The sequence below is a fragment of the Punica granatum genome, chromosome 5 (genome assembly GCF_007655135.1).
Source record: "Punica granatum isolate Tunisia-2019 chromosome 5, ASM765513v2, whole genome shotgun sequence".
Classification (NCBI taxonomy): Eukaryota; Viridiplantae; Streptophyta; class Magnoliopsida; order Myrtales; family Lythraceae; genus Punica; species Punica granatum.
In genome coordinates, this window is record NC_045131.1 from 5066782 (window position 1) to 5190006 (window position 123225).

The 123225-nt window shown below is 39.2% G+C and overlaps 18 protein-coding genes across 27 annotated transcripts; 11 read left to right on the forward strand and 7 right to left on the reverse strand.

The window, feature by feature from the left end:
* The first annotated feature begins 5543 nt into the window (after positions 1-5543).
* On the forward strand, positions 5544-10544 carry LOC116206830 (disease resistance protein RGA2-like). Of its 4 annotated transcripts, none has more exons than XM_031539647.1 (3): positions 5544-6500; positions 7318-9922; positions 10141-10544. In XM_031539647.1, the coding sequence occupies exons 2-3, from the start codon at positions 7327-7329 to the stop codon at positions 10197-10199; spliced, it is 2655 nt and encodes an 884-aa protein (XP_031395507.1). In that variant the 5' UTR covers positions 5544-6500; positions 7318-7326; the 3' UTR covers positions 10200-10544. The 4 variants fall into 4 exon arrangements, with proteins under 4 accessions (XP_031395507.1, XP_031395504.1, XP_031395506.1 ...); XM_031539644.1 differs by having other exon boundaries at positions 5544-5802; positions 5915-9922; XM_031539646.1 differs by having other exon boundaries at positions 5544-5802; positions 6214-9922.
* A 2910-nt stretch (positions 10545-13454) lies between these two features.
* On the forward strand, positions 13455-14450 carry LOC116207926 (disease resistance protein RGA2-like). The gene has a single exon (XM_031541053.1). It carries the CDS (start codon positions 13455-13457, stop codon positions 14448-14450), a length of 996 nt encoding a protein of 331 aa, XP_031396913.1.
* A 3364-nt stretch (positions 14451-17814) lies between these two features.
* LOC116209348 (ribosome biogenesis protein TSR3 homolog) lies at positions 17815-22094 on the reverse strand. Of its 2 annotated transcripts, XM_031542960.1 has the most exons (10): positions 21835-22093; positions 21679-21707; positions 21379-21425; positions 20870-20935; positions 20426-20466; positions 20105-20241; positions 19797-19887; positions 19310-19381; positions 18892-19004; positions 17815-18210 (listed from the first exon to the last, which is right to left on the reverse strand). In XM_031542960.1, the coding sequence occupies exons 1-10, from the start codon at positions 21915-21917 to the stop codon at positions 18086-18088; spliced, it is 804 nt and encodes a 267-aa protein (XP_031398820.1). In that variant the 5' UTR covers positions 21918-22093; the 3' UTR covers positions 17815-18085. The 2 variants fall into 2 exon arrangements, with proteins under 2 accessions (XP_031398820.1, XP_031398821.1); XM_031542961.1 differs by lacking the exon at positions 20870-20935 and having other exon boundaries at positions 21835-22094.
* A 512-nt stretch (positions 22095-22606) lies between these two features.
* On the forward strand, positions 22607-28049 carry LOC116208364 (uncharacterized protein KIAA2012 homolog). Of its 3 annotated transcripts, none has more exons than XM_031541751.1 (12): positions 22607-22760; positions 23044-23107; positions 23726-24427; positions 24939-25049; positions 25149-25304; positions 25421-25498; positions 25694-25786; positions 25891-26010; positions 26516-26593; positions 26691-26870; positions 27136-27237; positions 27443-28049. In XM_031541751.1, exons 1-12 carry the CDS (start codon positions 22753-22755, stop codon positions 27674-27676), a joined length of 1926 nt encoding a protein of 641 aa, XP_031397611.1. In that variant the 5' UTR covers positions 22607-22752; the 3' UTR covers positions 27677-28049. The 3 variants fall into 3 exon arrangements, with proteins under 3 accessions (XP_031397611.1, XP_031397612.1, XP_031397614.1); XM_031541752.1 differs by having other exon boundaries at positions 25152-25304; XM_031541754.1 differs by having other exon boundaries at positions 23729-24427.
* A 3267-nt stretch (positions 28050-31316) lies between these two features.
* On the forward strand, positions 31317-41616 carry LOC116208455 (protein CELLULOSE SYNTHASE INTERACTIVE 1). Of its 3 annotated transcripts, none has more exons than XM_031541913.1 (8): positions 31317-31473; positions 31998-32185; positions 32871-32944; positions 33797-36845; positions 36955-39499; positions 39814-40268; positions 40845-40961; positions 41045-41616. In XM_031541913.1, the coding sequence occupies exons 3-8, from the start codon at positions 32934-32936 to the stop codon at positions 41183-41185; spliced, it is 6318 nt and encodes a 2105-aa protein (XP_031397773.1). In that variant the 5' UTR covers positions 31317-31473; positions 31998-32185; positions 32871-32933; the 3' UTR covers positions 41186-41616. The 3 variants fall into 3 exon arrangements, with proteins under 3 accessions (XP_031397773.1, XP_031397774.1, XP_031397775.1); XM_031541914.1 differs by having other exon boundaries at positions 31335-31554; XM_031541915.1 differs by lacking the exon at positions 31317-31473 and adding an exon at positions 31591-31704.
* A 2067-nt stretch (positions 41617-43683) lies between these two features.
* Positions 43684-48392, forward strand: LOC116208241 (aspartic proteinase-like protein 1). Its single transcript, XM_031541587.1, has 10 exons — positions 43684-44415; positions 44921-45059; positions 45781-46022; positions 46156-46383; positions 46498-46636; positions 46712-46782; positions 46873-46972; positions 47202-47262; positions 47378-47449; positions 47865-48392. Exons 1-10 carry the CDS (start codon positions 44111-44113, stop codon positions 48125-48127), a joined length of 1620 nt encoding a protein of 539 aa, XP_031397447.1. The 5' UTR covers positions 43684-44110; the 3' UTR covers positions 48128-48392.
* Positions 48393-58177: 9785 nt separating this feature from the next.
* Positions 58178-59136, forward strand: LOC116206959 (heavy metal-associated isoprenylated plant protein 23). The gene is made up of 2 exons (XM_031539799.1): positions 58178-58513; positions 58622-59136. The coding sequence occupies exons 1-2, from the start codon at positions 58354-58356 to the stop codon at positions 58927-58929; spliced, it is 468 nt and encodes a 155-aa protein (XP_031395659.1). The 5' UTR covers positions 58178-58353; the 3' UTR covers positions 58930-59136.
* Positions 59137-60648: 1512 nt separating this feature from the next.
* On the reverse strand, positions 60649-62736 carry LOC116206940 (photosynthetic NDH subunit of lumenal location 4, chloroplastic). 2 transcript variants are annotated; one of them, XM_031539779.1, is made up of 6 exons: positions 62257-62736; positions 61794-61886; positions 61438-61498; positions 61273-61341; positions 61105-61185; positions 60649-60956 (listed from the first exon to the last, which is right to left on the reverse strand). In XM_031539779.1, the coding sequence occupies exons 1-5, from the start codon at positions 62614-62616 to the stop codon at positions 61106-61108; spliced, it is 663 nt and encodes a 220-aa protein (XP_031395639.1). In that variant the 5' UTR covers positions 62617-62736; the 3' UTR covers positions 60649-60956; position 61105. The 2 variants fall into 2 exon arrangements, with proteins under 2 accessions (XP_031395639.1, XP_031395638.1); XM_031539778.1 differs by having other exon boundaries at positions 60649-61185.
* Positions 62737-63020: 284 nt separating this feature from the next.
* Positions 63021-65775, reverse strand: LOC116209199. Its single transcript, XM_031542780.1, has 11 exons — positions 65699-65775; positions 65505-65511; positions 65291-65352; positions 65066-65165; positions 64802-64852; positions 64556-64704; positions 64269-64350; positions 64108-64179; positions 63836-63999; positions 63494-63740; positions 63021-63340 (listed from the first exon to the last, which is right to left on the reverse strand). Exons 3-11 carry the CDS (start codon positions 65305-65307, stop codon positions 63200-63202), a joined length of 1023 nt encoding a protein of 340 aa, XP_031398640.1. The 5' UTR covers positions 65308-65352; positions 65505-65511; positions 65699-65775; the 3' UTR covers positions 63021-63199.
* A 90-nt stretch (positions 65776-65865) lies between these two features.
* LOC116207927 (agamous-like MADS-box protein AGL104) lies at positions 65866-67924 on the reverse strand. The gene is made up of 3 exons (XM_031541054.1): positions 67702-67924; positions 66087-66140; positions 65866-65896 (listed from the first exon to the last, which is right to left on the reverse strand). The coding sequence occupies exons 1-3, from the start codon at positions 67875-67877 to the stop codon at positions 65866-65868; spliced, it is 261 nt and encodes an 86-aa protein (XP_031396914.1). The 5' UTR covers positions 67878-67924.
* A 1707-nt stretch (positions 67925-69631) lies between these two features.
* Positions 69632-72982, reverse strand: LOC116206728 (L-ascorbate oxidase). The gene is made up of 7 exons (XM_031539521.1): positions 72451-72982; positions 72242-72334; positions 71748-71960; positions 71424-71612; positions 70748-71207; positions 70380-70653; positions 69632-70260 (listed from the first exon to the last, which is right to left on the reverse strand). The coding sequence occupies exons 1-7, from the start codon at positions 72703-72705 to the stop codon at positions 70029-70031; spliced, it is 1716 nt and encodes a 571-aa protein (XP_031395381.1). The 5' UTR covers positions 72706-72982; the 3' UTR covers positions 69632-70028.
* Positions 72983-77127: 4145 nt separating this feature from the next.
* Positions 77128-78619, forward strand: LOC116207664 (trafficking protein particle complex subunit 12). The gene has a single exon (XM_031540716.1). It carries the CDS (start codon positions 77243-77245, stop codon positions 78326-78328), a length of 1086 nt encoding a protein of 361 aa, XP_031396576.1. The 5' UTR covers positions 77128-77242; the 3' UTR covers positions 78329-78619.
* Positions 78620-79655: 1036 nt separating this feature from the next.
* Positions 79656-84250, forward strand: LOC116207661 (bifunctional aspartate aminotransferase and glutamate/aspartate-prephenate aminotransferase). The gene is made up of 10 exons (XM_031540713.1): positions 79656-79918; positions 80384-80621; positions 80776-80869; positions 80960-81063; positions 81645-81893; positions 81977-82090; positions 82377-82460; positions 82769-82939; positions 83022-83135; positions 83912-84250. Exons 1-10 carry the CDS (start codon positions 79821-79823, stop codon positions 84050-84052), a joined length of 1407 nt encoding a protein of 468 aa, XP_031396573.1. The 5' UTR covers positions 79656-79820; the 3' UTR covers positions 84053-84250.
* Positions 84251-84387: 137 nt separating this feature from the next.
* LOC116207663 (B3 domain-containing transcription factor VRN1-like) lies at positions 84388-87050 on the forward strand. The gene is made up of 4 exons (XM_031540715.1): positions 84388-85145; positions 85530-86133; positions 86231-86376; positions 86463-87050. Exons 1-4 carry the CDS (start codon positions 85056-85058, stop codon positions 86715-86717), a joined length of 1095 nt encoding a protein of 364 aa, XP_031396575.1. The 5' UTR covers positions 84388-85055; the 3' UTR covers positions 86718-87050.
* A 27-nt stretch (positions 87051-87077) lies between these two features.
* On the forward strand, positions 87078-89544 carry LOC116207662 (B3 domain-containing transcription factor VRN1-like). Its single transcript, XM_031540714.1, has 5 exons — positions 87078-87522; positions 87712-88297; positions 88384-88461; positions 88718-88854; positions 89095-89544. The coding sequence occupies exons 1-5, from the start codon at positions 87208-87210 to the stop codon at positions 89350-89352; spliced, it is 1374 nt and encodes a 457-aa protein (XP_031396574.1). The 5' UTR covers positions 87078-87207; the 3' UTR covers positions 89353-89544.
* Positions 89545-92009: 2465 nt separating this feature from the next.
* LOC116208279 (B3 domain-containing transcription factor VRN1-like) lies at positions 92010-94574 on the forward strand. Its single transcript, XM_031541623.1, has 4 exons — positions 92010-92474; positions 92656-93232; positions 93526-93662; positions 94049-94574. The coding sequence occupies exons 1-4, from the start codon at positions 92355-92357 to the stop codon at positions 94298-94300; spliced, it is 1086 nt and encodes a 361-aa protein (XP_031397483.1). The 5' UTR covers positions 92010-92354; the 3' UTR covers positions 94301-94574.
* A 1820-nt stretch (positions 94575-96394) lies between these two features.
* Positions 96395-98558, reverse strand: LOC116208278 (protein SENSITIVE TO PROTON RHIZOTOXICITY 1-like). The gene is made up of 2 exons (XM_031541622.1): positions 97713-98558; positions 96395-97033 (listed from the first exon to the last, which is right to left on the reverse strand). The coding sequence occupies exons 1-2, from the start codon at positions 98399-98401 to the stop codon at positions 96541-96543; spliced, it is 1182 nt and encodes a 393-aa protein (XP_031397482.1). The 5' UTR covers positions 98402-98558; the 3' UTR covers positions 96395-96540.
* Positions 98559-111681: 13123 nt separating this feature from the next.
* On the reverse strand, positions 111682-113461 carry LOC116206970 (transcription factor MYB93-like). The gene is made up of 3 exons (XM_031539813.1): positions 113203-113461; positions 112925-113054; positions 111682-112722 (listed from the first exon to the last, which is right to left on the reverse strand). The coding sequence occupies exons 1-3, from the start codon at positions 113333-113335 to the stop codon at positions 111969-111971; spliced, it is 1017 nt and encodes a 338-aa protein (XP_031395673.1). The 5' UTR covers positions 113336-113461; the 3' UTR covers positions 111682-111968.
* Positions 113462-123225: the final 9764 nt, after the last annotated feature.

The following is a 123225-nucleotide window of genomic DNA, read 5'->3' on the forward strand; positions in this document are numbered from 1 at the left end:
GAATTGCCAGTTCTCGTCATAACCCTTGTCATCTCCCTCATCATCCTCGTCGAACTCGGGCTCTCCATTGCCTCCCGCTAAAAAAAATGCATCATCAGACGGATCCTCTTCGATAAATATATTCACGTCCCGTTCAGAATATGAATCATACTTGACATCCTCCAAGTCGGTAGTGGGATTAGGGACTCGTTTGCGCCTCGGGTCGACCTCATGCTGGGCCTCCATCAGCGCTCTCATCCTCTCGGCTAGGCGATCCACAACCACGTCCAACCTACACTCCAACGCCACCACCAGCCGGGTATCAATGATACGCTCGATCCTCCGATCCAGTTCGTCCTCTTTCACAACACGACGTTGATTAGCCGTTTTTCGAGGCGGCATCGCTTATCCAAGAGCGAACGCGATTTTGATACCAATTGACGTAGCATACATGCGAGTAACCGTTACAGAACCGTTGATTTCGCAGAATACCGAAACTACGACATTCAACTCCCTATTGATTCTTCGAATACTTAAGTAATTGACATCCAACTCGAATCGAATCCAAGAATGAGCAAAGAGCGCGAAAGCTCCAAAATTTATTGGATAATCAAAAAACAACTCCTTTAACCCTAGGGTTTTACAATGCTTAAATAGAAATTAAAACGCCTAAATTACACGAAAGACAAAAATGCCCAAATAACATAAAAATGCCCGTTTTATGCCCTAAACAATGGAATTCGGCCAAAATCTTGTCTGTTCTTGGCCTAAGGCCGTGAGTTGTGCTCCAAAAGCCGTTTCTCTCGAGACAGGGTCATCAAAACCTGTTTTTCTCGAAATACCGATTTGCCACGTCTTCTGCCGCATCAATATCGGTTTAGGAAACCACGAGGAAATTTGAACATCGTCCCATGATAACACCAGCAAGGCGACGAACATTTCATGACAAAAATACACTTGTTTTTTTCTCCACCTCCTAAGTATCGCAGGGGAAAACCAAGGTTATAAACTAACGCGGTTTTAATTGGATCATAGACATTAATCAAATATTCATGTTTATTTAATTAACAAAACTCATGACCACATGTATATAAGTACACCTCCAGCTGCTAACATTTGAGCAAAACAAAGCCAATTTTCTTTCTAGCTAGAGCACCATATGATGGAGGTTTCCTTGTACACAAACCCCAGGATTTCAAGAGTTACTGTTTTTTCTCCGAATCCTAGAGTGATCATTAAAACTATGAACAGAGTCTCGTGCAGGGTTAAGGGAGCGACTGTCTCCACGCAGGGCTAGAAGGTGAACTTCTACGACGTGCTTTCCTTGGGGTCCAAGAATGTGGGGCTCGGCGAGATCAAGAAGGCGTACAGGTTGATGGCGCTTCAGTTCCATCCCGATGTGTGCCCACCCTCGGCGAAGGAAGAGTCCACTAGGCAGTTCGTCGAGCTCCAGAAGGCTTATGAGCCGCTCTCCGATCCCGTCTCGCGAGAGTGGCACGACTACGAGCTGGGCCTGATCGAGTCGGTCAGGTTCCAAGGCAAAGGGGCTATTAGTCACCGTGTAGGGAACAGGAGATGCTCAAGGGAAGTGTGGGAGGACCAGCTCTCACAATTGAGGCAAAGATCTCTGCTCCGCATGTAGAGGAAAAATAATAATAAGCACTAATCCACCGAAAAGAATAATAATCACTAATGTATAATTTTACACAGTCATGTCCTCAGACAATTCCCCTCTGCACAAATTCAAATATACTAACTTAATTGTTTCATTTTTTTTGGATAAATATTTCGGTTCAATATTTGTAGAATTTCAAGATCTATTATATATGCTTCAGAAAGCCTTGTGGTTTTACAGCTCTTGGCCCTACAGATTCATGTGCTAAGAATGATTTTCGAGGATTCTCCTTTCCCATTGACAACGTTATGGTCAGGTCAGGTCGTCATTCATGCTCTTCATGGTTCCATTACAAGTACAAAGCCAAGTATTTGTGCATGTTCATATTGGATGACATGAAGAAACGGTGGAAACAGAGCACTACAGAGCTTCATTAGAAGAACAGTATATATAAACTTAGAAGCCCTTTTTTTTTCTCCGCTCAAACGGTGACGTACACGCAAAGAACCTGTCACAGAACCGTTGATTCCACAGAATACCAGAACTACGACCTTCAATCCCTATTGATTCTTCGAATTCCTAGGAAATTGACATCCAACTCGAATCAAATCCGAGAATTGGGCAAAGAGCACGAAAGCTCCAATTTTTATTAATTGATAAAAAACAACTCCTTTGGGTCAGTTAACCGTGAGAAAACATGTGGGAGGATCCGTTCCATATAACTCTCAAAGGGCTTTCGGCATGAAGGGATGATATCAGCAAGGGTGGAAAGAGCTGCCTGAGCAACTTTATGGTGGGGATCATCCAAATGCTGGAAAAATAACTTCATCACCTTCTCAAAATTCTGAATGACTTCTTGAACGCCTCTCGTTCCTTGTTCCAGCAACGATTGCAGATAGTTAAAGGCAGCTACCCTAGCAGACCACTCAGAACTTGGACTGAGTCCTTCGCTCAGCGCATCACTTAAAGATGCTGGACCATCCACAAAGTTCGACACATCTCCCAATGAGAGCTGGCTATCATCAAAACTTCTCCTATTCGCAGACATACGGCCACCCACATGTTTTCTCAAAAGTGGTTTCTGAAAGTTGGGTACATAACTGCTCTGCAAATCCTTGAAGTTTCCATCTCTATGAGGTGTCTCCAGATATTGCCTATCGACATGTGAGTTCATATATCTTCTCGCCTCGTTGACATCATAGTTATCCTCTTGTCCTTATGTCTTCTCCTCCTCGTCGAACTCGGGCTCTCCATCGCCTCCCGATACAAAAAAATATGTCATCAAATGGATCATCTTCGGTAAATATATTCGCGTCCCCTTCAGAATAGGAATCATACTCGACATCCAAGTCCGCAGTCGGATTAGGGACTTGTTTGCGCCTCGGGTCAACCTCCTATCGGGCCTCCATCAGCACTCCCATCCTCTCGACTAGGCAATCCACAACCACGTCTAGTCTACGCTCAAGCCGGGTATCAATGATCTGCTCGATCCTCCGATCCAGGTCGTCTTTCTTCGCAACACGACGTTGATTAGCCGTTCTTCGCGGCGGCATCGCTGATCCAAGAGCGAACGCGGCTTTGATACCAACTGAAGCAACGGAACTAATTGCAATCTGTTGATTCGCGCACGAATACCAGAAGACAATCTTCTATACATATTGATTCTACGAATACCAGGGAATAGGCATCAAATTCGTTGATTCAATCAATGCCGAATTTGGGAAAATAGAGAAAATATTCTCTCAAAATTTTATTCATCCAAAAAAACTTAGTTGTCCTTAGCTCTAAGGCTTACATCGCTTAAATAGGAATAAACGATATTGCAACAAAGGAAATAAACTATTTTAGGGAATTGCAACGAAAGAAATAAACTTTTTTTTCCTAAAATATGCAAAAACGCGAAAATAACATAAAATTACTTGTTTGAGGCCCTAAAATTTCTCGTTTGGCTCCAGATGTTGTTTCCTTCGAGACAGGGTCGTCATAACCAGTTTTTCTCAAGATATCGATTTTTCACGTCTTCTGCTGCATCATTAAGGGAAATAGCATCTAGAGCCAAACGGGAAATTGTAGGGTCTCAAACGTGCAATTTTATGTTATTTGGGCATTTTTGCATATTTTAGGAAAAAAAAAGTTTATTTCTTTCGTTGCAATTCCCTAAAATAGTTTATTTCCTATGTTACAATTTTGTTTCTTCCTATTTAAGCGATGTAAGTCTTAGAGCTAAGGACAGTTGAGTTTTTTTGGATGAATAAAATTTTGAGAGAATGTTTTCTCTATTTTCTCAAATTTGGCATTGATTGAATCAACGAATTTGATGCCTATTCCATGGTATTCATAGAATCAACAGGTATAGAAGATTGTCTTTTAGTATTCGTGCGCGAATCAACAGATTGCAATTAGTTCCGCTGCGTCAGTTGGTGTCAGAGCCTACGGTTTGATCTGGAACAACCATGCCACCCAGAAGAAGGGATCGTGTGGATGATGTTCTTGACCGTGACAATTTGCGACATCTGGAACAGAGGATGGAGCAAATCGTGGATCAAAGGATGGATCGTATGATGGAGTAGCTAACACAGAGGATGATTGCACTTATAGGAAACCAGAATCGGGAAAACCCTGATCCGAACCCTAACCATAATCCTGATCAAGAGGAATCTGGCGAGGAGTCGGAGGGAGAGAATTATTTTGCGAATATATTTATCGAAGAGGGTCCGTCTGACGACGCATTTTTTTTAGCGAGAGGCGATGGAGAGCCCGAGTTCGACGAGGATGATGAGGGAAATGACAAGGGTTATGACGAGAACTGGAAATTCGATGAATTTGAGGGGAATGATGTGGGTGTCTTTGCTTCTGCGAAGTATGATGAGGATGACAAGGAAGTTGATGCGGTCTGTAAGGCCATCGACAAGAGGATGGACTCGCAAATAAAAAATAGGAGGGAGGCGAGGCTGAAACTGGAAATTGAGAAGTACCGTGTCTCGAATCAACAGATGAGGACGAGGATGTCATATGTCTCTATCGAACCAATCACTACGGCAGAGTATTTTGAGTCATAATTTTCTCCAATTATCCGTTCTGGAGCATGGGCTAACATCGATTTCCGGTCAAGTATGGAAGATGTGTATGTTTGTGTGGATAATTTTATCTCTAGACTCCTAGGGCGAATTTGAGAGCGAATTCTCTCCTCCCAGGGGAGAATGATGCGGCAGAAGACGTGGTAAATCGGTATCTCAAGAAAAACAAGTTCTAACTACCTTGTCTCGAGGGAAATAGCATATGGAGCCAAACAGGAAATTTAAGGGCCTCAAACCGGTAATTTTATGTTATTTAGGCGTTTTTGCATATTTTAGGAAAAAAAAGTTTATTTCTTTCATTGCAATTCCCTAAAATAGTTTATTTCCTTTGTTGCAATTTCGTTTTTTCCTATTTAAGCGATGTAAGCCCTAGAGCTAAGGACAGTTGAGTTTTTTTGGATGAATAAAATTTCGAGAGAATATTTTCTCTGTTCTCCCAAATTCGGCATTGATTGAATCAACGAATTTGATGTATATTTCCTGGTATTCGTAGAATCAACAGGTATAGAAGATTGTCTTTTGATATTCGTGTGCCAATCAACAGATTGCAATTAGTTCTGCTGCGTCAAACGGTGATGAGAATAAACTTAGAAGTACTTATGGGTTTGCATCTGGAAGGAAGAAATTCATACCATGATGCACATACATCACGATCGCCCAAAACCGCGGTGTGATCTGAGATTTAAGACCTTGGCCCAAGTGAGAAAGGTGTGTGCAGTGTAGCGATATACGCCTTTGTGTGAAACCAACAAATTCTGATTTCGATTCTCATAAGTGGAATTTCTCATATCTATTTATCTCCATTCCCTTATCACTTTAGGGAGCTTGCCGACCTCTCATAATATGAGGGGGGGAAAACAAAGTCCATGTGGTCCGCTTTTGGGGGGGGTGGGGGGTAATGCCGACGATAATGTCCTGATCCAGCTGAATGTGATTGAGGAGTGGAAGACTTCCAGTGATAGAAATGCTAATTACAAATGCAGCAGATCAGATCATCATCAATTCTATATTCACCGTTTTCCTTAGTCTCCTTCTTCCCCGAGATCCCAGCTCGATTTCGTTTCAGGATACAGCAGAATAAGCTTTTGGAATTGCCATCCTTCTTTCTTTGAGACAAAGATTCGGCAAAAGGTATGAACTCCCTTCTTTCCACTTCTTTTTTCCATAGAAACTGCCACTCCCCAATTTCCATAATAAATCATGGGGAGTGACCAGCCGCTAACTACTAATTTGAAATTAATAGTAAGCGAAGCCTCCAATCAATTCAATGAAAAACGTATGTCATAAAGGTCTGCTTCGAGCTATCTGCTGCTGCTCTGCTGTGCGTTGATGATGTTGGTGTTGGCGATGAAGATTTGGATGACATTTGATCTGTTTGCTCATCCTATGTTAGGTTGTTAGCTTTTTATTTCTAGTTCGAGATTTTGAGTTATGAACTGTGATTTGCTTTCTATATATGTGTTTTTTTAATTAAAGATAGAATCTTACAATTCACAATTTGATTTTACAATTCACGATTCCACAACCGTCGGCCGATTCTAGTTAGAATTGTAATTTTGACAACCTTGCTTGGACGCGTTCATTAAGGAGAGAGGCGCCTTCCATTCCTACTCGCTTGACTCAGGCGTTGACTTGGGAACGAGTAGAAGACTTCAATCAATTGGGATGCAAAATGCCAAATAACAACTGACTGAAGATGCAGTTGTTTCTCATTTTCTAGTTTACCCCTCTCGACCTCATAATCAGATCCTCTCCCCTCAGCAAGGTTTGAGTTCCGCTTCGAGTAGAAGATATATTCGATCCACATTTCTTCGAGACGGTTTGACAAGGTACGCTTCCTTTCAATAATTTTCCTTCATAAGCTAGCTAGCTAGTTATAGTTGAGTTGCTCGCTTTAAGTTACTAGTGTCCGAACCAACATTCACTGGTATTGCTTAAATCATACATGTAACTGAGGCAATAATTGGGTATTTTGAAGCTTTATATGGGAGCAAATCGGATGGCAAAAGTACAATAGAGGTATTAGGAGAAAAAGGGGCTCAGTTGAACCCCGATCAAGTTCAAATTTCACTAGTTAAACTCCTTTATATCTATTATAATCAATCGAAAGAAGAAAAAAATATATATGAATGAAGATACAGTTCATAATCCTAATTATTTGACTGACATGGATGGAGATGAGAAAGAGAGCCAGGGGGATAAGTCTCCCCAATTTTTAATCATTATATATTTTTATCTTTTCCTTTTTCATCGATTGTTTTGTTTCTATTTATTTATTTTTATTGTCATCGTCATTTGACAATATCATAATTTCCAAAGATTGGTAGCATAATATCCCGTTTAGTAAATTTTATTAAGAAATTTAGGGCTGATTATCTGCACCATCTAGCTTATGGGAGCAGCTGAGTAATCATAAGGTAGTTATGTTTTTCCCCAATACATATAGACATGCACATCCATAAGCTTCACACACGTTACATTACATGCCTGGAGTACTTTCTGTTGATATATAAATGTGGAACATTCACTTCGACAGCAGGCCCCATTGAAGCCAACCGATCAAGCCCCTGTCGAGTTTATTCAGTCCGCATCGTTACTCTCCAATATCGTTTAACTCCGTTGGCTGTGCTTTTTTCATCTTTCCAGTTATATAGCATGGCAGAACCGATACTCCAAGGCTTCACACAGAGTTTATTGGATAAGATAGTCTCCCTGGTTGCTGAAGAAGTTTCCTTGGCTTGGGCCATCAAAGATGAGCTCCGTAAACTACAAAGAACTCTCGTCTCTATCAGAGTGGTCATTGCAGATGCCGAGCAATGGCAGTTCCATGAGCACAAGCTTAGAGTCTGGCTAGAGGATCTTAAAGACGTCTTGTATGACACCGAAAATGTTCTGGATGAATTTGAGTGTGAAGCACAGCGAAAGCAAGTCATTAAGCACGGGCACATGCTCGGAAAGACACGCCACTTCTTTTCTTGCTCCAATCCACTTGCCTTCCGTCTTAAGGTGGGCCATAAGATCAAGGAGATAAGGATGAGATTAAACGAGATTACAGCTGAGAAGGATGCCTTCAATCTTAATCAGCAGACCAACTTTAGCAGCGGTTCTCGTAGCATATGGCGCGAAACCCATTCACGTGTTAATGTGTCGGAAATCATTGGACGAGACAGGGACAGGGATGTGATTGTCAAGCGCTTGTTGTGCCCTGATGAGGACAAGAATCCCTACATTGTTTCGATTGTCGGAATTGGAGGGATAGGGAAGACTGCCCTGGCCAAGTTGGTGTACAATGATGATCGGGTAAAACTTCACTTTGATTCGAAAATTTGGGTGTGTGTATCTGAAGAATTTGATCTGAAGATTATACTGCAAAAGATTGTCAAGTCAGTAGCTCAGGAGCCAACAACCATTCAGAGCATTCATCTTTTAGAGCTAGAGCAGCTGCAGGCCAAATTGCAAGAGCTCTTGCAAGATAAGAAATTTTTGCTTGTATTGGATGATGTATGGAGCAATAATCGGCGTCAGTGGCGTGAGTTGAGGGATCTCCTTACAGGTGGCACTACAGGTAGCAGTGTAATCATGACAACTCGCAGCTTAGAAGTTACATATGCTGGGGGCTCTCTTTATGATCACAAGTTAAAAGGGCTTTCGCAAGGTGACAGTATCTCAATACTCAAGAAGGTTTTAGAGGAGAGGCATGGCAGTATGACGAATCCTGAGCTCTTGGAGATTGCAAGCCAAATTATTGACAAATGTGGGGGTGTGCCGCTCGTGGTAAAAGCTCTTGGAGGCTTGTTTTGTTCTAACCCCAATATAAGATACTGGAGATCCATCGTAGATGAGGGCATATTGGCTATGCTACATGAGGAAGGTGATATCTTGCCAATAATCAGATTAAGTTACGATCATTTGCCAGTTTACTTGAAGAGATTGTTTGCCTTCTGCTCATTGTTTCCCAAGGATTATGTGTTTAACAACCTTGAGCTAAGAGAATATTGGAAAGCAAGTGGACTGATCAGCACATCGCATAATAATCCAGAAGAGACATGCCATCATTTCATAAAAGAGTTGTTTGCAAGATCTTTCTTCCAAGACTTTGAGGAGCATGGCCAAATATTCACATTTAAAATGCATGATATAGTACATGATCTTGCACTATCTATCGCCCAAAATGAGTATCTAGCCTTAAATTCCGACACTGCAAGCATTTCAGATAGAGTCCGACATTTATCATTCTTTGCCAGATCCAACAACCCACTGGTACGTATGCCACAAAACCTAAAGCAAGCAAAAAAGTTGCAAACCCTCCTTTCTTTAGAACGTGCTGGTGATGCAAGGCTTCCTAAGGAGTTTTTGAAAGCATGCATCTCTAATTGTAAGTATCTGCGAGTATTAGACTTGGGTGGTCTCATTTTCGAGTTGCTGCCTAGTGACATTGATTCCTTGAAGCATTTAAGATATCTAGACCTATCTCGCAATCCAAAAATCAAGAGACTGCCTAAATCGATTTGCAATCTACAAAGCTTGCAATATTTATTTTTTAATGGATGTGAGAACCTTGAAGAATTGCCAAGAGATATGTGGAAGCTTATCAATCTTCGTACTTTGGGTATAATGACGAAAGAGAAGAGCTTAAAGAACAGCGGCATAGAACACTTGAAGTCTCTACGAGAATTGTGGATTGGGGGATGCAACAATCTAGAAACTTTGTTTGAAGGGATAAATATGGAAGGCCTTGCTTCTCTTCACTTGTTAAGTATTTGTAACTGTGAGAGTCTAACATCCATTCCCATGAGCAGCTTGAAATTTCTTACTTCCCTGGAGGTTCTAACTATTTTGAATTGTAGAAAGCTCCATTTGTCCATGGAGGAGGAGATATTCTTCTCATGCCTAAGGACATTGGTTTTTATTGGGTTACCAAAGATGTTGACCTTTCCCAAATGGGTCCAAGGAGCCGGTAACACCTTACAGTCCCTCAGTATCAGAAATTGTCAGCAACTGGGCTTACTCCCTGAGTGGCTACATAAGCTCTCATGCCTGGAAGCACTAGGAATTCTTGGATGTGATGGCATATCAACCCTACCGGATGGAGTTCAAGATCTCACTGCCCTCAGAGTTCTAAGGATTTCTAATTGTAGTGAGTTGGGTGGCAGATGTCGACCAAATGGACCAGACTGGCACAAGATTGCTCACATTCCGGACATCGAAATTGATGGTGAAAAAGTCGGTACTAGTTGCATAACAGTTGCAGGTACACCAATATCGACAAACTCTTTCTCATAATATCGACCCTCTAAGTGGCAATTTACGATTTCTCATCAGATTGTGCGTAACATGGTAAAAGTGTATTATACTAAGTCTGAAGGACAATTACATGAATATTGTTCTTTTTATTTTATTTTTTATCTCTACATAGATGAATTATCTCTACATGTATTTTAACTCAAAACCTGCTTGGAATAATCTCAGGGTCTGGATTTCGGTCATTTCACCGTGTCCTCCAAGCAACTTCCGTTGTTGGTTCTTAGTCTCGCTCGTGATAACGCTCTTCCATATTGTCGGCGACGAACGTGGAAGCAGTAGCTTTGTCATCATATGTGCATGATTCTTTATTTATCATTTTAAACTCTCGTAACCTACTCTATGTTTGCCTACTTAAGAAAACTTGTGTGAACTACCTTATATATGTACCAGAACTGGTTTATCGGCTTGTATTGCTATTTGTGTGTGATGCTCTTAATTTGTCCATCTGTTCTGTTATATGCTATGTCAGCACAACTGAACTGTTGACTTGTATTGAAAGACCATGAGTTGCTTGTTATTTGATATGTTCTGTCGATTTAATGCGACAGATTGCACGATCTTTATGATGATAATACTTCTCCAAGTTGCATCGACAGGTTTCATAATCTGACATATTTGATTATTAATGCTTCAAACTCCTTAGTCTTACATATTTGACTAATAACGCTTCAAACTCGAACAATTGAAGCATTTTAGGCTCCATCATTTTAAATGCACCGCTTGCATTTGTTTGGGTTGCTTTTTGAATAAATAGAAGTTTTTAAAGGTTACGAGTCTTACGACAAAAGAAGAAACATCTATCATAATTTTTTTTTTCAATTATAAGGGAGATCTATAGATTTAGTATTACATTTATTATATTTTTAGTTTAAGAAACAGAGAACCAAAATCATATCATATATATGTGTATATATATATATATAATTAAAGCAGCAGATAAAGCCTCCACACATGATTGCCCACGAGGGCGATGGATTTGCTGCCACCAGCCAAGGCACTGCAGTTACATATATATACATATATATATATATATATGTACCGCCATGGCACAGTTTTTAATTTGTTTAGCTAAAGAGGTTAGATTGCTCAGCTGAATCAGCAAATTACCTGAGAGCTATACCGCCGAATTCGCTGTTTACTTGCAAAGCAATAATCGCCATCAATAATCCAACCATTTGATCTGAGCAATAGACCGTCTCCATCACTTCTTTAGCCAAGTTCATATTCTATGAGACGCTAATCCACTTCGAGAAAGATATTCATAACACAATAAGTGGCTCCATATTAAACTAGAAAAAGATGGCAATCATCCCAAGTAGACACTGTCCTTTTGTAATCACAACTTGACTTCATCTTTTGTTGAGGAAAAATATGTTAATTAGGGAACACATTGAAAAGGAAGATATATCCACCCATTTTACCCAATATATATATACATATATATATATCTATCCAAAAGTTTTTTTTGACAATATTACAGGAGTCAAACACTGAAAAAAAAAATTGAAAGGGTTATAAAATAAATCAAGAGTATTTAAGGGGTCAAAAAGTGAAAGAAGAAGCTGAAATTTTTATTTAAAAAAAAAAGAACATAGAAGAAAAAATTATTTGTGACTCCTTGTTTTATTTAATCGTATAAAGTATAGATAAAAGATATTGCCTTTTCCTGCGAAAAATCTGCCAAGTTATTTCTCCGACTCACTCACTGAGGCAGAGGGCATTTTTAGTTTCCGTGAGGTGTTCTTTTTTTCTTTTTTCTTTTTTCTTTTTTCTTTGGAGGAAATATTATTTCTGTTTCACAAATAAAATTAACACTAGGCACGTGCAATCTTCGTTGTGGTACCTCTCCTGCACATCAAAACATTAGAAGGGGCCAATGTCATCCATACGACGACCTTGTCTGTGGTAGAGATGGACTGAACTGAGCCATCTTAGAAGCGGCTCATTGATAGATCCAAATGTCGGCCAAGGGGGGATTAGACAGGTTTGATTCCAGCAGCATCCATTGACGTTAACGTCTCCAGAGGTGCCCGTCTCTGTCACAGACGAGGTCATCCAGGGTTCACCATCCGCTCTAGTGACCTTGTAATATTCATTCACCTGTGGGAGAAGGGTTCTCTAGGAGAGAGCGCTTTCTGGACGATTTTGAAAAAAAAAAAAAGCAAAACTCGGTGCATTTGGTAGCATTTTTTTTTTCTTTTATCAAGGGTCAAAAACCACCGAGAAAAGGAAGTATATGGTGCACACCTCCTCGCCTGAAATCGAGTTCAATTTTGATATGTGGAATTTTTCGTGTCATTTATACTCTATAAAAGGCTAAAAATTGAGGACTGAAAATGAAAAAAATTAACGTCGTAATCCTCTATGTCTAACGAAGTACACCACATGAAGACTAATTGTACCCCACAAAAACACAAGATGTAATTTATCCCGATCCTAAATCACAATGGAGGTTTTTGTACTTTTTCAAAAAAATATTTGTAACTGAGGCAGTAATTGGGTATGCCGAAGCTTTGAGTGGGCTTTGTTTGGATGGCAAAAGTTCAATAGAGGTGCTAGGAGACAAAGGGCCAAGGGGTTTAGCCACCAATAGAAATCGATTTTCATTACTAAAACCTTTTTCAACCCATTATAACTTAAAAAAATTATAAATGGAAAAATACAGTTAATATATAATAATAATCCTAATTATTTGACTGACATGTGTATAGATGAGAAAGAGAGCCCGAGGGATGAGTATCCTTCCTATTATTTAATTATTATTTCTTTTTTCATCAATTGTTTTGTTTCCTTTTTTATTTTTTTATTTTTTTTTTGTGTCCTCTTATTCAAAAAGTCCGTTGACCCCGACTAATTCAATTTAAGTTGAATTGGTCACTGATGGATAAAACTCTCCCGCCATGAATTTTCTTTTTTCATTTGCAATACTCAAACTCGAAACCTTGTTTAAGGGAAATAAATATTGAAAACCACTTAGATTTACCCAAGTTGATTTTTTATTTTTGACTTTGATAGAGTGTTCATCATTTGACGATATCATAATTTCCAGATTTGCAACATAATATCCTATTCAGTAAATTCTATTTTTGAAATTTAAGGTAGATTATATGCACCCTATAGCTTATGGGAGCAGCTGAGTAATAATTATAAGGTAGTTATGTTTTATACATATGGATATATCTACAAGCTTTACATATGTTACATTGCATGCCGGGAGTACTTTGGGTTGATATATAATTGTAGAACATTCACTTCGACAGCAGGCTCCACTGAAGCCAACCGATCAAGCCCCTATTGAGTTTACTCAGTCCCCGCTGTTACTCTCTAATATCGTGCGACCTCGTCAGCTGTGCTTTCTTCATCTTTCCAGATATATTGCATGGCGGCAGAATCAGTACTCCATGGCTGCACACAGAGTTTACTGGATAAGGTAGTCTCCCTGGTTGCTGATGAAATTTCCTTGGCTTGTGGGGTTCGCGATGAACTTCGTAAACTGCATAGAACTCTCTTCATTATTAGAGGTCATTGCAGATGCTGAGCAGTGGCAGTCCCGCGAGCAGAGTCTTCGAGTCTGGCTGGATGATCTTAAAGATTTCTTGTATGACTCTGATAACATACTGGATGAATTTGAGTGCGAAGCACATCGAAAGCAAGTCATTAGGCAATGGAACTTGCTTGGAAAGACAGGCCGCTTGTTTTCCAGCTCCAATCCACTTGCCTTCCGTCTTAAGATGGGCCATCAAATCAAGGAGATCATGACGAGGTTGGATGAGATTACGGCCAGGAAGGACGCGTTTAATCTTAATCGGCAAACTGACTTTGGAAGCAATTCTCATAGCTTATGGCGCGAAACACATTCCCATGTGAATGCCTTTGAAGTAATTGGGCGAGACAGTGATAAGGATGAGATTGTCCGGCGCCTATGTAGCCCTGATACTGACAATAATCCTTTCATTGTTTCGATTGTTGGAATTGGAGGGATGGGGAAGACCGCCCTGGCCAAGTTGGTGTATAATGATGATAGGATAATATGTCACTTTGCTTCGAGAATCTGGGTGTGTGTATTTGAAGATTTCGATCTTAAGATTATCCTGCAAAAGATAATCAAGTATTTAATGCATAAGTCAATAATCATCCGGAGCATTCATCTTTTAGAAGTAGAGCAGTTGCAGGTGAAGTTGCAAGAGCTTTTGCAAGACCAGAAGTTTTTGCTCGTACTGGATGACGTGTGGAGCGACAATCCGAGTCGATGGCATGAATTGAGGGATCTCCTAATAGGTGGCACTGCATGTAGTAGTGTAATCGTGACAACTCGTGGCTCAAAGGTTGCATCTGTTGGGGGCTCTAGTTATGAGCACAAGTTAGGACAGTTGTCACATGGGGACAGTATGTCTGTGTTCAAGAAGGCTTCGGAGGATGGGCATGGCAGTGTAACAAATTCTGAGCTCCTGGAGATTTTGGAGACAAATTATTGACAAATGCGGAGGTGTCCCACTCGTGGTAAAAGCTCTTGGAGGATTATTCCGTTCTAATGCAGATGTAAGATACTGGAGATCAATCAGAGATAAGGGTATATAGGACACTCTACGAGAGGATGATGATATCTTGCCAATAATGTTACGATCATTTGGCATCTCATTTAAAGAGATGCTTTTGTCTTCTGCTCACTATTTCCCAAGGGTTATGAGTTTCTTAACGTTAACTTAAGCCAGGTTTGGACAGCAGCTGGACTTATCAGCACATCAGATAATAATCAAAATCCAGGGGAGGCATGTGATCGATACATGAAAGAGTTGTTGGCAAGATCTTTCTTCCAAGACCTTGAAGAATACGGAGCAATTTAGGGATTTAAGATGCATGATATAGTACATAATCTTGCACTATCTATCGCCCAAAATGAGTATTCCGTTGTAGAAAAGGACACTACAAGCATTCCGGATGGAGTGCAACATATATCATTCTCTGGCAACTCCAACAACCAATTGGTACGTATCCTGCCATTCTTGGGCCAAGCAAAAAAGTTGCAAACCCTCCTTTCTTTTCCATGTAATTCTCATGAAGTTTTGAAAGCATGGATCTCTAATTGTAAGTATCTGCGAGTACTTAGACTTGAGAGATTCCACTTTTGAGGTACTGCCCAGTAACATTGATTCCTTAAAGCATTTGAGGCTTCTAAAACTATCTGACAATGCCGAAATCAAGAGACTACCTAAGTCGATTTGCAACCTCCAGAGCTTGCAATTTTTATATCTTGATGGATGTGATGGCCTTGAAGATTTGCCAAGAGATATGCGGAAGCTTATCAATCTTCAACATTTGCATATAATCACGAAGCAGAAGAACTTAAAGAGCAGCGGCATAGAACCCTTGAAGTCCCTATGAGAACTGCGGATTGAAGGATGCAACAATCTAGAAACTTTGTTTGAAGGGATGAATATGAAAAGTCTTGCTTCCCTTCTCACGTTGGTAATCGATGGTTGCAAGAATCTAATATCCATTCCCATGGGCAGTTTAAAATTTCTGACTTCTCTAGAGTATCTGTCTATTTGGAATTGTGGAGATCTTGATTTATCGACCCCAAGATTTTCTCATGTTCCATGCTTTCTCTTGGTTAACATTAACTCAAAACCTTCTTTGAATCTCAGGGTATGATTTTTCACGTCACACCTTCAACTTCAAAGCAACTTCCACCGATGGTTCTTTGGTCTAGCTCGTGAAAACGTTCTTCGATACTGTCATTGAATTGTCGAAGCAGTTCGGTTGTCACCATATACGTGTGGTTTTTTACCAATTGAAGCTCTCATACCTACTCTGGTTTGCCTTACTATCATGTGTGCTTTGTACTCTGATATCGGTCTGCAGTGATCATATAGGCATGCTGCAGTTGGTTTGTATGTATGTCTATTTGTGTTATTGCTATGTCAGTACTTGAATTACTTCCTTTTATTGGAAGACCTTGAGTTTTATTGCAAGATACGGGGAATCAATTTCGATTGTAATTATTGTATACTAATTGTACAATAGTCAGGCTAGGAATTTTACAGATTTCTCTCATACAGATTTCTTATTTTGGCAATGATCTTAGCATAGAATAGTTTCCATTTACTCTGCCCTATCCGGCCTATAGGTAATTGTTCTTGCAGTCGAATGAGTTAAGCTCTCTGAGCATTCCAGTCTCAAGTTCTATGAAGTTTCTTGTCATGTAATTCGTTATGTTGATGTAATGTGACAAGCATTTGCATGATCTGCATCAAGGTAACAATTATCCGAATTGCACGCATCCGCAGGTTCATAAACATTTCCGATAATGCTTCAAACTTGAGGTATTGCATGGCATGGATGATTCAATTTCAGATCATTACTGAAACCAACGTGCTAATCCATATTCACTTGCATTTTCCTCTTATCTACTCGAGCCTGAAAGAGTTCTTTCTAACAGAGTTTGCACCATATTCCAAGCTGACCAAGAAAGGGCACTGAAGACTTCATGCATTAGTTTTCTTTTCATTTCGTTTCATTTCATTTCATTTTCATTTTATTATTATTTTATTATCTATCTATCTATCTATCTATTTTATCAATCTTTATTTATTTATCTTTAGAATTTGCCTTATCTTTATATTTATCTTTATCTTTATCTTTATATAACTAATGGCAAATTCTACAATAGAATGTCAAATTATATTTCATGGTAAAATGCTAGTTTTTTATAGTCCTTTTAATATTAAAGACAATATTTTGACCCTTAGATCTTTTAATGGCATCACAAATCCATCGGGGCACATGTAAAGTATAATAAAATTAGAGGGTCGCTTACGCATCGATAGCATGTCGTTGACATGTCTATAAATTAAAAGTCGTTTACATGTTGATGACGTGTCGCTAATATATCTAGCTTATATTAGACCGATTTTCTTTAAATACAAGTCATTAAATACACTTCGAGTACTCTTCGCGCTAGGAAAATTTCTCTATATATATGAGACACTAAGCCCATTCTCTCCCCCCCCCATTGAGAGCTTCTCTCTCTATCTCTAACTTGGGTGTCAAAGTGTCTTCCCAGGGGGCAACCCCCGGGTGCTGCAGGTTGAGGGGACTGATGGGAAGGAGATCAACGGATGACCCAAGATCAAAGGGAGGCTTGAGGTCGAGGATCTAAAGACCTAAGGAAGACTTACAGTCGAGGATCCAAGGAGGACCTGAGGTCAAAGACTTGAGGTCGAGGACTGGAGGACCCAACGAGGACTTGAGGTCGATGACCCAAGGACTCAAGGAGGTTGAGGACCCAAGGAGAGCCAGAGGTCAAGGCCCCAAGGAGGAACGAAGGACTTGAGGTCGAGGACTCAAGGAAGACTTGAGGTCGAGGACCCGAAGACCCAAGGAGAGTCGAAGGTTGAGGGCCCAAGGAGGACTACCCGAGGACCCCGGGAGAGCAGGAGGTCGAGGACCCAAGGAGGACCGGAGGACTTGAGGTCGAAGAGATTAGGACCCAAGGAAGACTAGAGGTCGAGGATACAAGGAGGACCTTAGGTCAAGGACTTGAGGTCTACTAGGACCTAAAGACCCAAGAAGAACTTGAGGTCTAGGACTAAAGGTTGAGGGCCCATGGTCGACAGATGACTTGAGGTCGACACGGGACCGGAGGTCGATATTTGATAGACGACGTATTGGGTGGAAAAGAGTAAGGAATCCACGAGTAGGCATCCATGGGACCCTCAGTATTGCAACAAGTAGAGCCGGTCATGTAGAGACATGTGGCCCAAGCAAAATGATGTCGCATCAATAATAATAATAATAATAAATTATAGAAATGTATTAAATGTGACATTCTAAAAGTCGAAGAATGAAAGTCTCCATTTGTAGATTTTGTAAATGGCAAAAAATGGTAAATGTCCCAGCAATTATATATTACAAAGATTAATATAATCTTTTGTATCATTTACTATCAATTGAAAAATCATAATTTTCCACTTCAGTAATTGTATTATTAGTTTTAGTTATACTACTATGATAAACTAAATAATAAAGAAATTTTTTTCAGACCCGCAGCCTCGTGCAAGTGTCGCGCCTTAGTTTAGAATAAACAGCTAGCTTGGGCTGCATAATATCTCTATTCACTCTCCTCCTCACTTTCCTGTAGAGTCAAATGATTCATATTCCTCTCGAGAGGTGGAAGCCCCTCATCAGAATCAGAATTGGAATCCTCTTCGTCACTGAAAGATGCTGCCGCATCACCTGCATAGTCAGGTTCAACATGATCCGTTCAGTGGTAGTAAGACCAGATCTGCAATATCGTAGTGACTTTCTACCAAAATTATATATAAAAAAAGTATATATATATATATATATATATATATGTATGTATATATTTCCAGTTTTAAACCAGAGAATAGAATCGCATTGATGAAAAGAAGTGCTGGGTTCCAGAAGAGTACAGGCTTCTATATAGGACCCACTGAAATAAACTTTTTCAAATTTCGTCCGAAGCAAAAATAAGAGAGATTGCTGCACGCTCTAAGATCTTATTCCCTCTGCCTTAATCGTCTGGCAAAAGCCAAACGGCTATGACCACAGGGCACCAATTCCGACCCACACTTCATAAGCAACCAGTATGTTTTTTTCGGTTACAAGGAGACCCATGGGCCCAGCACAATAAAATAAAAATCCTAAATATTTAATAAAGGAACACAGGTACTCGCACCTGAGTATCAAACCTAGAATTTCTTGATTACCAAGCGAAAGAGTGCGCCACCGCACTACCCTCTTTGATAAAGCAATCGGTACTTTTTTCTTTCAAAATATGAAAAGGAACACTAACTAGTCAGCATCGAGAAGTAACTCTCATGAGGAAGGAGATGATTCAGCATCAAGAAGTAACTCTCACGAGGAAGAAGAGATGATTTTCTAAAAATGTACCTTGATTATCCGAGGGAGCCTTGGGGTCCTGAGCCTGCTGAGAGAGCCAAGTATTTTGGACTGATATAATATCAGCGCCATTCTCACATTCAGAATAAGCCTTCAGAAGTTCCCTGTATCAATCCATGCCTCAAATACCAAATCCTTGCAAGCTTTGAAAATAGTCTACCAACAACTTCCTAGATTCACCATCTCATACCAACAGTCATAAGGCTTCCTATATTGCAAGCTGAGTCAAAATTTCTTTAGGCGGCTTGAAGAATATGACCTCCACACACACTTTCAGATTAAAGTAATTACAGGACCCGATTTTTCCGCTCAATTTTTTAGAAATTTTTTCATTTGCAGCTTGAAACCACTAACACCAGCGAGGAGAATGTCTGTGCTCAAACATCAGCAGAAAGGGGAAATAGAATACCTGTTTAGTGAAAGAAAAGCATGACCCCACTTGAACTTTCCTAACAACAAATGTGCAGTTTCCTCTTCACCACTGTCAAGGAAAGACACTAAACACTGTAAACACTAATGGCCAATGCTTGTGAGAGAATGTATTTCACAGCTCCATACATTAAAAGATAAAATTTCGAATAATTAAATTAAGCAAACACAGAATCATAACAAGCTCTGGTTAAATTTCATGCTGAGACCAAGGAAATGCGAAGGCACCACAAGTTGAGGATCCAATTCCAGTCAATATCCTTACTGGGTTTTCAAATGAAAGTTGCCAGGATGCATGCAACAGCTATACTAACAATATTGAAGCACTTTAACCTCCATTAAAAAAAAAATGCATAGCTTCCATTTGTTTGGATTGCTTTTTGAATAAATAAAAGTTTTTAAAGGTATGACGGAAGAAGAAACATCTTGAACAATCTAGTTTGAGAAAATGAGAACGAAAATTGTACCATATAATTAGAGCAGCAGATAAAGCCTCCACGCATGATAGCTCACATGGTCGACCATAATTTACTGGATTTGCTGCCACCAGCCAAGGCACTGCGGTTTCATATAATTTGCCAGTTCCCAAAGGACAATATGAGAAAGAACTCCTTCCATGAAAATGAACAAGAAAAAAAAAAGTGCAGGAAAATGGAAAGCTAAGGATAATTTCGAGCACTGGATCAAGCTCCGACTAAAAACTGCATAATAAAGATCTCATAACACCAACACCTAAATAAATAATAATAATAGTTTACAGTATCAAAGTTCATACAGAGGCGTGGGGCAGCACAGTGGAGCTTCACAAAAGGTACATCAGCCAAGCGGGCCCATGAACAATCCACAACCGCCAGTCCTTTCCTCTTGATCAAGCTGTAATCTTCTCTTGAAACACACTGCTGCCCAACAGGACTGACCAATAACATTTATCAGATGCATTGCCATCTCTGTCTCATGACTTGAGATATTCTCACTATACAGCCATTTGATTAGTAATTCACTGCATAGTCTTGATTTGTTAGCTGAAGGAGATAGCTAGCTAAACCACAAAATGGATGAACAGAGGAGTCTGAACAGTCAAATTAGTAGAAATTACCTCAGAGCTACACCGCCGAATCCACTATTTACTCGCATCTCCTGCAAAGAAATCTCCATCAATCAAACCAATCATCGAAAAATGGACCATCTCCATCACTTCTTTAGCCGAGTTGGCATTTGCCTAAAAATTTAATGACTTGATATTCTATGAGATGCGCTAATCCACTTCGAGAAAGATATTCATAACACATTAAGTGGCTTTTTCAATATTCAATGAGCAAAAGTTGCAATCATCCCAAAGTACACAGTAGACACTGTAATTTGCAATCACACTTGAATTGATCTTCCACTGATACCCTGTCCTTTGTAATCACGCTGAGTTCAACTTTTAATGCTCAAGGAAAATATTGTTTCTCATACTTTATTCTAACAGAGGGGTCATTTCCGTAGAAAGTCATGATGAAGGAAAAACCAGAAAAGAGTATGAAAAGAAGATACTTTCTTTCAATAGGCCAAATCTTGAAAGTTTGCGGCCTGTGCACTTTTTGGCATCACATTGCCCAAAATCCTGTATCAGCAAAAAATGAGTAAGTTTTGTGATAAAACATCTATTACAGATCGCATTCAAAACTTAAAAAAGAAAGCCACGGATTTTTTTATTGGCCAATTCAATTTCCAGATTCAGTAAGATACCACTACAAGGAAAAGTATGGGACACACACAAAAGCTTAAAACTGACAATGCTGACACAGAGGTAAAAGAAGAAAAATAAATACATGAGCTGTCATGGACAAGGAATCATCATTATGCACTCACTCAAGCTATCAATCTAACAAACTAGGACTAACAAAACACATAACTTCTTGGATATCATGAAACAGTATGGATAAAGCATCATATGTTAACACGAATGCCCTGCTTTGGAAGGGATAATGCCAGTAAAGGCCGTGAAAACTTCTATGCACATAAATTAAATGAAGAGATAGTCCACCCAAGGAGAAGAGGACACACCCACATAGCAAGCTGAACTTTAGGCGTTGTAGACTCCTCTTCATTGGCTGCAAGCATTTAAAGATTGAACAATCCTATCAGATCAACTAACAAATAGAAACCAATCACCGCTGAGGCATTTCATCAAACAGTTGGAGCTCCCACGTCCCGTAAGTACCTATAGCTAAGATTACACAAGTTGGCCCTTTGTATCTGAAATATCATGACTCGCTTACAGTTCCAAAACTTCTTAGAGATCTAAAAATGTCAATTTCCCCCCGCAATGACTCGACTGAAGCGTAAAACCAGAAAAAGCTGTACCTGGGTCAGCTGGGAGAGACTCTTCATCCCTGAAAATAGTTGAAGAACAAACAAACCGTGACAACGAGCAAGACGTTGAATTGAAGTTCCTCATATTTTTCACACCATCAAGGGTAAGGTACAAAGGTGGGGTGCTCGACAGAATGTTTGACGTACCTGGGGATTCGATGGGTTCTACTGGATTGGCCTTTGTGGCTGTTATGATGGGTCTTGAAACGCCTAGGCTTATTATGGCCCATGAGCTCCGACTCGAGAGCTGAAGCTGATCGGAGAGACTGCGCCAGAGGAGGCGGAAGAGTTTGCAGAGGCGAAGAAGGTGTTGCGGTTGCGGGCCCCTTCGCGGTTAACGGCGCCAAACTTTCGGTAGTCTTCCGAGCGACATACTCGACTAAGAAACATATGGAGCTCGAACCGAATAATTCCGTGCGGTGCGTTTTTAAAAATTTTTTAACTCAAATCAATTGAACGACATTTATTTTCAATTCAATTTTACAATCATTATTTTTTTTATTTTTAAAATTTTTTAATCATCCAATTTAATTTTTAATATTAAATTTTTTCAATTATTCATTACTTTTTTACCATTTAACAACACAATAATTACGTAATCATTACTTTCTCTCAATTATTTATTATTTTTTACATTTTTTCTCATAATTCAATAATACAATCATTACAAATCAATTAAAATCAAAATTCAATTCAACTCAACTCTAAATCTAAACGCTCTCTTAGCTTTTGGATACTAGGGATATATTCAAAAAGAAATTGGGAAAAAGCTATTTCCTCCTAGGGCTAATACACCGAATCCTCCTACTCCCTAGATTTGCATTTGCCCTCCCCTTCGGCACATTCGGCCATGAGCTGATGAGCATATACATGTAACCCGATCCGACCGGAAAAAAGGCCCAAGCTGTCGGCCCGTGAGAAAATGAGGCCTGCAAAAGAAAGCCCACCATCAAAGCAAGCATTTCCTTTTCCCTTCCAGACCATTTCCTTCCATTCACTGTCCTCTCCTCTCCTCAGCTCGTCTGCAACTGTCGATGGAAATCTGAACCGAGTTGATCGTAAAAGATGATCCGGTAAGTCACCATTGCCTGCAAGTCCATTGGAACTCCTGACAGTATAATCAAGGCTTCGTTCCTCGATTTCTCCTGATTTGACTCAGCTCAAATAGTCTCCGAAGCGCAGCTCGAGCTCCTGGAGCCGGCCGTGTTGGTCTCGGCATCATGGTTTAGGTTTTCTGGCATCGATAACTCGTTGTTTGGGATGTTTTCTGGGAGTTCTGATGAGCTTCATCGGCTTGGTTTATTTTGCATTTCCTTGGAGCAGTTTCGACTGGCTAAGTGACATTGTTGTTTGCAGGAAGGTTTTGGAGTTCTCTTTGCGTAACTCCAGTAGGAGGATTCCTGGGCAAATTCGCAGACAGGTGAGTACGCCATGGTTTCTGCTATGTCCTCCGAGAGAATCTATCACTGCCTTAGCAAAAAAATCTTGCTTGCTTCATCTTCTTCTGTTTGATCACATATAATTGAAGGTAGTAAAAAGAATTTTATCCCTTGCTAGATCAGTGATGTAAGGTGCCCATTGAAGCTTTCTGCAATTTCCTTAAATTTCCATGTAAACTAGTAAGGGACAGAGAGGGAAAGTAAGGTTTCCGGGCAAAGAGGGCTGATTGCTAGATGTTACTCTAGTTGGTTTGTTGTATTAGCTCTTGGTACCTATTATAAGGTCGGCTCGAACCATCAATATCCTAGAATTCTTTTTGAAATAAGTGTGCGATTTTTTTTGTGAAAAGACAAAAGTTCTGAAACATTCATCCTTTTACTGCTTCATTTTCGTCTCTTTGGTTGCCCCTAGATCATAGTGTCATCTGAAATATGCATGTTTCTGTATCACATAATTTAGCATCCCAACTGTATGCTCTTGTTCATTGTACTCAGCCTAATTCTCCCTCCCTGCCAATGTATCAGTAGCAAGGATAATATTTCTCTGTAAGATCTTCAAGAGATTTCTAATCCTTATGTTTTTGGTGCTCTAAATGCAGCAGAAGCCCTCATATCTTTCCTCGAGAAAGGAATTTTCAACTGCATCTCCTCAGAATGCGTCCCCCAAACCTGGAACTGCAAGTAAACCTCCGGAATCAGGGAATTCTTTTTCGAAAGTTGTCATTGGAGGCATAGCTGTTGGCGCGGCTGTCCTGGCTGCTCATCAAGCTGGCTATCTAGACCAAATTCTTCATAAGGAAAAGCAGGATTCTCAAGCTGAGGTTGGTCTTAATGATGAAGATCGAAGCACTGCCAGCCAGAAAGCAAAACCTTTCAGCCATAAGGTTGAGGAAAAGGTTCTACCCAGCATGGAAGTGCGGGATAAAGTGAGTCCAAACAAAGAGAATGTGAAGGAAAAGGGAGAGTCTCATTCAATTGCATCCACTTCTGAAGCACTTCATGATAGGCAGAATGAAATTCTGCCCCGTGCACAGGATAAGTCTGAAACTGCACCTAGTGAAGATAAGGTTTTGGACGAAGAGAAGTTGCATGCCAGCAGCATTATTTCAAATGATCACAGTACAGCTACTATAATATCAGCAGAAGAAAAACTTGATAGGGAAAGCCCAGATGCTAAGATTAGTGTGCAACCGAGTGAGGCAGGTCAAGTTTCTCATGCATCAACAGATGGTAGTTCAACTGCTGCAGACACTGAAGTTGAATCACCAGTACAGCATATCCTTGAAGAAGACAGAAAGGAGGTATATATGTTATTTTTCGTCTAATGAGTCATACTGATTGCTTTAGTTTGTATGCCATTGCACTTCCTTGTGAAACTAGTCCGCTTACTGTTAAAGGGCGTTTACATTAAGTTGCGTGCACCGTCCGTGTTTTCACCTTCAATTTGTTTTTCACATGTTTCTATCCTGAGGCGGGCAATACATCAGAATTCAGATTTGTGTAAAGATATTTATCTTATGCTAGTTGATGTTGCAAATTTAGCTTTTGAGATGTTTGGAGATGAGAAAGCTACATCTATTAGGAATATTGAGCACACTTAATTAGTGACGGATCCGAAATTTTTTAACTTATAGTACTGTTGAAACTGTTGATGACATTTAAAAAATAGATGGTGAATAGTAAGACTAGAAGTTCTAATAATTTTATACCGACATGAAGTTGCTCGTGATAATAAATAGTTTTTTTTTCCATTCTTTATAATGCTGCTTGGATCATTCTCCTTCTTGTAAACATTTGTGCATATTCTTGCAGGACTCACCCAGTGTCATAGAAACAGCAACCCCACTTTTGGATGCGTATCATCTGCGGGATAAGGACAATGAGAAATCTTCAGTGTATCTTAATGGAAATGGCGAAAGCGAGGTAGTATTTTACTTTCTATATTTTTCATTCATAAAGTCGGTTCTTAATTTTCGAGGCGATGTCTAATAAATGTTTCATTTACTGTTTTTATTGGTCTAGAAGGCATTTGCTAGTGCAATGGAGGAGTTGGGTGAAGCTGCAGCATCCAAGGACGGAAAGCTGATTCTTGATTTCTTACAAGCAATTCATGCTGCTGAATTGAGACAAGCAGAGTTGGATGCCCGTGCTTTTACAGAAGAGAAAAAAGCAATGAAGGTGCGGATGATTGAGTTTACCTGCTCATCCATCCCATTTTTGTTCTCCTTAAAAAAAAAAAAGCTGGGGTCAAGTTTCAAAACATTGTAGTTTTAAGAGATCATTTTCTTCTTCAGGAGAAGTATGAGAAGGAACTGAAGGATGCCATTGCCAGGGAACTGATGCATGCAGAAGAGGCTGCACTATTAGATAAGGTCATAGAAATTTTGTTTTTCTAATTCAGAGCAGCTTTATTTTTATTCCTGCCTTTGCAATACCAGCGCATCTTGTGTCACAGAATCGGTTGTGCTATGCCTCTTCCCCTCTATCAGAAATTATCTCCATGATATCCTTCATGGCTTCTTTTTAGCTGAGTTCTATGGCACTTGAAATTTCACTTTACGATGTAGGAATTGAAAAGAGAGAGGGCAAAAGCAGCGGCTGCTATAAAGTCACTTCAACAGAAGTTGGAAGAGAAACACAAGATGGAGCTCGCGGAGAAGGTCTAACTCTGGTTTATATCATCAAAAACTTTTGCCTCTCTCACATTCCTCAGGACTGCAGCATCTCCTTTACTGATTTGGCACTGATCCTTCATCAATTGCAGGAGAAAGAAGCTGAACTGAAATTAAAAAAAGTGGAGGAACTATCGAAAGCAGAAATGTCTGCAGCAATTGCACGTGAAAAGGCCTCTCAGGTCGAGAAAATGGCAGAAGCTAATCTTCATGTAAGATGTCTGATAGAGCTTCATATAAGTTGCTTGTCTCAGAATTTCACGTGCATTGGTCAAATTTCTCAAGTTTTTTTTTCTTTTCAATGAGTATCTATGAAAGATCTTATTATCTCAACCATCAATAAATGGAGTGCTTCTTCTGACGTCTTCATGCAATATTATAGGGAAGCTTTCTTATGGTATGCCATTAGCATATGTCTTGTTGAGGACTGCATATATACTTCCACATTGTTTGCCTTGCTGTCCGCTCTCCTGGTTGCTATTAAATCCAAGAGAATTCACCAATCATTGTCAAGGCGAGATGAAACCAGTTATCTGTTATGATTGTGTGAGACAGAAATCAATAACGCTACTAGTATGCCTGAACTGCATAAGAACACTCGATTTCAAATCTGTGTTGAGCATTAAACATGCAGATCCGTTTCTGTTATAAATGACCGATGCATATGTTCAATTATTTGGCATCTGAAGACCAATATATCTTAGCTTTTACTTCTAGATAAATGCCTTGTGCATGGCATTCTATGCACGATCTGAGGAGGCCCGCCAGAGTCATTCTGTTCACAAGCTTGCCTTGGTAAGTATCTTGCAAATTATTATCAGATCTATGATGATATTTTTGCTTCACTTTCTGTGAAATCAATTTGCTTTCCCCACACATATGGTTCCACCAGGGAGCACTAGCACTAGAAGATGCTCTTTCCAAAGGACTACCTATTAAAGTGGAGATTGAAGCCTTGAGAACCTATCTCAACGGGATTGACAAAGATTCGGTTTTGGATTTGGTCTTGTCATCACTCCCTGAAGAAACAATTGATCATGGAACTGATACTGTATTGCAATTGAATCAGCAGGCTAGTTTTCTTTCTCTGATCCATTAATTTATGCTCTTTGATGCACTAGTATTCATCAAAGTTGCTATCTCTTGCATTTTATCATGTGGGTGATCTGGTTAAAAAATGTACGCCCTTCCCAATTATTCTGATAGGGGAACATATAATTGATATAGTCCACCATAATTCACCATGTCTGATAGTTAATTTTCTTTACATGAAATTGTTCAATTCGGCTCAGATCAATTTCTCGTAGAAAATACTAATCTATATCTATGTCTTGCAGTTTGATACATTAAAAGGTACACTGCGACACTTCAGCCTAATCCCGCCAGGGGGTGGTGGCATCTTGGCACATTCCCTAGCACACATTGCCTCCTGGTTAAAGGTAACTGAACCTGGAGATCCATTTGCCACTGCATTGAAAACATATCTTAAGAAAGTATGAGAATATTCGGGAAGTAGATAGTGTTATTTGATCTGGTAACTTCCTCCCACCCCTCTGATTATTAATGAGTCACCGTACTACTTTTTCGAACCAAAAGTTTAAGAAAATAGAGAAAGATACTGAATTTAATTGCTTGTGGTCGTAGGTTCGGGAAGCAAACTACTCAGGCAATGGGATCGAATCTGTTATAAGCCAGGTTGAGAGCTACTTAGCAGAAGGGAAACTTGCGGAGGCAGCTGATGCCCTGGAAGAGGGTGTGAAAGACAGCCGAGCAGTGGAGGTAATCAGTTCATGGGTGAAGCAGGCAAGGAACAGGGCTATTGCCGAGCAAGCTCTTACTCTGCTCCAGTCGTACGCAACCTCAATCAGCCTCACATGAGGAACTAGCTTCCCGGTCGTTGGTCTTACCACTTCCCTTGCTGTGATATGAAAATAAATTCCACAAGGATATTGAATAGATCAATTTTGATGGTTTGGCTTGAAGAAGGCAAAGCCCGGGGAAGGATCGTCTCGGGACGTTGGTGCTTAGATTGTTCTGTAGGAAAACGACTTCGATTTTAACAGGAATCCAGAGGTTTACAGAGTTTTCCCCGTTGCAGTTCGGGAGACATCCCATTATAGAGCATTTCTTTGTCGCAATTCAGGTGCGTGTAATAAGTTGCAAGCGTCTTCGATCCAACTAGAGTACCGATGGAGATAATTTGTTGATGTGAACATCTTTCCACCTTTCATTTTCTTGATCTCTTTTCGAAGATTGAAACCCACGAGGAATTATTAAGACCGCCTGGGAGGCTGGGAGTTAAAATTTCTGAGACAACAGAACAGTAGCTGAGGCAATTATGGGACGAAAAATGTTTTAATTATTGTGAGATTTTTTTAAAAAAAAATGTTTCTCAATTTTCAATTTTCAATAATTATATTCCCAGCATCTGCTCGTTACAAACATGTGCTTCGGCTTCGAGGTTCTCTAGTCTATTGGTTTCAGATGCAGCAGTAGACGGTCCTTTTCATGTATGGTACTATGTATACAACGCGAAGATGGTATACAAGTAGTGCTGTTACGTGCCGTAACTGCATGCTGCTAGCACATCTCGATTCCTGAATTCCGAGCTAATGAGATTGCTATAGGCCAAGAAAGTGTCAACAACAGTCTTGTTCGAAATTCGGATGACTTTCTTTGTGAAATGACGACATCTTACTAGGAAGAAAGAGAGCAAGCCTCCCAACGTTACTAAAAGTACATTTGATGCCTGTCAAACTTGTATGTATGTCCAGTTTGCTGGAACATTAAGATACATGTGTGTGTGGATATTGCTAGAGTCCAAATCACGAAAGGTGAGACATCAGCTCTTCGAAATTCCAAGGGATAAAAAATTTAATATATAAATATATGTAAAATTAAGAACATGGACCAGCCTGCATAGAGAGAGAAGACAGCCCAACTAACTCCAGCTCTGATTTTCATGTTCTCACGAATGAAGGCTTTTTTGGCATCTGTTAGAGTGTTAATATCGAGTACTTATCAACTCTCGCAACTCCCACAATTTATTATTAAAATCTTCTCAATTTGCACCACCCATAAATATATGTAAATATATATACACACCATGATCCTTAATTAGAAATTGATTTTCTCGATACTTTTACGGTTTTACCTTCTCAAGTATCTTTACACGTATAAATATTTATCAGTTTTCTCTCGATTGATCGTGTAAACGAACAAAAACGTCGTCATAGGGACGGACGGAGGCACTATGTGATGATGATATTTTCAAATTTTAACTTGTCCCTAAATTTCTCATAAATCCTAGCAAAAGTTGAAAGTTTTTAACTTGCCCTTGCTCATAATGGAAGAATTCATGTTGCATTTTGAGCTTTAGAAATTCTGAGAATTAGTAAGAAATTGTCGATTTTTAGAATAGAATCACCTCAAAAATTTATTCGCACTCTAAAACTTAAAATTTTTGGTAATTTGAATATAATTTTCTTATTATTTGTAAACTTTTGCACACCGAACTTGCGCGATTGAGAATATCAAATCATTTGTTTTGGTGATAAAATCATTTTTTTACTCTCAACGTCCTAGATACAATTCATTATATTGCATTTGATACGGTTTTACATACTACAACTTCCGGCTTTGCCCCGGCGTGGTCAGTCTGACATCACATACGATAACAAGTAAGCACATAATGATAAGCAAAGCAGAAGGAAATATTACCATCTCATTGGATAGCAAACGCACAATAAGCAAGCACAAGGAAATGTTACCATCACGATATTGTCCATTTTTGGGTTGGCTATGGCAACATCATGAATTATATAATTAATTAATTAATGACGTACAAAAATAATTAACTTTATTAGTTGTATCTTACTGTCTTTATATATCTCTAATTGTCTTTTCTTGCCCAAATAATAATAATAATAATAATAATGCATTATTTTGCATGCAACACTTTCAGCCAACTAATGGAGAGAGAGAGAGGACTGAGTCTCTCTCACTCTCGCCGCCGCAGTTCAAGCCGGCTTGGCTTCAGCCGGTTCCCCATCCCTGCCATTAATGTGCCTCCGTTAAAAATAAGGTTTTCCTTGGGACCAGAAGATGACGGTTTCCGTTTGGAGTTGACTTCTTGACCTGACGGAGGGGATTCCAAGTTCCAGCTTCTAAATTCTAATAAACGCTTCGTAAAATGGACTTCTAAGTCTTAGATTAACCTTCTCTATTTTCTTCCTCTACAACGAGAAGTAGCATAGAGCACTTAATTAGACAGTAATTAAGTAAAGAAGACATCGCAGGGAGAAATTATATTCAAATAAATCACACCAATTTTTAACATTTACATTATATGAAAAATGAAAAGTAATCTTTTCATATAATACAGTACTGAAAAATTGATATTTACACACATGTAGAGTTGAAAATCACACCAAACAAATGAGAACTAGGATGGCAGAAAATGAGGTTTTTCCTAAGACAAGAAAAAAATTAAAAAAAATTATCTCGTTGTTCATATTTTTAATCTCATATAAGTGTATTTGGATAACATTGTTTTTATCGAATTGGAGAGAATCAATGATAAAATGTGACTAGTATGATTTAAGGTTCAATAAATATAAAAGATTTCTCACATTCCATAAAATAAATATAAAAGATTTCTTATAATTTTGTAAATCATATTTAATGTTGTCAAAAACTAGATTATAACTCTTAAAAACTTACGATTTTAAGTTTTTACTTTTTACGACGAGTTCACCTAGCCATAGAAACTAAATTTTGTAGACTCGTATAAATATTGAGACTTTATCTAGTAAAAATCGATAGAAACTCAATTCTACCAAGTCAAATATCGAACTAATTTATTATCATTTTTATCTCAATTTAAGGGGATTGATTGAATTTTTAGCTCTTAAGACATAGAAAAGTGGATAAGTCTAAACTTCCTCCTAACCTCACCTTTTTGTGCAAAATCAAGGTTTAGAAACTATAATATGAATAAAATACTTAGTTTGTCTCGTGGGATATCATAAGTAATGTAAAATGATTATCAATTTTACTTTATATAAGGTTATAAACTTATAATTCATAAAGACGCATAAAAAATAATTTTTGAAACAATGTATTCATTATTCATAAAAACTTACGATTTTACGATTCGATTTTGTAGACCCTCTATCGTTTCTACTTAGAAACTCGATGTTACTAGCAAAAATCTATTAAATCATATATTGTCAACAAACACGATCAATATGTAAGAGCGTAATTATGGGCTTCAACTCTCGGTCTATATTCATGGCAAGGGGTTTCATCATAATTTTCTTCATGCGGCGAGGTTAGAACCGTTTACGAAGAAAACCGGAAAACGGAGTCACTGCAAGCCGAGCCGGATTTCAAGCCGAAGCCGCTCAGCTATTGGACAGCGATTAATTGTCGGTGGTCCACTGACGAGCCGACGGTGAGGCTCTGAACCAAAAATACGATTACGGAAAAAAAAAAAATCCGCAACCAAAAACACACTCATACACAGAGAAAAGAAAGAACAGTCTCTCTCTCTCTCTCTCTCTCTCTGCATTATTACTATCTCTCATCTTCGTCGCTGCTTTGATTTCGCTTCTCTTCTACGAAATCCATTTCTGCATCTTCTCCCTCCCCCCTCTCTCTCTCTGCGTGATAAGGTCATCTCTCTCTCTCTCTCTCTCTCTCTGCATTTGCTGCGTCTTGCATTGATAGCCATTGCCGCTTTCACGGCATCTAAGGTCCAGATTTCGCCCACTCTCTGATGGATTCTCTGAGCTTCTGAGTGCTTTTCAGTTTGTGCTTTGTATGCCATTGCCTCCTGATTGATTCAGCTCTCTCGGTCTTCTCAGTCTCTGCTCAGCTTGAATGCTGATGCTCCTTCTGATTTGGTACGCGGATTGCGTTTCCTGTCCCGTTTGGTAGCTCGGAGATCGAGAATAGCTCGAGGAAGTGGAAGTTCGCTTAGATTCTAGCTCGGTCTATTGTCCTTTATGCTGTTGAGTCCAACCGTTCGATCTGCGTTTACTTCGATTCAGCTCGAGTGGTCCTGTAATTGGTTGTTGGATCATTGGTTCGTGCTGCCTTTTGCTTTCAGTCGAGCTTGGAATGGAGTTACTGTGCCTGATCCGTAATTCCGTGGGGTCGAGTTTAACGATTTGGATGTGCATTGGTTGAATTGCAGGGAGTATTGATGCTTTGACTCGGTCTGAGAGGTAGATCTGGAGAGGGGGCGAGGAGCTCTGTTGATTCTCTTTTGACTCGGAAGTCTTGAAGTGGAGTGGAGTGAAGTGAAGCGAAGCAAAGCTGGCGGCAACACTGGCTTGGAGGTTCGCTGCCAGCAATGGCAGCGGCCATGTCGCTAGTGATCTGGTAATTATGAGCCGACTCTTTGCTTCTTCTCAGTCTTCATTCACTTGAATTCCAAGCAGATACTTTCTAAGATTATTGAATTGTAAAGTCCGGAAAGGCAGCAGCCGGTGAGATCAGTGTTGCTGTCACTTTCAACCGAATGTATTATACAGTTCTTCTCATGAATATTCATTCAGTAGATGGATCTGATGTCTTTGATCTTGCTTGGATGCGCTTCTTTTGTATGTACTCAAGGAGGCTCTTAACGGGTGTACTCCAGGTTGCCATTGCATTAGATTGCTCTTTTACCTGTTTTCTGTTTCGGTTATAGCATCAAGAATTGACTGTTATGATAATGATATGGAATGGCTTGAATTGTACGAACAATTTGTGATCTGATGTCAACTGTTGTGGAAATTCACCTCAACAGCCGGCTAGTTGTGTCTGTTATGGCTCTTTCTAAATTCTTATACCATACGAGATTCAGAAGAGCTTAGCATTAAGTCTGATGCTGCTCCTTTCCACCATGAAACTAGAATTTTGCTTGCTGACTGTGTCTGAAGGTTCCAGTTGCTTCTCTTTTTCCTTTTTCAATTAAAGCTTTACTCTATAAACTTTTTGCCTTCTGTGTCCTTCAGTCCTATGCAGTACATATAATGCGCGGTAGATTTTCACTACTCACTTGTTCATGTCTTGTTTTGTGCAGGAAAGAAATGGAGATGGAAAACTTCATGATTCAGAGCCCCCTACTCCACATTCTGTAATTAAGATGGGCTTGAGGTTGGTGAAGTCTACAGACTGTTTAAGACTGAAATTGATTGCTATCTGCTTTATTTGCTTTATTTCATGTTCAGTCCTGCATTTCTAGTATACTATAGGAGCCGCAAATGCCTGCATCTGCCCCTCTCTCTCTCTCTGTTTTTTTTTTTTTTATTTGGTGCTAAAAATTGCTGATTAAAGGAAGCTTAAAAATTTGATATCATGGGGCCATGTGGGTGCGGTTAGCTTTAGATGCAACTGTTCCATTGATCCTAGTTTGCAAGTTGCGATGGTTTGGCATTTCTAATGTGGTAACTCCATTGAAGTGCTAAGGTCATTTCTTTACTGCTTCTGCTTGAATGTCTCATTTCGGAGATGTTGCGCCGTCTATTTCCAACAAGCTTGTCCAATTGTCTCTCTCTCTCTCTCTCTCTCTCTCTGGCCAAGTGCAATTATCTGGTTGAAGCTAAACAGCAGGACTCTCTGGCTGGAATTCAGATAATGAGGTTTCACCCATTTGAAAAATGCTTTTTATTTTGGTTATTACAGTAAGAATGAAAGAACCAATCCATAACTGTTTCTTCTATATCCTTTCTCATTCACTTAATTTGATATCCTTTTGTTTGCACCATTACATTTCTCTATGATTGAACCTAGCATATGTGCATGTGCATATATAATTCTATATTTTCACTACTCATCCTTTAGCCTTTTCTTAAAAAGCGATTATTGAAAGTTGTTTCCTAGCTACTACTTATTGTAGAGCCCTTGGAAGCAACTCTCAATTGCAACTCAACTGATGCTAATATCATGCAAAAATTAAGATATCTGAAGATTCAACCTCAGTACCTTATATTGTTCATTATCTTGCAGAGACCGTTCAAGTAGCATGGAGGATCCTGATGGGACTATAGCAAGTGTAGCACAATGCATTGAGCAGTTGCGGCAGACTTCATCTTCTGCTCAAGAGAAAGAGCATTCATTGAGACAACTGCTGGATCTTATTGATACGCGTGAAAATGCCTTCAGTGCTGTTGCATCCCATTCTCAGGCTGTTCCAGTGCTTGTTTCCCTGCTCCGTTCTGGATCAGTGGGAGTGAAGATACAGGCAGCAACAGTTTTGGGGTCTCTGTGTAAGGAAAATGATCTACGTGTCAAAGTTCTGTTGGGAGGATGCATCCCTCCATTGCTTGGACTCCTTAAGTCTAGCTCTGCAGAAGGTCAAACTGCAGCTGCAAAGACCATTTATGCCGTCTCGCAAGGTGGTGCTAAAGATCATGTTGGATCAAAGATCTTTTCCACCGAAGGTGTTGTCCCTGTTTTGTGGGAGCAACTATCAAAGGGGCTCAAGGCTGGAAACTTAGTTGACAGCCTGTTGACTGGAGCTTTAAGGAGCCTTTCCAGCAGTACTGAGGGATTCTGGCCTGCAACCATACAGGCTGGTGGGGTGGATATCCTTGTAAAGTTGCTTACGAGCGGACAATCAAGCACTCAAGCCAATGTCTGCTTTCTTCTTGCATCCATGATGATTGAAGATGCATCTGTCTGTCCAAAGGTGTTGGCTGCAGATACAACTAAATATCTCCTCAAATTGTTGGGGCCGGGAAATGAAGCTCCCGTAAGAGCAGAAGCAGCTAATGCCCTTAAATCTCTTTCTGCACAATGCAAAGAAGCAAGACAAAAGATTGCAAGCTCTAATGGAATTCCTGATCTGATAAATGCTACAATAGCTCCTTCAAAAGAATTTATGCAGGGTGAATATGCTCAGGCATTGCAGGAGAATGCAATGTGTGCCCTCGCAAACATCTCTGGTGGCTTGTCATATGTCATCTCAAGCCTTGGGCAGAGTCTGGAATCGTGCAATTCACCGGCGCAGGTTGCTGACATCTTAGGAGCTTTAGCTTCAGCCCTCATGATATACGACAGCAAAGCAGAATCTATGCGTGCCTCAGATCCTGTGGCTGTTGAGCAAACGCTAATTAACCAGTTTAAACCTCGCCTACCATTTCTTGTACAGGAGCGTACGATCGAAGCCCTTGCCAGTTTGTATAGCAACACTGTGCTCTCACCTAAACTTCGAAATTCTGATGCAAAGCGGTTGCTTGTTGGTTTGATCACAATGGCGGCAAATGAAGTTCAGGATGAGCTTATAAGAGCTCTTCTCACACTTTGCAACAATGAAGGCAGTCTATGGCGTGCTCTTCAGGGTCGTGAAGGTGTGCAATTGCTGATCTCTCTCCTTGGGCTGTCGTCAGAGCAGCAGCAAGAATGTGTGGTTGCTCTCTTATGTCTTTTGTCCAATGAGAATGACGAAAGTAAATGGGCGATCACAGCTGCTGGTGGAATTCCTCCGCTTGTTCAAATTCTAGAGATAGGATCAGTAAAAGCCAAAGAAGATTCGGCTTTGATTCTGAGAAATCTTTGTAATCACAGTGAAGATATACGTGCATGTGTTGAAAGTGCTGATGCTGTTCCTGCTTTGCTTTGGCTACTGAAAAATGGAAGTGCAAATGGGAAAGAAATTGCTGCGAAGACACTGAACCATCTCATTCATAAATCTGATACTGCAACTATAAGCCAGCTCACAGCTTTATTGACGAGTGAGCTACCGGAATCTAAGGTTTATGTCTTGGATGCTCTGAGAAGCATGCTTTCTGTGGCTCCTCTCAGTGATATCTTACGGGAAGGTAGCGCAGCGAATGACGCCATTGAGACAATGATAAAGATTCTCAGCTCTACTAAAGAGGAAACCCAAGCTAAGTCAGCATCTGCCCTAGCTGGAATTTTCAATCACAGAAAAGACTTGCGGGAGAGTAATATTGCTGTGAAAGCTCTATGGCCTGTCTTGAAATTGTTGAATGTCGAAGTGGAGAACATCTTGGTGGAGTCCTCGCGTTGCCTGGCTGCAATTTTTCTTTCAATTAAGGTGAACAAGGATGTCACTGCAATTGCAAAGGATGCATTAGCCCCCTTGGTTGCACTAGCAAACTCTTCAAACCTAGAGGTTGCGGAGCAGGCAACATGTGCTTTGGCAAATCTTATCTTAGATAGTGAAGTATCAGAGAAAGCTGTGGCTGAAGAAGTTATTTTGCCTGCCACCAGGGTTTTGCGTGAAGGCACGGTTGCTGGAAAGACTCATGCAGCAGCTGCAATTGCCCGGTTGCTCAAATCTAGGAAAATCGACTCTCCCTTGACTGATTATGTGAATCGTTCCGGAACAGTTCTTGCATTGGTTTCTCTCCTTGAATCTGCTGGTAATGATCGAGTTGCTGTGTCAGAGGCACTTGATGCACTTTCTATCCTTTCGAGGTCAGGAGCCAGCGGGCATGTAAAGCCTGCATGGGCAGTTTTATCTGAAGTTCCGAAAAGCATAGCGCCAATAGTTTTGTCAATTCCTGATGCAGAACACTCGCTGCAGGACAAAGCTATCGAGATATTATCTCGGCTTTGCCACGATCAGTCTCTTGTTTTAGGAGATTCAATTGCCGGCTCCTCTGGATGCATCACATCAGTTGCTACAAGAATAATAAATTCCACAAACCCTAAAGTCAAAATTGGGGGAACTGCATTGCTTGTTTGTGCTGCAAAAGTCAATTACCAGAGAATAGTGGAGGATCTTAATCAGTCCAGTTCCTGTGCTTTTCTCATTGAGTCTCTCGTTACCATTATCAGTTCTGCAGAGGTAAACCAGGGCATTGATGGCAAAGAATCCATAAGTATTTGCAGGCGCAATGTGGAAGAAGCAGAGAACGACGAATCAAATAAAAGCATCACAACAGTAATATCTGGTGCCAACCTAGCAATATGGTTGTTGTCTGTTCTTGCCAGTCGTGACGAAAAGATTAGGATCGTAATCATGGAAGCTGGTGCTGTTGAAGTCCTCACAGATAAAATCTCACATTATTCCTCTCAGTATGCTCAGGTATTCAATTTTCTTTCAATATATCTTCCATTTCTTTTTTGGTGAAAGTCTTTTGTGAAAGAAAGACCATGCATGCTCAATCACGGTCCTGATTTGATTATTCATGCAGATTGATTACAAGGAGGATACCAGTATATGGATCAGTGCTTTGCTTCTGGCAATTCTATTTCAAGATAGAGATATCATAAGAGCAAATGCCACCATGAAAGCTATACCGGTGCTGGCGAATTTGTTGAAGGCAGAGGAGTCGGCAAATAGATATTTTGCTGCACAAGCAATGGCCAGCCTAGTCTGCAATGGCAGCAGGGGAACCTTACTTTCTGTAGCAAATTCTGGCGCTGCAAGTGGGCTCATTATGTTGCTTGGCTGTGCTGATGATGATATATCACATCTCTTGGAATTGTCAGGAGAGTTCGCTCTGGTCCACTACCCAGAACAAGTTGCGCTTGAGAGATTGTTCCGGGTTGAAGACATAAGGGTGGGTGCCACTTCTCGAAAAGCAATACCAGCTCTTGTTGATCTGCTCAAACCAATTCCAGATCGACCAGGTGCACCTTTCCTTGCGCTTGGGCTTCTGACTCAGCTTGCAAAAGACTGCCCCTCCAACAAAATCTCAATGGTTGAGGCAGGTGCTCTGGAAGCCTTGACCAAGTATCTTTCACTTGGGCCACAGGATGCTACTGAAGAAGCTGCTACCGATCTCCTAGGGATCCTATTTTGCACCCCTGAAATACGGAAACATGAATCTGCATTGGGTGCAGTGGGTCAACTGGTAGCAGTGTTACGTCTTGGAGGGAGAGGTGCTCGTTATAGTGCTGCTAAGGCTCTGGAGAGCCTCTTTTCTGCTGATCATATCCGGAATGCAGAAATGACTCGACAAGCGGTTCAACCCTTAGTGGAGATTCTCAGCACTGGTATGGAAAGGGAACAGCATGCAGCTATAGCTGCCTTGGTCAGACTGTTGAGTGAGAACCCATCAAGAGCTCTTGCTGTTGCTGATGTGGAGATGAATGCCGTGGAAGTTCTCTGCAAGATTCTTTCTTCGAACTGCTCTATGGATTTGAAGGGTGATGCAGCTGAGTTATGCTGCGTATTATTTGGAAATGTTCGAATCAGGTCCACGATGGCTGCAGCTCGCTGCGTCGAGCCTTTGGTCTCCCTCCTTGTCACTGAATTCAGTCCTGCACACCAGTCGGTTGTCCGAGCGTTGGAGAAACTCGTTGAAGATGAGCAGCTGGCGGAACTGGTAGCTGCACATGGTGCAGTTGTTCCTCTCGTTGGCCTTCTATACGGTAGAAACTACTTGCTTCATGAAGCAATCTCTCGAGCACTTGTAAAGTTGGGGAAAGACAGACCTGCTTGTAAGATGGAGATGGTGAAGGCTGGTGTAATTGAGAGCATCCTTGAGATCCTGCACGAAGCTCCAGACTTTCTCTGCACAGCTTTTGCGGAACTTCTCCGCATACTGACCAACAATGCAGGCATTGCTAAGGGACCCTCTGCTGCAAAAGTGGTGGGGCCCCTTTTCCAGCTGCTCCCAAGACTCGAATTTGGTCCTGATGGTCAGCACAGCACGTTGCAGGTCCTTGTGAATATCTTGGAGCATGCCCAATGCCGGGCTGACTATGCTTTGACTTCTCACCTGGCTATAGAACCTCTAATCCCTTTGCTCGATTCTCCTGTGCCGGCTGTTCAACAGCTGGCTGCTGAGCTGCTATCGCACCTTCTCATGGAAGAGCATCTACAGAAGGATCCGGTTATGCATCAAGTGATTGGTCCCCTCGTTCGGGTCCTTGCATCTGGCATTCATATGCTGCAGCAGAGAGCCGTGAAGGCTCTGGAAAGCCTAGCAGTGATGTGGCCCAATGAGATTGCTAAAGAGGGTGGAGTTTCAGAGCTATCTAAAGTGATACTGCAGACTGATCCTCTGCTTCCCCATGCTCTGTGGGAATCTGCAGCATCTGTTTTAACCCGTATCTTGCAGTTCAGTTCGGAATTTTACCTGGAGGTTCCTGTTGCTGTGTTAGTCAGATTGCTCCATTCAGGCTTAGAAGGCACAGTAACCGGTGCATTGAATGCTCTTCTGGTCCTGGAGAGCGATGATTCGACTAGTGCTGAAGCCATGGCGGAGAGTGGTGCCATAGAGGCCCTTTTGGAACTAATTGGGTCTCACCAAAATGAGGAAATAGCAACAAGGTTGCTTGAAGTTTTGCTCAACAACGTGAAGATCAGGGAATCAAAGGCTACGAAATCTGCAATCTTACCCTTATCCCAGTACCTCCTCGATCCACAAACTCAAAATCAGCAGGCGAGATTACTTGCTACTCTTGCACTTGGAGATATATTCCAGAATGAGGGTCTTGCTCGAAGTGCAGATGCTGTGTCAGCTTGTCGGGCATTAGTCAACGTGCTTGAAGAGCAACCTACTGAAGAGATGAAGGTGGTCGCAATATGTGCTTTACAGAACCTAGTGATGTACAGCAGATCAAATAAAAGAGCTGTTGCAGAGGCTGGTGGCGTTCAAGTTGTCTTGGATCTGATTGGTTCGAGTGATCCAGATACCTCTGTTCAGGCAGCGATGTTTGTTAAGCTCCTATTCTCCAATCATACCATTCAAGAGTATGCATCTAGTGAAACAGTCAGAACTATAACTTGTGAGTGCAATTCATTGTGCAGTTTTGGTAGCATCATGAAAGGAGCTTCTTTCTTTAAATGTGAAGTACTTAATTTGCAATTTAAGTCTGCTATGATTGCTTTATATTTGTTTCCTTATTTCCCTTAAAGAGGCTCAGATCATTGACTCTACAAAATTTCTTTACCTTGTTCACATAGGTTATCTCATTGTAACCTGAGTATGCACAACTATTTTTCAAGAAGTACCTTGGATAGTTTTTCGCTGTTCTCAATAATCAGTTCTTACCTCTGTAGGAATATTTTCTTGCATCCTGAAATAATTTGTTTGTTGCAGCTGCCATTGAGAAGGACCTATGGGCCACTGGAACTGTTCACGAGGAGTATCTGAAAGCCTTAAATGCACTCTTCGCCAACTTCCCTCGTCTACGAGCTTCTGACCCTGCAACGCTCAGTATCGCTCACTTAGTCACGGCTCTCAAGACAGGGTCTGAGGCCACCCAAGAGGCCGCCTTGGATGCGCTTTTTCTGCTGAGGCAAGCTTGGACAGCTTGCGGTCCTGAAATTTCTAAAGCCCAGGCTATTGCTGCTTCAGAAGCAATTCCTTTACTGCAGTACTTGATCCAGTCAGGCCCACCTAGGTTCCAGGAGAAGGCGGAATTCCTTTTACAGTGTTTGCCCGGTACCTTGGTCGTGATCATCAAGCACGGGAACAACATGAAGCAATCTGTGGGTAACCCTAGCGTCTACTGCAAGCTCACGCTCGGCAACAACCCACCAAGGCAAACTAAGGCAAGTGCCCTTCGCATTTGTGTGTTCATTACTTCTTTCTTCTTCTAATGCAGTTCAGTGAAATTCAGCATAATGAGGTGAATGATAGTCCAAACTATGGTTGAAGCCGGACATCGAGCCGGTTTAGTTTAGGGTGAGCGGGCAATTCATTCTAGTTCTCATGTACAATTTGATCCATTGCCAAGAACCAACTGAACCAGCTGTCTACTTCTAATATTGTTGCCTGAGCTTAGTCATTCGCAAGAAGGAAAAACAGTTCTAAGACACAGGGATTCGCTTTCTGGATATAAAGATAGTCAACGGAATACTAGTGAACATGTGAAGAGCACAATTGGCCTGGTCATTATCACATTAGGTGGACCTAGGCCGGTAGCTAGTTCTCTGTGAAACATACTAGTATTATCAAATCATGGCCTTGAAATATATCAAGGTTGACCCTTTTGATACTCCAAATGGAGTCTTCTTTCTTTTTTTTTTTTATAACGTTTTTCTTCCCGCATCAAATTGTCCTAGTTCCTGGACTGGTTGGCAGCTTAACCCTTTACTCTCTTGATTGTGTTGATCTTGGTTGATCAGGTTGTTTCGACCGGCCCCAACCCGGAGTGGGATGAGAGCTTCTCGTGGTCCTTTGAAAGTCCTCCAAAGGGCCAAAAGCTTCACATCTCCTGCAAGAATAAAAGCAAAATGGGGAAGGTATAACATAATTTCTTGTTGACTTTCTATTGATTATAGAAAAGAAAGGTTCCTCAACTCTATTTCTCCCATGATGTCAACAGAGTTCATTCGGAAAAGTGACAATTCAGATCGATCGGGTCGTAATGCTCGGAGCTGTCGCTGGAGAGTACACCTTACTGCCCGAGAGCAAGAGCGGGCCCTCAAGGAACTTGGAGATCGAGTTCCAGTGGTCCAATAAATGAGTGAAAATCTACACTGCATACACCAAACAGTTCTCTGTCAAGGTAAAACTGATTCTTGGGAGGGAGGGAGAGGGAGGAGGAGAGAATTGCTCAAGAAAGGAATTCCTTTTTTTTTTTTTCCTTAATAATTTTGGTTTGCTTCGAATATCTCTTTTTTTTTAATATATAAATAATTATTATTTGTCGACTGTGTCAGTTGTGTATATACGCTGTTTCCTTTGCTTTGGAGGATTTGAGCTTCGTTAGTGACTGTATTTTCCTTCTTTGTAAAACAATAGTCAGTCCAGTTACTCTCTATTCTTTTGTAAGCAGCTGCTATGTATACATATATTCTTTCTCTGGGGTGGATACTAAACTGAAAACAATGCAGTTGAATTTGTATTTCTCCCATCATGTATGACAACTTCTTTCCTCCTTGGATGCGAGAGCAATAATGAGGTCGAGTTCACGTTTCATATTCACTCATCGTACCGACCCTTTCTCTTTGCTATTAGCCTACTACACCATATTTGGTTTGGTATCAATCTTTGCCATCACCCAGTCTTCGAGGAAATTATGAGACTGACATTTTCCCCGACATGCTACCGCAACACAGGAGTGCGGCATCACAGGGCCAGCCAGAGACTGCCGTGGTGTGATCGAGTGGCTGAGCCGTCTCGAGCCCATAGGCTGAGCCTGAGAATCATCTAAATAGGTCTGGGAGGCCCAGCGTGGTTTGATCGAGCGAAGAAGGCCTTTGGAAGACCAGACCACGAAAGCCGGGCCGCATCGTAGCAGGCCTCGACCTCGTAAGGCTATACCACCACCACCACCCGTTTCGCTGGAGGGAACGGACCAGGTGCGGACACGCGGACACCGTCAAAGGAGAGCGGGCCCCAATCGGAGCAGGAGTCGTCTGTCTCTGACACGTAAAGGGCGGTCGGGACCACTGACGTGTCGCCTCCTCAAAGCGCAGTCACTGTCTGTATTTCTTCCCATGTCTATGCGGGTCGCAGTAGGCCCCACCCCCCCGGCCCCCCAAATCATCGTCTTGTATGACTTTCGCTTTCCCCTAACTCCCTCCCTCTTCTCCTTTACTATTAATCAATCATTATAATTATATTTTCTCTAATTAATTAATTCATATTTTTTTTCTTGTGAATCTAATATTTAAAAATCTAATCGAATCCGATTAGTCCAATCAAATCAGAAAAAAATACTGAACCGCTTGAATCAATCAACGTTGATAATTGACTAATTAATCTTAAATCTATTAATTTCATGTAAATTATTTAAGTAATTAGACCCATATTCTCCTTTAAGTGATAAGAAATTAAAATAAGCAATGAAAGTTCATGCTCGTAAAAACTTTAACCCTAAAAGTGAGTCCACCCAATTTGTGTTGGATTAGTCGGCATCGAGCTTCGGAGTACCCAAAAAATTATTTAATTAATTAAAAGAAGTAAAAAATAATTCACCCACCGACCTCAACTTCAACAAACGACATGATCAAGATTGTCGTCTTCTACCCTCTCCTCTCCTCTAGTCACTACATATAAAATGAAAAAAAAAAAAGGGCATCCCAAATTTTTTCCCTCATATTGCACACTGCACTTTCTAAACCGTAATTATTTGCATTGTCCCAACTACCATAATCCATCTGTCTCCAAACGTAAAATCTCCTTGCCCGTTCCACTGACTTTATGATCCAAATATAAAATTTCTAGGAATCTTATGATAGTCGGTAAAATCATCAATCTCATGCCAGCAACAAATCTTTCAATTTTTTTAATGATTTTCAAAGTACGATCATTGAATTCACATTCTTCTCGTAATAATATATCAGTCTCCTTAAAAATAATTATATTATACCCAAATTTTAATATTAAAATAATCTCAAAGAAAACAGTAATAATATTTAATTATAAAGATTAGCTGAGTAATTGATCAGTTAGTTCATTTTTATATGAGTAGAGGCATAAAATTTTAACTTTAAATAGAGTTTTCCTTGCTTAATGGATAACAATTTGTTAGGAACGAGGAATTTTTTTTTCATTTTGTACTTGAAATTTACTTATCACTAAAAATAATCTCAAATTCATTTTTATCTTTTTTTAAGAGTTGCATTTAGCTCAAGAATATGAGATGAAGCTATGAGATTGATGGAAACATATTTTAACTTTTGCATATAAAGGTATTCTTTTAAAATCTTAAAACTCTAAATATAAAAAAATGCCAAGTTAATTAAATAACATTAAATTTGCGTTTAGTTTCATAGTAAAGTTGTTATTCTATTTAACTCTATTCAATTTTAAGAAAATGAAGACGAAATAGGTGAAAATTTTTATTATTAAAAAATTAATTTTAATAATTATTAAGAAAAAATTTGTAAAAATATTTGGAGTAAAAGACAGAAAACTAACGAATAGCGAGATAATTTAGCAAGGGCAAAAATTTTAATTCGAAAAAATAAACGAAGCATAAATTTTTAGGAAACAAATATTAACGAAGAAAACTTCCGCTCGCATCCCGATACTGTCGCGCTGGAGGGTGCGCACTGCGCCTCCTCCTCCTCCTCCTCCTCCTCCTCCGTCGTCGTCCTCCTCTCTCTCTCTCTCTCTTCACTTCTCTCACTCTCTCTCTCTCTCTCTCTCTCTCTCTCTCTCCCTCCTCAGCTCAGTTCACTCACTGACCTGCAAACTTTACCATTCCACTGTGTTCTTCAGCTCCTTTCTGCCACTTTTCAGCTCCATTTTCTTCATCCCCACCACTATTTTCCGTTCCTCGGAGCTCCGTACTCCGCACTCAATGCTCCCTCTCGGCGGCTCTGGATGCCGGAATCCCCGCATTGCGCTCCAAAAACCCTAGATCTCGCCCCCTGCTACCTTCCCACACTTGTTGAACCTCTATATTCCAGGCGGTGCTCCGATCATTCGGCCGCCGGCCATGGCAGTCCTGGTGCTCCAGCTCCTGCTTCTGGCGTCGGGCCTCTTAGCTGAGACCGGGCGAGCTGTCACCTTCTCGTCGCGGCTGATCCACCGGTTCTCCGAGGAGGTGAAGGCGCTTAGGGTTTCGCGAGGTGGAGGTGGGAATGCCACCGGCTCGTGGCCGGAGAAAAGGAGTGTGGAGTACTACCAGCTGCTCGTGAGCAGCGACTTCCAGCGGCAGAACATGAAGCTCGGTACCCACTATGAGGTGCTTTTCCCTTCCGAAGGCAGCAAAACGATGTCGCTTGGGAACGATTTCGGATGGTCGGATTCCTACTCTCCTCCTCCCCTATCGGTGCTAGCAGTTTGGCTTTATTATATGGAATTCTGCCGTTTGCTTTGACTCGACTGTGCAGGACTTCTGTGCCTAGACTTCGTCAACCAAGTAGCTCCCTTTTTTTTTTTTTTGCATATTCACTAATTTTTTACAGTAAGAGTGAGTTCATTATTTGGTTGAAAAAGAATATATTTTTGTCCTGTCCCTTGCGTGATGAAAATTCTTTGAGGTCGAATGCATGCTTAGATGCCTGTTATAATAGATGTGCTTGTGCTTGGACATCTGCCATGGTCTTCTTTTCATTACGCTCGTTCGTGAAGCAACACATTTCTAAGTATGGACTACCTATCCCATGGTGCAGTCATTGAGTATGTTCTGCTATTGAGCGGGTCTATGAGTCTCCATGGCCGTCTTGTTGGAAAGTATTTGCTAATTTGATTATCATGGGTGCTAATCCCCTGCATCTCGTGTTTTTATTTTTCCAATTTCCAGGTTACATTACACATGGATTGATGTGGGGACTCCAAATGTTGCCTTCCTTGTTGCGCTGGATGCGGGCAGTGATCTACTTTGGCTTCCGTGTGAATGTGTGCAATGTGCACCCCTTTCTGCCAGTTACTATAACAGTCTGGTAATTTGCTTCTGTCTCTTCTTCATTAGAAATTCTTAGTTTTGGTACTTCCATTCGCTTTCCTCAAGTAAAATCTGTAACGAGAGTATCAGCATGCCTTGGCCGATATTAAAAAGGGTCCTGCATAAATGTCCCTCCAACTTATCTGACCATGTGTTAAACAGCCATAACTATGTCTGCTGTGAATGTGAATCAATGTAAATTTCGACATTGAGAAGTATTAATGACACTGGGGCACGACACTGGGGCACAATGCTAATAGCTGTAGCTCAATGGTTGGTTTTCCACTGCCACGTAGAAGATCAATATTCCTCTCGAGCTTCCACAATATCATCTGACAGTTTTCTGAATCTTGGGATGTTGTATTTAGTTATAATTGTGGGTGGAGATGGGTTGTGTCTACAAATGTGTAATTTCTCTTGATTCTCCACATGGTAACTAAGTATTTTGCTACACAAAGACACTGCAGAGGAACCAGCACATGGCACGTGCTTGTAATTGTTTGTGCGTGTTTGTGTGTATGTGATTGAGAGTGCCAGAGGGAGAGATAGACTGAGCAACTTAGAGCTTGGTAACAGGTCGCATGCGACAGCTCTCCTTTTGAGCATGTCCATCAATGGAGTTGTCATGTCTCAGTAAGAACTTGGTAACAGGTTTAGCACTTATTTCCGATGATTGATTGGCAGGTGCTCCCTTGTATATGGGGCAATCTATTGTGCAGGATAGAGATCTGAATGAATATAGTCCATCTTCTTCGAGCACCAGCGAGCACCTACCCTGCAGCCATCAGCTATGTGAATTGGGCCCAAACTGCAAAAGTCCCAAGGAGTCATGCCCTTACACAGTCAATTACTACTCTGAAAACACATCGACTTCTGGACTGCTTGTTCAGGACGTATTGCATCTTTCATCTGGCAGTAATGGTGGATCAAACCATTCTGTGAAGGCTCCTATCATTCTAGGGTGTGGCTGCTCTTCTATTCACCACTTTTCTGTCCAATAATAATCCATGATTGTTCTATTGCTGTCTCACTGGCAAGTAAGTTTCTGCTTGGAAGGGTTGCCCATTAAATATATCCCTTTTAACTGCTCACAGGTGTGGTATGAAGCAAAGCGGCGGCTACTTGGATGGCGTTGCTCCTGATGGTCTTATTGGCTTGGGAATTGGAGAAATTTCAGTCCCTAGCATTCTTGCCAAAGCAGGATTGGTCCGCAACTCTTTCTCCATGTGCTTTGATGAAGATGACTCAGGGAGAATATTTTTTGGGGATCAGGGTCCAGTATCCCAGAAGAACACGCCATTCCTGCCCCTAAATGGGAAATAGTATGATCATTCCTGTGCCTTTACACATTCTGTTTAGTAGAACTTTTCTCCGGTATTGTGTTTATATGGTTGTGTATGAGGGTGTGATCATGACTGGTTCATCTTTTTGTCCAGTGAAACTTACATTGTTGGGGTGGAGGCATGTTGTATCGGGAACTCTTGTCTTAAACAGTCAGATTTTAATGCACTGGTCGATAGTGGGGCCTCATTCACCTTTCTACCAAATGCAGTTTATGAAAGAATTGCAGATGAGGTATCTTATCTTTGTAGTGAACTTATAGTGGTTGCAAAAGATAGGGTGTTTCTAATATTAATCTAATTGTAACAGTTTGATAGGCGAGTTAATGCCACTAGAGCTAGCAGTGAAGGCTATCCTTGGAAGTATTGCTACAAATCCAGGTAAACGTGCTGGAGTTTGACCTTCATCATTTTCTTATGCTTTTTCTCTTCAAAAGTGCCATTCTTACCAAAGTTAACATTGCTCGACAGTATGAAAGAGAAGCCCAAGGTTCCCTCTTTGACTCTTGTGTTCCCCCTAAACAACACCTTTGTGGTTCATGATCCTGTTTTTCTGATCTACGGAATGGAGGTGGGTACTACAATAATATTGAATACTCGGTTGCCTTTTGATTGTCTTCTGCTTGTGCTAGCACCTCAAATAAGCATTAGTAAACTTCCTCCTAGTAAGTTGCTATTGCCGGCATTTATCATGCTTGGAGACTTGAGCTTCGATCTGACGTTTCATAGTTTTCTAAATTGCACCTTTGATTCTCTAAAGATGATTGCCTATCTAAAATCTGGTCATCTGTTTGGTGTAGGGGGTTGCTGCATTTTGTTTGGCAATACAACCTGCAGATGGAGACATTGGAACAATAGGACGTGAGTCCCTTTGTCTGTCTTCTCAGTTAAAACTTATCTCACTGGTCCGCGATTTCTTTCCCCATGATATTCTATTCAATTTCAACCTTTGCCTATGTCTTTTTCTTTACTGCAGATAACTTCATGACGGGATATAGAATGGTTTTTGACCGGGAAAATTTGAAGTTGGGCTGGTCCCACTCTAATTGTGAGTTCTCTGATTTTGTCTCTCATCTACACCATGGAGCACTTAATTTCCTCTCTCCATGAGCAGCATGCTGTGCACAAAATAGATGCGTGGAGTACATTCTCCTTTTGGCTGAGGAGAGCGCTGAAAAAATTCTCTTATATTTTTAGTGTCTTCTTGAAAGAGAGGAAATAAGGAAAATGCGATGGCTTCAACTATATTCCTCGAACTAAGCTTTTGAAAGAACAGAATTTGAAAACTCTTTGTGGTTCTCCCAACCAGGTGCAAAGCACCCAAATAAAATTCCTTATAAGTTTAGCTATACTTGCATTGCAGTTCTTTTGCTGGCATTTCCATTTGGGAATTTTCAATGCTTGAAAATTTATTGCCGACTCTTCCCAGTGCGGTTTAAGATAATAATAATCTGATATTACAGGCCAAGGTCTTGAAGATGGTCAGAGCATGCCCCTCTCACCAAACGGGAGACCTCCGAACCCACTCCCAACGAACGAGCAACAGAGCTCATCCCAAGGCCATGCAGTGGCCCCTGCAGTCGCAGGAAGAGCCCCCACTTCAGCATCAGCTGCTCCGCGAGAGGTGATGACACCCTATTTTGGCCTGCTCAGATTATTACTGCCTCTGCTGCTACTGCATCTCCCCGCCCATCATCATCATATTGTAGATTCACTCACCTGCTAATCGAGACCCTTCCCGGGGACTCCCAAATTTTCACCATAATCTCCTTACCCTGTAAATCTCTTGGTTCTTGCGTCAATATATATATATATATATATATATATATATATATTTAAATATATATATATAACATGTGTAGGTGGGGATATTGGAATCAACCGGTGCCATCGGTTTTTGTATTTCGTAGGCTACCGGTTCGATCATGACCCGCATGGACCTTTGTATATTATGTTGGTTAATAGATATTCCTCTAGACTGTTTTATTCTAGTTCCTCTTAGCCGTTCGCTTCCTCCATGGGAGTAACGCATCATTGGGCCAGAGTCGTGTGGGCTCATCGAGAGTCTCCACACCTGCAAGGCTACAAATACTTCATGCAGTTGTTGTCATATACAAATTTAGGAAATGACCAAATGAAATGGGAATATGGGGACAATTATTGGGGGCTACTGAGGAAGAGTGCTTTGCATGATTTAAAATTGGACCGCCTTATTAAAGTCCAGATAGTGCTGCTCCTAATCCTCCCTCGTCTTATACTCGTTCATGCATTTATCGACTACCCACCTAACCAAAAAGTAAAACATCAAAAAATAAAAGGAAAAAAAACTGAAATTAAAGATTTTTTGGTTCTTCCTTTCAGTTTCCTCCTCTTTCTTACGTATTGAGGGAGGGGAAGGGAAGGCACTATAAAAGATGATTTGGGGGTGGTGGTTGGGGTGGAAAAGAAAAGAAAAGAAAAGAAAAGCACTGGTAGCTTTTGCGGGGCATGAAAAGTAAGGGAGACATCCCCCTTATGTTCATGTGAGTGTGAAGGGACCACAAGCCTTCCAAGTTCCATCACCATTGCAGTTCGTCCGTAGTTTCTACGTTATCGAACACTCTAATGTAATGACCTGATACCTTTCTTCTTCTTTTTGTATATTTAGCCGAAAGAGGTTGATCCTTTATGGCGTTTTCTTGATTTCATATTCATCGTCATTGAGGTCTTTTAGTTACAAATACATTACGACTTGTTCAAAAAATAGAGTTGAGCTCTCGACATGCATCGACATGGCTGTAAGTCTCGATTCTGTTCAGCAAATATGAGCGGAAAGCACGTGTGGCTGATCCTTGAACTTGGACTGCGCATGGGATATGTCCCCTTACGTATATCTGTATGAACCAGATGCGCCGTGTTTCCATAGACCACCCTCAAAGGAGAAGGGGAAAAAAAAAATCAAAATATGTCTTAAAGGATCCCAAAACTAGCAGTGCCGGTCTACAAAATGAGCAAATTCCGGTTAAATGAGCGAATTCCGGTTGATTATATAGATTACGAGGTCCCAACATCCGAATCATAAAGTTCGAGAACCACAGCCCCACTCCTATTGCCAAAATATGAGTAGGACCAAGAAATAATCATGTACGTGGAAATTATATTGAAACGTATACAACAAATCCAAAACCAAAAAGTTTGCAAAATCAACTGAGGTCATTTTCGTACTACATGAAAAATAACATATAAATGGAATTTGAGATATAATGCATTGGTCTCATCTGAAAATAAATAAAAAAAATTAAAATTTTCCGGTGATAACGTAGACTTATGTACTTAATACAAAGATAAAAAATAAAACAAAATAAAAGGAAGTGTAAGTCCTCTATTGAGAATTAAATTACTTTTTTATATATCACCGCACTAAAATACTTTTCTCTAAAAATTTTAAATTTAATTCTCAGTCACGAGACTTTTCGTCTCCTTTTATTTCCCTTTCTTTGTCGTTTATTAGGCTTACATGCACGTGTCGCTTATAACTGATAATTGGAAAACCCGTGAAAAGAGAATTAGCCGCAATAACATTTTCTTTTCTTTTCTTTTTTTTGAACCCGCAATAACATTTTTAAACAAATATTTTACATTCAAACTTGTTATAAAACGACAGAAAGCTGTCGCCCACTTTTCTTTTCCTTTTCCTTTTTCTTCTTTTCTTTTTTTTTTAAACTTTTTTTGTAAAATAATTCTGCAGAATCGACACTATTGAGAGTCCCCATCAGCTAGCCATAACATGCACGTAGATGGAGGCAAAGATCCAATAGACGAGTGAAGGTAATGCGCAGAACTTCTGCAAATATAAATTAAGAGCTTCGATAATTCTCGATGCCGAGTGATGGCAACCAATCATCGCGAAACGCCCATCGTACGTCCTTTATAATTATAATCCCCCCGAGCCCGCAGTGTCATCAATGAGTTATCTCGTATAAATGGTTTGTACAAAACAGTCTTATCTTTTGTCTGTTCCGTAATGAGGATACATTTTTGTAGGACTATAAGGTCTTTGCAAACATACCATGTAATAATTGACATCGCAATATATGGCTTTTGGTCCGAAACAATATTTTACATTGATGGGGGTGCATATTATATATGGTTAATATTACCCCAAAAGAAAAAAAGATTATATTTGGTTGATAATTTGGTGTACATTTTCGCTGCGGTCTCTCGAGTCAAGACTTTTGAATACAACTGGAATTCACCATAATGGCCATGAAATATGACCCAAGGGGTTCAAGTGATTCAATATAAAAATCCCGGATTCGAGTTTTATAAGCAAAAAAGGCTCACGATTATGAGCTTTTCATCTTTTAACAGGTTCATTTGATTTGACTTTGAATTAGTTTGTGACAATTGAATTTTTAAATATCATCTGAGCACACCGAAAAGAATGGTTCTGGACTTCTTAGGAGGCCAATTGGTCGGCGTGGGACTGGAGAGACGACAGCGACGTGACAATTAACATCACCACTTCTTCCCTCTATTGATTAATAATCGGACGTGAAGACATATATTATTGGTTATGATAAAAGTATAATTATTATTATTATTATTAAGTTATGCTAATAATTAATTAGAAGTTTCCAATGCATGCAGCCAATCACCTAGCGTTTGATTTGACATCTATAATCCAACTTTCTTATGAAAGAATACTTCGTTATATTCACGTTTCACGAAATATGTCGTATTTGATTCAAGTTTGAATCTTATTGAGATGCCATATCTCATACAATCTTATTGAGATGTCAACTAATTACATCGAACACATTGAAATAAAATGTAATTTTCACCATAATCTCCTTACCCTGTAAATCTCTTGGTTCATGCGTCAATATATATATATATATATATATATATAACATGTGCAGGTGGGGATATTGGAATCAACCGGTGCCATCGGTTTTTGTATTTCTTAGGCTACTGGTTCGATTATGACCCTCATGGACCTTTTGTATATTAGGTTGGTTTATAGATATTCCTCTCCTTCATAATTGGCCTTCGCTACTACATTATTGTCTCTTCCCCGACAAATGAATTCTCTACTGTTTTATTCTAGTTCCTCGTAGCCTTTCGCTTCCTCCATGGGAGTAACGCTTTATTGGGCCAGAGTCATGCGGACTCATCGAGAGTCTCCACACCTACAAGGCTACAACTACTTCATGCAGTTGTCGTCATATACAAATTTAGGAAATGACCAAATGAAATGGGAATATGGGAGAAATTATTGGGGGGCTGCTGAGGAAGAGTGCTTTGCATGATTTAAAATTGGACCGCCTTAATAAAGTTCAGATAGTGCTGCTCCTATTCCTCTCTCGTCTTTATGCTCGTTCATGCATTTATCGACTACCCACCTAACCAAAAAATAAAACATCAAATAATAATAATAATAATCGGAAATTAAAGATTTTTTGGTTCTTCCTTTCAGTTTCCTCTTCCTCTTTCTTACGTATTAAGGGACGGGAAGGGACGGCACGATAAAAGATAATTGGGGGGCATGAAAAGTAAGGGAGACACCCCCTCTCCTCATGTCCATGTGAGTGCGAAGGGGCCAAAAGCCTTCCATCACCATTGCAGTACGTCCGTAGTTTCTATGTTATCGAACACTCTAATGTAATGACCTGATTCCTTTCTTCTTCTTTTTGTATATTTAGCCGAAAGTGGTTGATCCTTCATGTTGTTTTCTTGATTTCATATTCATCGTCATTGAGGTCTTTTAGTTACGACTTGTTCAAAAAATAGAGTTGAGCTCTTGACATGCATCGATATGGCTGTAAGTCTCGATTCCGTTCAGCGAATATGAGCGGAAAGATGGCTGATCCTTGAACTTGCACCACGCATGGGATATGTCCCCTTACGTATATCTGTATGAACCAGATGCGCCATGCTTCCATAGACCACCCTTAAACGAGAAAAATAATAATAATCAAAATATGTCTTAAAGGATCCCGAAACTAGCAGTGTCGGCGTACAAAATGAGCAAATTCCGGTTGATTATATAGATTACGAGGTCCCAATATCCGAATCATAAAGTTCGAGAACCGCAGCCCCAGTCCTATTGCCAAAATATGAGTAGGGCCAAGAAATAATCATGTACGTGGAAATTATACTGAAACGTATACAACAAATCCAGAACCAAAAAGTTTGCAAAAATCAATTGAGGTCATTTTCGCACTACATGAAAAAAACATATAAGGGGAATGGCCATTAGAGATTTCAGATATAATGCATTGCTCTCACCTGAAATAAAAAAAATTAATTAATTTTTTCCTGTGATAACGTAAATTTATGTACTTAATACAAAAATAAAAAATAAAACAAAATAAAAGAACGTATAAATCTCCTATTGAGAATTAAATTACTTTTTATATATCGCTGCACTAAAATACTTTTCTCTGAAATTTTTAAATTTAATTCTCAATCACGAGACTTTTCTCTCTTTTATTTTCCTTTCTATGTCGTTTATTAGGCTTACATGCACGTGTCGATTATAACTGATAATTGGAAAACCCGGGAAAAGAGAATTTGCCGCAATAACATTTTCTTTTTTTCTTTCTTTTGAACCTGCAATAACATTTTTAAAAAAATATTTTACATTCAAACTTGTTATAAAACGACAGATAGCTCTTGCCCACTTTTTTTGGCCTTTTCCTTTTTCTTCTTTTCTTTTTTTAACTTTTTTTGTAAAATAATTCTGCAGAATCGACACTATTGAGAGTCCCCATCAGTTAGCCATAACATGCACACATATATATAGAGGCAAAGATCCAATAGACGAGGGAAGATACTGCCCAGTACTTCTGCAAATATAAATTAAGAGCTTCAATAATTCCCGATGCCGAGTGATGGGAACCAATCGTCGTGAAACGCCCATCGTACTTCCTTTATCTCGCATGAATGGTTTGTACAAAACAATCTATATTTTGTCTGTTTCGCGATGATGGTACATTTTTGTACGACTATAGGTCTTGCAAACATACCACGTAACAATTAACATCGCAATATATGGCTTTTGGTCCGAAACAATATTACATTCATGGGGTGGATATTATATATGGTTAATATTACCCAAAAAGAAAAAAGATTATATTTGGTTAATAATTTGATGTACCTTTTCGCTGCGGTCCCTCGAGTCAAGACTTTTGAATACAATCGAAATTCACTAGAATGGCCAAGAAATATGACCCAAGGGGTTCGAGTGACTCGATGTCAAAGTGTCGGATTGGAATTTTATGAACAAAGAAAACTTACGATTATGAGAGTTTCATCTTTTAATATATTGATCTGATTTAACTTTGAATCAGTCGGTTGAATTTTTAAATATCAGGTGAGCACGCCCAAAAGAATGGTTTGGGAATTTTTAGGAGGCCAATTGGTCGGCGTGGGGCTGGAGAGACGACAGCTACGTGACAATTAACATCACCACTTCTTTCCTCTATTGATTAACAATCGGACGTGAAGACATATTGGTTATGATAAAAGTATTATTATCATTGTTAAATTATGCTAATAATTAATTAGAAGCTTCCAATGCATGCAGCCAATCAGCTAGCGTTTGATTTGATTAATTGATTTGACATCTATAATCCAACTTTCTGATGAAAGAATACTTCATTATATTCACGTTTCACGAAATATATCCTATTTGATTCCAGTTTGAATGTTATTGAGATGTCAACTAATTACATTGAACACATTGAAATAACATGTAATTTTCCTCTTTTCTTGGATTGTGACGGGTCGTGCATGTCTCAAAACGTAATATGGTCATATAGGAGATATACATAATGCACGATGTCTGATCCGTCCCCTCATCCAAATTTCAATTGTGGACCATTATCTTCAAGAAAACTGTCCCGATTGTGTATTTCAGAGTCGACAGTCGCTCTTTCGACTATTAGCGCCAAACGTTACGATGGATTCGGACGTACTTTCGTTCGTGTCTAATAGGATGTGCGTACCTCTTCAGTATTGCAAGTTCATATAAAAAGTGATGCTGCATTCCGAATATAGAATACATATGTCCCATCGGTTTATTATCTTCCCACTCATTGTGATGAATTACGAAATTAATATCTGAGAAGAGAAACTTCTTATTATAATACTAAGTTTTTTGACCCGTGCATTGCACAAAAATTTTACAATAAATATAATTGTATTGACCTAATTCAAAAGTTAAATTGCTTTTTTTGTTAAATTTCAAAAATTTATACAAAATTGTTTATCATAACTTTTATGAACACATTAAAAATAATATATTTCATGTCCAATATATTTATACATATATATTAAAATTTATTAAGTATTTTTATTTATAAACTCTTAATTTATTATGCATTTACTAATTTAATGCTATTAGTCTTAATTGCATTAAGTAATTCTAATTAGTGATGAACTTATTTATTATTTTAAATAAAATATAGAATTATGTTTACATGATTTAATTGAATATTAATTACCATTAAATACCTATTTAATTGAAAACGAAAAAGAAAAGTAATGGACAATAGAAAGACATAATTATTATATTGATATTATTACTAAAGGATCAGAATGTAACTTCCTTTTCAAGAATTTAAACATTAATGAAGATTAACGAATCCTTATGGATCCGAATGGTACTGATTGAAAAAGGTCAATTTACCAAAGTTAAATAATCATAATTATTAATTATTCATACAATGGATTGTATATATGTATTTAAAGCTATACCCCAATTTATTGTATCATTTTCAACGTTATATATATATATATAAATATATATTATTAAAAGTTTTGTGAATATATTAAATATAATATATTTCATATATATAAATAAGACATGAGTTTAATACTGGTTGTTATCTTGCTCTTTTAAAACCAAGGAGTCATTATAAGACAATTAACATATATAAAGAAATTCACGAAAAGTTCGGAGACTAAATCTTCCAATTGAATTATCACTTGTAGACGAAGTTTTTATCCAATTGTTTCATAACATGAAGAGAATTCATATAGATCTACAACAATAGAAAGACATAATTATCATATTAATATTATTACTAAAGGATTAGAATGTAACTTCATTTTTAAGAATTTAAAGACTAATGAAGAGTAACGGATTCCTATGGATCCGAATTGTAGTAATTGGAAAAAGTAAATTTGTCATATTTAAAATATCATAATTATTATACACTTCATATATATTTTTTTTGTTCATATTATTTGTTCAATAATATTGTACAATTATTTATCGTTGTGCCACTATTTAAAATAGGGAATACAACTTTATATATATATAGATGATTAAGCAGAACAAAACAAAAACAATTATACATAAATATATGTGTGTGTATATATATAATATGTATATATATCCAGCTTTGTTCCGGCTGTGTCCTGGGCGCGTCCCATGGTTTCGGTTCCAAAGCAAAAGGCTGATAATTTATATGGACGCACCAAATATATAAAAGAGCCCACCGCCTTCCTCGATCGCCCCCATTATATGATTTCTGCATTTTTATCGGCTTTTAAAATCTGACCAACTTTCCATTCCACCAAAAAAATATATATATCTGCAGTAATTTTTTGTTTTGTTTTTGCAAGTGAATACTCTAATAAATCTCACTGTATATAATAAGATTAATTTTTTTTATATAGACAATTATAACATCTCAACATCTTACAATTTTTTGTGGTTCAAGACTGAGTCGATTCCTGTCGCATGTATGTCCCAGTTTAGTTGTCCTCCCGTTCATTTGCCTCGCCAGTTCACTAGTAGATATAAGTCTGGATGTCTCTTGACCACCATGAACCACATTGAACTTTGTCCTCGTCCTCGACTCACCCGACCCCGTAATTTCCTTTTAGTTTTTTTGTTTTAATTTGGGTAATTTTTTCTAACGTTTGCAGGTTTATAATTAGGTAGAAGAACAGCTCAGAAGCAGAAATCATGTTAATGTTTGGAGGGAGACAGCCAGCACCCAGCAGTTCCCTTCGCTAAAGCTCCTCCCACGATCTCAACCGTTCATCTGCCTCCACGTGTAACCACAACCGCGTAGTTATTTGACAAACATATATATATTTTGGTTAATAATAGATTTTTTATATACTAATTGAAAATTCTCATTGAATTGTGTCAGTGTCACATGATATACCCATTAGATATAAGACTCTCCGACATCAAATTATTTCTTTCTCTGCTTTCGCAGTTTCGCCTTCATTTACTTAATTTAATTTAACTAGTCATACTCATCTAAACAAATGGAAATATAATTAACTAATACGTTGGTAGAATAATGGTTTAATAGTATTAGGCTAGTAGAAGCGGGGCCGTATCCCTTGTTTTCTATATCACAAGGTAATGTCCTTTTCCCACGAAACATTGGTCTCAAGATTCACTGTTTGACACTCCTCAATCCTTTCAATTATTTCCCCCTTTTTGACCCCATTGCCTTGAATTATTTGTCCCGGATGCGACCTACCGATCATAAGTAGCAGGAGCTGGTCCCTCCGAGGCTCGACGGGACTGATGGATCTTGACATGAGCCCACAGAATTTGGATACGATAAGAAGAAGAGCTAATAAAAGACTCCGGACGGACGTGTCCAATACTGAGATGTTACGAATTTCATATATGTACCATAAAGATTATATGTTTGAGAGATCTTCTTGATTCTCATCATTAGTCGTGACAACGATGAAAACTCACAGCGTTGAAAAATGAATGCTGATGATCATAACATTATGCACTGAAATCTCACGACAGCTCCGTTTCATGCATTATTGTCATTAACCAAGTTTAGCTCATACGTTGGTGTTTCTATTTGGTATAATCTTGCAAGGTTCTTGTCAAAGATGTGGTGCAAAAGCTCAGCAACTTGAATCCCTAGACAAAGCAAATTTGGGACATCCTAATTCAACTTTTATGGAATTCCGTCAAAGTCTTTCCTTTAGAAGATATTATGTCTTCAGCCCCTCCACAAATAACAAACAAAGCAATTAATAAATAAAGAAACGTCCACGGGAAAAAAAAAAAAGGGTAAAAGAAAGCTTTCCATTCTTTTAACAACGGATAGTATTATTAGTTGTGCTTCCAAGTTCTTTCCGAATGTCAAACTTTCCTCTCTACCTTCCAACCTTAAAGCACCTTGGCTTGCTTACAGCTGGATTTACATAAATTATTATTGATGAATCTAAACAAAATGGATACAAAGGGTTAGGAGGAACCTAAAATGGGTGATGAATATTAAGGAGCCAAACTTATATAGAGTTCCAAAGAACGTCACGAAAAGATAGGAAGGAATTGGTGACATGAAGTGGCTTCTATTGCCTGTTCTCGGTCCGTGTCCCAAATGGATTTCGTATTAAACAAGTGGTGAAAGAATATGAAACCATAAAGCTTCAAGAGGTCTCCATACCCAAAATTAAGTATAAAACCGATGCACGACTGTGACAAATTGAAGGGCGATGGTACAACGTTTTTGTGTCCTTACTTGCACCCTAAGGATAAGTAAGAAGAACCTTAATCTCAAAAGAAGAAAAGCAAAAGAAGAAGAAGAAGAAGAAAGTTGGCTTAAGAAGACGGTGAGATATTAAAATATCTGTCTACTGCATAATTATTAATTAATTCAAAATAATTTAGGAAACACTAATATGATGCCTATGTATCCTCAGACAGGAAATTTAATGAATTGTTTAGTTATGTTTTGGGGGTCCCACTGCCCCTCTGAAATGGCCTATAAATATAAGGGAAGGAACATTGGACCCCTCCGTCAAGAAACAGAGGAGCCTTCACTTCGTCCTAAAGCCCTCCCCTTCTCCTTGGTTTGTTCAAAGGCAAGGAAGGTATATTATTATACACATATAAATACACACATACACATTTGTGTATCAACTCTCAAGTGCTGTCAAGCCATTGGAGGTCACTGCATTGAAAGAGACATGGGAGTTGCAGGGACAATAGAGTACTTGTCGGATTTGATGGGCAGCGGCCACGGTCACGGCAAGAAGAGGAAGCAGTTGCAGACGGTCGAGCTCAAGGTCAGGATGGACTGTGATGGCTGCGAGCTCAAGGTCAAGAACGCCCTCTCCTCCCTCAGTGGTCAGTACATCATATTCCGATCTTCTGAATCTTTTCTTAGATAATTCGACATGTTTCAATGAAGCTGATCAATGGAACTCTGTTATGTTTTTTGTAATTTGGTTGCAGGGGCGAAGAGTGTGGAGGTGAACAGGAAGCAGCAGAAGGTGACGGTGACGGGGTACGTGGAGGCCAGCAAGGTACTGAAAAAGGCCAAGTCGACCGGGAAGAAGGCCGAGATTTGGCCCTATGTCCCCTACAACTTGGTGGCTCACCCTTATGCCGCCTCTGCCTATGACAAGAAGGCCCCTCCTGGCTTCGTCAGGAACATCGAGGCTTCTGCCACCACTGGCACCGTGGCCAAGTTCGGTGGGGATGATCCGTTCAACGTCCATGTGTTCAGCGATGAGAACCCGAATGCCTGCTCTGTCATGTGAACCGCAGATTGCCTGTGAAAATTGTTGTGCTCATGCTGCTAATTGCGATTTTTAGCACATGATCTTCTTAATGGGTCCTGAAGTTTTGCTTTTTGGGGGAGCCAAGTAGTGGCCGTTGTAAAAAGTGGTCTTAGGTAATACATATGATGTTTTTTCCCGAGCAGTTTCTTGTTAAAATTTTATTTGCAGACCGACTAATATCTGATACATAGTAATGTACCATAGACCGTTCATATGGAGAACTCCTCCGCCAAGAGCGGTGCCATCACATAGACGTTGATCCATTCGTGTTTTAAGATTACCGATCATCAAACCTGAAATGGTCTCTTTCCGTCGATGAAGAGATCCTCAACTACCCAATTTGATCACGACCTGCTCTAGGCTTAATGTGAGATGCTGTATTTTGACAGAAATCCTTTGACTACATCATCCCCGTGATGCATGACAATTGACAACAGCTGTGCCTTCACATAAGATGCTTTCAGAGGGTGATGGAGAGGATCTTACCATTTCTAGGCCGTAGATATGGCTTTTTCCTGAGTAGAGATCATTACATGACATAAGGAACAGACTCTTCTTTGGTTTCACGTCCTTTTCTAGGTCAATTCTTGTTCGTTATGAGATACACACGAGAGTTGTGATGTTACTGATGTATGCCAAAGTTTAGCCGATTGACTTCGTCCCACTGAGCCAACTTATGCTACGTAATGCTCTAGCATACCAAATTAATGGCGATGGGCCACATTTACGACGTATAAAATATCAGATAAAACGGATTTCAAGAAATAGAATCTGTGTTTCCGTCAAATAAATCTCATAATGAAGAGGTCCATGAACAATGATAGAAAAAAATGTGATGGATGAGCAGACTAGGTGCGCATGTTATAGACTCACGGTTAAGCTCTAAATGCCGATAATCAGTCCTAACACAAGGAGTGAGCATTTCTATTGGAGCCTTTAATTGGGAAAAGCAGATACACAGTAAAAGAGAATGACTTGCGAGCGGCAATCAGGGGGGTTCCCGATCCAACGCGAACATAAACATTCAAACTATTCCATATAATGCCAACAAGAGCCAAACACGGGAACAAAGCAAAGAGGAAACCGCCACTTTTGTTTTTGCCCCCACAACCTCTTTTTCTCCTTTTCCTGCAGCTTCGGCCTATGATCCGTCAGAAGCGTAAAGAGTATTGATCAAAGGAAGCCGAAAAATTGATCTGAGAGGTGGAGGAGGACAGTCACTCACTAGCTTAAGAAGTTATCAAATGTGGCAGGCTAGCGAGACCAATCAGTTCAACTGGACCTGTATCTTTTTCGCGCGGTGTGTTCTTACCCGTCGTAACTGTTTTTCCTCTGACTCCCGAAGCACAACTTTAATGGAGCGCAAAGCAAAGAAGAGATTATAAAGCAATGCGTTAACCAGCCATATCCTCTTTAGAATACAATTATGGTCCACATGTTGTCCAAAATCCTCACCAAATCTTGCTCGTACACTGATAAAGGCGGTACTGCCTTTCGAAATGAAGAAGAATCCGATAGGCAATGTCAGTATTGCCCGGAGCATTTCCAAGGATCAATAACATTTTTTCAGTCTGTTGAGCTCATTGCATCCAAACACCAGAAAATGAAAGGCATCCTGACTACCAACTAGATCATGGTACGAATATATACTAACTATGATTCCTTTGCTTAGATGAATTCAAGGAACTGAACTAACAATGAACAGGAAAAGCCCTCAAAATGAAAACTTTATTGATGATTCATCGCATTGAATATTTCCCGTGGAATTGAAGCTTCAGAACCGACTTCCTTACAGATGAACACGATTGATTGGACTTAAACCAACATCTCGATATGCATTTTGACACAAAAAGCTGGTGGTGTGGGAAATTGATTCTTTCTCCCATATTCTTTCTTCGGGATTCTCAGCAGACTTCCTATTTTGATCAGAGGATGCAATGAGGGCTATTTGATATGGGAGCTCAATTGTAAAAGCCATGCTGCTCGCTCTCTGAAAAGCTTATAACCTAAAGCACAATAACAGCTATTAGGCGAGCTTGTCCAATGCATACATAGAAGAGCGACAAAGTTCGAATATATTTGCTGAGTTCAGCAGACCACCCGAGAATGCTAAAATGGCTTTTTCCTACTCTAAAAGACTTGCATGGGCCTGACCTCACTTTGCATTTCCGGAGTAGATACCGATCAAGTTGATATCATAAAGAAGAGTCGCATTGGCAGGTATGTTGCAGTCCCCTGGATCATATATACGAATATCACTCAAGTTACTCATAGCATCAATTTAGATTTAAATCGGATATAGGCGAGTATCTGAAGACTTACCAGAAAAACATCCTGCGGGTTCTGGCCCATAAGCTAGCTCGGGAGGAATCCGAAGTTTACGTTTTCCGCCTGATGAAATTTGCATTGCAATTGAGTTTCTGAAAGAGTGGCATGTAGAGGAAACACCCGAAAAAGAGGACAGCTCAATTCACTTCAAGATCTTACCTACTTGCATCGGTGGCACTCCATTACCTCCTATTATCCCCTGGTCCAGTCCTTTGATTACCTGAACCGAAGACAAATTATAATATTGATTAATCACAAATAATGAGAACTCATAGAGCCATATGATACTAAATTCCTGCCTCAGTTAGCTATTTGCTCCTGAATCAGATTGATAGCATTATTTTTAGAATTTGCTGAGAATTTCTCTTGAGATGGAACTTGACCAACCTTCTAATGATGGTCTGATAATTGATATTTATACTCTTAGAATAACTTGACCACCCATCTGATGATGGTTTAATAATGATGCATGAATTCATGGAATTGACAAATTGACGATGGAGGTAGGATCATGCCTTCCCAACACCGACACGCATAGTTAGGGGCCTTGCACGCTTGTAGCTGCTGTCGAAAACTGTCCCATCTGCAAACCTTGCGGTATAATGAACCTGCACCAGAAACCAGGACCAAGATTATTCGATGCGGAAACCCGACATAAGCTCGAGTGAACGACTAATCTACATGGGAAATGCTTGAAGTAAGATCTCGATGCAAGATCATTTTGTGTTTGAAAAAGATCTAAAAAGTATATTGAGTTTATGCTGTAATTGCCCAATTTGCTATCAAGGTGTCGAAAAATCTTGGCTTGAAATTCCATTCTCTTTCTTCCTTTTCCGTTCTGTCTTAACTAAAACGGCCAAAGGGATGCCTCTGGAATTCCATTTTCGGGCAGCCTTCAGCCCTTTCGCATCACGAGAATTCGGATCCCAATAATGATCCTCTGTTCCTCTGTTCTGGATTATTACGAAAAGGACTCACATTGACAAGCTCACCACGGGGAACCTCCTCGCCCGACCCAACAGTGACATCACAGTACCCGAGCCCTGACTTTGCATAGCTGAGCTCACACAGGGGCTCTCCGACCGTCGCATAGTACTCCACTCTCGTTGCATCGGCCTTCAACGGCGAAAGGCCCAGAACAGCCGCCGCCAAGAACCCGACACCCGCATTGATCAGAGACTTCCCCGACTGCACTGACGAAGGACAAGGAGAAGAAGAGGAGGAGGAGGAGCAACAGTGTACAACAGACAGAGAAGCAGGGGAATTGGGTTTAAGGTAAGAGGAGGAGGAGGTGTTAAGTTTTGGTGCAGACAAGGTCAGAGTGGGGATTGTTGCCATCTTCGCACGAGCAAGTGAGGCGAGTTGAGCTCAAAGCTCAGTGGCTATGGAGGACGGAAGAAGAGGAGAGCCGGTGGGCTGAGCTATGCAATGGCTATGGCAGGGGATTGGATTGGATTGGACAACATGGCTTTTGGGCTCTTCTGCGTATCCAACCGTTGATTTTTGGATAGTGCGAAAATCTAACTGTCCGTTCCCCCGGTACAACTGTGCTCTTTCTAGTCCCCTACTTTTTATTTCTTCTATTGTAGTCCCTATACTTTACCGGAACCGTCAGGAGAGTACGGCTCCGACATGATATGGCGTAATCATACATAGACATACTACGAACCGATCGAAATCCACGAGAAATAGTCACTTTAAACTATAGTGGTTGGATTCATGAACTATAAAACTTGCTTGTATATCTCGATAACCGGTTTCTTCTCTCTCACCCTCTCTAACCTTTATCAGAATGAGTAGTACGCCAACTTGAGCCACAGAAATGCATCACCAGAATTAAGCAAGAAAAAGGTTTCCAACCATAGGAGTTTCAAAAGTCGAACATCAACAAGAAACAACTGAAGGTTCCCAAATTCATGCATCAAGTTTGGAAAACTATCTCGATGTCGTCCAAGTTCGTCAAATCCTCTGCTAAAGCATACCCATCCAGTTCCCAGCTGCTAATACCCTCTTGATCAACAGCTCCATCTAAACTCGGCGATGCAACATCTGCCAACATAGCCTGCTCAGAATTAGTCAAATCGTTAGAAATAATAAGAACAATATATAATAACAATTATTGGTATAAAAACTGGCCGAAACGTGTTATTTATCTGAGAATAGAGTGGATTCATGTGCTGTAAATTTGTTCAACCGATCCAGTAATTTAATTTACCTCAGTAGAAAGCGGATCGGGCACGTCTAAGTTCCCTGGACCCTCATCTGTGGTTGGATTTGCTTGATGATTCAGATGAGCTGGGAGTTGAACTTCATTTCCAGTTGCAGCAGTATTACTTCCACCACCCACAACAGCAGTATTACTTCCACCACCCACAACAGCAGTATTACTTCCACCACCCACGAAGATATTGGAGGAGCTCAAATTGTTGAAGAATGGCCCTAGCACTGGTGGCGATAAGTTCCTAACCAATAGACGGGATCGGAATTCATCATTCAAAGTTTTTGGGACTAAAAATAGCTAAAAAGTTGTATCACGTTATAAGAGTGTCGAGAATACTGTGGAATGTTCTGGGATTCCGAAACTGTGGCAGTGCTCAGCTCATAATGTGGTGGCAGGATGAAGTTCGGGTCTGGATAGGAACTGGTATTACCACCGATAGCTGGAAATTGAGGCAATGGCATTGCGGCAAGGTAATGATTGTGCTGAGTAGTTAAGTTGCTCTGGCAATAGAAAAGTACCAAATGACCATATCTAGTTATGGACTCCAAGCATAAACCCTTTTTTCTATAGTTAAAATTAATCAAATGTATCTTGTGGAGAACATGTACCAAGTAATAGCTGAATTCCTGAGTATAGGATTGCTGGATCATTATAGGAGCATGACTCTGCCCCGGTGCTGCCTGCTCTTTGTGGATCATCAAATCAATCAGTCAAACATGGAAACAATCATAAGCTATTAGCTACTTGCCAAAAATTCAGAGGTGCGTACCTGAAACGGAGAGACTGGGAAGCCTGGGATCGATAGGTTCATTCTGTGACTGCCAGATGCTTTGACGACTGATCCGTGGAAGCTGTACAAGAACATTTGCATGGCCAACAACAGCATTACAAGAGGTTAATGATATGTAGTAATGTGATTTCACCATGATGCGTTGCTGTCCCTTATTCTAATATCCAAGTAACCATACATCTACATATTCAAATGACTAATATTTTGGAGGCAACAATTAAGACTAATGTGTTAGACAAAAGGTTCAGGAAATAGAACGTGTTAACCTGTTTGAGTCAATGATCCAGTTATGATGCTGCACGCAGTGCGGGTTCCCTGTTTGGCGTTGTGCGCCCAACAGCAGCTCATTCAAACCGCAGTTGTAGCTATACAGAAATGGACGCCTGACATACTGTGTTTCTACATCCATCTGGTACTTCATTCATATGGAAGAAGAAAAATGGCTAATTTAGATGAACTTGATGCAGTCGAGGAAAAGGCAGAAGAAAAAATTAATTTCTTTAATTGTGCACCTGAAACGCGAGGGGTCTGTAAATAGTTGTCATAGTACCGAGCAACATTTTCTGGTGCACAATTGAAGAGTGGAACAAGTCATATTACTTATTTGCAAAATTTCAAGGGGAAAAATTCTATCCAAAACCCATTCAAAGCATGAATTCAACTAAGACAAGTACCTTAATTTGGTTTTTCTAGTGTATCATTAAAGAGTGACAAGAAAGGATAAGATGCAAACTTTGGGTGCCACAATGTGAATAAATAAAAAGATTCCGGCTTACCTTTTTTTCTGTAACAAGGCACAAACTTCTCTTCAAGTTGTCCTCGCAACACAGCAATTCAGCTGGTGAGGGTTCATGTTTCTGATCCGGCTCATATTCCCTAATTTTTCCACACCAGACAAAATAAAAATAAAAATGATAAAAAAAATAAACAATAGTAATAATAATAACTATTGCAAAATAAATAATAGCAATTCGATTAGGAGTTTTACGTAAGTAATTTACCTTAGAGATGCCTCCATCACCTCGAGTTCAATTTCAGACCTCCTGACAAGTTGCTCCAAATGCTTTGAGATGAGATCGATCAACAGAATAGACATCAATCAAAAAAGGTTGTTTGATCGGTAAAGTAATGGATAATAAGGACTTAGTTTTAGTTTTATAAAGGGACAACAAGATGATGATAATTATATCGCTTTGGGGAACGTTGTATACTCACTTTGATTCTTGAAGCATCAAGAGCCGCACCGCATTGCATCGATAAAATGAACATCGATACAAGGAAAATTAAATACTTAATTAGAAACTGTTTGAATTTGTAAGTCTTGTTGATGCGTAATAATATAGAGACCTTGATGAAGCGAGACTAGACAATACAAAGCAAACGGAAGAAGTAAGGAAGATTTTATGTACTGATTGTCGAGAAAATTCAGCTTGTCTTCATTGACATCGATGTGCGCGATCTGTTCGAGCCTATGGACTTTCTCCTGCAATTTATTTGTTGCTCCAGATTGTTAACGTTACTAAATGAAAAATCTATTCCGGCGAAGGAGTTGGCCGAAAAATATGAAAATGAGGGATCAGAGATTTGCCTGGACATTTGTAATATGACTGGTCAATTGTCCATAGCAACGAGCCCCCGTCCAGTTTGATCAAGTACATATCAATGCCAGCAAAATGAGAGAGAGAAATTCGAGTGATTAATTTGAAGAGAAAAAATAGATGATGAATTGATTGAAAATAATAATATGAAGATTATTATGCGTAAGAGCACCATTAAAAAAACTTATAATTTATGTACCGATTTCTCTTATCTGCTGGCAAATCGATGTAGCGCTGCAAAACATCTTCAATCCTAGTTAAAATAAAGGAAAGAAAATAGATTAGTTGATGGGTAAAGAAGATAAATATACGCACACACATGAGGATGCATGGGGATGGAAAGTTGTTTTTATCTTAATTTAGTCGTTTGATCATAAAAATTAAATATGAAAGGTTAAAAACTTACTAGCCAATCGGAGTTTGCAAAATCACGTTGGTAACAATAATTTTTTCCTATTATTTTTATGAGTAAATACAAAAGAGTCTAACTGAATATATTAAATAATGACAGTTCAGACACGGTAAAAATCAAAATATATAAAAAATTTATATAGAAGATATAAAATGATTCTATTAAATGCTTTCATTGGAAAAGAAAGTTATTAAAGAGACGGTAAAGCTGGTAATAATAAGACAACGTAAAGAATTTAATTTATCGTATACGGTGATAATTTATTTCAATTTTACCATGCTCCGTCTCTTCAAAAGAGGAGTGGAGGGGGCCAAGTTGGATGGGGTCCCCCGACCATCACCTTTCACAAGCGACGTTGTCAGAGGCTCATGATCTACACGGCCTCGCCAATGTTTTGGTGTGGGGGTGGAGGTTGGGTCAGAGGTTGGGTCGGAGGTTGACAGAGAGCTCTGATGTTTCTCTTTCTTTTTTCTACTTTTTTTTAAAAAATTTGTCATTGCTTTACCTTTTTTTTAAAAAAAAATTCTGTTTACATCTTTATTTTTTTATTTCTAAAATATTTTTTTTATTGAAAATGCATTTTTAATGGAAAATGTAACTCTAGCCATAACGTTGAAGTTACGGACAAAAGTGAAACATAGTTGAAAATTGAGGACTATATATATGTATGATGAATTGACTAACCTCATTTGGATTTGAGGCTTTTTATTGGATCACTTCAGTATGGTATTGTGGACCCTACTTGACCAAAGGGTAGCACGGATTTTCCGTACAAATATATAAATATAGAAATTATGCACGTACCAATGGCGTCATAATTTGCATGCATGCATGCATGCACGCACTCGTAAAAGTTGCATGCCCGGGGATGGAAAGTTTATACTCATCTTAATTTCATCTTTTGACTATATAAATTAAATGAAAGTTTAAAATATGACTCGCCAAACCGGAGTTCGCCACTCAGACTGGTTACAAAATTTTTACTCTCTTATCGTTATTAATAAATACAAAAGAGTCCAACTGAATATATTAAATAAAATAGTTTAAATGCTATAACTTTTTATATTAAATAACGACAGCTCATATTTTATAACTTTTAAAATAAAGAGAACTCTTTTTATAAAATTTTGGGAAGATACGAAGAAACTAGTAAGACGAGGATATTAAAAAAATCCATAACCATTGTTTCTCGGGAACACTTTATTCATGAGATGTTCTCCATAGCAGTTCGTGTGTTCCAGCAGAACAAACAATAAAATCAGGCTAAAGGTGTAAAGAAAGTACGAAAAGATCATCTTAAAAAATGAATAAATAAAATAACTGATTGGAAGAAATGTCGAGGTTAATTTTCATATTATATGAACAAAATAAAAGAAAACCGAGTCTTGATATATATATATACCTGTCTTTGCTACAGAAGATGTTCAGGCGATCAGCGGGAGAGAAGGCAACAACAGCGATGTCAATGTTGCAAGAAGCCGACATCTTGCGCGCCTTCTTTATTAGGTTGCTCTTGCGTTTCGAGAACGTCATCAGGCTTTTGCTCCAATTCTCTGGTCGGTTGAGCTCTCTACCCATCGCAATTGAAGGAGAAATGGAGAAGGAAAAAGGGAGAGGAGAATAAGAGAAATATGAGTTTCAAGGACTTTTGAGGGTGCTCTGCTTGTTTAAATGGTTCGCCTAGTAGAGCTATTTATAAGCTGATGACTAATTAATCAAATTTTAAAATATTAAATATAAAAAATATTATGAGTGATTAATAGGCAGACAAATACCACTTATGAGCCATGAAGAGATAATATAGTGGTAATCAATGTGCACGCCCTGTAAAAGGGGGTCCATGCATGGGTTTCCCCCTTGAAAGGGCTTATAAGGAAAAAATTAACCAAAATTTGTATCTATCCCCTTTGCCATCTCATCCCCTCTTAATGCATTAGAAAGTTATCTAATGGGGCCACCGACCCACTCCGTGATTAGGATAAATCGATACCTAAGCGAAAATTAATTAGTTTTAGGTAATATGCTAAGAACAACTTATAGTCATACCAAAAGGTACTTACAGGATACTTAGAAATATATAAAACAAGTGGTCTGGGGCAGAACCCATTTCAATTATTTGAGTAAAATGTTGAACGGATATTTTGATGTGCACATAATTTTTGTTTATGTAATTATTCGAGGTAAGGTAATTAACTAGAAATAAAATGATATATGAGATAAAGATGTGTTATCATGAATTGCAAAGTCTAGTTCTCACTAGCGGGATTATTGAAATCTCCTAAGAACGGCATACTCTCTAGCATTTCCACCGTAAAATATGAGTCATCTATATCAAATTGATGTCATGTAGCATAAGTTCATCAGATCTAGTGGCCCGTGTCCAGGAATAAACTGAAAGAGGCAAACACCTCTCTAAAATTTTTATATTTAGATTCAAAAGTTTTAAATTTTGATAAAACATCTTATATTGCCTCCCTACCTCCAATTCTAACTCAAAAAAATAAAAAATACTCATTCTTATTTGCTTTCTTATCGACCTCATCCCCTCATTCCGAATCTTGGATCCGCCCCTTCTAGCGTAGCATGATAGGACCACGGGCCTACATCAAAGCCTCTATAGGATGTTACGAAGTAACGGCTTCCGTTTGGAGTACCCTATAAGGTAAATCTATAAATGAGTGGGCTCCACAAGCGTTGTCGGTGCCTTTATGTAATTAAATGCGCATGCAAGAAAATAAAGAAGGTGTAACACAGTGGCACACTCCCTCCGTTATCGATTAAGAGGTTGCAGGTTCAAATCTCATGATGCGATACTTGTACTCCATTATTAGCTATTAGGATTTATATTTTATTATATTAAACCCATAAACTTTTCTTATAACCGAAAAAAAAGCGTGCAAGAGAGGGATTTTACTAGTGCAATGAGACACTTACCTTTGATCCAAAATCAAGAGATCCTCATCTGGTGGATATTGACCTGGCCTCTTAGAAACGAGCTTCCATATCCAATTTTGGCCAGATCTTACACATAACCCTAAAATGTCAAATTGCAATTCTTATGGTGGGCCAAGATCGGCCCGTATTGTAGTCTGGACTGGGCTAGCTCAAGCCCAAGTGGATCTCTTTCCCCTGTCTGTGTTCCAAGTTAACATCTCCAGCGATAAACCATCAGTGGATCAATTCAACGACCATCGGGTATTTAATTCGTCGACCACACCTTGTGAAATTAATGTGTATTTATTGTGAAATTAATCTTTCCAAAGAGATCAAACTATTATAAAAAAATTCCAACAAATCGACGCGATTCTTATAATGTGCACAATGTGATAGACTGAAATTAATTAGAGCAAAAACATCATTTCCGTGTTTGTAACACTACACAAATATCAATTGTACAATAAAATATTACATGACCGTGTTTACTTGATATAGATAAACACGTGAATGAATGGATACCAATATTTGCAAATCGCGCTTCCCTAAACCTAGACATGGTCAATATCGATGATGGTTACCGGTTGGATCGGGTCGTGTTAATTTAGATGATGGCTACACTCTCTTGGAGAGTATGCATCCACAAACATGAGACGATCCCTCCCCCAAATAACTGATTGCCAACATTGTGAGTTCGCACTCCCTACTTCCCTCGCTTAGTCGATTAGTGATCTCTTTCCTTCCCGCAATTCAAATATTCTTCGATCTGATTGGGATGAATTTTGCTGTCCCCGACTATGGCTTCCAGAACCCTTTCGTGATACCGCATCCCATGTTCTGCGAGGGTAACTTCCCGACTTTCTCGATGCCTTCTTCAAACACCACGCCCATGCCCATGTACAAATGCGATTCAATGTGGCAATGGAAAGCCCAGGCACCGGGGTTATCTGCCACAAATCTCAGGGCGGTCCACCCGTATCGGTGAACCGGGACCGTGTTCTTCATTATTGGGTCAACCAGATTATACCTAAAATAACACACTAGATTCGTGAGAAGGTAGCTAAAATAATAGAAGCCAATTTAAAGAAAGAAACTTCTAGCTGTAATATATTGGATAAATGTGTCCCTACGGTCATGAATTAGTACCTGGCCGGGTCCGAGTTGATATCAAACTTGCCCTCTCCGTATCCGAGGACCCAGAAGTCGTGTCCATGGAGGTGCCATGGGTGGGTTTCACTGTTGTTGTTGGTCAAGGTGTTGGCATTCTGCAGGATTATGTCCACCGTCGTGTTAAATTTCAATCGATATATAGAGTCGGACTTGGTGGCATTCGTGTTGTTCGCAACGCTGTAGATGTCATAGCTCGTGAAGTTGTAGCCTTCTGGTGGTGGCTTCTGGTCAAAGAGGTGCTGCGCATTGCCTGTCAGCCAAGTAAAGTTTTGTTTTAGGAATAATAATCTTCAATTGAACAAGTAAAATCTGTGCTCAAGTGTGATCTATTAATTGCAACTCACCTCGGCTTTCTTTGAGGGCAATCAAGTATGGCGTCTCAGGTAACGTGAATGACACGTTGTTCACCGACCACCGGGTATAACCATCGATCTTATTCTGTGTGTTGAGGAACACGATGATCCTGTCGGAAGTGGCCGGAGGAGGGTAGATGTAACCTTGGCGAGCTTTAATGGCAAGGCTCTGGGCCAGTCTCGGTTCTACTGCATCCCACAGAGGGCCTGCAGGTGGATCAGTCGGTGGCGATCTCTGTGGGTGGTTAGGGTAGTAGTTGAAGTGAGCCAGCCCGGGCGGGGTTGTGGAGTTACGGCTGACCACTGAGGTTGTCATCCAGTAGTTCCGGGATGGGTCCTGCTCGGCTTTCACTAGAATCGAATAGGTCTCTCCAGAGTAGATGAAGATGTTCTTCACCGTGAATGGCTCCACATAGTGTCCATCTGCCTCGACCACTGTCATGTTGTGTCCCTGAAAGATCGATAAATGAAGATTAAGATAATGTGGTATTATCAGGATTATCAGTGATGGAACCACTGTAACTTACAAGTCCATGTGTTTAAGTACCGCTTGGTTTTGGCCAATAAACCCAAACCTCGACTTAGCAGAATTGGATACAAGATGGATCATAGTTGCAACCTATTGTGTGCATACCTGGGAGGGAAATATATTAAGAATTTAAGATACCTCAATTTGGAAGCTTAGAGCTGATAAAGCAGTGATGCTTGTAAGTCTTAGCCGATACGTCTTTCCAGGGACAACTGTTAGCGTATATGGCGAGCATTCGGGATTGGTTGCATTGCAGACGCCCGGTTCCAAGTTCAGCGTGGTCAATTTTGAGCAGTTGAACCTTCCTTTGCCTTGAATCAGAAGCGACTGGAAAAAAAAATAATTCAAGCAACGAAATTAATAAATGTGATCACATGGCAAGTGACGACAAATCAATTCCAGCGCAGAAACCATATATCATGCTCAAAATTGAGATTGATCTATTTCTTCAGTGACGCTTACCTGAGGTTCTCCAACCCACACGAAAGGATCGGAGGATAAGCCAGCAGCCTGCTCGTAAGTGCTCTTGTGGTACCAGTCATTGAGTATTATGCTCCGGTCGTAGTCATAAGCAAATGGTTCCGAGACTCCATCAGGGACAGAAACTCGAATGGATCCATACAAGCCGGCTTGTCTCTGCATCCCATAGTGGGCATGGTACATGTACGTCCCCGGCTGTGAACAAGGGAAAAACGTATTATTTTCAGCAGTGTGATTGGTTTAGTTGATTGGACAAAGCTTCGTAACTATTCTTAATTGGCTGTGAATCGATGTTTAATTTATCTTAAAGTCCTAGGACGGCAGCTGAATTACTAATGGACAAGGTATTGAAAGTTGTTGAACCAACTTCAATGATCGTTGAAAAGATCAACTCAGCCCACACCTCTGCAATATATTTTCCCCGTATAAGCAATCAGATGGCTTATATATGGTAAGATATTTTAATATGCACTTACTCTGTCAACAACGAACCGATACGAGAAAGTGTCACCGGGAAGAATCGGGCATTGGGTGACACCCTCAGTTCCATCGCTCCACGGCGTCCCTATCTGCAACCAAACCCATCAAAACCAAACACGGGTTCAGCCTCGAAAAAACCCTGAAACCTTGTAAAACATTAATGGTATTCTGGTAGTTTCTCAGGGTGATTAACACTATGCCTTGCCTGTCTAATTCCATGCCAATGGATCGCCAAATTCTCCATCCCTAGACTGTTCGTGAGCTCAACGATGATGGTGTCGCCTTGCTGGGCCAAAATAGTTGGTCCTGGCGATCGGCCATTGATGGTGATGGCGAGTTTCTTCACGCAGTCTGGAGATTTGTATTCATACTTCACGTCCCATTTGTAGTGGCGAATCCTCCCCTCCGCGATTTCGATTGCACCAATGAGTAGAAGCAAGAACGTGAGTAACTTTATCATTTTGCAGCACCGGATATAATTAAGCTATACACTCGATATTTTCGCTGTCTCAATATCAACTAATCCCAGCTCTCAATGCTACAATCACAGGTTGCACGGGAAATTTTTTTTTTTTTTGTTACAAGAGAAGTTTATGAGCCTAATACAAGGAGGTTGATGGAGACAGTTCGCGCGGAATTTGCCACGAAGTAGAACACGACTAGCTAGTGAATGGGAAATCAACGGAGGCTCCTCCCTTTGCTCTAATAAGCTTGCTGCTTTCTCCTGATCCTTTCAGGATAGTATTCATATTTATAGTGACCACGTATAAAATATTATTATACCGCTTATAAAAACGTATAGCATATTATAAATATATTCTGGTCCAACTACGCGGGTTTGACAATTTCAAGGGGAGAACATCTTCGTGGAAATATCCTCTCAAGGCATCATATCTATATACTTTTTTTTTTTGTCCGCAACCTAGTTTGCAAAAAAGTTAATAATTTCAATTAATGCCGGTTCGAGTTGGATCGACCTGCTAAAAAATAAAGCGATCTATTTTATTCACAAAATTTAAATTTCAAACTTTTTTTTAAGAAAAATAAGTAACGAATCATTTGAATTAATTCATATAGTCTTCGGCTAGAGGTCGGTTTTAAAAATTTGAAAAGAAATACAAAAAATGAGACAGCACTTATTTTATTAACAATTTAACAACGCGAAGGATATTTAATTAATTAGCATGTGATTTACATTTCTTGTTTTTAATTTTTAGAGCAAATACATATAGCTTCCGAGCTAACTAGAGCTGATTTACGTAGCAGCCTACTTAGCAATTTATTAATTTATCCTCTATTCAAACACCTTCCAGAGCCAAGAAACTAATTCAATGCAGTAGAGCTCGTCGTCCTTTGACTTTGTAGTCATGAGTAGTTTCAACTTTCAAGTAATTTGATAATTAGCGGAATTTCTTTCGTGTCTATTTACTTCCCCATCCTATATCCCTACGTACTCGACCTTCCCCTGTGTCAATATTTTCCTAAGCTAAGCTTTCTTCAGTAAAAGAACGAATTGCGCGACTAGTGCAATTCCTATAATTAAACCAAACGCTACATCACCATGAATTAAAGGAAGCTCCGGTGTGCATTAGATTTTTCGAGTAACACTAAGCGATGATGGTGGTTCAAGACAAACCATTAGCATCGATGTACAACAATATGAGCATAGAAAATTAGTAAGATTATCATCTCTACACGGAATCAAAAGAAGAATACAACGTATATTCTTTATATTCTATAATACCCAAAAGAGAATAAGAAAAAAAGAGAAAGAATGTGTTGCATAATGACACACGTTTTCGGCTGATAATCAAAAGGTTTCAAGTTTAATTATCGTAGTGAAACTACTCGTATCTGTTTTATCAATTGATGATTTTTATTTCATTATATTAAACTCTTGAGTCTCCCTTATAATCGGAAAAAAAAAACAAAAGAAGAATATTATGGGTTGACGCACGTGTTTTCATTATTGTTTTCTAAATTAAAATATAGAAAGGGTCAGATTTGGAGACCTAGCTAGTTGGCATTCATTTCGTTCAGCTCGATCCATGCGGGGTACAGGCTGCAACTTGCTAAGTTTTGCATTTTACAGTCCATATGGTTTTTCTTCTACCTTCATTTATGAGACTATCTTAAGCATAATGCCGCAGATAGACTAATGAGGACCGTATGATTAATAAGGGAGCGTTTGATTTTAGAGTGTAATTTTAAAATCATAACTTTGATTTTAATTCTACCCACAACAAAATAAATTATCTTATCAAAATCAAAATTATGGGTCAACCCCTAAATATTTATACCGGGTTGTTTCAGTGAGGAGGGCAGCTATCAGTCAAATTGCTTTGACCGGTCAAAGGAGTGTGGGGCCCGCAGCATTGAAAAACACCCATTCAAATCAAAATTAAAATTAAGTTAAAATCAATCTAACAAATCAAACTGTCCTAAATGTCTTTTTCCTTGAAATTTCCATGAAATAAGAATTCAGGGGAAAAAATCCAAATGGTCATCAGATTAAAAGTCTTTTTCCTCTAGTAGATGAATTGCCTCCATTTGATAAATGCATGTAACTGATATGATAAAACATCTTTATGTGATATTATATATATATATATATGTATATGTATCATGTAGACATAAGTCCATATCGCAAAACTATATTTAAGGATATTGCAAAACTATATTTAAGGACCGTCGGATTAAAAGTCTTTTTCCTTGAAATTTCCATGGAAGGGAAATAAGAATCCAGGGGAAAGAATCCAAAAGGTTGACCTCGATGATTTATATCTAATTGCTATATTACAATGACGTAACCTGACAATCAAAATGTTTCAAATTCAATACTTACTGAAACAATAAGTGTCAATTTGATAACTATTAGATTTTCTCTTTCTTTATATTATGCCTACGAGCCTCCCTCGTAATTGAAAAAAATATCTAACTGCTATATCGATAAATATCTACCTATATCTATGCATTTTAATATTCTAAGTACGTACATATATGGACATAATAAAGTTGAACTTCCTTTATAGGCCACACTAGGAAAGAGCATGACTAGCCAGCCTATAAATATAGCCCTCCGGTACACCTAAGACAAATTCATACAAGACCTTTAATTTGAATGTGGACTCAATGAATTATTTGTGGTGAATGTATACATACATATATATGTATATGCATATGAAATTTTTTGAGTTCTTTATTCTTTTTCTCCTATTAATTAGGGAGCACCAGTTGACTCTATATTCAAGACAATCCCTTAATGCATTTGACCTTATGCGAAATTACGATGTTCGTGGGGTTCAATTTATATATTTATGCTCAGATTGAATGGAGTTAGTTCAAAGTATCGATGAATGCGTGATATAAACATGAAGGAGGATTCTTTAGGACTAGAATGTTTACGATCAATATATATCATCTTCATCCATTGGATGGTTACATATTTTCAATTTCTCAAGCTAAGATTCGTGAAAATTAATGCTTTGACCAGATGTTCAACTAACCGTTTGTGAGGATTTCATATTATCCGGGCGAAAAGTTTCCATATGAGAATGGTTGTCGATGCTTTTGCAAGGCAGAACAACCCGGCCTATTTCGTAAAATGTGGTCAAAATTCATATGCAACGCATGAGATAGATAAATAATAATTCAATAAATAAAATATATATATATATATATAAATTCCATTGGCGTAGTTGAATAAATAATTATTCAATAAATAAATAATGAATCTCTCTTTATGGTTTTTTTATTTGCAAATGGAAAATAAGGTTAATTTTTTTATTCAATGTAGGTAGTTGGTATGGGGTTTCGATCTAATAAGGCCCATCGCTGATAGTTAAGTTAAGCCCGATCCAAAGTTCTATTTATCATGTGACCATCTTGGGTCCAATAAGAAAAGGACAGGACAGCATTGGACGTCGTAAACTTATCGTACTTGCCTCTATGTTCGTTTGTTAAGCCCATAAATAAGCCGATCTCTTTCCTTTAAATAACTTGGTGGGCTTTATTTAATCTGACCCAAGAGGGATCATCAATTCATCACCGACAACGCCCAATCTAATTCTTAATGGATCAACGTTGTTTTTGTTCAATAGAACTTCCAAAACTTTATTAGGGAAGAGCCGAACTGAGTTGTGCATTCGGCATATCGTCTAGTTGTTTGAAACTTTATATCTTGTAAAATTTTCGATTGGCCCGAAGTGATTGGCCAAATCTCCAATCAAAAAAATTCAAGCTAAAGATTTATGAAGCTCAATATCTTTTAAATTCAAGAAGTTCCTTTTTATTTTTCGGAGTGGAATTGACTGTTATCATTACGTTCACTGTAAGAAAATAAATCTATTCTCATCTTTCTAATGAGAAATAGTGGCTCTTCTATTAGAAAGTAGGTTAGCAATTTGGCCAAGTTATCGATGCAAATGACTGCAACCTAACCCGCTTGATGCATGAGTAATAATAAAGATGTAGATCTATAGAGTTGGAAAAGCATACGAATCGGGACCTTTTCAGCATATCACCGATGTGAGTAGCTAATGTAACACAATGATAAGAAGAAGGAAATGAAAGTTAGAACAAAAACGAACTTGGAAAAGTCTCCATAGTACATGTAACACGTCTACGATCTTTATTTTGTGTTGCCTGTACGCCTAGCTCTAGTATAAGTATCGACTATGTAGTGAATTAAGAAAACGAGGATAATGAGTTAAATTAAGTTATAAATTATGCTTGAATATCTTAAATAGTAAATACTGACATCACGTGAAATTCAGGGAGTAAATTAGAATAACTTATAACTATATAGGTTAAACTGAGAAATACAAGGAGTTTTGGGGTCAAATCATAATAAATTACACTTGAAAAAGGTTTCATTTCATTCCCTTGTCGACTGAGTCGAGGTCGTCGGAGTAGTTGTTCCTTCTTCCCGGTTTCACGAAAACCGGCAAATCGGGATAGACAACCGCCGTGGTCCGTGCACGGACAGGGCCACCATCATGGAGCAGGAGTCAACCGACGCCGGCGCCCTGCTCGATCCCCTATCGAACCCATTCGCATCGCTGGACTCCCTATCACCGGACCTCTCCTCCCTCAACGACCTGGCTACCCGCGGCTCGTGGCGGTCCATCCTCGACAAGGTGTCCCGATCGCGTTCCCTCAACCTTCTCCGCCACCCCCACCACCACCTCACCTACCTCTCCTTCAACGTCCTCGCCCTCTCGAAGCTCCGCCGCTTCGCCGACGCCAGCGCTGAGCTTGAGTCCCTCCAAGACCTCGACAGCCCCGAATACAGGTACGAATCCTACCCCAAGATCTACCCCGACCGGTCCGGTTCCATGGTCCCCTTCTTCCTCCGGTGGCTCCACTGCATTGTCCCCCTCAGACTGGAGCAGCGCAGGGAGGGTTTAGATCGCCTCTACAGGCTGGTCGACCTCGTTAGGGAAAAATTGAAAGAAAGGGAAGCTAATTCCCGCGAAGAGTCGTTGAATGTGTGGAAAAGGAGGGAGCTTTTTGTGATGAACACCATCATTGGAGACCACTTGAGCCACAAGGAGTTCAGTGTTTGCTTGGATTTGATTAAGGATTTGCTTAGTAGGGATTGCTCAGGTTTGGATGCGGTTCTGTTGTCGAAACTAGGTTATATTCAGTTGCAGGTGGGAGACTTGGAGGGCGCTAAAGGAGCATTCAGTCGGGTCGAGGGAATATCAAGTGAAGGGAATTCCGTGGAATTGAAGAACCTCGTGAACCGAAACAAGGCATTGATTTACTTGGTCGGGAAAGATTATGTTTCAGCAGTTAGAGAATACGAGGTGTGTATCGAGAGGGACCATATGGATTTTGTGGCGATCAACAACAAGGCAATTTGTTTGATGTACTTGAGGGACTTGTCGGACTCGATAAAGGTGTTGGAGAACTCGCTCGAGAGGGTTCCCATGGTCGCGTTGAACGAGACCCTCGTGGTGAATCTTTGCAGCATGTATGAGTTGGCTTATGTTAATCACTCAGAGATTAAGAAGACTCTGAGCAATTGGATTGCCCGGGTGGCTCCCGATGATTTTGACTCATCATGTACGAGGATTTGAGGCTGTGTCATCCCCTTTTTGGCCAGTGCGGTTACTTGTGAATGTATACTTTACTGAATTATGTGAGCACTTGTTCTTAACATCAGAGCCGCATAAAGTTGCCCGAGTCGAAACATTGAATCAATTTATTTCATAAGCTTGTAGTCCATAATTTTTCCAGCAATGTTGATTTAGATGCTTAAATTGTTTCCCCATTGGGTAAAGTAGGAGCAATCTGTATCGAACCTGCTTCTGAAGATGATGACAATGACATTTGGTTGGAGTACAAATTCTTTCTGGCTCTTTCTTATCCATGGAAGCGAACTGTTGTTTCTTGCTTGTGCTGATGGCTGATGTTCATTTCAATACGGTAGCCTTTTCATTCTTTTAAGGATGGCATACTTTCACAGACGTATGGTTGAGGAAGTATTGGTTGTGTTCTAATTGGCTTGTCGTAAATTTTATAAATTTTGAGCATGGTCCTTAGTTTTTGGTTGTATTAGTATATTCACTTGTTCAGACTTCTCATTGCAGTGCTTTGATAGTTTTAATTGGTAGACAACCTTGTCAAATTTGTTAATTTAATGCCTCCTATGTTGTTCATAGATTTAGCATGTCTGTCCTGCTTTGGGGCGTATTGAATAATGTGGTGGTGTTCTACATTGATTCCTCTCTGATATAAGTCCAAATGCAGGTGCCTATTCAAGCCTAATGGAGCTTTTTCTATGCTGCAAATTGAACGAACTTACTTTGGATGATTGATTGCCGTATTCTCTCTATTTGATACCAACTCTGTTAACCCACGGTAACTTGACATTATCATATTTCAATCCTTTCTCAACATGATATATATTGACTTTATCATTCAGTGGATGTAAATTTGCCCTACTTGAAGGGATCAAAGTGGTTGGTGAGGTAGACTAGATACTAATGTAGCTTGAGCTCATTCTCTGATACGCACAGCTCTCATATTCTCTGCAATTCCGACCGAGTTTGATCTCGCGCTTGGTCCAATAACCGGACACCAAGGACCAATTCTCATAATCGTTACCTAACATGATCTTTCTGCTCCACAACACGCAGTGGTCACCATTAGATTCACCTACTCAGTCGTAATCTTTCGGAACAAGGACAACTTGTTCACGTTCTCTCCCCGTTTAGCACTGATTTCTTCTTTGACTCACTGATCTAACATAGTTTAGTTTTACTATGTAAGCCTGACCTCCCAGCACATGCGGGCCCCACATGATTGGCATGGACGGCGCAGATTTGTACACCTCGGATAGGTTATTATTGGAAAAAAGAAAAAGGGGGAAGTACCACCATATCAAAGCACAACAACCTCCGCCTCTGTTCTTCTCCTTCAGTATTCTCCTCTCCCACCTAACCCCCCCGACAAATTTTCCACCATGGCGCATATATAACGTCTGTAAATACAAATGTTGAGGCATCGCTCTCGCAGTTTCTTCACCGGACCCAAGTCTTCCACCAACTGAGCCTACCTACCCCTCACATGGCGGCTTCCTCGGGAATTGCCCTGACATCTTCTCGGGTCGCTCTGGGGGACCAGGCTCTTGGGCATTCCTTCCCTTCCAGCAATTCCCCCTTCAGGTGCGTCTAGCTCGGGCATTCTTCATTCTATGATTCTGGGTTCTCGTCAAAATCGGAGCTTTCCGCTTTGCGGTTTTAGTCTTCTGAAATTTGAGTGAAAGCTTCGATCTTTGGTCTGAGAAATGAAGCTTCTTTGTTAGAATGAGAAGTCCTGAGCTAATAATCTTTGTCCTATACTTTCAGTTATGAGTCGAAAATGGAGCAAATAGGCCCGACAATCTACTTTCACATGTGTAAACATTCGCATTTTTCATTATAATGTTAAGGTAAATCTGGTGCAAGTAGTTTCATTGAGGTTGGTCTGCATTTGCAATGAAGAGGTTTGTTGATCTTAGCACAATTCCAGAACGAACTCTGAAAGATCACTGCTTGTGCTGCGTGTTCACGTCCTTGTTCCGTATTCCCCTCTACATTACAGTGTTGGGACTGCTAATTTCATTAGAACCAACCATAATACTGGTACAGGTCGGTCGAATATACAAGGAAAGTGAGGTTGCCCAAGATGACAGCAGTGGTGAAAGCAATGAGTGGCCACAACCACGTGGATATTGATCTGACTTTAAGTCCAAGAGTGAATGCTGTAAAGCCCTCGAAAACAGTTGCCATAACTGACCAAGCCGTAGCTCTTGCTCTTGCTGGTGTGCCTGTCATCAAATTAGCCGCTGGAGAACCTGACTTTGATACACCTGCTCCGATAAGAGAGGTTTGACCCTTTAAATCTGATCATTTTCTGTATTGTCATGGAGAACTGTTCTTTTGTTTGTCAAGCAAGAAAACTAAGAGTCTGTAGTACCAGATATAGCCTTTCATAATTTGTGTCATTTCAGTAATCTGTATTGTTCTTTGTTTCACCACAGGCCGGGATAAATGCAATACGGGAAGGTTATACGAGGTACACTCCAAACGTGGGCACATTAGAACTTCGAAAAGCAATTTGTCAGAAGCTGAAAGGTTTGGTTATTGCTGTGCTTTGACTAAAACTCTCTGGTTGTCCATTTTTCTTTTGTTTTGCCCATGTTGAGTTGTTTACTTTTGGTGTAGAGGAGAATGGGCTTCCATATACTCCGGACCAGATTGTAGTCAGCAATGGAGCCAAGCAGAGCATTCTTCAGGCAGTTCTCGCAGTCTGTTCTCCAGGTGACGAGGTATTGTTGTCACTGTATAGTAACATGAAACTCAAAAGCACCTTGAGTTCTAGCAATCTGTTACCTGTAAACTTGTCTTCAATTCTTTGCCTTTGCTGTGGGGGCCAACTTTCACAAATTAATTGGATTACTTAACTCACTACTCTAAAGCTCAAAAACCTCAAAAGAAATTTTCAAGGCAAACCTTTGCACTGTTGGAATTCTCTAGCTGTAAATGTCTTAGCTATATCTCAAACTTGATAATATTATCTGCCAATAGAGACTTACATGTGTTTGTGGAAAGCTCTATAAGATTATTGAGTTTCTCAATTTTTTTTCTGCTTGAAAAAGCAAGAAACTCATGGAGAAATGGGTTCCTTGTACTTCATTAGACGTCAACTCCTAAACATCTGTTAGAATGCAATTTAGCAGGGTGTTCCCTTATTTTCTTTGTTTTCAATTAATGGAGATAGAAAAAATGGAAAATTTTATGTGTTCTCACAAATGAAACAGAGTCCTTTTAGTGCTTGGTGAAGGACTCCTTAGATTGAAATTGTAAAGTACCTGCGGCTTCTATTTATGAAACCTTACTGTTCTCTCAGGTTATAATACCATCTCCCTTCTGGGTGAGTTACCCCGAAATTGCAAGACTTGCCGATGCAACACCGGTGATTCTCCCAACGCACATCACTGAAAATTTCCTGATGGACCCTGAGATCCTGGAATCTATGCTTACCGAGAAATCGAGAGTGCTTATCCTCTGTTCGCCCTCTAATCCCACAGGGTCTGTTTACTCAAAGAAAGTGCTGGAAGAGATTGCTCGCGTAGTCGCCAAGCACCCAAGACTTCTGGTATGAACAGGGTTTTCCATTTTTCTCCCCCTTAGATGTCTCTAATTAAGGCGTATCTTACATCCTAAAGTTCTACATTTCAGGTTCTGTCAGATGAGATCTACGAACACATAATCTATGCCCCAGCAACTCATACAAGCTTTGCATCGTTACCGGGCATGTGGGAGAGGACCCTGACTGTAAACGGGTTTTCAAAGGTACCTATGTTTCCATGCATAGTTTTCAGTAGTGTGCTAAAGATTAGTCGAGCTGTGAGTTTGTTTATCTAACCAGATTTATAGAACAGTATCGAGAATCATTTTAAAATATAAATGTACTAAATTTAATCTTCTGATCCAGTTAAATGGGTCCATCAACTGGTTCAATTCAGTTTTTACAACTATGGGTTCCCTGTTTATCTCAACATATGGATTGTTGAGTTTTTCTGTAAAGGCTTTGTATTTGTATTATGAGTTCCATGAAAGTTTTTCTGAACATCTACAGGCCTTCGCAATGACTGGGTGGCGGCTTGGGTACATCGCAGGTCCAGAACACTTCATTGCTGCATGTGGGAAAATTCAGAGCCAGGTAATGCCAAAACGTTAATTCTAGTGTCTGGCTGCAATCATTTTGACTGTGAAGGGAAGGGAAAAACTTCTGGAAATTTAGTGCCAATTTTCCTGTTCTCTATTTTTCTTCTTGCAAAATGAAGAAATTAAATTCGAAAATGTATTGAACTACATAAACAAGACATCTTATTACCTGAATCATCTAGTAAGTTCCATCAAACATAATTTATTTCCTAAGCTAAATTTTTTAAAATAAAAAAATGGAATGCTCTGGGACTTGATAGTTCAAATTTACACTTTTTTCACCCCTTTTCGTTTCTTATCCAGTTCACTTCCGGCGCAAGCAGTATTTCTCAGAAGGCTGCAATGGCTGCATTAGGACTAGGTTATGCTGGTGGCGAAGCTGTTTCCACAATGGTTAAGGCCTTCAGAGAGCGGCGAGATTACTTGGTTAAGAGCTTCGGCGAGTTGGAGGGTGTGAAGATATCAGAGCCCCAGGTGCCAAATTAAGCTCCAGGAAAATGTAACTCTTTTCTTGGTAATGATCCCAAATTCTCATTGCTGGGACTCTCATGTGCAGGGAGCTTTCTATCTCTTCATCGATTTCAGCTGCTACTACGGATCAGAAGTTAAGGGGTTCGGTGTAATTGATGGCTCAGAGTCCTTATGCCGATACCTGCTGGACAAGGCTCAGGTGTGACTCAATTTTTTGCTATTCGAGCATCCCCTTCTGTTTCGCGTGGAACAAGATATTTTTGTTGAAGCTGGAGATAGAACTCATCCCATTTATAAATAAAGGGCAAATTACAAAAAAAAACCCAAATTTTGTCCTAAATTTTGTTTTGTAACAGAAAAAACCATAAGTTTTCTAAAATGTCTCAAAAGTGACCTCCGTTATAACTTCCGTCAATTTTTGCCTACGTGTGACCTACGTGGACTGTTAAAGCCTACGTGTGACCTACGTGGACTGTTAAAGGGACCCACCATCAGCAGCAAAAATTGACGGAAGTTATAACGGAGGTCATTTTTGAGACATTTTAGAAAACTTATGGTTTTTTCTGTTACAAAACAAAATTTAGGACAAAATTGAGACATTTTACAAAATTTGAGTTTTTTTTTTGTAATTTACCCATAAATAAATGCAGCGGCATGTCTTTCTTATGTGCTATGGAGCAGTAGACAAGCCATGTTTCCTGTCAACAGTGTGAAGCTGTAAATTATTAATGAAAATTTATTATGGACTGGGTCTGTGGAATGCACACATTGACACAATTTTGTCGAGGCCTACTGCAGGACCTCGGGTCTTGGCATTCTCTGGAACTGGTTACACTTATGCTCTAATCACCACTTCTGTATTGATAATTCTTCACAGCTCGGCCCACCATAACTGTTCAAAGGATGTGTATGTACATCCACTCATCTGTGCCACTTTCTTGGTCTTTTGACTGAACATCTTTGAACCATTCACAGGTTGCATTGGTCCCAGGGGATGCCTTCGGAGAGGACACTTGCATTCGCATATCCTACGCTGCTGCACTCTCGGAACTGCAAAATGCAGTCGAGAGAATCAAGAAAGCCCTTGTCCCGCTCAGGCCGGCTGTTCCCGTTTAAGTCCATGGAGACGATGTCAGTTTTAGCCTGTCTTTACTTGTCTGTGTATGATTATTTCCATGGAGACTCTGTTCTGTTGTTGTACTTGCTTTTGTTGCAAATATATTTTTATGTTGTTTGAGTAAACTTCAGCTATGACATTTAACATCGATTGTTTTCCCATATTTTAATGAAGACATGAGGTGAATTCATCGATCATGAGAATTATCTTTTGGTTAAAGAAGAAAAGAATATTATTAATGCTTGATGTTTACGTACCATAAAGACTACTTTCTTTTCTTTTTCCTTTTTTTTATTTGTTTTGTTTTAACGCGTATGAAGCATGAATGGTAAAGACCCATATTTGGCCACCTTTGACCCAGAGTTCTTTTATACATTATTAGCAAATTGTCACATGTCCTGCGAGCAGGCTACATAATTGATAAAGCCTAATCTGTAATTTTCTGATGGACTGTCGTGAGTAGTTTGAGACCTGCCCAGGGATATGCTATTGTCATCGATTAACTCGGACGTTCGACGGTTTGGGTTGTTGTCTTGGATGTTTAGCACACACCAAACCCATCTATAACCATTCTCGTCACCCTAGAGTTTTAACTATGGAGCCAGTTGGTCCCCATTCAGCACTGATTCAATGTACGATTCAGTCGATTAAGCTACATAGCAACTGCCTCGGGAATATACCATGCAAGATGAGCTCATTCCTTGTGCTAGAAACTTTTACTACAATGAGCAATCTTCACTTGCAGGAAGCTAATTCCAGAAAAGCTCATACATATTTTTCCATCAACGGCCAATGTAATAAATAAGAGCCCCAGTGGCCTTCTTAATTAAATATTAAGCAGAGCTTCTTCAATGGTATGGCAGGTCCAATTCATGCCCTCTGCACATTGAGAAGAAGCCAACACAACCCCCCTTCAAATTTTCCCACTAGAAGGATTTGAGTTGCTTCATCTTAAAGACCAGCAATCCCAGAAATTTTCTACAAGCTTGCCTAAACAGTTCCATGGAAGAGACTGGGGGGAGCCACTTTGAGTCACCGACTCCTCATTTCTTCAAGATAATACATCCTTACTCACTTCGACTCGGGAAGATTGTAAGTTTGCTCCGTTCTCTGTTCTCTCACGTTTGGCTCAGTTCTGTTTCTCTTTTTTCTGATCTAGTCTTGGGATTAATGCAATATATAAGGAGGAGGGGAATGAAAATTCTTAGTTGGATTACTTGTGTGTTCAAGTTTCTTATCTTCAAAACCTAAGTATGAAGTATTCCTTTTTTTTTTTTGGTTCTGGCTTGGAAAGGTTTCTGGATAATCCATCTTATTTACTGTACAGTAGATTAATGAATATTATGGTTCGGCGTAACTGGCTTTCCTTGTGATGGATGTATGCTTTTGTAGTTTCTTTTTTCTTGTTTGATTGATAGGTGCTTTTGTAGTTTCTTTGTTTGATCTGAGTAAGCCGATTTTATATATCTTGTACAGTCCATTCCTAAGAGGTTTGTCAGGAAGTACGGGGACAATCTTCCGAATGCAGTGATTCTCAAGGTCCCAAACGGCGAGAGCTGGAAAGTTTGGTTGGAAAAGTGTGATGATGCCTTCTGGTTACAGAAAGGGTGGCCAGAGTTCATAGAACATTACTCTATCGAGGAACAATATCTCGTGAACTTCTGCTATGTGAAGAAATCTGTTTTCCAAGTGGTAATATTTGACAAAAGCGCAACTGAGATAGAATACCCGCTGAAATCAGCCAATGTCAAAAGGGTTAAGCCCGTTCCTGAATCTCTTTCTTCGGAGATGGAGGAATCTGCTTATAAAACTTCACCCGGAACCTTGTCAGGTTATGAGGTGGAACAGGAGATTGAATGTGGTCATGTTGAACCTGATGTCGAATCGTCCTCATCAGAGATGGAGGAGTCAACAGATAACTCAGTCAGTATCATGAGAGATCTTGAGCCTGCAATGGAAATTAGCTGCGACAGTGATGACCTGACTCCGAACTCTGGTCTCGAATCAAGACGTTCCAAGCTTGGGGAGAAGAAGCTGAAGCACCGGAAAACACTAAATCATTCATCGAAGCAGTTGAGAGGCATGAATCTCACTCCATACTTCATATGATTCTGCCGTTTCCCAGTCTGTTTGATTGAATTTAACTCTAGGACTTGAATAAATTCTTTGTAATGCAGGCAAAGCAATAAATGTTGCTCCGCCAGTTTCTCTGACTCGGAGAATTCTGAAGTTTGCCAAATCATCCGAAGCAGTGAATTTCAGGTCAGAGTATCCCTTCTTCCACGTTCTCATGACTGAATCGTATGTGAAGTCTGGAAGTGTGGTAAGTTTCCCCCAACAAAGGTTTGAGGTCTGTGTTTTGCAGTGTTACTATAATATCAAACCGTTCTAAGCCTCAATTTTTTATAGGCTATCTCAAAAGGATTCATCGTGAGGAATAATTTAGAGGAAGCGCCACAAAAAGTCATGCTTCGACATTCTGACAGATTGTGGCCTGTGAGCATGAACTACTATAAGGCAAAAGCTCGTGGAGGCAGCTTATGCGGGGGATGGGCAGCATTTGTGAGGCAAAACCACATAAAGGTCGGAGATATCTGTATTTTCGAGCTCGTCAAGAAGAAAGGGGTCATCTTCAACGTGACTGTATTGAGATGCGGTGGTTAGTCGGTCACATTTGTTCCAGGAGTGATGAGACGGAAGACAGATGGTGATGGTGAAATTTGAAATCGTTGGCTAAAGTTGAAGAGAAGCCGCTTTGAAGATCAAAGAAAACTTGTGATGCCTACTTAATGCATTATCAGTTTAGTCGGTAGTTATGATCAATAAGCTCGATAATCTAAGTGTAAATCAATCACTCCTCAATTCACATGCATATGATTTGTAAGAGGCTGTAATTATACAATGTCAGTCAAATTCAAAAGGACCCCTGTTCTCCTTTTGTCATCCAACATACCATGTTCGGTGTCCCCAACATCTGGACTAATTTGTCATCCCATGTATACTCTTAGGACCAGAAACATAAAGAAGCAAATTCTTCGGGAATTTCAGTCGTTGAACAACGGGAGCGGAGTATCTCCTCCCTCTCCGACATCGAGATTTTCCCGCCGGAGGAAAAAGCAAGTCTTCGAAAGAGAGAGGAAAAAAAAAAAAAAGGATGAACAGTACAGAATTCAGCTTTATGCAGCAAGAAACAGAGTCCAGCCATTGGTTCGGTGCTGACTGTCCTTATGTATGTGATTTATGTATGTACGTACGCTGTCCTGAAACCGAGTCCTCCAGTATTCTGAAACCGACCACAAGAACAGTCCTCCAGATGAGTATTGGCTCCATCCCCTACCCATCACCAATGGCTTCTGCCCACACCCACAGAGGAAGAAGAGCTGTGAAGCTCCAGGACGGATTCTTCAAGTCGCCAACTCCCCGGTTCTTCAAAGTCATGGTCAGAGAGTTGCTCCATCGTGGAAGAATCGTAAGTTCTATTCCTCTCTTTGCAGCTGCCCTCTGCCTGCTCCATGTCATTCTCCGGCCATTTGAGGAACGTCTGTTGCTCTGATTCTTAGAAATCTTATTTCTGCATTTGCACAGAGTATGAATGTGTGTCTCTTTGAGTTGCTCTCCAGTTTGCTCGTTAGTAACTCGGTTTTTGATTTCTATACAGATGATTCCCCGAAAGTTTATCTGGAAATACGGGGATGTTCTCTCGGAGCTGGTGCTGCTCAGGGACCCCAGTGGGGAGTCCTTTGAAGTGCAAGTGGAAGAGGCTGAAGGCAAAGTTTGGCTCGGGAAAGGCTGGAGAGAGTTCGAAGAGCATTACCCTATCGAGGAGGGGTCATTCCTCGTGTTTGAATTGGAGGGCAACAACCTCTTCCATGTGCTGATATTGGGCATGTGTGCCACAGAGATTGACTACCCCACTGTCAACCGCAGTCAAGACCCACAGCTGGAGCCAAGCGATGAATATCTTCCATCTGAGACAGAGGAAACCAGTGATGATGATTCTCCAGTGAAGAGCACAGATGCTTCCAATTCCGAGCCTGAACAGAAGAGAAGTCGATGTGGGCAACCGTTTCAACATTCGAAGCCCTCTAAACTTCCAACGGAAGACAGTGATGATTCTTCTACATATTCACCAAGTGTGCAATCAGAATCGGAATCGGAATCTGAACGTTTAGGATCTACAAAAAGGAGCACCACAAGGTTAAGGAAAGAGGCGAAGCAAGGCCCTTCATCGCATTTGGCAGCCGGTATAGTTTCATGGTCCATCCAATTCCTGCCTTTTCATTCTCGTCCCGAATTATCCCTGAAGAGGGGGAAAAACTTTTTCCAACAGGCGGTTCAGGGATTAAGAAGAGGACTATTGGGCTACAGAAACGGGTGAAACTCGGCCATTCATCGCGACGAGCAGCTGGTATGAATTTTCATAGACCATTCATTTCCTGCTTTTTCGTTCTCGTCCCGAATTCTCTACAATGTAGAAACTTTTTTCCAAAAGATGGATCGTAACATAACTCAGTTTATTTCTGTTATGTCGTGCTTGATGGTTGTAAAAAACTGCCATTTACATTTGTTTCAACGAATCAGAGTAGTTTATTTGCTTCCATCGTTTAATTTCACGAAGCAAAATTTCAGCATATGTTTTCATATCTTTTCTGTATGATTTTTAGGTTGCAGGCGTCCATATGTCAATCTGCCTTTACCTCCGAGCTCTCACAAAGCACTCGAGGCGGCTAAAAGGTTTCAAACCAAGTTTCCTGCATTTTGTATTCAACTGCGACCAACCTACACGAGGAGCGGAGGCGTGGTATAATTTCCAGCCCTTTATATCAACTTGCACTTTCAAAAGTAATGAAAAACAAAGAATCAGAAGCTCGTCTTTCGAACAAGGTTTTAGTTCAACAAATATCATGTAGTATCTTTGTAGAGGTTTTAGTGTTATGTTACTGTTTTATTGCTTCGGACAATAAAGCTCGACAATGGATCTTGCTAAATAGGATAAACTAGACCAGCTTGTTACGAATCCTGATTGTGATAATGTTTTCAGAGCATATGTTCCTCGTTCATGAAGAGGAACAATTTCAAGCCGACGAAGGGTCCTGTGTATCTGAATCTGAAACATAGGGGACGGTCATGGCGTGTGAAGATGTTTTGCTACACAAAGGAACACCGAGGGAAGCTCTGTGGTGGTTGGGGCGCGTTCATAGAAGAAAACTCTCTGCAAAATGGAGATGTCTGCGTATTTGAGCTTGTTGAGACGAACATATTCAGAGTTCATTTCTTCAGGTGTTCGACTTATGCTTAGACTTTGCACATGGGCTTGAAGACTGAGTTCAGCATGCTGTTTTTCTATTTCGATGCCAGACTTGCAGTTTCAATAGGTGGTCTTTTACCATCTCTTTTATAAGTTGTGCCTAGGATATTTTTCGTACTGTTTCAAGGATGATTAATCTCTGCAGAATGATGATGTTTAGGCGTTGAAGATTTCCCTCTTTAATATCGAATAGCAACCCCGTAGATTCTTAGTATGCTGAGGTAATTGTCATTAGTTTGTTCTGATATCCCCATTCCCTGCTGCTTGTGCCAGTCGGAACTAGAAAAACCTGATCTATAGCACCCGAAATTCCATTCTTGATCGTGTCAAATCTATGTCATGGATCCATTAAACGATCTCTAATCTGTCTATAGTTCGGGTTGAACTTCATGGAAACCCCATGTGATTTTTTACTTGTGCAGATGCTCTTGCCTACGAGAAGAAGGTACTTCTTGTAGCAAACAGGGCACATGGTTTGTGGACCCCAATATCAATACGAGCGTTTTAAATGACCCTACTCCGATATCATTATGTGCATGAGTTTAGGGGCGATGCGAGTATGGTGTCTTATTTAAAAGAAACAATTGTTCTGCAAAAACATATCAATAAAATAAATGTGAGAATAATTCTCTTACCAACATCATCGAAAAACAGATAAATCGCATGAATCCAGTAGATCTTCTAGTAGTATAAACTCAAGTCTTCCATCGCAAGGGGGCTTTAACATCCTGCTATCGCCAGAGCTTCTATCGAGACCGACATTGCCTGAGCTACGAGTGTTTCTTTGCAGGACGAGCACAAGGCACTCGGGAGATTATAAGGCTTCAAATTTCAAAGGGTTCGAGTGATCTTTCGTGATCAATCGCTTAAAACGACTTCTTGTAGCTGTTAATTAACTTATGTGCGTATATGTACGGACGGTTTGATCTCATGAAAAAGGAAGAAGCAAATTGGCCTTGTTATCAAAGACGAGAGATGAAATAAGAAGAAACATTCTCGTGAATCATCAGTTGACCGGTCAAAAGTAAAATGATTTCTTCCCATTTTTGTTTACATAAATATGCATATATTTGTCAGGCGTGAAGATTTCAATACGGTTTACTTCAAAGATTTGTATATACTTCAGTAAAACATAAGATATTTCAGATCGACCGACCAAAACGTTAAGCTTCATTTGAAATCGTCGGCGATCTAAGCCTTAAGAGAAAAAAAAAGGGGTAATAAGCAAGAGCTGCAATGCTCTTCTCAGCCTTCTAAAGCGGTAAAATTCGATCCACCTGCTAAGGTTAACCATGGAGCTCTGGCAATTTCACGGACTCTACACTCTACAGTCTTAAGCCAAATTTGGAATATCCCGAACCTGATGAGAAGCCGCTTCGGACGTCGAAGAGAATAAATTTGAGCTATTCATCCCAGGAACTGGGAGGGTCGCTGCTTAGTATTCGGGCAAAATTGTTTAACTAATTATCCGAACGGAAGGATGTGCCACTGCTGTGAAGATTAATACGGATAATCCATCTCACTTGAATCACCAAAGCTGCCAATGGATTCCGAATGACACACCCTTTTTTCGAGTTTGGATATATCCATCTCACTCGAGTCGTCCAGTTGATGAATTTCCCAAACTTCTCTTAACTAAACACCTAGATCGGGCAGATATTATTGTTCCAGAATACTGATATAGGATAAAAACTATTTTTCTTTTCTATAGAAATACGACTGATAAGAATAGTTTCCACAGACTATACTGGAAAATTTCATAAAGATGGATTCGGTGCAGAAGAGGGTATGTTATACTTAGAAGCTGAGTATTGTGAATGAATCTTGGCCCGCGAAGTTATACGATTATGATAATCAGGAAACTGCAAAGAGGCTCTCGTCTTAGCGAGGGAGATGTCTTCGAGCTAATATCAAGGAAGGGCCTCGTGTTCGATGTTACGATTTTCAAGCGTGAGTCTAGACTATATAAAGGAGAAAAATGTTTGAGCATTTTGCAGTACAGATTAATAGCAAAGGGTTGATTGATCACTAAAACTAAAAGACGAGCTGTTTTTGCAGTACGTCATTTACGTTCCATAATATCCCAAAGTGAATTCTCGAGGGTAAACTAAACTCTCACGTTGCGTTTGATTTTATAATAGGATTTTAAAATTAGATTTTGATTTTGATTTTGAGTGGTATAAATGGGATCCACCCTTCGACTTTGTATGAGTTATGTTGTTTTGTTGTGGGAAAAAGTGATATAAATGGGATTCACTCTTTGATTTTGTATGAGTTATTTTGTTTTGTAGTGGGTAGAATTAAGTTAGAATTGTGATTCTAAAATAGAATCGCGAAACCAAACAGGCCCGTACCCCAAAAAAACAAAACTCTTTGTTTCCAAGGTATGACAAATTATCGTGGTCGTGCCGGACAAGTCAAATTAAACAAGGAGCTGGTTACGTTAATTATGATAACTAAAGCGATAATCAATTATTTATCAGTTCACGTCATTTACGAGCGTTTGCATACTTTATTATTTCAATCAATTTCAAATATTATTTAATTATTAAGGGCCACGTTTTGGACTAATTTCTCATTCCGGGTTTAGTAATGGGGGCAAAAGTTTAAATTGCAAATTCCTTGGGGGTTGAATAACAGCTCTGGGAGGAGAAAGCTTCAGAGAGAGAGAGCAGATGAATAGTACAGTTTCATTTATGCAGCCGCAGCAACAACCTTCACAGTCACGCCATGGCAGCGAGTCCTCCGCCCTCTCTTCTTTGCCATGCCCTTGGTGTTGACTGTACTGTGTCTGTGTGTACTCTGTCCTCTTCTGAAACCGTCCATAAAGAAGAACAGAGTTGGCTTCAACCCATCAGTATACTCCATTCCATCAATATATTCTCGGAGTACGGACAAGAAGAAGGGAACCCCATTTGCAGAGTGGGCTGACAGGAAGTAGAAAGCTCCCTCTTTTCCTTTGAAATTTGAAAACCTGCGAGTTGATTGCATCCATGCCAATGGCTTCCAAGCGCAGACGAGGAGCCGTGAAGCTTCAGCATGGATCCTTCCGGTCGGCGATCCCTCGGTTTTTCAAGGTCATGGTGGGCGAGTCGCTCGATCGCAGTAGAATCGTAAGTTCAGTCCTCTCTTTCTTCGTGATGCCCTCTGCCTTCTCGATGTTATTCCTCATCCCTTCGCCGAAACGCTCATTGCTCTGATAACTGTGTCTTAGATAAATATTTCACTCTTTTAAGTTTCTGCCTGTTTATGCTCATTTGCTGGGTGGTAAGTTTGGTTTTGGTCCCTTTTCAGGAGATTCCGCCAAAGTTTATCAGAAAATACGGGGATCGTCTCCCGCATTTGGTGCTGCTCAAGGCCCAGAATGGCGAGTCCTTCCGAGTGAAAGTGGAAGAGGCTGAAGGGAAAGTTTGGCTCGGGAGAGGCTGGAGAAAGTTCGAAAGCCACTATGCTATAATGGAGGGATCATTTCTCGTGTTTCAACTGGAACGCAGCGATGTCCTCCGTGTGCTGATATTCGACTCGAGTGCCACAGAGATTGCTTACCCCCCTGCAAACCGTAGTCACAACCAACGGCCGATGCTGAACAATGAGGCAGAGGAATCTGGAGATGATGATGATGATGCTTTACTGGAGGGCAGAGATGCATCTGAGCCTGCGCAGAAGAGAAGCCGACGTAGTCGACGGTTTCAACGTTCAATGCCTACTAAACAACTCCCGATCGAAGACAGTGATGATTCTTCTACATATTTGCCGAGTGAGCAATCTGCAGAATCAGAATCTGAAACTGAAAGTTCAGAACTTGAATATAGGAGGACTACAAGTAGATGGAAACGGGCGACGCTGGGCCAGTCATTGCGAGGGGTAACTGGTGTGAATTTTCATTATCCATCCGTCTCCTGCTTTTTCCAATTCTCATTCCGAATTGTCTATCAGAAGCACAAAACCTTTTCCCGATAGACGGGTTATAACATAACTTGGTTTATTTCTGATCTCTCTGTTTGATCATGGTGGTCAACAGCGAAGTTCTTGTGAAAAAAAAAAAAGGGCCGATTTACATTTGTTCTGTGAATCAAAATAGTTTATATGCTTCCATCTTTTATACGTAAATCTCAGGAAATAAAACTTTAGCATATGGTTTCAAATCTTTTCTGTATGACGCAGGTCCGAGGCCTCGAATTGTGGAGAAGCCTCTACCTCCGAGTTCTCACAAAGCGCTCGAGGTAGCAAAGAGGTTCCAACCTAAGTGTCCTGGATTTCTAGTCCGGCTGCGAGCATCGTACGTGAGGAGCGGAGGCATAGTATGATTTCCAGCTCTTTTACGTTATATCGTACTTTTAAAATTAAAGAAAACCCAAAATATCTCAAGCTCATCTTTTTTACGAGGTTAACTGATACCTCGTGGTGTTTCTTTAGAGGTTTCAGTGATATGGTACTATTTTATTTCTTCGCACGACAAAGCTCAACAAAGGATCCAGCTAAAAATCTAGTCCTTTTCCTTTCCCAATAAATCGGCTTTGCTCTTTATATTACTAAAAACCGATCATCGAAACTCTAATACAACCCCGTCACATCCGAGCTCGAAGACACCTCACCCAGAAAGCTACTCAAGTAAATTTTGTTTTAATAGTAAAAGAATTATTTCTACTCACTTGTTGCAAATTCCTGATTGTGATGATTTGTTCAGAGCATAAATTCCAAATTCATGAAGGAGAACAACTGCAGAACCGGGGAGGGTCTTGTGTATTTGATGCATAGGGAACAGCCGTGGCCCGTGAAGATGTTTTGCTATACAGAGGAACACCGAGGCAAGTTCTGTGCTGGTTGGCTTAAGTTCCTAAAGGAGAATCATCTTCGCAATGGAGATGTCTGTGTTTTCGAGCTCGTCAAGAAGAATGTCTTTGAAGTTCACTTCTTCAGGTGTTCAGCTTATTCTTAGTCTGATCGATTTGAGCTTGATGACTCGGTTGAGGTCTGTAGTTTGTCTCTTTCGATATCGGTATTGCAGTTGCTTAGGTAGTCTATTACGAACTCCATTATCAGTTTACTCTAGTATGTCATTTGTTCTGTGTCGGGATGATTCCTTTCATGCTTCAGTTACGAACTCCTTTATCAGTAACTCTAGTATGTCTTTTGTTCTATGTCGGGGATGATTCCTTTCATGCTTCAGTTACGAACTCCTTTATCATTTAACTCTAGTATGTCTTTTGTTCTGCGTCGGGGATCATTCATTAAATTGCTTCTATAGAATGACGACATTTCGGTGTTGAAGATTTTCCTCGTTAATTTTGAATAGCAATCCGTAGATTGTTAATCTGTTGAAGAAATTGTTCTTGTTCGGATCTGTTATCTCGGCTGCTGGTGTTGATCAGAACTAGATAAACTGGATCTAGCACCTGAAATTCCACGGTCGGTCGATATTGTTCCATGAGGCGATCACTAATTTGACTACAGTTTGGGTAGAAATTCATGGAAACTTGAAACGACTTTTTTCTAGTGTAGATATGCACCAGGAAGCCCGGATTTTTCTCGTCTATCCTTTCACCACTGCCTTCGCTACGACATTGATTGGTCACATCAATAATCGACTCCGATATCTTTTATGTGCATTTCAGCTGATTATCATTATGTGCTTTAGGTGCGAGTATTGTATATTGTACAAGAGGAACAAGTGCTGTTCAATAATAGATCAATAAGATGAATGCAAGAATGAATCTCTGATCAACATCATCGCGGAAAAAAAAAAAAGAAGGATAATTAACATGAATCCTTTAAGCCTGTAATCATATATGCTCCACTCTTCGGTCGCACGAGAGCTTCAGCCTCCCGCTATGGAATTCATCGATCTCGAGGATGCGGGTGACTTCTTATTAGACACGTTCTGCCCTTCGACTTCAAGCTCGTGAAGATCTCTGGGGACTGGACTGTTTCCAATACGCGTCGGGCGACTCTTGGGTTTTCGAGGAGAGAAGCTCTCTGGTTTTGCAGATGCATTCCATGGGATCTCCGCTTCGCTATTATCTTCTTCTTCTTCTTCCCCAACCAGTAAATGAGCTGGTGGAGCCTCCCATTCCTCCCCATCCATCTCATAGTCGAGATAGTCGGCCCCTGCCATTGCCAAAGCCTCTATCGACACCGACATTGAACGTCCCGCTAGTGCTTCTCTATAAGGTGAAAGTAATGCACTCAAGAAATTATAGAACCTCAATGCTTTCGGTGATCTTTTTGCGAGTGATTAATCGGCTAAGACGACTTCATGTACCCGTTAATCTGCGTGCGTATATATACCAATGATTCGATCTCATGAAAATTGAAGAAGCAAATTAGCATTCTTATCACAGGTCACGGGTTTCATAAGAATCAAACTAGAGCTCTTAGGCTCCTCTTCAACAAGGAGGTGCTATTCAGAGAGAATGAATTAAGATGAAACATTCTCGTGATCACATGTTGACCGGCCGATAGTAAAATAAATAAATATATAAATAAATCTGCCCATGATTTTAGAATAATACGCATTCATACATAATCTGGTGTCAGCAGTGATGAAATATAGTTGCGTGAAAAACTTATCTGCACTTCAGTTTATCTCGAGTTCGAACCTCCCAGAACATACAATACAATTTTCTGGATCAAGGAAGGCTAGAACTTGTCGAGAAGCTCTTGATTAAACTTTGAGGGAAGCCATATAATGTCGTGTTTATGTGAAGGAATTAGAGAATGCACGGTAGCTGAATTGCCCGTGCAAAGTTGGATCGTTTTGTTTTGATCTCACGGTTCGTTTTCCATTCCATCATACCACAGGTATGATCTGACGTTTAATGAAATATTCTTCATGCTCAAATTGAGTGTCTGCTATCAACAAGAACGGGTCAAAAACGTAAAAGAGTCTCGTAAAAAATCAAAATGTTGAACTTTTGACCATTTCCTCTTCAAGACCAAATGGCAGCTTTCTTTGAATTAATCAGCAGAATTTCAGCTCTGAAATTTCAATCCATATGCTCCCATCATACTGGAGAATTGCAAGGCGTTAAGCTGAGATCAAGAACGCCTCCATGTCCAAATGATATTTCATTATTCATCGTAACCGAAAAAATTACATGGGATCATCTTACAAGCTACAACTGCATGAAACGCGATAAGAACCAATCATCCTCGATGAACAATTAGAGCTCAGTGATATCAAGTATCAGAGAACATGCTGATGCCGTTTCCACTTCCCAATTCATTAGCTGGGGAAAGGATGTCCCGTAAGCAGTAAAAGTCGACCGAGCCGAACCCATCTAGCAACCTTTTGAAGATCCCGTCATCCAAAGAATTCCGGGTTAATTCCTCATCTTTCAACAGCATGTCCTCATCTTCTTCCTCCTCTACAGCAGTAGCCTCATTCCTCTTGTCGTCATCATCAGCGACAGCGGGCATGTGCCCCTCAAACAGGGCCATGTGCCCGAACAACTTGTCCTTCCTCGAGAAGCTCGCCCCGCAGGAGCACTTCCACTTGGCCTCACCACAGTGCTTCATATGGCTCCTCAAATCAGCCAACACAGAGAAGCTCTTCTTGTTGCAGCGGTTGCACGAGTACATCTTCGGGCAATGGCTCCTCTTAAAGTGATTCTTCACGCAGACCACAGACTTGAGAGGCCGAAACTTCTTGTGTGCCTTATTTCTGTTGCACCTGAAGATTGCAAATTCACAGTAATCAGAGACAGTACTCGAGGAGTAGATACTAACATGAATGAACTCGGAGTTTAAAGTAGAAGCTGGGATAATTGCTATGAGGCCAAGGAACTCCCCGAACCGGCAAAGAAGTTCTAATACACGCAAATTTTTATCAGCTTTACAACACTATACTCATGCAAGAAAATGTTAATCTTATCTTCTGTCAGTTCAGCAACCCTTCAAGTTTGCCTATATGTCAAGATGCTTATTCGTATCAGGCCACCCACGACACCTTATAAACCGGTGTCAAAGTCGAAATTCTGACAAACCGTGATTCACCGCATCCTCATACTTACAATAACAATAGTAATTTTAACAACTATAGATTGAACTCTGGCACACAATCAAATATTATGCAATATTATTTTCAAATGGAAATGAGAAATTTTGATGAGTGAACCAGATCGAACGCAAAGTTAGACATGGCCGATCATTACGTCTATCAGATTAAATCGTTCCTGAGTTGCAGGATTCTATTGATGACCACAAACTGATTCACATTCTATGATATGCCCTGATTCAGGAAATTCTAGCTTACTATCAGCAGACTGTAAACTTGACATTCAAAATCGAAACTTGACGATAGGACCAATAAGCGTTATTGGAAAGAATCAAACAGATATTCATCATAGTACCCCTCGAAAGGACACGAAAACCGGCTCCTCTTCGTCGAAGGAGAAGGCTCAGGGCACTGGCTATCGGGCCTGGCCAACGCCTCCGGGGTCTTGAACTGATTCCCGTGGGCTCTCATGTGCATCCTCAGGTTAGCGTCTCTCTTGAAACCCTTCCCGCAGATATCACAGAAGTGAGTGTGCTCCGCAAGAAGCTCAACGGAATCGAGCTCCACGATCTCGCAATCTCCGACAAGTTCATCCTTCTCGTCCTTCATCGTGGTGAGGACGCCCTCCTCGACCTTCAAATCGCCAGTAGGAGGCCTCCCAATCGGGCTCTTGACCGGCAGCTTCCGGTCTCCGGACTCCTCCACGGCCGCCGCCGCCGCCGCCACCGCTGCAGGCTTGCTGCCGGGATTCTCCGGGGCCTGCTGAGAGCAGGAGAGGAGAGCGGCGCCATTGACGATGATCTGGTGGATGGCGGAGACGATCTCGGAGGAGACCAAGTCCATCTGCTCCCCGCTGAGGAGAGTGTTGCTGTTGAGCGACTGCGACAGGAACTGCTGCACGGAGTCCATCCTCATGCGGACTGTGGAGAGGTTGAGGAGCGGGACTCGGGGGTCAGCGCTGCCGACGGCGGGGCCGGAGGAGGACGAGGCGCCACCGGAGGGGAGCTCCAAGGGGATCTGGGGAGGTTCGCCGGAGTGTGCCATTGAGGAGATGGGGAGGACGAGGAGAAGGGAGTCGAGGTTTTGAGTTTATGAGGAGGAGACGAGGGGCTATGGAAGTTCCCTTCCTCTTCTTCTTCTTCTCCGCCGTCAGTCGATGTGAACCGATGTTGACTTTTAGGAGGACCTGTCGAGTGCCCGCCATGGCTGAAAGCAATGCAATTGCTCGCTCGAAGGTTGCGCATTAGCTTAACACGTGGCGGAAGGACTGGGGGAGAGTCGATATATGCGAAATAAACAAATTCAATAATAATAAAAGAAAAAAAAAGAAAAAAGGGTTAACCTAAACTATTGGAAGAAAATGGACTAGAAAGGAGAGAAAAAATTAGAAATATTGAGACGGATTAAAAAGACAATTATTAAGTTATTCTTTTTTTCGATAGACAGAAGGTGATTATTTCAATCATTAAACTATTGTGCGTTAATCTAATCTAATAATGAGCATAAATGGCAGCACACGTTGTTGAGTGTGGCTCGAATTCTCACCCCAAGACTTGAAAGCAATAGAAAGACTTAGGCTACGGACAATTGATTGCAGCATTGCTAACAGCCAACTACAATTTTGAATAGGCCGAAGAGGACAGAAGCCACAGACAGTCGACTGTAGTAAGTCGCGCAGTTAATTGTAGAAAGTAGCATAATCCCTGAGAGAGATCTAAACAATCAGCATCAAATTTGACTAGTTTGTTTATTTCCTTGCTCAGCTAATCTATATCCCTGATTCATTTCTTCTCGTACAAGAACACATTGGGGGGTGAGAGGAAAAGTGAGACTGAAAAAACTTTGTAATCGGGGTTTTGGGAAAACAGTTTGTACTTCATGGCTTCGTCGCTCATAATAAAAGAAGAACCAGCAAAGCTTCTTTTGTCGTGGACGTACTGCTGGCACACCGCTGGCCTGAACCGCGTATACGAGTGTGCAAGCTTCTCTTCTCTTATCTCATTTTAATTGTTTAGTCGAGATTATCGTGAGTTAGATCCATTTCGATTCTTACAAATCGATCCCAACACACATAGTAAAGATATAGATAATTTTGGAAAGTGAAAGTTTTCTTTACATGATGCATGGGTTTTTTTATATATTTGTATTGGATACATATATTTACCTTTACATACACAATTTTGAGTTTGCACTTGGAGTTACTCATGTCGTGGAAAATGTAGGAATTAGGAAGCCGGTGCTTTGTATGCTCATAGAAGTGTGTCTAGAGTAATATAAGTGCATCATGAGCTTGCTAAATGAATAATCATAAATCATTAATGTAAAATATTATTTGAAATGAATTCCACTGCATAATGCAATTATTATTAATTTAAAAAAATCTAGGAGGGATTTAAATATAGAGTAGGGAAAATAACCTTATATGGCACAATTTTTACCTTATTTTCACTTCATATCATGTTTTTAAAAGTTGTCGCGATTTAGCACGAATCACCATTTTATTCCAGGATCTAGCACACCATTAAACTCCGTCTAAAAACCGTTAAACACCGTTAGACGAAATTTAACGGTGTGCTAGATCCGAGAATAAAATGGTGATTCGTGCTAGATCGTGATAACTTTTAAAAACGTGCTAGGAAGTGAAAATAAGGTAAAAACTGTGCTATATGAGACTATTTTTCCTCTTTTTTTTTTGAAGATTCACTGCACATAAAAATATGAAACTTAGTGTGGAGCTTTATAATAATATCAGCAACGTCGGATAAAAGTTTCACCTCGTTTTGAGATCGGACGATTCACAAAAGCTATCTAAATCACAACACCGAAAAAATAGATAAATATTTTTTATCTAAAGATTCACTATCTAGAAAAATCTGAAAATATGTGTAGAACTTTACAATAACATCAGGAACATGGGATAAAAGTTTCATCTCGTTTTGAAATCGAACGATTAATAAAAACTATTAAAATCGAAACACAAAAAAATGGGTAAATATATTTTATCTGAAGATTCACCACCCAGAAAAATCTGAATATCTGTGAGAAGCTTTATAATAATGTTAGGAACATGGTGAAAAAGTTTCATGTCGTTTTGAGATCGGACAGTTTACAAAAACTATCAAAATCAAAACACCAAAAAGAAGAGTAATTATTTTTTATCTGAAGATTCACCACCCAAAAAATTTTGAAATTTTGTGTGGAGCTTTATAATAATATTAGGAATGTTGGATAAAATTTTCACCTTATTTTGAGATCAGATGATTCACAAAAACTATCTAAATCACAACACCGAAAAAAGAGGTAAATATTTTTTATCTGAAGATTCACAATCCAAAAAAATCTGAAAATATGCGTGGAGCTTTAAAATAACATCAGGAACATGAGGTAAAAGTTTCATCTCGTTTTGAGATCAAGCATTTAACAAAAACTATCAAAATCGAAACACCGAAAAGATGGGTAAATATATTTTATCTAAAGATTCACCGCCAAAAAAATCTGAATATCTGTGACGAGCTTTATAATAATGTTAGGAACATGGAGAAAACATTTCATCTCGTTTTGATATCGGACAGTTCACAAAAACTATCAAAATCAGAGCACCGAAAAGAAGAGTAATTATTTTTTATCTGAAGATTCTCCACCCAAAAAAAATTAAAATTTTGTGTGGAGCTTTATAATAATATGAAGAACGTGGGGTAAAAGTTTCACATCATTTTGAGATCGGACGATTCACAAAAACTATCTAAATCACAACACTAAAAAAAGAGATAAATATTTTTTATCTGAAGATTGACATCCCAGAAAAATTTGAAAATTAGTGTGAAGGTTTATAATAACATTAGGAACATGGACTAAAAGTTTCACATCGTTTTGAGATCGTACAGTTCGCAAAAATTATCAAAATCAGAACACCGAAAATAGTAGTAAATATTTTTTTAATGAAAAATAGCCCCATATAACACAGTTTTTACTTTATTTTCACTTTCTAGTACGTTTTTAAAAGTTGTCACGATCTAGCACGAATCACCATTTTATTCCCGGATCTAGCACACCGTTAAATTTCGTCTAAAGGTTTTTAGACGGAATTTAACGGTGTGCTAGATCCGGGAATAAAATGGTGATTTGCGCTAGATCGTGACAACTTTTAAAAACGTGCTAGGAAATGAAAATAAGGAAAAAATTGTGCTATATGAGGCTATTTTCCCTATATAGTATTATTGCATGCGGGAAGCTTCCTGCACGTTTCATGCTTAAACAAGTACTTTCTTCGATAGAGCTTTGTTAGGGACCAGAAAATTGGTCTGACCCGTTCGGCTTGATTTACTATTTTGGACCCACATTGATACTCTAGATTAGGTAATTAAATCCTATTAAGTATATTTCATCATCTATATCTCATAACATCTCTGATATTATCTCTAAAATATTCTGTTAATATATCATATGAGATATTATTCTATCTCTAACCACATTTATGACAAGTACATCTACTTGTTATTTATTATTAAATATTATGCACATATTACAATACCTTGATACAGATATTTTGAGACTCCTATAAATAGCTCTCTATATACCTCTAAACCCTAAGTCCAATTCTTCTACCTTTCTTGATATATTCTCATTTAAGTATCGAAAAGGGAAATCGGGATTCTCTCAAATTCTTCCCCTTTTTGAAGGTCACTCGAAGTTCGTGGTCTGCACATTATCAAGATTCAAAAATCGAGATCATAACATTGACGCCGTCTATAGGAAACGGTACAAAAAGTCATTTGCATCGGCTGTTTTCCACCACATCGAGAAGTGACAATTCTTACAACAAGGAGCGAAGCAAACCTCAACTTGGGAATGGGGGATTGCGTATCCCTCACGGCAAGTTGCAGGGATTAACGCGGCGAAGTCGTGCAGTAGGGTTACCTCGTGACATGACGACCACGATTCTTCTCGCGAAAGATATAAAGCACCATCGCTCTAGGGATATCACAAGCTAAGTTTCTGCTTCTCAACTTTTGTTCTCATCATCGATCAAAAAGAATATTTTGATATTTGAAATTTAAATCAAGGTTTACTTTGTGAATCTTGACATAAATCCGATGAATTACCCTCAATTTCGTCGCATCACAATTTTTTGACTTTCCTTGACAGAATTTAATATCTATTAAGAAGAGAAAATTTTTTGTTTGATGAAATAAAATATTAACATAATGTTTGATAACGAAGTTAAGTTTGATATAAGGAAATGAACACAAAAGTAGTTAGAAAAAGTATGTGAGAGAATTTAAAGAAGAATATTAAAAAGTAATAATTTTGTCGTTAAATTGAGAAAAAAGTGTTAAAATTGAGGAAAAATGTTGAATAGTTCAGAGAAATTAGTATTAACAATTAATTTAAATAATATATAAGAAAAAGTATGAGAAAGAATTTAAAGAAAAAAATAAAAAAAAAGTAAATTGTTAAATTGAGGGAAAAGTAAAATTAAGTTATGTTAATTTTAATTTTTGTAAACAAACATACCATAAGCTTTCTCGATTCGATACTCGGATATTAATTACTTGAATCCTTACATCTAGTTATCCATTAAGCCTAAATTTCCCTCACGAATTACATTGTTTATCTCTCAAAGATTAGGGATTTGAAAAATATTGAGCGACTGGGGGCTGAACCATATTTTCATCCGGTACGACATCCGTCAATGATGCTAACATCTCATCCTCGAGGATCTTAGACTCTTTGCCATCAACATAAGGGAGATGTGACAATCTTGATCATCCTCGTGAAAACAATTGCACCCTCAAGTTGATCGTGGATCAATCCATCCATTATGCAAGAAAAAGAGCTGCCATGACATATCACGCGCCGACTTTCCATATCGCTCGACAACCCACGCAAGGTTGTCAGAATCGCAATTCTAGGTAGAATCGGTCAAGGGTCGTAGAATCGTGAATCGTGATTCGAATCGTGCATCGTAAGATTCTACCTGTAATTAAAAAATAATATATATATATATATATATGTAGCATACTTTCCTCAGCAAAAAAATCAATCATTCTTCATTCAAATAAAGACCATAAACAACAAATCAACAAGCTATTCAGCAACCATCACTTATCTTCCATCAAATTCCGCAAGCTATTCAGCGGCAACAGTAACACTCGGAGCCAGCATCAACAACCAAACAAAATTTTCCGATTCAGCGGGCAGAGAGAGCTCAAAGAGTTAAAGCCTCACCTTGAAATTGACCGAGACCAAGATAGCTCCAAGAAAGCAAAGCTCAAGCTGAGACAAGTGGAGATGGAGACCAGGAGGAAGAGCGAACTCAAGCTGAGATTGAGGCGGAGGCGGAGGCAGAGGAGGAGGCTTCAATCGGAGAAGCGAAGACGGAGACCGAGAGGGGGAGCGAGCTCAAGTTGAGATTGAGGCGGAGGCGGAGGCTTCAATCGGAAAAGCGGAGACCGAGACCGGGATGGGGAGAGAGCTCGAGCTGTAGATTGAGGCGGGGTGGAGAAGGAGGCGTCGGAGATTCGGAGAAGAACGCCAAAGAAAGCTCAGTTCTTCGAACTGAGTCTCTGAAGTTTGACCCCGGTTCTCTGTAAGGGTAAAGTCGAGAAGAAGGGAATTAAAAAAAAAAATTGGGTGGGCTTAGGCTGCTTGATGGACCGACAGAGTAAATGGGCTTGGCTTGGGCTGCTTGGCTAGGCTTGGGTCATGTTTGGGCTGGCAGTGGCAACACTTTGTAGAATCGGGTGAGTCGCACGATTCCACGATTGAACGATTCAACTCCCGATTCCAATCCGATTCTACTTCTCCGATCCACCAGGTGCAATCGGAATCGATTGGCCTCCATTATTCTACGACTCGAATCATGATTCTAAAAACTATGAACCCACGCGTCGCTCGAGGACCCATACTTGAGGCAATCATTCTCATAAATGAAAAAACTTCCATCCAATGCACCATCTTTCTTGCAAGTTGAGTATAAACTCCAGCTTTGACAATATGCTCGCGTCACGTGGGTACCACCATCGCCCCAACTCTCTGAGAACATAGGCCTCTAGTTTCTACACTGGTGGATTTGTGCTTTTTACACAGAAAGATCCCGATAAGCCTTCTCTTTCTACAACGAAAGGGCCCTTGCTTTCTATTGGGATGGGTTTTTTCACCTCTCGTTGAGGTTTGCGTTTCTCGCTTTCTACATCGAGAGTACGGTGGCCTTCGCTTTCTATAGTGAAGGGCCCCATGCTTTCTATGGCGTGAGGATTCCTCACATCCATTTAGAGACCACGACCATCATTTTCTACGACGGTGGATCTTGGCATTCGTTTTCTATAACAAAAGGTCTAATGATTTCTACATCGTAGATCTCCTAATCTCTGCACTAAGGACCATGACCTTTGCTTTCTACATCGATGGAATATTGGCGTTCGCTTTTAATGGTAAAGGTCCCTTCGCTTTCTACAGCGACGAAATTTCTCACATTAAAGGGCAAAACAGACTTGATGCACGACGTCACTCCGGCCACAACATGAAAAGGCCATTGCCTAAGATGTGACATCAACAACGATGTTGATATAATCCCTTGAACTCTCGAAGCTCGAGCTCACATGATTAGGGGAGTTATGTTAGCTACCATAAAATTGGTCGACCCGTTCAGGCCGATTGACCATCCTGGGCTCACATTGATACTGCAAATTGGATAACTAAATCCTATTGAATATATTTTCCTATCTATATCTCATAATATCTATCATATTATCTCTATAATATTCTGTCAATATATCATATGAGATATTATTCTATCTCTAATCACATATATGGCAAGTACATCTACTTATTATTTGTTATTAAATATTATACACAGATTACCATATCCCGATACAGATATCCCATGACTCCTATAAAAAAACTCTCTAGGTACCTCTAAACCCTAAGTTCAATTCTTCTACATTTATTCGATACATTCTCATTTAAGTATCGGAGAGAGAAAATCGAGATTCCCTTCCGTTCTTCTCCCTTTTGAAGGTCAATCGAAACTTATGGTCTGCACATGATTAAGATCCGAAAACCAAGATTCTAACATGCTTCACTAAGACGATCAACCCTAACTTTTTAAAGTCTCGATATATGGTAAAATTCCTTAGCAACTCCAAAGGTGCATGTGTGAAATTAAAATACCAAGTGATTCATGCTGAAAGATGGTAAATTAAGATTGATATCTTGTGCCTTATAACTCGAAATTTTAGCTTTAATTTTCGATAAAATTAAATGGCTTTTTTTAAAAAAATATTTGATTGGAACCCGTCATCTATCTCAATCCATTAAGGAAAATTGGTCGAATTCCATCTTTGAAGTTATTGTGCCTCCACTAGTTGGGCCTTACTGGGCTTTTTATCTCCACACGAATGGCCCAAGCGCTTGACCATGCCCAAATTGTTCCAGAGGTATCTCATTGGGCCGGTCCAAGTGGGCCTCTTCAGGCCTAATGTGATGGGCGAGCTCTACATTTCCTATGCCCCCGAAGTTCACGGTATCTCGCTATGCAATGATAGATTCATTACAGCGGGTCTTAACTAAACCGCTAGTGAGATTTGCTTATAGCGAGACAATCGAAAAGAATATTACATAAGTTAACTTATAGAGCAAGACGAATTAATATGCCGTAATTTCACGAAGAACTCTGCCTAGTTCACGCAGTACTTGCCAACCGGATTCCTGAGGATTTTTCTAGAGTTGCAAAGGTGATGTTCAAGTAGTCCTTGGTGCCCCATCAATAATTGCATCTATCCAATAAAGGAATAACTAATCCTAGAATAATTCACCAAATGAAGCATGCATGTTGAATTTACTAGTCAATTAATCGAATCTTTGTACGTGTTGTTTTCTATAGGATGTCTTTCAGTGCCCGCTTCCTATTATGAGATCTCTCGCTTCATAAGAAGATCGTTGAGCGACTTCGATCAGTCGATTCCTAGGTAGATCTCTGGCATGCCGCTACCTAGCTTCTACGAGCAAAGGCGAACTCATGATCTTCCGACAAGAATTTTGCACGAAATTGAAACCTTTATAAGCATTGCTTCAAGACACATAAGCTTCTAATCAAACCCTTCCCTCGTACTGGAAAAGGTCTATTTCAACGTGGAACTTGTGCAAAGTCTACATCATACTATGCGTATACGTATATGCATTTACATATGATGATGAGTTACTTCATATGTCAAAGCCAGGAAAAGACAGAAACCTCGGCTAGTCTCCTGAGCAGGTTGAGAATGTGGGTTTCTTGAGTCAATTTTGATTATGACCCGATCCACTGATCCGATTCATCAGCTTAATTGTTCTAGAAGTCATAAGGATGAATTAGAAAAGTCGTAGCAGGAGATAAAATTGCTTATTCATTTCGTTTTGTATTGGTGTATATATAGATACACACACACACACACACATATCAACTCATGAAGTTCTTTTTTGTCTTTGGGTGTTTGATAGTAAACTCGGATTATAGTCAATTTTTTGAAATTGGTGGAAGAGTAAGGAGTACTATAATTTCTGTAAATTGATCGAATCCAAAGCAATGACATAGATTGGATCACATATTAAGACAAGATTGATACAAATTAAGAACAATAGAGCTGAATTTAGGCACCTTCATATATAGTTATCAACCTAGACCTGTAATGTACGTATAGTTATAATAACACGTGTGGAGGAAAAGAGAACTCCCGCATATATATGGCTAGCAATCGGATTTCACTTTTGCTGTCTGAGGAAATGGTTATTGACATATGAACTTATAGAGATCCATTTCTCGGAAATTCTCTCCGTACCCCTTAAAAGGTATTTGAAATTGGCAAACAATACAAGCACGCGCATATTATGGTTCAAGATGAGCATGGAAAACTCGAATCCGAGCTCATCTTGTGCGTTGATGTCATGAGTACATACTTGTCCTTGTACCTTCCTTCGCCCGAGCTAGCTGGCTAGAAATTACCTAACTGAGTATAAAGGAAACGTACATTATTTTTCCCCAAACGGATTAGGAACTTAGGGTCTTATTTATTGGTAAATGAGAGGTACTTAATTAATAGGTATTTCATTCGCTCAAGGGAAGAATATCCCTCTCGTCAATCCCTTGTTAGAAAAGGAACAAAGCCTACCTACTGACCAAGAAAATAGTGGCATCATATACGGGTTCTTGTCTTTGCAATTTCTTTCTTATCAGCATATGTAGGGTTAATAATTGTATTGTAAATGCATTTATTTAATTGATCAAATCACGTTCAAACAATCTTTTAAAAGGGAGCCACTTGTTCATTAGTTTATTCGAATGGTCAATACAATTAGATGTGCCATAGCGATATATAATCCATCGATATTCGATTGTTTGATTAGCATCATTTCACTCTAGAGATTTACAGTGCGTTTGATTTCAGAGTTAAAATTTGAATTTGTAATTTTGATTTTGACTGTGAAAAAAGACAAAAAAAGATGAGTCGTTTTTTTTTCCTTTTCCTTTTTTGGTCTTTAGAAGGAGAAACATATATATATATATATATATATATATATGAAATTCATGGAAGAGTGACAAACCTGGAGGCTGACTTTGATCTGTTATGGCGATGGTTTTTCCCCATTGATGCCTAACCTAAACCGACTACGTGTAGAAAATTACTTGACAAAGGGAGTTGACAACGAAAAAACTACGACGTATCTTTCAATTCCGACACACGAAAGATATATGCGTGTCTGTAATTATTTATCATTACTGTAATTAATATAGGATGTCAAAGGAGCAAAAAGAGGGAACACGAGCACAAGTTATGTCGACACAAAGTCAAGTTTAAAATCTTTCACTAACCTAACACTGATTCCTAGCTAAGACGACCTCGACCCATGAGATCTATTTGATTTATCAAAAGGAAGAATGAAGATTATTAACAAAAACTAACGTGGATCGACAGGCGGTCCAATATATATTTTTCTTAAGTAAGGTTTTAAGATTTTATTCTTTTAAATGGTGAAAATTCATTATTAGAAGAGTTTTATTCTTAAGTGGGTTGAATCAGCTTGAATAGAGATTAGTCGGGGCTCATTGGACTTTCGAATATTAAAATGTAAAAAAAAAAAAAGAGAGAAAGAAAGAATTAATTGAAGCTGGATGCCATCATATTCGATTCCCCTCCCCTCTACTCTGTTGCCATCTCAAATCCCTATTGATAGAGCAACTTACGGGTCTAAGCCAGACATCCTAATAAAAATGCGATGAAAAAGATCATTTCCATTCTAATACATATTTATATAATTAGTGTACTAAACAGGTGCTAGAGTAAGTCAAAGTAGGCTTGCTGGAGATAATCACCCGACTGAAATTTCTTCTGCGGGATATGTGTACGTACCGATATGAACTTGTGTATGAGACAAATATATCCCTACTTTTAGCATGTTGATATTCAAACCCATTATTTGAAGAAGAGATGAGGAAACTTTCTTAATTGTTGTAGCCACACGACCACTCCTAAAATGAATGAATATCACAAAAGTTATATATACACGACGTTCTTATGATATTTAGCTGATTATCGGGTGATTCACGTGATGTGATGTTTCGTGTGGTAATTTGGCAAGGTCAGCGCAGATTAAGAAGCAGATATGTGTGCAAATATATCGGCCTGTTTATTTTCGTGGTTAAAATCACAAAAACTTTAACTTTAATTTTAACTCAACCCACTACACAACAAAAATACATATTTCCCAAATCAATTTTAACTTTAACTCAACACACTATACAACATTTGTCCTTTTTCACGATCAAAATCAAAGTTACTTTAATATATTTTGGATAGCTTGGTTTCGGCTCAAGACTTATTTTTGTCTTTCCCTTCCATAGCTAGAGGATTTCTCTACGTGGAGTCTCTACAATCCAGAGGTGATCTATTATTGGGCTGATGAAATTAGAAATAAGAACAGTACTTGAATGTAACGTCAAATTATTCATGGATTAATATTGAAAATAACAATTCAGGATTCTTGCTATTTCAATTTTTTTTCCCCTGCTGCCTAACTACTTGGTGGGCTCCTCCTCCTTATCATTGAGAATCCTTGTACGTCACTTTATGTTGACAATTAATGCCCCCGGTCAACCCTCTCAAAAAATAAAAAAGAAAATATGACACTTTTCAGTTCAAATTTTATAAGGCTAAAGCTAGCTAGCTACGTAGCTGCTACTTAAGCTCTAGTACTAAATAGTGACTATTCTCGGAAGAAAGAGCACGAGTATTCCCGAGGAAGATTACATGTTAATGTTTTGTTCCTAAAGTTGCCCAAAATATCGAGAAATAAGAAGAGAAGAAAAAGAAGAATGTGTCTTAATAATTATGATGTGTGGCACCATTAGTCAATTATGTATGTATTGTTAGTAGTGAATCTTATCATCAATTGCAGACGTTCAAAATTTATCGGAAACTCTTCTAGATGAAGGCATACGGACTTAGTGCACTTTGTAGTGCATGATAAAGAATATAGTGAATTATCGAGAAATAATTTGTTTTTCCCACTACAATTTTACATATAATTTAGGGAGCTCATCCATGAATGAAAAGAGTTGGTGACTCTATTTCCTTTGCAATAGGGGATGTTTGTTTTGAGTATTACTGCATTACACGAATGTTAACGTTAGACGGAAATTGAACTTATACAATCATTTTCAATGATACAAATATTTAGTGACTTTTTACAGTTATGTGACGGTATAACATTTACTCAACAATTGACAGGTATAAAAAATGTAGTTATAGCGTATAAAGTTTCTTTCTCCACCTTCATATGTGTCAATTGTTAATTGAGTTTTACACAGTCACGTGATTATGTAATACTCATTGAACATTTTCTTTTTCAATGGATTATAGCTCAAAAAAGAGTTCGTTTTATTTAACATATTATAAGTATATTGAATTTTTGAAAATATGGATGAGAATATAATACTAGACTTATTTTTGCAGAGATACATGGTAAGTGCAGTTTCTGTACTAATATTACGAAGTATTTCTTTTCAATTACAGTTAGAAAAAATTTTACCAAAAAAAAATGTTATGTAAGATATCCTTTTATTTATGTGCAATTTGATATTCGAAAATCCAATAAACTCTAACTGGTAAAATTCTCCTAGCATGGATTAGGTATGCTTTACTTTATTCAAACATCCAATATATGATGGAAAGTTCAGATATTTAAAGAAAATTTTAACTTTATCTTGAAAAATAACCTCTAGAAGAGCACAAATTGGAGTTCCATGAAACCCACTCGTAGAGAGCGGGAATAACATTTAATGCTCAATGTCCTGAAATTGCGAAAACACTGTCTCTCACGTAGATTTTTCTTTTTTCTTTTTTTCTTTTTAAAGTTGAAAAACGAAAGATGTTAAATCATGAGAACCCGCTTTCTCAATTGCTAAAGCTGTCGGTATTTCCATGCAGTTTCGAATATAATTAGTGAAAGAGAGTTAGGCCCATGCCTGCCTGTTAAGACATGAACATCACGAGGGTTTTCATCATCATCATCATCATCATCATCATTCATGATTGCTTTTGATCAGATTAAAACCACGAATACATAGTCGATTTCACCTTTATATAAGATATTATAACTGTCTCAAGTTATTCGTTGCCAATGCAAGAAAAGAGTCGGAGACAAGCCTCTCATCCTCAGAGTGGTTGGGGGGTGCAGGTTTGAGGATTTGGTGGCTCTCGATCAAGACTTATATAATACTTTGCAAAAAACAAATAATATCCCTGTCAGAACGTAAAACTAATAATCCTTTAAGAGAAAAAGGAACGATCGACGGATCAATAATTATGAAGCCGGTTGTCGGATGTGAACACCATGACTTTGAGGTTAAAAACATCCTATGATGTCTGATAACCTATAATTAGGTAATGATAATCCTGTACTAGTGTCATCTTCTTCCCTCTCAATATCGTATTTGTTGAACTTCCATTTTCCTCTGCTTGTTACACAGAAAAGAGATAACAACATCATTGGAATCTAACGACAAATTGTTTCTTTTTTTCTTTTTGAATTCGTTCTTTCTTGTTCTTAGGATTAATATGTCTGTCTTTAATTGAAAGCTCGAATTTTATAAATTCGTGTCCAAGAAATCATGTAATTATGAAGAAAGAACACATATGTGTAATCGAAGATACATGAACACAACACACCATGTATGAGACCATATTGTACTAAACTAAGATCGTTTCGATATAAATGTGTACTCAAGCATGTAGAGGTATCGTTAACTTCTGTATTTGGACATCTGAGAATCACATCACTATCATGTATGATGGAACACAAATGATAATCTTCACTGTCAATGGTATAAGTTTCATGATATACAAAAGGAAAAAAAAAGAAGAAAAAAGAAAAAAAAGGTAAAGTTGATGAACAACCTGTAATATTACGTACGAGACCTGCTCGGACTGAGGCAACACGAGGTATAGGATCCATGCAGTTCGGTGGATGTATGAGTCTGCCTTCTAGGCACAACAAGGTTTGGCTTTGTTTATCATATGAAACACGTGAATTTATAAGAAGGGGGAAGCAGAGAACTCTACGGATTTCGACACGCCTATTGTAAAGACTGAAACAAGGGCTCATCGAGGAATATGTCGGGCCAACCCAAACAAGAAGCTGCATCATAGCTCGAGCTACTGCAGGCATCCCCATGTGTGTTTGCTATGGGGGCATCCTTCGCAACCGGAGATGATGATTTCGAGGATGTGGGGAGCTGCCAGGGGGAGTTCGGGGAATCCTCACCCTGACCAAAGACCGTAAACTCGGGGACTTGAGCTTGAACCATGTTACTGTCCTTGTTCAGGGTTGTCTGGAAGCTACAAGGGTTTTGTAGCTCGGGCAAATGAGAGAAGGGGAAGTTATTCTCTTGGAGTGAGTTAACAGAGAGTGACCCGAAATTGGATGACGGCGCACAGGAGGCCTCTGGTTGTGAGAGTGAACTCAAGAGCTTTAGAGTGTCCATGTCGTTAAGGCCGTTAAGAAGGTTGTTGTTCGACGAAGTAGGGCTAGGATTAACGAGCGGGGAAGTTTGTTGTGGCGTCTGGAAGAGACACTGGAGGTATTGGAGCTTGGCCATGGCTTCTGCTTGGAGTCTCAAGGCATGTTCTTCGAGAGAGTGGTGGTCCATGAGCTCCTTGAGGTTGGCCAGAGCTAGAAGATGAGGCAAGCTCGAGAATATGTCGGTCCTCGGCCTGTGAGTCATAGGATCGAACCCCATCTGGATGAGTTTCTTTTTGAGGTGGGTGTTCCAAAAGTTTTTTATCTCGTTATCGGTCCGACCCGGCAGGTGACTCGCAATAGCTGACCACCTAATATCCAAGACACCACAAAAGAAACAAATAATATTATTAGAGGAAAATTATCCTGTTTGACAAAGGTATAAGGGAACAAAAATGACCCAATTTTCATTTCATTGTACTAGGCTTATGGGTGTCCTTGTGACCGAAAAATATCCACAAAAATGGAAAAATGTTTCTCGAGCTTGGTAAGGATTAAGAAAGGGTTAATTACTTGTTGCCAAGGATGGAATGGAGATTGAGAATTGTCTGCTCTTCTTCTTGGGAGAACTTCCCTCTCTTGATATCAGGTCTCAAGTAGTTCGTCCATCGCAGTCTGCAACTCTTCCCGCATCGATTAAGACCTGCAAAATAAGCGAAAGAGCCATCACCGCCCGACATAACAACTTATTCTCGGACATGATCACTACATATATATATATACAAGAAACCTCTGCCTTCGATATAACTCGGGCTATGCACATGGCTTGGGAGAGGGGAGATGATCAGTACCTGCGAGTTTAGGGAGGGCTCTCCAGCTGCCATGGCCGTGCTTCTTAATGTACTTGACGAGGATCTCGTCTTCCTCCGGCGTCCACGGACCTTTCTTGAGCCCGCTCTCGTCACAGCACGGAGACCTTCCCATTGCTGATGATGATTGATTCTTTATGATCAGATCTCTCTCTCTCTCTCTCTCTCTCTCTCACCCTGTTCTCTTCTTCTCCTATAAGATAAGGAGGGTGTGGGGGTTGCCTCCTCGGTCTCCAACCATAGCTGCTGGCATTGCCTCTCTATTTATACAGTCGTCTCCACTCACGACAACACTCCTATTTCCACAGTCTGTCTCCCTCTCTTTTTTTTTTTTCTCTCTCTCTCTCTCTGTCATATCATCCGGGGAGAGAGAGAGATGACCAACGTGCCGCCTCCGTATTTGCTACCCCTTAAAAATTTACTAATTATTCGACTATTAAATGAAATACTCTTGGAGATTCAACTGTGCTATAGGATATGACCTCTTATTTTTCAGCGTGAGCTCTGATATTCGAAAAACTCCGTAGTAGGTCCGACTAATGCAATTCACCTACTTATAAGGGATAAAGCTCTGATCTCTCTTCTTATTCCTATCACATGGACCAATTATATGGAGCAAATAGTATGCCCAGTTGGCCTTTACCTTACTATTCATGGAATGTACGGTCGATTATCTTCAAGCATGGGGACAACTGACAAGCGTACGTGTTAGTGAAAGTGTATCTATATATATATATATATAAAAGGAGAAGTGCAGCAGAAATCTTATGAGTTTGGACTTTTTTTAAACTTCAATACTATAAGTTTTAAATTGAATTTTTCAGTCCTATATATTTGCTTCATAGCACACTTTTAGTCATATTTGTTAACAACCATTAGGCATTTGCTGACGTGAACTTTACAACATCAAATATGTCATAAGTGATTGTTAATTATACATGTGACAATTTTCTATTGGCTGATCGGAATTGAGGCCCCCACCGCTGGCCTCCGCCCCCTCCCCCCTTTTTCGATTTTCTTTTTTTAAAAAACAAATTATTTTCTAAAATATTTTTATTATTATAAAATAATAATTAATTAAAGTAATTTTTAATTTTTTCCAACAAATAGAAAATTACCATGTGAACTTCTTATGTTAATTCCTAAAATTCCTTTTTAAATTTTCAGCCAATAGAAAATTGCCATGTGGACAATTAATAATCACCTAAGACAAATTTGATAGTGTGAAGTCCGCGTCAGCATATTCCTAACTATTGTTAACGGATAGAATTAAAAGCGCGCTACGGAGCAAATATATAAGGCTGAAAATTCAAATTGAAACTTATAGGACTAAACCTAAAAAAAGTTCAAACTTATAGGATTTCTATTACACTTCTATATATATATATATATACATATGAAACTGCTGGGAGAGAATTTTACCGTTATTAGTGCAATCCCAAGCCAGATGCAAACGTGATGGCTAGCTGTTTCATTTACTGACATGATATAGCATTAATTGTTTGATTCTATAATAATAGGCAATCTTATCATATGTTAGTTCACTGTCGTTGTCGATTATTACTTGGCTTTTCCAGAATCTACTATTTATCAATATCAAATGATCTATGAAATTTTCATCATTTTTTATTAGTGAAAAATCCTTCTGCATGTCATTATGAGGCGTTGATGTAGCTCTTAAAGTATAGTTGGAAAATTGTGATGTCAAATAATTCAAAAAATGAAACGATAATTTAAATTAAGGATACTGACAATAATAAATAGGCAAAACTTTTTGATCCGGATCTTGGCGAAGTGCGTACATAGGACTAAGAAATGCATATATATCGTATATAATATTAAGTATTCATGCAAATTGCAATATTCAATCCACGTCCATGTGTATGTAGAAGAAATTAATTAATAACTAGTCATATTATCCACGAGTTGCACGGGCATTTACATTTTTAAATTTTTAATGATAATGTTCATGGAAAAAATCTTAGTAAATATTTTATAAGTTAAATTTCAAAAAGTTCAAATAGATTTTATTTGTGATTTTAGCGGAAAAAAATCTAATTTTTGCTTTATTCATTTCAAAAGTGAACAATAATGATCCGTGATGTAGGTAAATATTGAAAAAAAAAATCTAGAATGCTTATTTTAAAAATTAAATGTGCATAGTAATGAAATTGTCATTAAAATTAACTAATATACATAGCGGTGAAGAGGAAGAATATAACATAAAAATTGCTCACAAAAAATAATGATATGTGATATAGACAAATGTGGAAAATAGAAAAGATTAATAATATAATGCTGAATTAAAAATCTAATGTGCATAATATTGAAATTATAATTACAATTAATCAATATACATATTGGTAATAAGGAAGAATTTATTACAAAAAAAGGTTGCATTTCCAAGAGGTGAAAAAAAGAAAATGATTATGAAAATTTGAATATAAAAATTTTAAAAGTCAAAGTACATATTAATGAGGAGATTTTAAGAGATGTTCCACGAAGAGCTGAGGATTCACGAAAAAAGTTTATAGAGGATATCATCATCAATCGAATGAGAAGCTCTCGTAAGAGTAGTCTAAATTATATTATATTATATATATATATATATTATGAGTTTGTCCGGGGGAAAGAAAATGATGATGATGATAATAATATTGAGGATGAACGTGACAGTGAAAGTCAACATGAGAGGAACAGATGGCACGTCGCGCTTGGTTAAAGGGGAGCGCTCGCCATGCACGCAAGCACCAGCGCTTTCTTTCCTTCGTCATTCTCCCTTAATTTTGCATGGACTAATTAAATTAGTGTAAATATTGAGTGAGTATTATTCATTCACTTGAATATGTAACGCTTAATAAAAATATTTGAAAAAAAATTTATCCTCCAATGAGTCAACGGATTTTAACTTACGAGCATTGATTTGTGAATTTTGTACGTACGACTATTTATGAATTTTGTAAGTACAATTATTTATGAATTTTCCCACAGGTTCCCCAATAAGCAACTTAGGGCAAATCTCCCTTCAACTAATTATGAATCTTGTACATACAAATATAATATGAAACCAATGAAGCATTGATTAATTAATTAATCTCCCAATAGAAAAATTCGTGATTTGAGACCACGTACCTTCCCACATCCCCGTAAGAAACACAGAGATAATAGAAGGCAAAGTCCTAAATTAAAATTGACATTTTGCTATTGTCTTTTACTAATTATAATAAAGATCATCACTCGTTAGAGTAGAAGCTGCAGATATACTGACGTATATATATAGTTTTGAGCTTATATATTCCTCAATATTGATTAATTTCCCGTATATAGATCGAGTATGCGAACCAACTTAAGATGAGGAGGCAACTTTTAATACAATATGTTTATGTCGTTCATGTCGATACTGTTGAGAGTTAAGTCCCACATCGAAAATATATAAGGAATTTCACAAATTTAGAAGAGATTGTGTACCACAACCTATCAGCTCGAACTTTTGAGTTGGAGATGGGCCTAATCGTTTATAGAGCTAGTGGAAATTTTACATGGTATCAGAGCAGGTTACGCTTTTCCGCCCACATGTGGACTCACATTACGCCAAATCTAGTTTCGAGGTAGCCAAGTCTAGTTTCGAGATAGCCAAAAGTGCGCCTCATCTTAGTCCAGCCTAAGTGTGGCCTTATTATCAATTATCCCCCTCCTCTCGCCTGAGGTGTAAGAAAAAGTTCACCTCATGGTTAAGTCCCGAGCACGGAAGTCCAGTCCCGACTCGTAATCAGTTCTTGAGGGCGAGTGTTCAAGTCCACGTGGCACGTGTAGGTGAAGCGTCAAAGCCACACATTGCCACGTGAGGGCGGGTGTTAAGAGTTAAGTCCCACATCGAAAATATAAAAGGAATTCCACAAGTTTATAAAAGATTGTGTACCACAACCTATCAGCTCGAGCTTTAGGTTGGAGATGGGCCCAATCATTTATAGGTCCAGTTGAAATTTTACAGAGACAGTTTTTTCTGAGATAAATATCTAGTCATTATAGTTTCGGCTAAATAAGCTAGCACATTCTTTGCTCATTGTATCGCATTATAAATCAATAAGTAGTATTCCGTTTTATATGAGAAAAAATCTTATATGATATTTCCTGAATTTGATTAGTCGTCCAATTTTCTGATTAGTGATTCTTCTTTGATTCCACAATATTAATCCCGAGTCCATACAAAGTCCAATATATAAATAATTTTCTTATAAAATCAAACTATATATCACAAATGTTATCCTACTACTTACGACCGGCGGGCTTATGGACCCTTATTTTTTAAATAATTGCCGAATAGATGTTCTTTTCCTGACCCCCATCCAAAAAGAAATGTTTTTTTAATTGTGAGATAACTCGTTAAGTGTTTTTTTTTTTTTGGTGAGATAACTCATTAAATATCAAAAGAGAATACGGATCCCCTTTATTCATAATCTGAACAATAATGGTCATTCAGATACCCTTTACCTGTCCTTCACATCTTATCAAAGAAGATGTTGGTGATAATGAATAGACATGCACGTATACATCAAGGGGATTGATCTAGGAATACCTTCTTATAAACCAATTCATTAACTTTGGCTCATGACTCATCGTACGTACGTATAACTTATTGTTCAATGAAATACATGGCCTACCATATATATATGCACGGGACAATTTGCACGATCGATCTGCCTGAAAAGGTTATCTCATATATGTATATGTATATATACACACACATATTTTTAAGTTAATCTCACTACGTAAATTCAGTGAATACAAGACTTAGAAGTTAGCACGGTCTTTATTATTTTGAACTTGCATTCGTTCAAGATCTCCTGATCTTTACTGGTTGTATTAAGATGGTCTTAATAGAATTTCACCAGTTATCAAAAACGAAATTCAATCTGGACCAATAGCCAACAAAAAAAAATTATTATTATCTTTTTGCATGACCTAACTATCTAATCCTCTCTTCTCCTTCGTGATCCCAAGAGGTTTAACTGACGCTATCAGAACAGGTTGTAAATTATTATAAATGTACCATGTCTGGTCTCTACTTGGACTGCATATATATAATTGTCAGGTTGTACGTGTGCTTGTTGTTATTATATATATGCTTCCTATAGTAATTTATATGTGCAGCAAAGGGTGTGTTTTGGGAGGTATGCCCTCGTGTGAATATATATTAAGGGTCGCTTTCCCCGTGTGTGTTTTGTGATAATCGATGGTCTTGCAATTTTTAACCCAAACCAAACACATCCACTCTCTCCCTTAATCTTTTGAATCCTTAATCTTTTGAATTAAATTATTCAAATAAGATTGTTCTGATAAACATACAGGAAGAATAAATACCCCCTCAATTGATTTGATAATGACGCGTATCACTTACATTTATCGATGTATAAAATGATAATGGACCTTTGGTATATATTGCTCATGGATGCTCGCTAATATGTTGCACAAACAGAGAAGTATCTGTATATACCATGAGAATTTGATTTGAGGCCCAAAGAAAACTATTATAAAAACAACACATTGGTAAGTTTCTAGCTATGCCTCAATCAGTTTAAGGCGACTTAACCGAGCCATGTCGATCGAGTATGACTCAACTGCTCACATGCACACATATGTATTTATATAATTAAGAGATCATCAGATATATAATTAAGATCATCTCTCTTCAAACTGTCAATGGCATGTTAGACAAGAAAACATACACTTTGCTTTGATCATACACGGGCTTAACGCTGAGAAAACGACATCGAGCTAGGAGATGTGACAACCCATTAATTTGACTATTGAAAATTAAAAGAGGAAGCTAGAGTTAGAGGAGAAGTTGGTGCAACTTTCTTCATTACCCCGATGAAAATCCCCTCTTGTATCGGAAATTTCATCCATTCTAATCCTGTATATTCATTTTCTGTACAAATCAACAGTATACTTTTCTTCGGTATTCGTTGACCTGATCCTAAACATACAGACACAGAGAGAGCCCCAACTCTACCTTGGAAGATACGGAGAGATAGATTTTCCTATCGATCAGAGGATGTCAAAAGCAATTCAATCATTTCTTTTTAGAAGTCTGAATGATCATATTTAAGAAAGTTATGCATAGGATACAACTTTTGCAGTTACACTGGACGAAGCTAACATACATCAGAGCAACCTGCCGTATTAATTTGTTCAAAGGCTTTCAAGGGTGTGAAATTGTCGAAAATTTTTCCATCTAGCACTTACTGATATATTGTGACTTCACCGAAAGAAAAACTTATTGATATATTACATGAGAAATTTGGCATGGCATGCATTGCGCACCTTCTTTTTTTTTTTTTTTTTTTTGATAAACAACTCTAGGGGTGTATATTCATTTCATGATATTATTCGGGGTAATCTTTTTGTAAAAGTTCTACATATTTTCGAGGTTCTAGAGTGAATTGTCTTTGGTACATGAAAGCCAGCTAGGTTTTTCTTTTATTTTACAGAAAGACAGAGACAAAGCAAAAGAAGAAGAGGAGGAAGAAGAAGATGAAGCAGCAAAGCTTCATAAGGTTGCTGTCAAACCTAAAGTCAAAATGAAAGCGTCACATCAGGGGGGCCCACTTCCGTAGTGTCAAAGTAAAAGAGGACGAGAGTGCATGAGATCCCAACACCTTTCCATCAATTTTCTACTAACCCAATTTTTTTAGCTGTCGGCACAACTTTTCGCTTCACCAAAATGCGAGATTTTACCATTTAAATTGGTTTAGATGGTCAATATTTTTTTCTAAATAAAACTTAAGATTTGAATTTTTTGAATGAAAAAATTTCACAATATGATAATTTTACTTCTTAATTGGTCGATTCGGCTCAAATCTGCATTAGCTAGGATTATAATTTTGAATACTGGGAGATGCACACCAAAAAAAGAATGTAGAATATTTTTCTTATGGCCAGAGTGAAGTTAACGTCTGAATATAGATTACTCTGTATTAATAGACTGATAGACTAATGACACCTCATAATCTGAAATTAATTTTTTTATTTTCTAAAAGAAATTCATTTTTTCTCTCATATTTTCGTCCGAGGAGGATGATAATAAAACTAAATTTACAAATTCAATCTTACATTAAAGATGATTACACAATATCTTTGGCGGAGGGTATGCACAAAAACTAATCACAATACAAATGTATGCCCTCCTATGTTTCATATATACATCATGGATAAATATATGAGAACTTTTTCCTGAAAAATATAATATTATAAGTCATGACTTAACTCGTAACCTAAAGATTATGTCGTCTCGATATATACTAGTAAAAAATCTCAAGGTAAATATAAGTGATGACATGAGGGTTGCTTCTTCTCCTCAAGTTCCTTGTCGGAGGGACCGCGCATTGTTAACATAAAAAAAGGAGTGATTTGATAAAGAATTAGGGGGACAGGTGATGTCACATACTCCTTTAACTATACATATATATATATACATATATATATATATATATATTTCAATTTATAAAAAAATATTATTATTGTTATTTGTTTTGTAATGTCAGCTAAACAACTTAGCTTGCTTGGTTAAGTTTCTACCCAACACACATCTAAACTCGGACTTTCTATGCTTTTTCCTTGCCACGTACGTACGTCCAACGTAGGTTCTTTTCCTCCATGCAAATGAAGAGAAAAGTAACCACATGCAATTACAAGGGACTTTTATCTCAGACTAAAATTAATTTCGATAATCCAATTTACCGTCTAAACTAATATACGAAAACACGTACGGATAATTAGATTTCCTAACTCTCGTGTCTAGATGACTACTCAGGAAACAAGGAAAACAAAAATGTACTTTATTTATATGATTCGAATACTGGTTCATTCCTATATTGATCGATCCTAAAATATATTAAGTGTGGCATATATAATCGATATCAACAACACACTCAATTTATACTAATAATTAACTAACGAGAATATGATGTTTGATTCTTTTGGAAAGATCGAGAGGAAATGGAAAAGAATAATCATTCATAGGGTTTGCTTAAAAAATGGTTCATTTTTTTGGTTTTCAAATCGTTTAGTTATTTTCTTATGTTTCACTCCATACAATTTGATAACCTAACTACACGGTTGACACTGTAATGACTTTGGTCGCAGTTTGTTTATATTCTTCCATTAAAAGGACCAAAAGACTCGGCCAGCTTTTCGGAGATTAGGCTTTCCTTTAATTTCTACTATTCGTTTTCTTCAGCTCAGCTACCTTTTTCTGGGGCAGCTTCGAAGTCATAATAATAATATGACTTTTTTTTTTCCCGAGAAGGAAGGTCATAAGTCTAGTAAAGGAAAATAAAAGAATACAGCTGAAAGTCTCACTAGCAAGAATCGAGAATTCAGAATATTTTGATTCCATGCAAGAGTATGTGCTACTACATAATGATTTTTTTCCCCATTGTGCACCACGTGGTATTAATTCGCAATCCCACTGAGCCCCAATTAATCTAGCTCAGAGCCGAATTGACCCACTAAATTAAGCTTTCACAATCGTGAATTTTCTTTATTTAGAAGACTAGAAATCAAGAATTTATTTAAAATGAACAATTGTCGAACAATTTAAACCAACTCACTTTGGTCATAATATGACGTCATAACCATAGTTAAACAATGTTCCTTTACCAAGAAAAAGAGATGTTCCCTATTTACAATTTTTTTTATCTTTATTGTTTTCTTTTATTACAAAAGGAGGTCTATGGATGTACTATAATGAAATAGAAAACCTCATGAGTAGTTTCATAACGAGAAACGAATAAAAAATCTCTAAATTATCAAGCAAGAGGCGTGTATCACTGCACAGTCTGGATTACGCCCCCTTTGTTCATTTTTTTTTCCATAATTAGTTGGAAGATCATTCTTACAGCAAAAGTTTGTTCGGATTGTGAGATACAAAAGAATATGAAAAATTATTATACAATTTTTTTATTGTATAATAGCCCTCCCTAGCTAATTACTTCTTCATAACCTTGCGTTTCCACGGACCTATAAACAAGTTATAATTTTCAATCACTTCCATTGTTTTTACACTTTCTTTTTTAAGTGCGAATATGAGTATATCGTGGCAGAGATACATGTTTGAAGATTAATTATTGAATGAACTAGAAATATGCCCGAGGCATCACTTCTGAAAGCGAAACATTGCTTCGGTCCCATTCATTCACCCGAAAGAAAACATGATCAAACATGAACGATTTTATACTTTTCATTGAATATCAAAGAGAGAAAGGAAAACATCAATTTCAAAATTTTTCATCTTGTGAAACCTTAGCCAGTTTAGAATATTATGATCAATGGTGTCACCTTAGCAATCTTAATTAATTGTGTATTAAATACAAGTTAATAACTGCAAGTTATTAAATTTTGGGCTATAGCCATCAGCTACTTATAATTATCAAGAGATTAATAGCTAATAAAGAGATGATATATTCGTCAAAAAAAATTCTTGCAATATGTGATAATTTCTTTAAACAAGCATATAACACGCTTCTAGAATTATCATTTAGCCCTTGTCTTGGACTGGCTGAGGTTTATATCTTGACAACGACAGTGACTCGGAACATCGACATATTGGATGAAAATTATTAAAGAAGAACTATAAAAGACTGACTAGTTAGAGAAATTATAATTAAAATTGGGAAATCGGAAAATAACTAATCAAATTAAAAATAAATATTTCATTACGTCCTGTACACGTGAATCGTATTTGTGATGAAACACCCATCAAACACACCAACCTCTCCTTATTCAAACTATTCAAATAATGGTATCATCTGAAAAACTTACATATTTATATATAAGACACTAACAACCCTAATTGAAACACAAAAAATTATAAGGTCGTGGGGTCTCAAATATCTATGCTAATTTCATCATATCTTTACCCGAAGGTTCATTTTCTCTCAGTGGGTTCTTTTGGGCTCGAACCCTATTGGACATTAGTACCACAGCCAAAGCTTCCCCTCCACG

Excerpts from the sequence above, each read along its gene's own strand:
- LOC116206830 (XM_031539644.1), top strand. The coding sequence starts at position 7,120 with ATGCACATCCATAAGCTTCACACACGTTACATTACATGCCTGGAGTAC. Across the intron at positions 9,923-10,140 it reads TAGTTGCATAACAGTTGCAG|GGTCTGGATTTCGGTCATTT; the intron begins GTACACCAATAT and ends GAATAATCTCAG.
- LOC116208364 (XM_031541751.1), top strand. Across the intron at positions 23,108-23,725 it reads CTGGGCAAATTCGCAGACAG|CAGAAGCCCTCATATCTTTC; the intron begins GTGAGTACGCCA and ends CTCTAAATGCAG. Across the intron at positions 25,499-25,693 it reads AGGCTGCACTATTAGATAAG|GAATTGAAAAGAGAGAGGGC; the intron begins GTCATAGAAATT and ends TTTACGATGTAG.
- LOC116207664 (XM_031540716.1), top strand. The coding sequence starts at position 77,243 with ATGGAGCAGGAGTCAACCGACGCCGGCGCCCTGCTCGATCCCCTATCG.
- LOC116206970 (XM_031539813.1), bottom strand. The coding sequence starts at position 113,335 with ATGGGAAGGTCTCCGTGCTGTGACGAGAGCGGGCTCAAGAAAGGTCCG. Across the intron at positions 113,055-113,202 it reads AGCCCTCCCTAAACTCGCAG|GTCTTAATCGATGCGGGAAG; the intron begins GTACTGATCATC and ends CTTATTTTGCAG. Across the intron at positions 112,723-112,924 it reads CATTCCATCCTTGGCAACAA|GTGGTCAGCTATTGCGAGTC; the intron begins GTAATTAACCCT and ends CTTGGATATTAG.
- LOC116207926 (XM_031541053.1), top strand. The coding sequence starts at position 13,455 with ATGAACTTCGTAAACTGCATAGAACTCTCTTCATTATTAGAGGTCATT.
- LOC116206940 (XM_031539779.1), bottom strand. The coding sequence starts at position 62,616 with ATGGCAACAATCCCCACTCTGACCTTGTCTGCACCAAAACTTAACACC. Across the intron at positions 61,887-62,256 it reads CCCGTGGTGAGCTTGTCAAT|GTTCATTATACCGCAAGGTT; the intron begins GTGAGTCCTTTT and ends TTTCTGGTGCAG. Across the intron at positions 61,186-61,272 it reads ACCCGCAGGATGTTTTTCTG|GGGACTGCAACATACCTGCC; the intron begins GTAAGTCTTCAG and ends TATATGATCCAG.
- LOC116209199 (XM_031542780.1), bottom strand. Across the intron at positions 64,705-64,801 it reads ACAGACCCCTCGCGTTTCAG|TACCAGATGGATGTAGAAAC; the intron begins GTGCACAATTAA and ends ATATGAATGAAG. Across the intron at positions 63,741-63,835 it reads GAATCCCAGAACATTCCACA|GAACTTATCGCCACCAGTGC; the intron begins GTATTCTCGACA and ends TCTATTGGTTAG.
- LOC116208278 (XM_031541622.1), bottom strand. The coding sequence starts at position 98,401 with ATGGCACACTCCGGCGAACCTCCCCAGATCCCCTTGGAGCTCCCCTCC. Across the intron at positions 97,034-97,712 it reads TTTTCGTGTCCTTTCGAGGG|GTGCAACAGAAATAAGGCAC; the intron begins GTACTATGATGA and ends TGCAATCTTCAG.
- LOC116209348 (XM_031542960.1), bottom strand. The coding sequence starts at position 21,917 with ATGGGCCATAATAAGCCTAGGCGTTTCAAGACCCATCATAACAGCCAC. Across the intron at positions 20,242-20,425 it reads TTCGGCGGTGTAGCTCTGAG|TCCTGTTGGGCAGCAGTGTG; the intron begins GTAATTTCTACT and ends GTTATTGGTCAG. Across the intron at positions 19,005-19,309 it reads GCTTTTCTTTCACTAAACAG|GGAACTTCTGAAGGCTTATT; the intron begins GTATTCTATTTC and ends GGATTGATACAG.
- LOC116207927 (XM_031541054.1), bottom strand. The coding sequence starts at position 67,877 with ATGGGTAGAGAGCTCAACCGACCAGAGAATTGGAGCAAAAGCCTGATG. Across the intron at positions 66,141-67,701 it reads ATCTTCTGTAGCAAAGACAG|GATTGAAGATGTTTTGCAGC; the intron begins GTATATATATAT and ends TATTTTAACTAG. Across the intron at positions 65,897-66,086 it reads CCAGCAGATAAGAGAAATCG|TCATATTACAAATGTCCAGG; the intron begins GTACATAAATTA and ends ACAATTGACCAG.
- LOC116207662 (XM_031540714.1), top strand. The coding sequence starts at position 87,208 with ATGAACAGTACAGAATTCAGCTTTATGCAGCAAGAAACAGAGTCCAGC. Across the intron at positions 87,523-87,711 it reads TGCTCCATCGTGGAAGAATC|ATGATTCCCCGAAAGTTTAT; the intron begins GTAAGTTCTATT and ends ATTTCTATACAG. Across the intron at positions 88,462-88,717 it reads TTCATCGCGACGAGCAGCTG|GTTGCAGGCGTCCATATGTC; the intron begins GTATGAATTTTC and ends TATGATTTTTAG.
- LOC116208279 (XM_031541623.1), top strand. The coding sequence starts at position 92,355 with ATGCCAATGGCTTCCAAGCGCAGACGAGGAGCCGTGAAGCTTCAGCAT. Across the intron at positions 92,475-92,655 it reads CGCTCGATCGCAGTAGAATC|GAGATTCCGCCAAAGTTTAT; the intron begins GTAAGTTCAGTC and ends GTCCCTTTTCAG. Across the intron at positions 93,233-93,525 it reads GTCATTGCGAGGGGTAACTG|GTCCGAGGCCTCGAATTGTG; the intron begins GTGTGAATTTTC and ends TGTATGACGCAG.
- LOC116207661 (XM_031540713.1), top strand. The coding sequence starts at position 79,821 with ATGGCGGCTTCCTCGGGAATTGCCCTGACATCTTCTCGGGTCGCTCTG. Across the intron at positions 79,919-80,383 it reads TCCAGCAATTCCCCCTTCAG|GTCGGTCGAATATACAAGGA; the intron begins GTGCGTCTAGCT and ends ATACTGGTACAG. Across the intron at positions 83,136-83,911 it reads ACCTGCTGGACAAGGCTCAG|GTTGCATTGGTCCCAGGGGA; the intron begins GTGTGACTCAAT and ends AACCATTCACAG.
- LOC116208241 (XM_031541587.1), top strand. The coding sequence starts at position 44,111 with ATGGCAGTCCTGGTGCTCCAGCTCCTGCTTCTGGCGTCGGGCCTCTTA. Across the intron at positions 44,416-44,920 it reads CTTGGGAACGATTTCGGATG|GTTACATTACACATGGATTG; the intron begins GTCGGATTCCTA and ends TCCAATTTCCAG. Across the intron at positions 47,263-47,377 it reads AGACATTGGAACAATAGGAC|ATAACTTCATGACGGGATAT; the intron begins GTGAGTCCCTTT and ends TCTTTACTGCAG.
- LOC116206959 (XM_031539799.1), top strand. The coding sequence starts at position 58,354 with ATGGGAGTTGCAGGGACAATAGAGTACTTGTCGGATTTGATGGGCAGC. Across the intron at positions 58,514-58,621 it reads CGCCCTCTCCTCCCTCAGTG|GGGCGAAGAGTGTGGAGGTG; the intron begins GTCAGTACATCA and ends ATTTGGTTGCAG.
- LOC116206728 (XM_031539521.1), bottom strand. The coding sequence starts at position 72,705 with ATGATAAAGTTACTCACGTTCTTGCTTCTACTCATTGGTGCAATCGAA. Across the intron at positions 72,335-72,450 it reads ATTGGCATGGAATTAGACAG|ATAGGGACGCCGTGGAGCGA; the intron begins GCAAGGCATAGT and ends GTTTGGTTGCAG. Across the intron at positions 70,261-70,379 it reads ATCAACTCGGACCCGGCCAG|GTATAATCTGGTTGACCCAA; the intron begins GTACTAATTCAT and ends GTGTTATTTTAG.
- LOC116207663 (XM_031540715.1), top strand. The coding sequence starts at position 85,056 with ATGGAAGAGACTGGGGGGAGCCACTTTGAGTCACCGACTCCTCATTTC. Across the intron at positions 85,146-85,529 it reads CACTTCGACTCGGGAAGATT|TCCATTCCTAAGAGGTTTGT; the intron begins GTAAGTTTGCTC and ends TATCTTGTACAG. Across the intron at positions 86,134-86,230 it reads TTCATCGAAGCAGTTGAGAG|GCAAAGCAATAAATGTTGCT; the intron begins GCATGAATCTCA and ends TTTGTAATGCAG.
- LOC116208455 (XM_031541913.1), top strand. Across the intron at positions 40,269-40,844 it reads ACCCACCAAGGCAAACTAAG|GTTGTTTCGACCGGCCCCAA; the intron begins GCAAGTGCCCTT and ends TTGGTTGATCAG. Across the intron at positions 40,962-41,044 it reads ATAAAAGCAAAATGGGGAAG|AGTTCATTCGGAAAAGTGAC; the intron begins GTATAACATAAT and ends TGATGTCAACAG.